General features: G+C 39.9%; 2 pseudogenes; both read left to right on the top strand.

Moving 5' to 3' along the window:
• Positions 1-13,332: 13,332 nt before the first annotated feature.
• LOC148016967 (uncharacterized) lies at positions 13,333-14,682 on the top strand (annotated as a pseudogene).
• Positions 14,683-14,935: 253 nt separating this feature from the next.
• Positions 14,936-16,240, top strand: LOC148016966 (uncharacterized; annotated as a pseudogene).
• The last annotated feature ends 127,939 nt before the right edge of the window (positions 16,241-144,179 follow it).

Genomic DNA, 144,179 nt, shown 5'->3' with positions numbered 1-144,179 from the left:
GATTATAAATAGCATACAAGCTGATCACCATTTAAATTTAAGAGAGGCTAGTAGCATGAGGAAACTTAGTGCTAGTCTCTAGCAATGTCGCAATCACAAGTAGATTGGAATCATTAAAAGAAATGTTGTTTGCACTGGATAATGCTAATTTATAAAAATTTTGAGCATTATGGCATTCACAATTGCATTATGCATATCACATGGTAACTCCTGGATCCATTGCAATTGGTTTCCGATATACATGACCCACACTTAGTTGTGAGGTACCTAAGCTATAGGTCTAGGCGTTGGGGTTCTTTGGGAAATTGTCAAGTGAGGAAATTTTATCTCCTGGATCGTTTTAAATCAGAGTAGAGCTTGTTACCTAAGCTATAGGTCTAGGCGTTGGGGTTCTTTGGAAAATTGTCAAGTGAGGAAATTTTATCTCCTGGATCGTTTTAAATAAGAGTGGAGCTTGTTACATCTGTACTATTTGTGTTAGCAGCACATCTTGGGGTCAATCCCCAAGGTGTAGGAGAGTTGCAGTAGGGCCACAACATTCGGCCGGGGGTGTCTCCTTTATATTTGTATCATGTTGGTATACTACACCAAGATGTGTGGGATCTCCCTCTGAGGAGTAGGGAAGGACAATTGTTGAACTACATTCCACTACAAATGCAATATCTACATTAGCAATTAGGGCAATATGTCCCTTGGAAGCTCCTCATTGCGAGGCCGAGGGGGTGTGGTTTCTTGAGTATAGAGAGACTCAGCTAGTGCCTATAGCTAGTGTCGGGCCCATTTTAGGTCCCGACATGTGGTGCCTTTAAAAGGAGCTTCTAATAAGTGGTATTTTTTGGACTTTGGTTAGAAAGAGATTTAAAATTTATAAATTTGTCCACTAGGAATGCAGTAAAGCATCTATAAAATGGGATTTGTTGAGGGTTTCAAACACTTGGATTGCCCTATTCAAAATCTCCTAATAGACTTAATTAATTACGTAGAGGTTGAATCCTCTACAAAGAATGATTTATGTAAAGTGGAAAGTATGCATTTAGCGGCTAGTCCATTCTCTAGCATGATGGCATGGGCCAAGGTCACCTTGGTGCGATCTCTATTCAAGAAATATTGTGCACGATCATTCATCAACCTAGAGGATATGCAACAAGCACGTTGGAAACCATGGCAGTTTTGGCATCGATGTAACATCATGGGACAATAACTATATACAATGGAATTTTGTTGTGGCTGAACGTCCCATATAGTGGATCATAATTCTAAAATATTAGACCTCACAAGGACGTTGGAGGCCTTAGTTGTTAAGGGGAAGCTATTACTCAAAAGGCCGGGACCTGCAAGCTTCAAATAATATTGATATATCAATTTTAGATTAAGGAAAAAAACTCTTGCATAATTCCATTAGGGAATAGCCTTTGGATGGGCAAAGTATGGAAGATCCTCTGAGAAAGGATCGACATGATACGTTGAAAGACATAGGGCTCCCTAGATCACTCTATGAGTTGGCAGAAAGGGAAGCCCCGGGATTTAGTGACTCTTCTACACCGAGAAAGGTGGAAATGGAAGAGATTAGAGACCCTGACACACAGGTATTAAGTCAACATGAATACGAAGATTTTGATGACCCCGTCTTGATCCCAAAGAAGAGGACTAAATGTCCTTCTCCTTATAGGGATCTCCCAATGTTTCATGGGCTGCTAGATGAGGATCCAATGTTACATTTGAAAGAGTATGGCTTGACTTGCCTTGCAAGTGGGTTTGATGATCTACATCGGATACTTGTGTTCTCGAATACCCTAAAGGGAGAGGCTAGGAAATGGTATTGGAGCCTCCCAAGAGGGTCAATCAAATCATTCGAGGACTTATGTGATAGATTTTTAGATCAATATGAAAAGAAGGTTCCCATGACTCATGTCTTGGGACAGCTTATGCAGACTCAGCAAGCATTGTATACCTCCGTCAAAGAGTACACAAGAGCCTTTGATGACATTCTGAAGCTTTGGCCAAGGAAAGTCTGTCAATTACCAGAAGACGTGCTTGGTGAACTCTTTGTCAGCGGCTTGGAAACAAATATGTAGTTCCAAGTTAGGATGAGAAACCCTAAGTCACTGGAGGAGGCAAAGATTCAAGCTGCATATTATGAAAGATGCATTCAAAGGTGTTGGGAGAACTATTGGAGTTTTCCCTGCACCCTTGAAATCCATAAGGATTGGCAACATTTACTAAATGCTAGTCATGTTGGAGGTGCAAATGATAGGTATACTAGGGAGAATCCTCGAATTAACTATAAAGACCTTGAGGTCCAGGAACCTTGGCATCCTAGTGTAGCCAATTCCACATTCCAAATCCATGAGCTCAATGGAAATAGGTGTATACCTAATAAGGGAAGCGGAGTGGCTAAGCAACCTGTCAGTGGTCTAAGTTTGAAACAAATCATGTCAATGAGATGACACCCCATAACATAGCTAATATGTGCTACCATGTGGAGGCTGTCTCCTGGGGGGTTCACTATAAATGTTGTATGGTATTACGTGAGTGTAAGGGAGGGGGGTTTTTGGAAGGGGACACTTAAGCATATACATTAGAGGTAGACCACTCTTAATTTCCTATATTGAACTTAAATTTAAGAAGGGGATAGAGGGAAAAAAGAAGGGGGGGAGATGCATTTGATCACCTCTCTCCATAGATTGGTTTCTCCATGGTATACAAGAGACCTTGATAAGTAAGGTTAAAACCTAAACCCTCACATAGTAGGGTTATTGAACCTAAGGTTTCTAATTTAAAAAAAACATTAGCAAACTATGAATAAGCATCGATTGTTGTTTCTCCTCCCGCCGCAACTTTGGATCATCGACGTCCTTCGCAACTCCAGGTTCTTTTCCTTCATCTGCCAGCTTGAGCGTGAGCACTTTAGACTTGCAAGAAGAGAATGCCTCACTTCTTGTGTCATAGATCAGCAATTCTTTTCACTAGTAAGTAGAATTCTTACGCTAGGTAATGGTCATTCTAAGCAAGAGCAAATACTGCCTGTGTAGAGATGCAAACACTAAATTTGCATATTAACCAAGGGAAACAAAGGAAACATTACATGCGATAGAAGTTTGGTGTCATCAATGGAGTGCATGTCCAAAATTCTTGCCCCAATCTCTCCACATAGCTCAGGGGGCGACAACCCACTTACTACAGCATCTTGCTATCGAGATTCATTGTGAGGAGGTGTGAAGGGTTCGGCAACAAATTCTACTCCACTACTGATTTGCAATTTCATGTTGTAGCAGAAAAGCTACCGCATTGTTCATCAACTTGATGGGTAGGTAGTTACCTACATCAACAAATTGGGGAGGAGACGAGGATCCAAAGCAAAATCAACCTTCTCTCTTTTGGTCGATGGGTTGCAGGTTGCAAAGGTTTTTATTGGGCAGATATATGCTATGTGAGCTTTCACAAAACAATGGCGCCACCCTTGTCTTCATGAATAGGTATGCAACTTCCATTAACCACTCCATTCTTGTTGCGGGCTTGATTCTCCTCTCTAAATAGCATTTGCTAACTATCTTCTCTTTTGCTCAAAGCTCCTACAAGGATCCTCGCACTGGCTTTTGTTTTGACCTACTTGTGTTGATCTTGTTTGTAATGGTCCCAAAGGTTTTTTCTTCTCTTTGGTTGGCTGTTTGGTTGGCTTCAAGCAGCCCACTATTCATTTTGAATCATCGATTGGCACCACCTCCTCTCCTTGAGACATCTGCTCTTTCTCAATATATTTGCTTTTTCCTTCTTGCTACATTTATAAAATAGTACATAATTTGAGGCATTACTCCATGATCTCACAATGATAGAATCCTCTCTCTATTATCAAAGTTACCACATTTGCACAGAATATACAAAATCGTGCCTACCTTCAATGACTCCTTTGGAGCAACCATTCCTTTTTCAGTCCTTGATAACAACAGCAACAATATATTTGTAGCAACACATTCTTGGCTTCATATTTGTAGTAGTGTTTCCTTTATTATTGATGCTCCTTTCTTTGAACCAGCATCCTTTGGAGCACCATCTATTCTTTTGTAGCAACAAAATTTAGACTTTAATTCATCTTGCCTCTTTCTTGGGCATCAACCTTTGTTCATGGCAACTTCTTGTCGTTTGTAAAGATAGGCCTCATATATAGACAACCTCTTCATCCACTTTACACATCATGAACTTATGTGGCTGAGAGAAACTCCTTGTGGGGGATGCACCAAGTGCATGGGTAAGTGAGGGGAATTTTCATTTTTTTCATGTTGATGTCCTATCAGCATCCAATATTTGATATATCCTTACACTTGACCATTGGAGTTTTAGCTATGGGATTGATCAGCAAGGCTCTATGTCTCAAAATGACAATAAGAGAATGGTTTCTGAGTGTTTAGTCAACCCTTGCATCACACTTCAACCTGCCAATTTTTGCTTTCTACATTGAGATCTGCTCAACATTTGTGTGCCTTTCCCTGGTCTATGTTTTTGCAGCCTCTAGTATGACATGTGAAGCCTCATTGTAGCATGTGCTCTCATTGTAGTTAGCACCCTTAGAGATACCTCATGGAAAAATGAGGTCATTAACCGATTAAGTCATTCTTCCTTCAAACAACTACAATTCTCAACTCATGGGCTACTTGAGCTTGTATGTCAACTTCATATGCCCCTCCATGTGGATGGAAGTGGTGGAGTGCTCCATGAGGCTCATATGTACTCCTCCATCACTGGAAAAACACATGCAAGACACTCTACAAGTGGGTGCAATGAGGAAGGTGATGCTGGCTTCTAAAAAACTTACTGAACTCATCCAAACTTGATGCTACAAGTGTGTAGGCTGATGGCTGCTAATTGAGATCTCTCAGATCTAATACTAAGATTCAAAGCAGGAACCCAAGAAGCAACCGGGTGACTGATATAATAGGAGAATTATTGATGCATGGCAGGATGATGATGACTGATGCAAACTGATGTGCTACAGCAACAACCTTTTGGTTCTATAGTGCTAAGGGAATTAATCCTACTTTGCTAGAGGAAGGAGTGCTCAAGATGGGCAACTGACATTGGGCTGCTATTACTGCGTGACCACTACAAGAAATCCAAATCTGAAGTGGAAGATGCAAAGGAGAAGAAGCATACTACTACAATAGTTTATGATGTCCAGAATCGGCCGTAGCTAGCACTTATATAGATTGAGAAGGGGTTTGAAAGTAGGTGGCTAACTTTGCTAGCTACCCAAGTAAACAACACCACTTTTGGTAGGTAGGTGTCAACCAGCTTGGCCCCATGCGAATATAATAAAGTGGATAGCTAATTACCTGTGGGTCTCTTGCACCCATTACCCATTCTAGAAGGCAAATAAATGCACGCATCCATGGACTTCATCAAGTGATTTCCTTTTATAGAGACGGGATGGGCATCAATTATGTTGGGTTGGATAGAATAGCAAAGCCCACGAAGATCTAATACTCAGCATCATAGGTTTCTTGACAATTCATTGAGCATGTCTTTAAGCATCATGGTTTCCTCAGGAAGTCGTATGTGGTCACTTTTAGAAATAATTATTTACAATAGTGGGTATTTTACTCACACTTCACACTGCATACCAAATTGAGACTAATGGACAGTTAGAAATTGTGAACAAATGGGTGGAGGAATATTTGAAGCACTTTTGACGTGATACTTAGAAAGAATGGTTAGCACTTTGCTGAATTTTGCTACCATAGTACCAAGCATCTCTCTATTGGCATGAGCCCATTTGAGACAATGCATGGATGCAAGGTTGGAAAGCCCTCTTTACTTGGAGACATGGTTTTGAAATATCAGCAAGCATGGAATGACTTGGAGAGGATGGATGCTCTTTTGTAGTTGGTTAAAAAGAATATGAAGGATGCCCAAGCCAAGCATAAGAAATATGTGGATGAACGCAGGGGAGATGTCTTTCAAAGAGGAGATTATGTGCATTTTCCACATAAAGATAATACCACCACAAAGCTTACTCATAGGTATTAGGGTCCTTACAAGATCATTTGCAAGTTTAGAGAGGTAGCATGTCAATTGGAGCTACACAATACCTTCAAGGTCCATGATGTTTTTCATGTGTCTTTGTTGAAACCACATATGGGATAGCATGTACTTGTTCTTCTTGAGTCATCGTGCATGGATGAGGAGGGTGAGTTTAAGCAACTACAATCCCCACTTTAGGGGCAAACATACCAGCTATCAACAATCCCTATTTTAGGGGCATTAAGGCCAACCAAAGGCACAAACATGCACCTAGAATAGGCCAAAAAAGTGGCCAGAAAGGCCTAAAATGACCAACTGTCGGCCAAAATCTGGCCTATAAAATGTCTGCCAAAATGTAGCTAACAAATTGTCAAGCAGAATTAGGCCGACTAGCTGGTCTGGCTGACTTGGAACTTTGTCCAACCAACTGACCGACCTCTTGGGTCAGGCCATAAAGGCACTGGCCCCCTGGCTGCTCAATATATTCTCATCTGACAAGACCTACAGCTGCTCCTCACCTCCTCCATATCCTTTGCTGCAGCCCCTCCTGCTCCAAATTTGGCTATTATGCATGCTCCATCCTCTACCCCTCTATTCCTCTCCTCTAGATCTAGCCCTGGACCTCTAGATGCTACTTCAGATCTCCTCCTGAGTGGTTTCCAATGAGCTTCCACTTCTCCTCTTCATTTGCTGCCATCCTCTCCTACCTCCAGGTTACTGTTGACAAGCTTCCACATCTCCTCATCCTCTACTGCGCATATACCTCCAAATCTACAAACAAATGAGCTTCTTTTCTTCGTCATGTTGCTATTCCAAATAGCTTGAAGGTTCCTTCCTCAAAGCATGTTGTATTTAGCCATTTCCAGGGCAGCTCTAGCACTTCATCATCTTCGTCACCATCGAGCTACATGGAGGACTGCGTTTTGCTCCCTCTGCTGCTATCTTTTCTATAGTTTCTCTACATGGCATCATCATCTTCGTCATCATCGAGCTACACAGAGGACTGTGTTTCACTCCCTCTACTGCTATATTTTCTACCATTTCTCTACATGTCATCATCTTTCTGATTCGCCTCAGCCACGGTCCTTGAGACACGACGGCTTGAGGTTCTTGTATTCAATTTTTCATATTACCGATGGGCACTATGTTTTCTGAGTTTCGTTCTTCAATTGTGTCTGAGTGTCATCTATTTCAATCGCTCCACTTCACATCGAGGGTTTGAGAGATTGAGTACTCCGCAATAGGGTATAGGTAGAGTATCTCATCAAATGGAAGAGACTTTTTGAAGATCAAAAGTCATGGTAGCCAGAGAGCATTATTCAAAACTATCCCTATCTTCTTCTAGACTGATCGCCATTTGCAATCTTAGCACTCTTGTGCAACAGACAATATGTAATTTTGAGGGAAAATTTCTATGGAAAGGGATGGCTGTAATGAAGGGGGGAATAGGCAGGAAATGGATGGGAAAAGAATGGAATATCAGTGGGAAATTAGTGGGATTGAGGGGGACTATATATATGTCAATCCCTATCCTTTGATGTACTACATTTGATTTGACATCTATCTTGTTGCCCTCTTATTTCCTGCATTCTTGCTCCCTATGTGCCTATCCGCACTATCCTTTTCTCTCCCCTACCCTCCTAATCTCTATTTCTCTTCCCTTGTCTCTTCCCCTTTTTCCCATGGCCTCTCTCCTCTCCCCTCTCCTTCCTTTCCCTATTTTCATGCCTCTCACGGTGAGCCTCGACCATTTTGGCACTGTTTACATTCTGCAAACAATCTTCATTCCAAGTGGCTTGCAATATTCACAGTACTAGCCCTTGATAATGTTAATATGTGCCATTGAAGTTTCTATTTCAAAGCAAGTAAATAATGCTGGGTCAAAGGAGTTTGTTCTTTCAGATTCAAAAATCTTCACTTCCAGCTAGAAAATCTTTGAAAAGGGAAGCTTTCAGAAAGTGTGCATCATATGATACACTATAGTAAAAAATAATGGCAAGCTTGTGACTGTGCACACGCATGCTTTCAAGGTATAGGAAGGCTAAAGGATAGGGAGAAGGAGGGGAGGAGGCAAGGAGAACCATTATTTGAAAACTGTCCAAAATGTTACATGAAAAGAGCTAATGCATGAGGTTTGGTCTTCAAATTCAGCAAAGCACCCTAAGATAGCCTTCTTCCAAGCCAGCAACTTCAAATGACATGGATTGTGAAGCTTTTTGTTTGTAAATCAATTTATGATTTTTTCTATTCAATACATCCATACTATAATAGAGCTCTTTGATAACTTCTCGTTTCTCCTCTTCCCTGTCAAGAAGTTCAAGATTCTATTTCCTATTATCCTCCACCAAACTGGTCAGTTGCCCATGTAAATCTTGTAATTGTTCTTGCTTCCAAGCAATGAATGCTTTCTGGTCGTCTTTACAGTGCAGAGTATTTAATTCATTCTTCAGGCTTATGTTCTCTTTTCTCAATTTCAACAACTCCATAGTCTACTAGTCCTCATTATCTAGTTTTGTTGAACATTCTTCCCTAAGCTCCATATTTTCCTCTATAGAAAAAACCTCCTTAATGCTATAGAATCTCCAGAGTGTCATTGTAGTCATTTGAGGGTCAGCTACAGTACCCACCGTTTTATTCTCCTTTGTAAACTTCATGATTTTATGTTCAAATTTCCTAAACACTTTTTCTAAAATAGATTCCCCAATCTTTCCATATTGACAATTAACCATGTCAATGCTCTTCAAGTTACTGGTGCTTTCTATCCCAGTAGAATCTCCTTGAACTAAATATTTTTCTAGCATATGAGGATGTGTTTCCTTCAATTGTATACATTCTATCAAAAGCTCATGTGTCTTGATGGCTTTCTCCGTTTGCAAAATTGAAAGGTCTTTATTTAGCTTGTTTACCTTGTTATGTAACAAGTTGGCTTCCCCCTCTAAGTTGAATTATCATCATGTAGCCCATTTATTTTGATTTGCATTGTCGCATTGCATTCCCAAATTTTGAGATTCTTGCTACAAGTTTATGATTGTAGTTGTGTCGTCTACCTTAGAATTTGAAGATGATGTTGCTTCCTCATCTATAGAAAAGTGATTTTCTACTTCCTCACATATACCAATACCAAGATCAAGAATTTTGGCTTGCATTTTCTCCTTTGATTGGCCACCCTTTTTCAGCAAGTTCCCAAATACTTGATGACGCTTTCTTTAAGGAGAATGTCTTCCAATAGAGGTAGTTTGAGGAGATTCACATGACAAACCATATTGAACTTGCAATGCACGGGGAATATCAGTACACATACCTTTGTGTGAATGTATGCTCTTGTGCACGCTTGTGTGTGATGTCATATATTGATACATAGTTCTACACCCACTACTAGGTGCTGATGACATTAGTGGGGATGTAATAGTAGCTAGTACATTGCCATAGTGGGATGTCATAGTAGCTGATGACGTTAGTGGAGATGTCAAAGTAGCAACAATATTGTCCATTGTCCCAAGGCAAGACCATGTAATCCTTCCATCCGTGCAAGCTCTTAAATGAGTTCTTCAAGTTGATCAATGCATATCCCAAATAATGTTAGTGAGAGGGGGCATCCTTGCTGATATTTCATATAATTGTTGAAAAATGTTAAGTATTTCATGGCCTTCTTAAGGCATCTCAAATGTGGTGAGCCCCCGAATATCATTTTCTAATTGTGCACTAAAGTAACCAGGATGATCCATTAAAATGTCAAATTAGATCTATAATTGACTGCAGAGGATTGGGCATGGTGACACCCATATCCCCAAGGTGTGCCTCGATGGGAACCATGAAACCCAAAACAAGAAGGAATACCACAAAGGAGCAAACTGACGTGGTTCTAAGAACAAGCAGAGTGCTACTGAAGTGGTGTAAACACCCATGATTCCTAGATCTATAAATAAAAGGACCCCTTTGGATAGTGCTTCTAGCTTTCATTGCTTTGGTATAAGTCTAAAAGTGATTCCGTTATATGATCGTGCTTGATCTTATCTAATGTCAATACTGTTGTGATTTATTGTGAGTCTTTATTATGGCAATCTAATATGGTGTGTACCTATTTCATCGACTTATTTATGATCTCCTCTCATAGAAATACACATTATAGAATTTTGTGACATTTACTTGAAGAGTTTCCTCTTCTTATAATCAAGATTATCCCAAAAAAAAAACAGATCTAATTACAGATTTGTTCAAACAGATGAGTAATTAGATTTGTTTGAATAGATCAGATCTACAAATTTGTTTTGAAAGATCTGTTTAAAATAGATATGCATATCTGTTTATAGATCTATTCAAACAAATAGATATGTTCTGTTTGAACAGATCTGTCAAAACATATCTACAAATCTATAAACAGATTTGCAACAGATCATATCTGTTTGAACAAATCTATAAACAAATCTGCACATTTGTTTTGAACAAATCTGTCAAAACATATCTACAGATTTGTAAACAAATCTGCAACATATCAGATCTATTTGAACAGATATGTAAACACATTTGTAGATCTGTTTTGACAGATTTGTTCAAAACTGATCTGCAGATCTGTTTGTAGATCTGTTCAAGCATATCTGATTTGTTTAAGATAGATATGATCTATTTTAAACAAATCAAATCTATTTGAGAAAATGTGTTTTGAACAGATCCATAAACAAATATGCATATCTATTTTGACAAATCTGTTCAAAGAAATATGTGTGCAAACAGATATGCAAACATAACCTTTCTACTTATCTGATTTAATCATGAACCTTCCTGTCTTCGTAATGATTGTTGTTTTTTAATGTTTTGCTGCAATTTTTACATCCAGTGTGTACCTCAAATTTTGATTCTTTATCCAACTCATCTGCCATGATAGGCTAGAATTGCATTTATCTGACTCTTGCATTTAGATCCCCCATCACTATGACCCTGCCTTGGTCCTGAAACTCAGCAATCTCCAGACAATGTGCCTCAAAGGCCTATTCGGCATTTATTCCATGCATGTAGTCAAAAGGAGAATCATGGAAGGGCACATCATAAGGGAAGAGCAGAATGCGTAAGGGAAGGGCACAATGCATAACGGAAAGGGCATGTTGCAATGCCATAAGGGAAGGTCAGAATGCATAACAACATGTCATAATGCATAAGGGAATTTCAAAATGCATAAGGGAAGGGAACAATGCATAAGGGAAGGGCAGGTTGCAATGCCATAAGAGCATACTAGAATGCATAAGTGCAAACCATATTATCGTAACTGCAAACCATTATGTTTCAATATTTCTGATTATCTTCTAATTATGTTCCAATCATGACAGAAATTCCAGCAGGTAGTTAAGTGTTCTAATCATTGTCTAAGTGGGTTGTTTCTACAAGTTTCTTCTCTAGTGGTTGGGCAGGGAGCTTTGGGACTGGTGGCTCTTAAGTTTCATGTCATACATGAGCACATGGGAGATGGAAACTCCAACAAAAACTACTAAGACATCTACCCCATAGGTATTCACTTATCTTCACTTTAGAAATTTGTGATTTTTTGCCATTAACCCTTTTTTTTTTGGGTAGGCATTTTCAAATTATGTGCTTATGTTTCGAGCTTATTATGGGCAGGAACAACCCCTAGCATTGTGCCAATGTTCTGTCCTGAGTGGATAGCTCCTTTCTTGGTTTGTCTACATTGATTTTGCAGTGTTCAAAGTGGGAATCTCTTGCTCTATAGTTTGCTAATCTTGGATAATTATGGCAAGAAAGGAAATATTGATTCATCTAAATGAGGGCATAGATCAAAGCCATTTTTTGGGATTTGTATTTATCAAAGAAGGAGGAACCTATAAAGATTTACGAGAGGAGATTGTTCTTGATAGTCTCATCTCAAATGACTTTTTCTTTTTGGGAGGTTCTAGAATGCTTCCCGTTGGAGCAAAGCAAGAGGAGAGATGGACAGTTGATGTAGAAGAGGTCATCACCCAATTGAGAGAGGAGAGTGAGTCACCATGCAAGCATCAAAGAGTGAATTTAGAGGGGGCTAGCAATGAGCCGGAGCCATCCATGGAAGCTAAAGCTAGTGATCTTCATATGTATCTAGCAATGGGATGGAGTTGACAAGGGATGATGTGAGCATTGTCCAAGATGTTCCAAAAAATAGACTCAAAAGTTTTCTTGCCATATCATCTAAGATAAAAAGGTGGGAGAGAGATATCAAGAACACTAAGGAAAAGCTAAAATTCAAGGATAAGGAAGGGAAAGGTTTGTTTCAAATTTGGTGTGAGGAGTGTGAATGCTCTTATGGTCAAGGAGGGCATGATACTCTATACAATTTCACACACTCACATATCAAGTCATTATCTCATTTATGAGCTATTGGCTTGGATAAGAAAGGGAAGCAAAGGCATGAAATGCTTGGAATCACACCATCATTGGAGGAGATAAAGACACAAAATAAACAAAAAATAGATGAAGCAATGTTTGAGATTTCTTCTTTTTGAAGTGAGAATGATCTAGAATTTCAACTTGTTCCTGAAACTATCAACACTACCTTGTCAAAGGTTTTCATAAGGTGTCCATTGGATGATAAGTGGCTACCATTGTTCCCAAAGAAAGGTTCTTTGACATTGTGCATGATAGAGCACATGAAGTCAAAGCTTCATGTGAAAGCCGCTACTAAAGGAGATGGTGATGAGCTTAAGAAAGTAGGCCGCCCAAGTAAAGTAATGGTCTTGGACAAGAATCAAAGAAATCTTATTGATTTTTTTAAACCAATCCAATCCACAAGTACTTAATTCAAGAAAAGGGTGTTTGTTTTTTTTTTACAATGAAAATTTTACTCTAACTAATAGTTTCACTATGTTTGATATGCAGATGCTTCCAATGCATCAGGTTCTAAGTTGCCACAAAGACCTTCAGGTATACAGCTTTAACAAGTCTTGGTATTTTTTGACATTATGGATTTGTTTTTGTCTTTGTTTTAATAATCATTATTCTATGAAGAGAACAATAGAATTTATGTACTGTGCAAAGGAGAGCTTGCTTGCTACTCTTTATTGGGGATTTTGGTAAGGATCATATAAGTTTAGAAACCACATGATCAATGTAAAGTGTTTCTTGGATGATAGTAGAGGAGGTGTGCATTGGACTTGTGAGCCAAGCAAAAAGGCAGTGACTTTATTGGGAACAAAGCTTGTTGAGATCAATGGCACATTTCGTCACAATGATTGCAAGTGGGTAAGTTTGGAGGGAGTTCCCTTCTCCAATCTCCAGTGCTCATCATGTGCATCCATTCCCAAGGAGAGAGACTTTTGCATGTGTGTGTATTGAGACATGCACTCTAGAGGGGAAAGAGGATTAAGAGACACTGGAGCTAGTAGAAGTTTGGATTATTTGACTCATTCTGAGATATTCAAAATTTCTAGGACTAAAAACATAATGGTTCGATGACTCAAAAAATAAATATGGTTCACAAGTACAAAGATTGCTACTTTGAGTGTAAATGTGAGGAGTCTTCAAGAAAGTGTTTCTGAAGCCTTGGTACGAGGAGATGTAAAGAAGTTTTGCATTGATATCGTGAATGCACATAAGCATGGCTTATTTAAGGGGAAGAAAGTTTTGTGGGAATTTTTCATCGACGTCTCTCAAAACATAGGAAGAGTGGGTCAAGGAAAGTGAATTTCTGATACAACAAAAAATCTCTTTGAAGCTATCAAGATTTGGGGAGGTACAAGATTGCATAACTTTCTCTCCATGAATCTTCAAGGTCCACATCTTTCAACTACATCTAGGGCTATGAGAAAAGCTCTTTGTTATAGGACCAGATTGAGAGAGGATGTATTCAAGCATGTGATAAAAACATATAAGCATCATATGTTGAAAAATGGGCTTTGCATGGGAAGTGTGCCTATCATTGTTGTTGAAGATGAGACTATGATCAAGAGGATGGTGAGGTGGATAGCAAGAGATGACCAACTTTTTGGTTTTTGTGGAAAGAAGATAGATCACACATGGATTTCAAATTTTGTAGTACTTTTTAGAGATGGTGAAAATGGTTATCATAGAATTGTTGATGCATTTGAGCATAATGTGATTGCCCACTATGCAAGTGTATTGATTGCAAATCCTCTTGATGAATGCTTGCCAAAGTTAGTTCTTCTTTTACAACTAAATTGTAATAGGTTTGACTCTATGTCCATCAAGGAGCAATGGAAAGAAGTCAATTTGCTTTGGAATATGTATGTGAAGGATGTGATTGGACCAATACTTGGTCATGCTTTTGATGGAGATTCAAGGCAAAGAAAGCTTAGGGTTGAAGATTATAGCTCTCTTACAGGTGTTCGATACTCAATTCCTTGGAAAATTTGGCCATTCACAGCTTCTATGGAAGATGATGGAAGCATCATTGGATTACATGACCAAGATTATATACATAATGGAAAGAAGATGATTAATCCTCTAGATAATGCATCTAAAAGATTAGTGCTTGGTAATGATCTTGTCACCTTGAATCATGTAGCCTTGGTATATCAAAGTTTCAAGGTTGATGATCATGGTTTGCAAGAAGGAGATATTGAAAGAAAAGATAGAAAAAATTGGAGATCAACACAGAGGATATCCGGACATAAAGTTCAAAAATTTTTAGAGCTCTTGCAGATGGGATCCAATCATCATCAAGAGTGAACACTTGATACAAAGGTGTCTCTCTCAATTGTGGTAGCATACATTGATATTTTTCTATCTCCTACACTCAACTTGTATGAGCGTGGGTGAAAGCTGTCGGAATGGTATCTTTCTTTTTTAGGTACAAAATTCAGGTTATCTATTGAACATATATAAATAATTAACTGATATTGTATGTTCATGTTTTTGCTATGGTAGCACCATTATGTCTTATTAATGAGTTGATTTATGACGTTTTATTAGGATTTGGTGCATGTGGATCACCAAGCATGATGTATATATGCTCAAGTAGAACTTCATTGGTAGAGAAACTTTCATGGACATTCAATTGTCATGTCACTTTGTGGTTCTTCTCATAAAGATCTTCAGAGACAAATATAGTCACTTGGCAGTTCCTTTATCTTCCACGGGATCTGATGCTTGTGAGAATTTCTTTAGTAAAGTAGGTGGAATGGTTAGCCATGAGAGGTGTTATGATGGTTGTCACTTGTTGAGTAGTGCAAGGGCATTGAATAGAATTTCAAAGTTTCAAGCAAGTTCAAAACTAAGTTTTTCGATAGCTCACTCAAAGCAAGAAAACATATGGGTTGATATGAATCATATGCCTGGCATTCCTTTGGCAAATTTAAATGACTACACTGTTGTTAGTACTTATGAGTAGATTGTATATGCATTAAAGGAGGGTTTAGCAAAAGCAAAGGTCATGTGTCACGATCTTGGTATGGAAGGTGAAGCTTCATGGGGTGCGTCATGGGAAGAAAAAGATATATTAGAGCATCTTGAAAACAATGCACATGACAATCTTGAAGAAGAAAAAGAAGTTTCATTGGATGATTTTGTTGGAGATCTAATCATGGATACAGTATTGAATGTTGATGAAGAGGATACAATTGCACAAAGTGAGCTTCGCCATGACATGGATTCTATAGTTGACAATGAGGAGAATGTGGTGAGCCAAATATCACCTTTTGTGGAAATTGATGGGAAGACTTTGTGCAAGAGCACACTTGTGAGCCAATTGAATGGAAATCCAATGTTATCAAAGGATAGATTAAGAAGGGTAAAAAGTGGAGTATATTTCTCATTTGAGATGAAGTCAAAACCTCAACCCAGTACTTGCCTTGGAATAGGATATGATTGTGTGGTTCTATTTGAAGATACCATACTTAGAGATAATACAAAGCTCAAAAGAAAAGGCAAGGTTGCAAATACTAGTCAAGGGATCAAGAAAGGCATATGGTACCTCAGAAGAGTAATGAGTATGAGAATGAAGCTAGGAAATGGTATGAAACAGACAAGGGGCCTTTTTGATTTTCTAGATCGCCCTCCAAATGTGGAGATTCATCTATCATGGTATCAAAAAACCAAAGGAAGTAGATGCTACACATATGATCTTGTTGATAATCAATCACTGTCCTTGGAATCTATAATTGCTTTGGAAAATTTGAGCTATGATCCAATATCAAAGAAATATCAACTTGATCCCAATGACTATAAGATCTTCAACGACTATGTAAAAGACACAATGTGTTGTCCTTATGCATTAGTATTAAATTAATAATCTTGTTTTTCTTTGCAGGTTGAAAGCTACTATGTATACATCATCCATGCTACCAAGAAATATCAAATAACTTTTGTGGTCATCTATTTATTGTGTAATTTGAGTATTAGAGTCATAAACATTTATGACCATTTTGGGTGTAATTTGAGTTTTAAGGTCATAAACTCTCTCCATCACTCATGTGCATGAAGCAGCTTGCAACCACACTTGGAAATAGCCAGTAGTTTTGGGTCCATCTTAGCCACCAATATGCAATAGAAAAGGCATATGGCTGCATTGGCAATCCTTTGATGGTGAAGAAAAATGTATGTATTGATAATCTTATGGTAATGAAGCAAAGTACATTGCAGCATTATAGTTTTAGAGGTATCTTCAACATGTATTTCATTCAAGGATATCTATGAAGGGAAGTACTTTAAAACACATACATGTGATGCTTGTGTTTTTGCTACTCTTTGCTAAGTTCACTCATTCATGTGTACTGTAATTTGTGACTACTAACTAGATGTTAGTATCAGGAGTTTCAAGGTGCTTAGTAAGAGGTTAAACCTAAGTTTTTCCTAGAGCAAAAAATTAAATCTTTAATTTTTGTTTAATTTTTTTTCTTGATTTGTATTAATCATAGTGTGAGAGGGGAGGGAGTTGGCATTGATGGTACCTAAAGTGGGCCAGTACTAGCTATGGCACTAGCGAAACCTCATGCACAAAACAGACAACCCCACCACATGGCCTCACGGGCCAGGAGCCTCTGTAATACACCTATGTACACTAGATAGACTTAATTATGCATTTGTAGCTTATATGTAGTCCAACGTTTACCTTTCCTTCTCCTCAAAGGGAGATCCCATAACATATAGGCATAGTGCCTCGTAACACAAACATCAGGAAGCTCCCCTCTGTTGATTGCCACAGCTCCACTACGACTCTCTCACACCTCGGGGATTGGCCCCAAGATGCGTTGCTCCCACATATAAAACATAACACACAAACTCCACTCTTTTCTTGTTTTGTACGATCCATGAATATATAGATCCTCAACCAACAGTCCCAAGGAAAGCGTACAACTAACAGTCCCAAGGAAAGCGTACAACTAACCTACAACAAAGTCTCCTTTCCACTCAATGTATAAGTCATATCCTAAGAAGACAATTGCTATGCAATCTAGGACTGATACCATGTCGTGCATCATGCATAGTGCATATGATCCTAGTGCACAAACAATATTTAATAAATCAATATTTTGTGATGTGGAAAAAATAGCCCTTTCATGATTTTCACTAAACATATGCTTTGATGTATGGAGACTAGCACTGATTTCTCGTGCTACTAGCCCCTTAAACTAGAATATCGCAATTCTAAATGGAATTCACAATCAAATATTTCAAAGATTCAAACCCTCTCAGTCCTCTTAATTTCTTAACATCACCCTTTCCCTCTAATGTTTAGGTTATGCTGCATTGCATAGGTGTAGGGTATTATTTTGTATGTATTTTTCCCATATAATGGAAAAAACATGAACAATGAAACATAAACAAAGCCAAAATTCATGCCTCATCTTTGTTTTACAGCCACAACCACGAAACATAATTTTCTAGATTTTTATAATGCGAAAATCCTATTTTTTCTATTTTTAGCAATTTTTTTCTATTTATTTGTGTATAAAATAGATTTTTTTTATTTATGATTAGTGACTGATTATGATAGCTAAAAGATATTTTGCCTCAGAATTTTATCCCATGCGCATCTCTTTTTCCCACCTGAAACCAACAAAACCTTCATTTTTACACTAAAAATGCGCTTTTCAGGCTATAATTTAATTATTGCGACTATTTATTACTATAGATCTGCATTTTTGTTATGCACAACCCTCAATCATAATGAAAACAAGATCCAAATAATTTTTTGTTCCATATGAATTCCATTTCAACCATCAAACATCAACAAGAAGTAAATTTCCTTTGTAAAAATGAGGCATACCGCTTATTTGCGTATTGCGGGTTTTTTAATTATTTTTTCGGGTTGCCAATGGACCAACCATCAGCAAATATTCAATGCTAAATATCTCCCCTCAGCCTCCTCTTGATCTTGGAGCAATCCGATCATCGTCTGACAAGCATCCTTCAACCCCTCTTCTTCTTGATTCTTCCCACATGAATCACTGCTTGGAAGAGAGAGAGGGAGGAGAGAGAAACACTAGTTTATGATCTGCTGATTCGGGCAGCCATTGGAGGAGCAAAGACCAGCGATTAGAAGTGAAGGTGCCCCCCTCCCCCCCGTCGTGTGAGAATTGGGGGGTGGGAGACCCCAAGGGTCACCCCCCTAGCCCCCCAAAGTCATTTTCACACTTCTTCTCTTTTGTCTTTGGATTGGGGCACCCCCATTCGATTGTCCGGGCTTCGATTCGTGATCTAAAAATTCCTGGGTGTCTGTCTCGAAGTCCCCCACTACTGGGCATCTCTCAGAGTCTCATGTGACATGCTAAGAAATTATGAAAATTCCCTAACCGTCGCTCGTCGATGGGTCTTTAAAGCACTTTTGGGGTGTGCTGCTTAAAATTGTACTGATTGCAGCTACCACCTTTGACGAATTCTATTTTTCCCTTAAAATTCAGATTTTTTGTCTATTTTTAAGTACTTCTCAGTGTCAAAAATCATCTATCGTTGGCGACCATGAGATAGGGACACTCAGCCCGTCGAATCCCACAAACAAATCTACACATAAATACAACCACAAAGAGCATCAAGCTGATACAAAATAGATACACAATAAAACACATCACAGCTTTCACCCTACCCCTTGATAAAACCAAGGCATGAAATCCACGAGCGGTAGGCCTGGTATAATTTGAGAGAAAGCCCAAAGCGAGTCACTAACCGACTGCTCCAACATGACCAAGCTAAAAAGAACTATCAGAGAGGTAATCCTAAGTGGTGGTGTGAACTACCTACCTAACGAAGGACAACTCAACTAGGAGCTCCTACTAGGTGAGGACTCCTATAACCTGATCAATAGATAGTGTCTTTAGCACATTTCCCTTATAGCACCATATTTTCCATACTTGAGCGTGTAAAAAGGAGGGAGATGAGCATAGTGACCCAAGGAGAATAAGGCATCAGCCTCAGGTCCTGTCTCAGTACCCAAGAACCTACCAAGCCCACGCAGGGCGACACTTAATCCTTTTCTAATGTACATTTTTATTTTCCCTACAATCTTCTTTTATTTCCTTTACTTTTTAAGCTAGACCCCTAGGAAGACAAGGCATCGGCTCTGGGTCTTGTCTCGTCTCCCCAAGAACCTACCAGGCCTTTGTAAGGTGATAAACGACTGCTCAAATATTTTTCTTTCTTCTCTATTTTTATAGGGGTTAGAACCCCTTTTTACACACCTCTGTATATTCATATATGTTCTTTCAAATATTGAGGGTTTTTTTTTTCTTCTAGTCAGTTTTAGTAGGCTTCTCTAATTGCCCTACACTAACAAGACCTCCTAGAATAGCTGCCTAGTAGGTCAACAGAACAGGGTCACTAGAACTCCCATCTAAAACAGGTCTTTCAGTGCCTGACAATGCCGATACAAGAGGCAATGACTACTCACACCTCCCCCAGACATACAAAACTTAAACCTGGGACTTCATGCTTTGATTGCCGATCCCCAATAGATCAAAAGAAAGCACCCTTACATACACATATGTCATTAATTGCTTAAGGGAAAAGACTCATAAAGGGGACGAAACCACCTAGAATGGCCACGAGAAGCTCCTCTACAGCAAAGGCTCCCTCCAGCGACTTCGTCAACCTGTATGATGTAGTCAGTAAAATGACAAACCATTAAACGTACCTACTCCAAACAGACATAGGGTTCTCTTGGCCTAAAGAGATAGCACATTTCACTACAAACTAACTGGCTCTCTTGGCCTAAAGAAATCAAACATGCCAGCTCATATAGATCCCTCCTTGGAAGAACAAGAATATGCTCTATTCCAAGGAAAAATTTGGGCTTTTTTCCCTAGGCTAAATGCATCAAGTTGTGAGCCATCCCTCATGCATGTATAGCAAGAGGTGTACGCATAGCATGTCATCGAATCAACCTATGGGTCCAAGATAATAGTGGTAGATGGGTGTCGAATACTCTTTGCATTACCCATATCAACCATCACCTGCCATATAATGCGTGGTCTGATAACATTCCCCACAAACGACCAGGTCCTGTCTCATTATCAATAGCAACATCCAGACTAGGACCACAATTGAAAAAGAGGTCCTCCTCGTGAGAAAATTTGGTTAATGAATCTGCAAACTGATTCCAAGAACGTGGAATCAGCTAAAGAGAGGCTCTCTCAAATTCATCAAGAAGGGTTATAGCAGTTCGATGATACATGCAAAGGATGGGATTCCAAACTGTGTATGTCCCATTTAATTGATTTATGGTCAGCTAGGAATCCCCTTTTACTACCAACCGTCGAATACCACCTTTCTTGGAAATATTTAGTCCCATAGTCAAAGCCTTATACTCTGCCATGTTGTTAGTGAATCCTACCCCGAGGTAAGCAATTAATTTCATTGTAACTCTACGTTAGGGATCTCGATAACTACTCCAACACTCTCGTTTTTATTAGGGCCTCATGATACTCCATCAAAATATAACATGTACGTCCACAATGGGTTTACACAGCAAGCCGTCAAGAACTTCCCTATTTGTAATTATGATAATCAAAATTCAACATATTTAGAGGGTGAATTGATGGCTCCATCCCACCTTCTTCATTAAACTCAATAGGGATGCTTGTCAAAATTTGTAAATAGTGATGGCAGAAAACTTTAATCTCACACACAAAGGTACCGTCTTCTTGCTCAACCACTTTGTATCCTTTGCTCCACCAGATAAGCTTCCCTTGATGATATCTTTGCTCTAGATATGGGTGCTCCAAATAAGGGATTAACCGCCCCATCAACTAATTTAAGCTCTCTTGCAGGTCTCAAATCAACCCCAGCATGGACTTGCAATGCATTTAGCACGTTAGCATATTCAAAAATTATAAGGTTTAATCTTATTAAGGTTAACCTTATTTTTAAATTCCATTCCCTATAAATTAGCTAATAAAGCTGTGGACTTATTTTTACCTATCCTAACTATCTTGTAAGGGCCATCCCATCTAGGTTCCAGCTTTCCTGGAAATAGCTCCCTACATGCATCATAGTATAGAACTAGCTGTCATTTCTTAAACTTTGCTTTTAGATCATGCAACCACTTCATCCGACACTTACCCACTTCCTGGTGCAACAAGCTCTGCAATTTGAGCTCATCCAAATGGGCTGTAGTCATAAACCGCTCGAATAGGGCATCTTCATCACCCAAAGAATGATTGATTGCGAATCTTATGGTTGGCAACTCAATTTCCAAGGGCAAGACACACTCCTCCCCATAAACTAATTTGAACAAGGTATGGCTAGTGGCTCATTTGAACATTGTGTTATATGCCCAAACCACCACATATAATTTTGTATCCTAGTCCCGTTTCTTTTCGGAGACTATCTTGGATAGGATACCCACAAGATGCTTATTGGTTCTTTCAACTTGTCCATTGACTTGCGGATTATAGGGGGTTGTCTTGTTATGCTTAATTTTCCAAGTTTCAATCAATCTTTTAATCACTTTGTTCAAAAAGTGAGTTCCATGGTCCGATACTATTTCCTTTGGTGGACCAAAATGGCAGATGATCTGCTCAAGTAAAAAACTGGCAGTCTCTTTTGCATTGTCCTGCCTCGTCACCCATGCTTCTGACCACTTTGTAAAGTAATCAGTGGCTACTATAATATATCTCTTCTGAGTAGTGAACAACGGGATAATGGGACCCACAAAGTCGATGCCCCACTTCTCAAATGGAAGAATAGCCATATTAGGCGTAAGTGGACACTTCCTATCCTCTCTACTGTCATGTCTTTAACATGTATCGCATCTCTTAACATACTCAAATGAATCTTGGAAGATGGACGGCCACCAATATCCATCTCTTAAAGCCTTCTGTGCTGTCAACCGCCCAGCAAAAGTGCCCTCTAATTTTCCTCTTCTCAGATTTGGATAAAGTAGCTCTAGTCTCTCTTGTAGATAAGTAATGTGTTATAGTAGCATACCAGGAGGGAATAGACGCCTATCAATCTTGAACAAAGTTTCCATGTCACTTCCTTCAGCCACGACCTCTTTGGGCTCTTCGAAATCCACAAGACATTCTACAATGCCTTGTAGCCTCAATGGCTTGCTCTTGATCTCGTAATCAAACTCCTACAAAGTGATTTACCACTTTGATCACGACGGTTGTAACTTGTTCAGCAATAAACGAAGCCCTTCCGCCTTCATATAGAAAACTACCTTCTCATAGAGAATGTAGTGCATAAACTTTTTGGTCGCAAATACCATCGCAAGGCACAAATTCTTCATATAGGTATAATTAATTTCCGATATGCCCAACTTTCAACTAGCAAAAGCTATCGGATGGTACCACTTTTCCTCCCAAATTTGGTATAAGCACAATTGATACTATGCATAATGGCTGTTGAAAATATATAAAATATTTTTTCCCTTTTAGGTTCTTTTAAAACAGGTGCTTTGGCAAGCTCTTGCTTCACATCGTCAAAAGATACTTTGCAAGCATCACTCCATGTAAACTGACAGTTGAATAACAATAGGTTCGTCAATGGCAACCCCCTTTCTACCAAGGCATTGATAAACCTCCGATAATACCCTACCGATGATAGAAAGCTATGTACTTCCTTTGGAGTACGTGGCGGACTCATGGCGACTATGACCTTGATCTTTTCAGGGTCAGTTGTTTGCAATCCCTAGTGAACTGACTACATGGCCTAACAATAGCCCATAAGGGACTCCAAAGATGCACTTCCATGTGTTAAGAGCTATGCAAAATTGTCTACAACACTCAAAACACTTCCACAAAATGATCAACTGCCTTTCTCTAGTGGTGGTTGCCCCCAGGTCATCAATGAATACTTTCAACTCCTCTAGGGAGATGTCACCAAAGGTCTTGTCAGCTATTCTTTGCCACAAACCAAGTGCATTACATGAACCAAATGCCATCACATGGTATGCTCAACAGGGAAGATCAAGCCCACTTTCCCAACTTCTATAGCTCTTCAAACAACCCATCCCTTAGTTCAAAAGGCATACGCCTTACTTTCTGACGTACAAGATGGGTACCTTCCTTGACAGGAATAGTATGCACAGCTAGACTGGGGGAATGCCCCTAAGTAGGTCATAACTCCAAGCAAAGATGTCGTGGAACTCCTGAATCAAGGTCACATAGTCCTCTCTCTCTTCCGAACTGAGCATGGAACCTAATTTAATTGGCCATGAATCATTAGGCGTACCAAGGTCCAACTCAATAATGGCCACGTCCCTTATTCAATCTTGAGGCTCTATCGGCTCATTCAATGTTATCTGATAAATGTCATCTCTAGTAGGCCCTTCTTTAGATCCATCGCTCGATGATGTCTCACTACTAGATGGATCATCTATTGTTTCTAGTTTGGTAGAGGATAAAGGAGCTCTCTCACTCTAAGGAGACTTAGGGTAAGCATCTACTATTACACGATTAGCACCTCTACCTAGAATCACTTGACCAACGAGTATATCGACTTGGCAATGTATTCATAAGGTCCATGGCCTACCTAGAAAAACTCGATAGCTAGGATGTCCTGCAAACCTTATCATCCTAAAGTCTAGATAGCATTCCATGCTCTCAACTGTAACGTGGACTTTAGTGATGCAACCTTCTGGTTGTCTTAGACTGTCATTCACCATCCTAAGAAGTGTGGAGATGTATTTTTGAATTTTGAGACCTGGCCTCTCCATCAAGTCTGAAATCATGATATTGATAGAGGATCCAGTGTCCACAATAGCAAGCTCCACTAATATTCCATCCACATATGCTGGAACCCTAGGGAAATGCTTTTCAGCATGATCGAACCAATCTTCTCCTACTCTAGCTATGCCCAAAGGTTCTGCAATATACTCAATATGCAATATTTTCTGAATTCCTTGCGTACTCTTGGAGACAATTTAATCAATCGCAGGAGATTCACGTCTGGTTTAACTTCTCAAAGAGAACTTGCTAGGTCAAAGCCATCGTAGTTAGCCAAAGTTCTCTTCTCGTGCCAAACCATTCTCTCCTTTGGTCTTTGGATCAGCTTTGGTACCTCTTTTTTAACTTTTTTCTTCTTTCTTGGCAATCCTTTATTCTTCTCGGGATGAACTTTACTATCAAAATGCCTTATAGGTCCACCTTCCATATCAGGATTCAAAACTTGCTTTCCCCTAGCATCTTGCTTAGAGTTTCCCTTGATAGGTCTTACGGTTCCTTTATCACCCTCTTTAATCTTTTGACCTCTTGTTACGGCTCGTAGATTAGAATTTTCAACATCATTGACACATACAGCCTCAATAAGGCTGACTCCACTACCATGAGGCAACTCCTCTACAATAGCTTTTCCTCGTTGCAGTATTTGTCTTGGTCCCTCATCTTATTGGAGATTATTCTCTTGTGCATGATGGTTAACTGGGCTAGCAGTTTACTCCCTTGTTGGAGAGAACTCATCTTACTCTAGCATGTAGCAACTAAGTGGCCAGACTTTTCGCAAATGTTGCATTTGACATTCGAGCAATTCTTAGGGAAATGTTGGCCACCACACCACTTACAGCTGAATGTTGAGGGGGCACCATCTTTAGGGCGTCGACTCCCTATCAAATTCTGCTGCTTCTTAAGAAAATTGACATCCACATCTATTTGTCTATATTTTTTAGAAATCATATCGGTGTAGTGCTTCATCATGTCCTTAACTTTGGCAAGGACATTAGAGGCACTCGACTCATAGCTGCAATCATCTGTCTATCATCCCATTGGCCTAACCACTTGATTAGGAATTGGCCGCTGACCTATTGGGACAACATTAGGATTTGTTATTTGTCCTCCAACTTTTAGTGGGCCTTCCTGACTAGCCATAGGCATAGTCATACTATTGGGAGGATCTGGTAACATAGGTAGATTTGGCATGATACTCTCTCTGACATTCACATTTGACATGGGGTCCCCTTGACTCCTGTTGGTCAATGCCAAATTATTACCATTCCAATTTATCTTTGATGTGTAAGCCACTTGCAAGCGCGACTCTACTCCTTCTACTTGGGTGATAGTAGTGTCAATGTCAACCAAAGCGACACTATTGAGCTACACCTGGATATTAACTAATCCATGTAGGAAATATTGCAACTGTGCATCTAGTGGAATGGGGATATAAGTATTAAGTTTGTGAAGAACTTGCTTCAACTTCTTGGCATAGACCTAAACATTCTCATTTGGCTCTTGGCATGTTACATTCAAGACACGCAACCAATACTGTCCACCCCTCTCAAGAGCAAACTCTCTACGAAAGGCTGTGAAGAATTGGCCAGTGCTAGTTATGGTTCCGACCTCTAGACCATGATACCATACTGCTACCCTTCCTTTTAACGTCATATTGAAGAACATCATTAGGTGTCCTTCGTCTTGGATTCGATAATTCAACATGAGTGTTTGAAACTCCTTAATATGGAGTTCTCCATCTTCTTCTGCTAACCCATCGAGGATGGGCAAAGGTGCTCCTAATGCTGGTAGATCCGGTGTCCCTGCTGGAATTGCAATGGGTTGTGCCATGGCTACAACCAGATTGACAACAAGAGTTTTTGTAGGTAAAACTACACCCCCATAAAGTGGATTGATTGACTGGAAGTGGGAAAGTACTAAGACTTCTGCTTGCACTCAAAGGGCTACTTATGACACTTAAGTTATTAAAACCACTACTGCTTATAAGTAGTGGACTGCTTCTCTGAGGAGAATAAAGCCTTACAATCTTCCACCGCTGTCTAGCCCTCTCAGCATGTTCTACTTTTTGTATTTCGGCTTGACGGTTCTTGTCAGAGGATATAAAACAACTATTTGGTCCCTAGAAACCCTAGATTCGGAACCACCACTTATTGAAGGCTCCTAGTAGACGCACCACTGATGGGACCTAAAATGGGGTTTGGCACTGGCTATGGCACTAGCAAAACCTCATGCACAAAAGAAACAACCCCACCACACGACCTCGCGGGCTAGGAGCATCTATAATACACCAATGTACACTAGATAGACTTAATTATGTATTTGTAGCTGATATGTAGTCCAACGTTTACCTTACCTTCTCCTCAAAGGGAGATCCCATAACATATAGGCATAGTTCCTCGTAACACAAAGATCAAGAAGCTCCCCTCAATTGATTGCTGCGGTTGCACTATGAGTCTCCTACACCTCAGGGATTGGCCCCAAGATGTGTCGCTCCCACATATAAAACATAACACACAAACTCCACTCTTTTCTTGTTTTGTAGGATCCAGGAATAAATAGATCCTCAACCAACAGTCCCAAGTAAAGCGTACAACTGACCTACAATAAAGGCTCCTTTCCACTCAACGTATAAGTCATATCCTAAGAAGACAATTGCTATGCAATCCAGGACTGATACCATGTTGTACATCACGCATAGTGCATATGATCCTAGTGCACAAACAATATTTAACAAATCAACATTTTGTGATGTGGAAAAAACAACCATTTCATGATTTTCACTAAACATATGCTTCGATTTATGGAGACTAGCACCAATTTCTCGTGATCTCTTAACATCACCCTTTTTCTCTAACGTTTAGGTTATGCTACGTTGCATAGGTGTAGGGTATTATTTTGTATGTATTTTTTGCATAAAACGGAAAAAACATGAACTATGACACATAAACAAAGCCAAACTAAATCCAAAATTCATGTCTCAACTTTGTTTTACAGCCACAACCACGAATCATAATTTTCAAGATTTTTATAACGCGAAAATCCTATTTTTTTCTCTTTTTTACTATTTTTCTCTATTTATTTGTGCATAAAAATAGAAATTTTTAATTTATGATTAGTGATTGATTATGATAGCTGAAAGATGTTTTGCCTCAGAATTTTATCCCTTGTGCATCTCTTTTCCCCACCCAAAACCAATAAAACCTTCATTTTTACACTAAAAATGTGCTTTTCGGGCTATAATTTAACTATTGCGACTATTTATTATTATGGATCTGCATTTTTGTTATGCACAACCCTCAATCATAATGGAAACAAGATTGAAACAAATTTTTGTTTCATATGAATTCCATTTCAACCATCAAACATCAACAAGAAGCAAATTTCCTTTGTAAAAATTAGGCATACCGCTTATTTGCGTGTTGTCGGTTTTTTGATTAGTTTTTTGGGTTGCCAATGAACCGACCAGCAGCAAATCTTCAATGCTAAACATAAGCCCTCAGCCTCCTCTTGATCTTGGAGCAATGCGATCATTGTTGGACAATCATGCTTCATCCCCTTTTCTTCTTAATTCTTCCCACATGAACCACCGCTTGGAAGAGAGAGAGTGAGGAGAGAGAAATACTAGTTTCTGATCTGCTGATTTAGACAACCATTGAAGGAGCGAAGATTGGTGATTGGAAGCGAAGGAAGAGTGTAGATCGCTAGTGCCATCAATTTATGGGGGTACACTGAGGTGGCATAACCCCCTCTCCCTCTCCCTCCATCATTCGTCGTGATGTCACCATGGCGCCTTTCTCCCTTTTTTTTCACCAAAAAAATAGCCCCCTCCCCCCCCCCCCGCACCCCATTGCATGAGAATTGGGGGGTGGGAGACCCCAAGGGTCACCCCCCCAGCCTCCCAAAGTCCTTTTCACACTACTTCTCTTTTACCCCCATTCGATTGTCCAGCCTCCGATTTGTGATCTGAAAATTCTTGGGCGTCCGTCTCGAAGTCCCCCACTATTAGGCATCTCTCAGAGTCTCATCTAACATGCCAAGAAATTATGAAAATTCCCCAACCGCCGCTCGGTGGGTCTTTAAAGTACTTTTGGGGCTTGTTGCTTAAAATTGTACTGATTGCAGCTATCGCCTTCGATGAAGTCTATTTTTCCCCTGAAATTTGGATTTTTTGGCTATTTTTAAGATCTTCTCGGTGTCAAAAATCATGTCAGGAACTCTCCCGTGGTTTTGGTAGAGAGATTCAACTCCCCTTCTTCCAAAGAGAGCTTGGTGTCCGCTTGGTGTAGTCACTTTAAGTATAAAGGAGTTCGATTCCCCTACTCTTGCTCCTCATGTGGTAAGGGGCACAGGCACTCAAAAACATTGCAACACATACTTCGATGGTATCCAAGTGCCATTGCATAAATTAATTTGTGATATGACCATTTTGATACTTTTAATTGCTTAGGATAATTCCAAATTTTAAAAAGAAATTTAGTATATGTTCTATGAAGACTTACATTTAAGAAAGGGGATACATAAAAAGTCATACATGTATATATCTTATAAGCTTAAATAGGGGGATATATTAGTCTTATAAGCTTCATAAATAGAGGTTTGTTTAGAAGTCCTTGCACGCAGGTGACATGTCTTCTTTACTATGAATGAGCCCCCCCGTGGGCTGTCTCAACCATTGAGAACCAGGGCAAAAGAGAACCTAGGGTTTGCAGTGGTGAAGACCCAACTAGAGGTGGATCTAGTAAAAGGATCCGATTTAGGGGAAATGATAGACAGCAAGTGAGTTCAGATGGATCTGTCACCATGAAAAAATATCAAAATAGAGGGAGCGGTGGCAGCCAATCAAGCCATGCAAAGATTAGAAAGAGATGGGCTTGGAGGCCCAAAATCTCTAAAAGTGTGGCTAGTGTACTAGATGATAAGCAAAGAGTTCGAGGTGGACATACTATGGTTGATTCCCAAATGAATGAGACCGAAGGCCATAATAATATATCTAGCAATGTGCACCATTCTAGGATGCATCGTTGTGATGGGCCTAGGATTGAATCCCTATCTAATTTGGGTAGTAACAATGATACATTCAAAAATCCAAGTGGGAAAGGGTTAAATGAGCCCAAATCCACGGATCTCTCTATAGGAGAGGCCTTTGGAAAGCTAAAACAACCAATCTATTTGGATGATAAGATACTCGAGCCTAAGGAGATTATTTGTTGAGCTAATAGTACACAAAGAGTAATAGCCCATACTAAGGTTATATCAATAGGAAGGCTTGGACTTGTGACTTTGATTTAGCTTGGTTAGTTTGATAAGATATAGTTTACATGCCAAGCAGACCATATTTGGTTAGAAAAAAATGACTTATGTTAGGCCAAGTTGGTCATTCTGTTAGTTGTGAAATGTTATATATCTTTAGGCCAAGAGGGCCATATGTCTGTTTGGTGCACGTACATTTAATGGTTTCTTATTTTAGTGATTGCATTACACAGGTTGGACAAAGTTCCTGGAGGGAGCCTTTTTTGCATGAGATCTTCTTGTGGTCATTCAAGGTGGTGTCATCGCCTTTTTGAGTTTTCCTCTTAAGCTAATAGTGTTATATGTGTATGTGGGGGATATTTTCTTTTTGTTTGTAGGGACTAGAAATCAAGGCATGAAGTCCTAGGGTTTGGCTAGGCATATCTAGGGGAGATTTGAGTAGTCGTCTACCTCCTGTTAGGACATTGTTAGACATTAATGACTTGTGTAGAGGGTAGTCTTGTGGCCCTGTCCTTCCTGCTTGCTAGGTAGATGTCCTAGGAGTCCCTATTAGTGTGAGGCAATTAGAGAAGCCTACCAAAATAGCAAAGAAGAGCAAGTTCTAAATATATCTCAATATAAATTACTAAGGTGTGTGAAAAGGGGTTCGAACCCCTCAATAAGAAAAAGGAGAAGGGAAGAAAATTCCTACAAGCAGTTGATTATCGCCTTGCGGAGGCCTGGTAGGATCCTGGGGACGAGTCAAACTGGGGGTCCAATACCTTGCCTTCCTAAGGATAGCATCTAGCTGAAAAGAAAAGGAAAGGAAGGTTGGAGCGAAAATAAAAGTGAGTGATACATAAAAGGATTAAGTGTCCGAGAGACCCAAGGACAGCACTGAATCTACCAAAAGAGCCGGCCTCATGGTGGCATCTACAATGCTCATGCCCTCAAACACTTGCAAGAAGCACCCTTCCTCTCAACAAGAAACATTGCTCACACACACAACAACCTGGCACACAAGAAATATGGCCATCATCGTCATCCTCACTCTCTCCTTCTTTCATGGAAGAGATAAAGCAAGAAAGCACAAGGAAAGAGAGCAAGAGTAGTGCCAATGCAAGAGAGAAGAGAAGATACGTGCAAGACGAGGATAAAGGAGAGGAAGGGAAGTTGTAACTCCCCAAACCGCCTTTTTCCACAAATTGCATGGCTCTTCATTTCTACCTTTTCATTTCTTTGAGACTTTTGTTTTACATGGTTACTTGCACCTTACAAGAAGATTCCTTTATTTTCACTTCTCAACCTTCCAAATTTGGAGAAGAAACACACATATACTTTAAGGTCATGACTTTATAATATCTAGTCATACCTTTTACAATGCTTGTCTTGATATTTTACAATGAAGTTACAAGGTTAAATTATCAAACTACATAAGATTTACTGATGAAGATCATACTTATGTGCCTAAATTTGCACAATTTTGGGAGTTATCATTCCTCCTCTTTCAATCTTGTGAGTGCCCTAGCAAACACTTTGGAAAGACACTTTTTCCTTGGAATAAGCACCTTGTGTTGATGAAGAATCTGCATCTCTTTACGTCACTTCACATTGGACCACCTCAATTGGTACCCACGTCCAAAGACACTATACTTCTTCACACACTTCCACATTCAAACTTCAAATCTCATTTTTGAACTTTTTCTTCACACCAACATTTCTAAAACCTTCAACTTTCACTTTGAAAAGAGCACAAGGAAAAACACCCTCCAAAAGAACACAAATTTGCCCACAATCTCTAGCAAAGAAGAAAAGAGAACCACCTTCATCTTGAAGCACATTGTAGAAGTCTCCATGGAAAGTACCATGGAGCTTTAACCTGCAAAAGAATCTTCCTTTAAGTGCACCCTCACAAGAGATTTGCCAATGAAGAGCTCCAATCGAAAAATACATTTGTGTGTTTTTGGTACAAAAGGAAAGGAGAGTGATTTTATTTGTAAAAGGAAAATAACTATTCTAATAGCTATTATGAGGCTTGTGTGAGGGAGTAAGGCTCTTAGTTGAGAAGAGCATGTGAACAAACTCAAAATAGATTTGTTGTTTTCTTTCTTCATTGTAAGGGATGAGAGAGATGAGAAAGTTGTGGCTATTGTTGTCTCTGCGGGATATGGGGAATGAGAGGAAGAAGATAGGAAGAAAGGAGTGGAGTGGGAGGTGTCTCTCTCTCTCTCTCTCTCTCTCTCTCTCTCTCTCTCTCTCTCTCTCTCTCTCTCTACTCTTATTATTTACTATGAGGTGCCATAGCCATTCTCTACGTGTTTCTATGGGGAAGCAGAGGTTGATGCCGATGGTGGGTTCTGGAGCCTTTGCTCTTGCCTCCTCTAACTTCCGTGGGCCCCACGGTGTCGAGAATAGATACATGGGCTTCTCAATATCATCACTTGTAGCAGCACGAGCCTTGCTCCGTAATATTACCTCTGAAAGCTTACACCTATTCCAATAGAGGGTTTTGACAAGACCCTGCCGGTGTTTCGAGAAATCCAGGAGGACTTCCCACTTATACCTTTTGATGGCCTCTTGTTGCTGATGATCAAGCTCTACAATGGCAGCCTCAGAGCCGTCCTGTTAGGCTTCTTGATTTCTCTCAGCAAGAACCTCCCTTCCTTCCTCTTCTTCTTTGTCTTATCATTATCCTGCATCTGTTGACTCATACTTAATTCGTCCTTGATTTGCACTGACTCATCTGCATATTATTGAGTGCTGATGTGATCAGTGTTATTATTCACATCCACTTTCACACCCATTGGATTGGTGAATCAGGGTAGGTGCTCAATTAGAAGGAGCTGGAATTGTTGTTCTCTACTACTGCCGATGATGATCTTCGGTTAAGGGTGGTGGTGGCCATGGTGGCAGCTTTGATTTTTGAGAAGCCACCACATGATTAATGAATGGGATGGTCTAACGAAACAATTCAATACTAGTTATCAAAGAAATCGAGAGAAAGAGATCATGGATATGATCATTCTCCCTTCCGATCAATGGACATGGTCATTCTCTCATGCATGGAGAGCTAATAATGTCATTGAAAGAGCCTGCTTCTACTACGTGGTCCTCCTCCCTCCCTTTGCTACCTGGTCCTCCTCCCTCCCTTTGACCTCCTAGTACGTGATGAGCTCATTTTGAGTTCTTGGTAAGGAAGGGTAGTCAAGTATCCATCAACCACACTATACACAAAACTAAAGGAACTGATAATATTCAAGAGTTTGAGTCTTTCCTTTGTAGGAAAGTCTGAGCTTAGGAAGCATGCCATAGCAAAGAGCCAAGCGTGGCAGTGTATGTCGAGCTACAGCAGCCGAGATGAAAATGTGCGAGAGCAAAAGGGAGGCAGCCATAGGAGAAGACATGGCCCCTCCTCCTCCGTCTGCTTTGCAAGTCAGAGCAGTTGCCACATCAAGCCCTCAACTTCTCATATCTCTCCACACAGCAAGCTTCAATACACATTTCTCATTTTCTTCGTGCAAAGCTTGAGAGCATCCATGAGTAGGCCCCTATTAGGATCACCAAAAATGAGAAGCCCAAGGATAGCACCGAATCTACCAAAAGAGCCGGCCTCATGGTGGCATCTACAATGCCTGTGCCCTCAAACACCTACAAGAAACACCCTTCCTCTCAACAAGAAACAATGCTCACACACATAAGAATCTGGCACACAAGAAATATGGCCATCATCTTCATCCTCACTCTCCCGTTCTTCCATGGAAGAGATAAAGCAAGAACGAACAAGAAAGGAAAGAGAGCAAGAGTAGTGCCAATGCAAGAGAGAAGAGAAGATATGTGCAAGAGGAAGATAAAGGAGAGGAAAGGAAGTTGTAATTTCCACAAATTGCACGGCTCTTCATTTCCACCTTTTCATTTCTTTGAGACTTTTGTTTTACATGGTTACTTGCACCTTACAAGAAGATTCCTTTATTTTCACTTCTCAACCTTCCAAATTTGCAGAAGAAACACACATAATTTAAGGTCATGACTTTATAATATCTAGTCATACCTTTTACAATGCTTGTCTTAAGATTTTACAATGAAGTTACAAGGTTAAATTATCAAACTACATAAGATTTACCGATGAAGAACATACTTGTGTGCCTAAATTTGTACAATTTTGGGAGTTATCAGTGTCGCCTTGCGAGAGCTTGGTAGGTTCTTGGGTACCGAGTCAGGACTTGAGGCCAATGCCATGTTCTCCTTGTGTCAATCTATGCTCAGCTCCCTCCTTTTTGCTACAAGAAAAATATGATGACTAGGCTATAGGAGTCCTAGCCTAGTAGGAGGTCCTCATCCAGTTGTACTAAGTTAGGTAGGTAGTCCAAACCACCACTAGGATGACCTCTTTGATAGGCTTTTTAGCCAGTCCGTGTTAGAGAAGTTGGTTAGCTACTCGCTCTAGATTTTTGTTAGATAGTGTCTATCCCTTGTGGATTTTCATGCCTTGATTCTGTCAAGGGATAGGGTGAGAGCTATTCTTGTGATTTGTTGAGTATATTTTTTGTGGCAGCTTGATGCTTTCTTTGGTTGTTGTTTATGCAGATCAGTTCGTGGGATTTGACAAGCTAAGTCGCCCTATCCCATGGTCACCAATGAGAGAAGATTTTAAAGCCCTTGAAGTGTGAAAAAGAAGCAGATAAGTGCAAATTTAAGGTGGGAATTTAAAGCCAACGGAAGCGGAACCTAAAGATCCAACAATTTTAAAGACCAAGGAAGATAGAAATGCAAAACTTTGGCCATTGTAATGGTTACAAATTTTTAGTAATTTTTTTGACCATCGGATGAAGAAGAGACCGCTTCCCGACCATTCGGGATGTCGAATCAGGCAGGCACAAATTTTTAGAACACGATTCGAAGGTCAAACGGGAGAAATATTGGAGGCTAGACAAGGCAAAGGAAAAATGGCCAAGAAATTTAACGATTTGGGCATGGCCCTTTTGGGGGGCCAATTGGCTCCCAATTAAAATTGATTTTGGGCAGAGGGGGGGGGGGGCACTATTTTTGAAAGGGTGTGGCGAGATGCAGCCGCCCCCCCATATGGCAATGATTGTGAGGAAGATGCCATTGTCATGCTGCTGTAATAAAGAGGCTATGGAGCAGACATCAGCAACAATGAATTTCAGAAAATTTTCAATTCTCTTTGCCACCTCCCATTTTTGAAATGGCTGCCTGATCAGAGAGATCCAAATTGAGTCTTTCTCTCACCTCCATCTCTCTCCTCCAAGAGGCTGATCACATGCAAAGAATCAAGAAGAAAAGGGATAAAGAATGCTTGTCTAGATTGCTATAAGGCCAAGATGATGCTGAGAAGCAATGTCCAACACTATTGGGGGATTGATGGTGGGTCCGTTGGCTACCCCAAAGCTATTTATAATGACACGCAACACACAAATAAGCGGTATGCTCATTGTAATCCCAAAATACGTCTTTTAAGAGGAAAAATGAGGGTTTTCTATGTTTCAGGTTGGGAAATGAAGTTTATATGGAATAAAAAATTGAGGATAGCCATTTTTCAATAGATATGATCAGTTAAGAGACATAAATTAAAAAATACCACATTTTATGCATAAATAAATGGGAAAAATAGTGAAAAAAGAAAAATTTGGATTTCTGCGTCAAAAAATTTAAGAAAACATATAATTCATGTTTGTAAATGTATAACAAGGCTAGAGCATGAGGGATAAGCTTCAATTCAATCTTGTTTCTATGTTAGAGATTGGTTTTTATATGAAAAACTACGTAAAAATGAACGCTACACCTATCCATCAAATGCAAAACCTAAGTGGTAGGAGGAAAGAGGGGTTTTCAAAGTGAGTGATTGCGCTGAAAATATTTTAAATTTTGATTTATTTGATTATGCATAGCATACATGCCAATCACCATTTAAATTTAAGATAGACTAGTAGCACGAGGAAACTCGGAGCTAGTCTCTAGCAACGTCACAATTACGAGTAGATTGGAATCATAAAAGAAATGTTTGTTGCACTGGACAATGTTGATTTATAAAATTTTTGAGCACTATGGCATTCACAATTGCATTGTGCATATCACATGGTAACTCATGGATGCATTGCAATTGGTTTTTGATATACATGACCCATGTTGAGTTATGAGGCACCTAAGCTATAGGTCTAGGCGTTGGGGTTCTTTGGAAAATTGTCAAGTGAGAAAAATTTATCTCTAGGATCGTCTTAAATAAGAGTGGTGCTTGTTACTTCTGTATTATTTATGTTAGTAGCACATCTTGGGGTCAATCCCCGAGGTGTAGGAGAGCTGCAGTAGGGCCACATCATTCAGTAGGGGGCACCTCCTTTATGTTTATATCATGTTGGTGTACTACAACAAGATGTGTGGGATCTCTCTCTAAGGAGTAGGGAAGGACAATCGTTGGACTACATTCCACGACAAATGAAATATCTACATTAGCAATTAGGGTAGTGTGTCCCTTGGATTCTCCTAGATGCAAGGCCGAGGGGGTGTGGTTTCTTGAGTATAGAGAGTCTTGGCTAGTGCCTATAGCTAGTGTTGGGCCTGTTTTAGGTCTCAACAAAGGGGCATCCCAAATACCCAATATGAAGTAGGTGAGACTTCACAAAGACATGATGACTATTTGGGCAGTTTGAATGGTGCCGACTCCCGAGCTTTTGGGTTGAATACCCAACTTCCTGGAGGTCCTCTACCAAAATGAGAATGTTTCATACTAGTTCTCAGCCACCTATTAGGAGAGTTTCATCACATTTTGGGGCCTCGATGCCTAGTACTCATGACCAATCTATTTTGGGACAGTAACCCTTGCATGAAAGAGAGCTAAAAGATAAGATCATTTTGACCAAGTTCAATGGTCAGTCATCTTCACCATCTAATCTAGAGTGGACCTCCAAATTGGAATCTTACTTTGCATTCCCTAAAACTGATGATATAAAGATTCACTTTGCTTCCTTGCATTTGGAGGGATTTGCGCATACTTGGTGGAGGTATATTAAAAAGGAAAACATACTTGTAGAGAATTGGGAAGCTTTCAAGTCACTTATGGCTGAAGTCTTTGTCTCCCCTCTTGAAAAAGAGAAATTGGCACAGAGATGGTATGGTTTAGAGCAAAGAGGTGTGAGTGTAAAATAGTATACCAACCAATTCCTCAATCTGACCATGTATCTAGAAAGCATTAGTGATGAGGCTAAGCTCCACAAGCACACATATGGATTAGAGCCATCCTTATCAATTGATGTCATGGCACAAAACCCTACCACTCTTTTCAAAGCTATTGAGCTTGCGGAGCACTATGGAAGGAAATATAAAAGGGAGTCCTCATTTCAACTTAGTTATGGGCAGTCAAGGACTGTTTTAAAATAGGGACAAGTTTGTAGTGTTCATGGTAGCAATTATGCACCAAGTGGAGGCTTAAGGGTACCAATTTATCCACCGTTCAATGTTTCAAGACATTAAAGTAATTTCAGGACAATAAACAGTCCTAAAGTTGACTTCAAAAAAGGGAAAGAAGCCTAAATCTATTTCAACCAATATGAATCCCAAGTCTATTCCTATGGACCTCTACAAAGAAAGAAAGGAAAATGGCTTATGCTTCGAGTGTGGGGAAAAGTATACAACTGATCATGCCACAAATTGTGTATACAAAAATGCAAAAGCCAAGGTTCATAGTATGCTATTCTTTGAGAATTCTAAAGATGATATTGATGAGGCTAATGCAATTGCACCTAATGCTGAAAATGTTGATCTTGAGGAAGAAGTTGGGCAAGGGTACTTTTATGATCCAGCCGACTCTTTTCCTTTTGATCCAGGTGAGAGTGTTCCTTTTGACCCAAGTGGGACTTATCATGAGCCACTTGTTGCCACTAGTTTTTCCATTTCCATGGATGCTTGGACAGGTTCTAAGAGCCCTAATACACTCTGTATGAAGGGTAACATTCATGGGAAGGCTATGTTCATTTTGATAGATAGTGGCGGTACACAGTTTTGTGAATAAGTCCATTATGGACAAGTTGAATTGTATTCCCACTGACTTACAATAGCCAATAAGAGTTCAAGTGGCCAATGGTGAAGAAGAAATCAACACACAAATATTCCCACAGGTTTCTTTATAGCTAGCTAAAAATTTTGAAGTAAAAGTAAACATGATTACCTTGAAAATGGGGCCTATAGAGATATTGTACTCAATTGTGATTGGTTGATGACATTAGGCAAAATCACTATGGATTTCTCACAACTATATATGGAGTTTATCTTTGATGGATAGCTCATCCATTTACAAGGAATCCCTAGTAGATCAAATTTTCAACTTATCACCATTCAACAACTCAAAAGGGAGTACAAGAGGAGTTCAAATATTTGTTTTGCATTTGAATAAAGAGATTGAAGATCAGCCCATAAATTTAGCAAGTCATCCAACCTTGAAAGCTCTTCTTGAGGAGTATAGGGATTTGTTTGAGGTGCCTACTCATTGCCTCCCAAGAGAGCAATAGATCACTATTAATTTGGAGCCCAACTCAAAGCCAATCAATAAGCCACCCTACAGATTGTCCAAGTGTGAGTGAGAGGAAGCAGCCAAGAAAATCAATGAACTTCTTGAGATGGGATTCATTGAACCTAGTTCTTCACCCTATGTATCTCCAACCTTGTTAGTCAAAAAGAAAGATGGATCTTTCTTCAAGATGTGCATTGACTATAGGGATCTTAACAAGATCATAGTGAAGAATAGGTATCCAATACCTAGGATTGATGATTTTCTTGATGAGCTTAATGGGGCTCGATTCTTTACGAAGATTGATTTGAGGCCAAGGTATCATCAGATCCACATGCAAGAGGGTAATGAGATCAAGACTGCTTTTAGGACTGATAGAGGGCTCTATCATTTCTTAGTGATGCCATTTGGGCTTACAAATGCTCGAGCTACCTTCCAAAGTTTGATGAACAAGATTTTGCAGCCTTTTCTCTTTCAGTTTGTCTTGGTCTTCTTTGATGACATCTTGATTTACAGTAAGACCCTTCATGACCACCTATCACACACACATGAGGAAGGTTTTTGATGTATTGAGACATCACATACTCTTTGCTAAGGAGAAAAAATGTTCCTTAATGCAGACTAAAGTGGAATACTTGGGACATATTGACAGTGAAAAAGGGATACAAGCTGACCCCAAGAAGGTGCAGTGTATTAAAGATTGGCCAACACCTACTACCACTACTTCACTTAGAGGATTTCTTGGTCTATATTCATTCTATCGCCGATTTATCAAGAATTATACAGCTATTGCAGCTCCTTTGACTAATAGGTTGAAGAAAGAAGCTTTCTTTTGGGATGCTCTTGCAATATTAGCTCCAACCAGTTAAAGAAACTCCTTACTTCTGCTCATATTCTAGTATGCCTAGATTTTTTGAAGGAGTTTACCATACTATGTGATGCTAGTGGCCGAGGCATTGGGGGTGTTTAGTTACAAGAGCATGGAGTGATTGCCTTTGAAATCCGTAGCTTATGGATAAAGAAATGGCCATGAATGTTTATGACCAAGAGATGTTGGCTATCTTGCATGCAATAAAGAAATAGCAACATTATTTGCATGGCAGTCGATTCAGAGTTCAGAGTGATCACACGGTCCTTAAGTATTTCCTCATTCAGTCCAATCCTACTCCTAAGTAGCGTAGGTGGGTAGCTACACTGCAAAATTATGATTTTGGCATCATTCATATGAGGGGCAAAGACAATATAGTGGCTGATTCTCTTTCTCGTATGTGAGCTTGCAAAGTTTGAGCAAATGACTGAGCTACATAATGACTGATTTGAAGAACTATAGGAGGCTTATCTTTTGGATAAAGAGCTTAGCCATATTTTTTAGAAATTACAGCAAGGTTTCATAGAATATAACTCGAATTATTAGCTTAAAAATGGCCTTATCTGGTTAAATGGCAAGATTGTCATTCCCTCTACCTCTTCTTTTACATGGAAATTTATCGAGGAGTTGCATTCTTTGCCTTTAGCTGAACACCTTGGAGTTTTCAAGACCTATGATAGGATCAGCAAAAGATTCTATTGGAAAGGGCTGTGGAAATATGTCAAGGACTTTGTCATAAATGGATAGACAGAAATGGTAAATAAGTGGTTGGAGACCTATATTCGTCATTTCTATTATGATGTCCAAAATTCATGGAATTCTTGGTTACATTTGGCTAAGTTTGCCTACAAAAACTCCACCCATGCTAGCATTGGAGTTTTGCCCTTTGAGGCTATGTATGGCTACAAGGTGCCCTTACCCACAGTCATTTTTAATGAAAGAATCAACCCTCATGGGAAAGAAGAGTTGGAAAGAATGAAAACCCTTCTTCAGCAATGTAAGATGAATCTTAGGAAAGCTCAAGACCAAATGAATATGTATGGTGATGAGAAGAGGTGACCTTTAGAGTTCCAAGAAGGAAAATTGGTTTTATTGAAGGTGCCCAAGTCTAGGTACTCTACTTTGAAATATGGATCCATTAACAAGCTTGCTCACAGATGTTATGGCCCCTATCAAATCCTAAAGTGAATTGAAGACTTGGCATACAAAATGGAGCTACCCTCTTCCACTAAGATTCATAATGTATTCCATGTTAGTCAACTCAAGCCTTTCTATGGTGATTTTATTGATATAGTTGATGAGCTACCACCTATTGATGAGGAAGGTCTTATTCAGTACATTCCAGAGGCTGTCAAAGGTCAACGTGAGAAGAGACTTTGATCTCGTTTCATCATTGAATATCTGATCAAATGGAGAGGTTTACCACCTAAGGAAGATTCTTGGAGGCCTGATTCTATATTAGATGAGTTTCCTTTCCTAAGGGACACATTGGTGTGGCTGAAGCCTATTGATTATGGAGCTACTTATAGTGCACACAGGGACCTTGACAGCAAGTTGTTTTAGAATAATGTTTATTCTACCTAATTTTTAGAATTATGCCACTTACATAGGGTCAAAGCATTCTTTACGAGCTATGTTGTAACGTGTCCACTCGTCCGCTTATGGGACATGTCTTAGCAGCCCATCGGGAAGAGGGTCTAGAAAGCTCCGCCTAGCACTCGCAAGGAATGTCACAGGGTTTGCAATCTAGGTTTTCCCGAGTCTGCCCCGAGCGGAAGTGTCTAACCGTTCCCACTTAGGATTGACCTGAAGTCATGGTTCCTTTCCAATCAACAAGGTCTCTAGGAAGCAGCTAGCGTCGAGCTCCAAATGAACTACTTTGAGCAGGAACTACAGAGTCGAAGCGGATTTGTGCTGCACTTGGTTCATGGAGAATGGGAAATGAGAGGGATGCGAAGCTCAACCTCTTTGCCATAAGGCATAGTCCCATTCCTTTCCCATAAAATAACATAACTCGAGATTCTAACCCTACTGATGCTAGGACTTCATAGTCTCATTATCTCGTCTTTTGAGAAAAGTTTCCAGCTAACTAGGACCACCCTTCCATAGACCTAAGTCAGGTCCACCGCACTTTCCTCAGTTTGCTTTAGTTATCTAATTACCTATCACATTACGTTTGACATGCAAAAGTAGCTTCCTTAATTAATCCTTTTAATCATTGGTTCCTTCACGTAACTTAGGCACTGACACAAAAACAATGTCAAGCAAGTTCCTTTTTCTCAAATATCTATTCTTTATTTATCATAACCCTAAAGTATATCAAGTATCATGCCCGAACGCTATCCCAGCAATCTACAGGATTGCTGCTCTAAGTTCCACCCGGTGACTAGTACACGGGACTCAAGATCCCATCTCAAGTCACGTTGGCCTCTTGTGCGGGATCCAGAGGCAAGGAATTTATAGCGAGAGCCTCCCCTAGCACCCAAGCATCCTCCCACTCCAACCAGCACCCACGGAGAGACCTCTCGCGACGGGTTAGGTCCATATACCTGGTGCAGCTAACAACCCCCTTGGATAGGGCCAGGCAGACAGTCCAAGGTAAGTGATCATGCCTCTCCCTCCAAGATTCTAACCTAAAGCATTTAGTGATTTCCTTGAATTAGTTCCTTGAGCAAAGGATATCAAATAATGTACCTAAGTGTACAATCACAAACATTTCAAAGGCCGTTTGTATGACCAACTGCTAAGGTGTGACTCCTTTTTCCCGGATGCTCCAACACCCGATCCTGGATCGTTCACGACTTGGCGAGATCCCAATAATCTTAAACAAGATCATGCAAGCAAATGTTCTTGGTAAGTTAACTTATTTGACTTACTCTTTCCCTTGGGTTTTACTTTATGGTATCTTAACCCTAACTCAAGCATTAACTGGTCAACCAAGGCAATGGACATGCCTTTTTTGAAACCCAACCAAGGGTCTTTAATTCAACCGGTTCTCTACTCATCTCCCTCTAACCAAGTTCAGTTAACACACTCGGCAATGCAAGACTTTCCATCTAGACCTTCAGGATATAGTCGAGATGCATGCGTTCCTTCCATTTCTCTTAGTGCGGTACTATGCAGAATTTTCCAATCAAACCTTCCCATCATGCACATGGTGTGTTGAATATATTTGTACATCCCAAACGACCTTTAGCTCTCTTCATACCTAGCAACAAATACTTATTCCTAATGCACTAGATCTCATGTAACTTGCATATATGAAAGTCTAGGTTTCTATCCATCAATGCAATTGCATCCTATGAACGAAAGCTAACATTTCATGTGTTTATTTTAATCATGATTGTGAAACATGAATTCTAGATAACTATTCATGCACTAAATTGGATTACAAACTATTATTTTATGTGAAATAATGTGAAAAACTTATCATTCTATGTGTGTAAAAGCTGTCATTCTATGCACATAAACTTGTGCGAACTCCATGCATTACCATTTCATGCATGCAACTTATCACTTGGGTGAACAAAAAACCTAAGGCTCATTCTTGTTCCATGCATGTTACTACCCCTTTTATTTTTTCTTCTTGAAATAATTCAGAATATGCTTAACCAAGATTAGTTATAAAGCCTCGAATATTCAAAAAAACCTGGGTTTGATTCGTGATCGTAGGGGCATTTGTTGCATTGGTTGCTCCGCTCGCCTCTCCTGCATTACCAGTACCAATGGTAGCTTTGGTGCTTACACTTCCCGCGACTCTCTTTTTGGGAGCCATTTGCCACGCGGAGTTTGGATAGTCCTGACCTTTATGGCTTCAAGTTGACAGGCTTGGGAAAGGAAAGGTCGTGAGAAGGGTCCTTCGCCAATGGGGGGGCTTGAGAGTGGCTCCTCGAACATGGTTCTCGACACCTTCTCCACACTCCATCTCTCTCTCTCTCTCTCTCTCTCTCTCTCTCTCTCTCTCTCTCTCTCTCTCTCTCTCTCTCTCTCTCTCTCTCTCTCTCTCTCTCTCTCTCTCTCTCTCTCTCTCTCTCTCTCTCTCTCTCCTCCTTCTCCTCTTCTCCTTCTCTCTCTCTTCCTCTTCTTCTTCTTCTTTTCTCCTCTTCTTCTCTTTCTCTCTCTCTCCCTCTTCTTCTTATTTTCTTCCCTTTTTCTCCTTCTCTCTCTCTCCCTCTTCTTCCTCTTTTCTTCTCTTCTTCTCCTCCTCTCTCTCCTTCTCCTTCTCTTCTTCTCCCTCTCTCTTCTTCCTCTTCTTCTTCTTTTTCTCTTCTTCTCCTTCCTTTCTCTCCCTCTCCTTCTCTTCTTCTCTCTCTCTCTTCTTCCTCTTCTTCTTCTTTTTCTCTTCTTCTCCTTCCTCTCTCTCCCTCTCCTTCTCTTCTTCTCTATCTCTCTCTCTTCTTCCTCCTCCTCCTCTTCTTCTTCTTCGCTTCTTCTTCTCCTTCTCTCTTCTCACTGATCAGAGGGGGGGTGTGCAGCTGCCAGCCGAATGAGGAGGGGGGGAAGTCTTGTGATGGAAGCCCCAAGGGGCGCAGCTACCAGCCGAACGAGGAGGGGGGGAAGTCTTGTGATGGAAGCCCCAAGGGGCGCAGCTACCAATCAATCGAGGAGGGGGGAAGTCTTCTAACAGGAGCCCAGGGGGGCGATGCTGTCACACGGAGGGGGGAAGGATCAGCCTGCAGATGAGCTGGAGGGGAGCACTCTGTGCGGACGAGGGAGGGGTACACTCTGTACCTCGACGAGGGGGGGGAGGCTCCCCTTTATAGGGGGGGAGGAGGGTGGCATGACTACCACCCCTCCCACCTAGGGGGCTGCATGCTCCCCCTACTACTCCACTTCACTCCCTCTCTCTCTCTCCCCGACGTTGTCGAAGGATTTCGAAAGCAAGGTCGCAACCACAGAGGACTTTGAATAATTTCAGGATAGAAGATCAATCTAGCATATCAAATTCAATTTGAAAGCTCTATTTCTGCACCAACTCTAGTCTCTGAATCTGTAAATAACTAGGGTGTTCCTGTTGCACTAATGCCATCTACTTCTTCAATTAAAGAATAGGCAGTCTGAGTATTGAAAACATTATTCAGCTTGATCCCATATCAGAAGTACAAAGCCTCACTATCCTGCTTACATTCATGCACAACATTGGTAATATGAGGAGAATCTAATGCAGGTTTGTAAGCCTGCATCAATATATTTCTATCTTTCAAAGCATCAACAGGCTAAACTTCATCTTCAAAAGCAAACTGCATAATACAAAGAGAACCATGTCGGGCAAGATCAACATCTTCACAAACAAAACCTATGATAAGGTGCTGTTATGGATCAGGCTCTAAGTAAAGTCATGGTAATTGTGCTGAATCTCTAAGTGTTGCTGCAGCAACTGCGTCATCAACTTTAGAAGATTATGTCAAGCTTCTTCACCGTCACAGTAGTGCCTAGCTTCATATCTGTCGCAGCAGCAATCACTGGATATCTCTCTCTATCTCCTCTGAGCATTCTCCTCATTGATTCCTCTGATTTGACCAGAGATGCATATTTTGGATTAAACCGAAATCGTGCAATTTCATTCAAAAGGACCACTGTTTCAATCCGCAAGTTTTCAACCAGAAGAATGAAAAACCTTCTTATGGCCCCCAAATGATACAAGAGCCTTGTATCCTTCTTTTTCCAAAGTGACTTGACAAAGAGTAGGAAGAAGAAGCTACACAACCATGGAAGAACTTTCTACAGAATCTGATGTAATACCAAACAGATACTGAAGCAAAGATAGAAATTGAGCTCTAAGTTTCTTCTGGGAGGGAGGTGCGTCTCTCAAATATCTTCCAGACCAGAAGTAATTATTCAGAACTGCCAATCATCCGTGCCGATGCCAAAAACTCATCTCCTTTTGTCAAATTCTTCTTCTGTCAATTCCAAAAGTACACATCTTTGTGAAGCTATATTGGGCTTCTCTGCAAGCAAAGCCTTGCTATTTAAGTTAGCAAGTGACTGCTATGTCAAAATTACCTTTGCTTCCTGTAAAAAATCAATCACAGTACTCATGGTCTCATTCAAGGCAGAAATCATTCGCTTCAGAGTTAAGTCACATAGTCTTGTCTCATCTGTATGTAAAAACGCAAGAGCGAAAACTGAACTTTGATTCTTACAGCTGTCCCTCTCATCAAATTCATTCTTACACAATCTTCACAAATCAGAAGAAAGGCCTATCTACCCGTTTCTTCAACAATCACATCCATGACAATTTCCAATAAGGCATAACAAGTAGCCAAATTATGTTGCCTCCTCCTTCTGCACCTTTTTCTCATCGCAGTCCAAAAGTACCGTTCTCCCTATTGCGCTGCCCCTCAAACATGGCTTTTTCTTCTCTTTTTCTATTTTTCTTCTGCTTTTTCCTTTGGTTTGATCCCATAATAGCCATCTGAAAAGCGGCCTATTTTTCCCCCAAACCTCTTTTCATCTGAATTCAGAACAACCTTGTACTTGCAAGGTTTTACGCAACCCACTCTATAATCTGGAAAACTCTTTTGCCAATGAAAATTGAAAACGAACACCAAATTTCCTCTCTCAAAGACTATAACTTTATCTCCTTCATCTTTGCGTGACACATACTGATGCTCAGAGACCATAAACCCATTCATAGCCATCTGAGCATGTATTTCTTGGCCCTTGTCAGTGGCTCCTATGCTACTACATGCTTTGAAGATAGATGAATAGGTGAAAGCATCTGGTGAGACATCCTCACATTGTATAAGTTCAAAGCAGTTCAATGCTTCCTCACCATACCCGTGTTCAGCATATCCTATAATGAGTGAATTCTAGGAAATGATGTCCCGGAATGGGAGCTTGTTAAAAACTTCCTGCACTCTATCGAGTGAGCCACACTTGCAGTACATATGAACCACTACAGTGCCTACAAGATGATCTATTTCCAACAGCCCTCTTCTAGCAATCTCATTATGTAATTCATGGCCTTTATCTATGGCCCCTAGAGAACCGCAAGCTTTCAAGCAAGAAATGTACGTCGCAGTATTTGGAGAAATTCTCTCAAGTCACATTTGGTTGAAGCAGTTAACTACTTCCTGACTGTATCCATATTGCATATACCCTGAGATAAGTGCAGTCTATGACATTACATTTGTTGATAGAAGGTCATCAGAGACTTCTTGTGCTTTCTCGAGAAGGTCACACTTTGCATACATGTCAACCAGCTTAGGGCCTTTACAAACATCTCTTTTTAGCAACCCATTTTGTAAAACTTCAGTATGTATCTCTTGCCCCTTAGTTGTGTTTCCAATGTTTCCACATGCTCTCAAAATCCAGACCAAAGTTATAGCATCTGGTGAGATGCCCTCATCTTGCATCCTGTCAAATCAGATGAGTGCTTTTTCACTCTGGCCTTGCTGGACATATCCTGCAATAAGTGTTGTCCACGTGACTACATCACGAACAGGAAGCCTGTCAAACACCTCCTGAGTTTTTTCGAATATGCCAAATGTGGAATACATGTCAACCAGAGCATTACGGATAAGTTCCTCTTGCACCAAACCCCTCTTCACTATATTACCCATGTAGAATAAAAGAGCAAACATAACGACTAAGTATGTACAAAGTATCAAATCCCACACACACAACTTTTTGGTGGATTCCACACCTTGGATGCGCAGTAGTACGACATCCACCCCCTCTAATCCTGCGCATCCTCTGGATGGGCCAACTTCCCATGATCATTATCATCAAGATCCACGTATAGATCAATCTCTTCATTGTATATTTTCGGTATTTTAGCAAGATTATCTGTCATATCATCTGTCTCTTCTATTGGAGGTTTTTTCTCATTGCTCTTCTCTTGCAAATTCTTCCAATGCATAATCCTCATCATCTCTTTTCTTGAAAATCTTGATTCTTTTTCCTGGAATAGGCACTCTAAGCACTGTCCCATCCAATTCTGTCAGCTCATATATTGCATTATCAAAGACATGTCTGACTATGGTCCAAACCATCTTTTCACCATCTTCCGAAGTGCAGTATGCTGATTTTCAAGGTTGTTATCAAAGACTAATACCCAGTCTCCCTCTTCTATTGCTCTAGGCCGCAAGCGATGCCTGCTGTCAAACCTGTCCTTATTTCTTAGTCTAGCAACCTTCAACCTGTCAATAGCTAGCTGAATATCCTCTGGTCTTCTCTCCAACTGCTGAATCCGAAGAGCTAAGAGCTCCTCTCTCATCAAATCCTCCTGCCAAGGTAAAACTGACCAAGTCAAAGCACAAGTCTAATGTCGGCATAACCGGTTTCTGACCATACATCAACTCTGCGGGCATGTATCCTATGGTAACATTGTGAGTCATACGATCAGCCCACAAAGCAAATTGTAGAAGTCTTGGCCATTCTCCAATCCGTCCTCTGCATGCTTTGGCTAATGCTTTCACTATCGGCGGATGCCCTCTTTCACTCTTCCCATTTCCCTCTAGATTGTATGCTGTGGTTAGAGCCAACTTGATTCCTAGTTGAGAGAAAAACTCCCTAGCTTCATCTGCATCTAGTTCACCACGATCTGCAGTGATCTTACCCACACAGCCATACCGGCAGAAAATTTCTTCCAATAAGAACTTACAACTGCACTAGTGGTCTTCCTTCTCAAAGGTCTGCCCTCAACATGATTGGTAAGATCCTCTCTAGCCAAAACAATATACCTCATCTGCCATAGACCCATAGGCATAGTAATCAAGTCAACTACCCACTTATAATGAATGCATAGCAGATAGGTCGGATGAAGCTCATCTCAATGATGCACTACCGAATACATCTGGCAGTCTCTGCAAGTCTCTACAAAGTGAGAAACATCTCTATACATGCCTTTCCACCAATATTTCTCCTTGATTTTCACATAAGTATCCCACACTCCTCTATGACCAGCCCAAGGACTCTCGTGAAACTCCCTCATTACCTGTAACTGTGTCTCTCTATCGCAGACAACCCGCAAGGGTAATCCACCTCTTTTCTTTGGATGCTTCCAAAGAAATCCGTCCTTGAGAAAATAACCATAGGCTTTTCTTCTGATCTTCTTGAACTCTTCATCTGTCCATTCATCTCTTTTTCTTAGTGTACTAAGGTACTTTCCAATCTGCCAACCAATCTCCAACATAGAGTTCTTGTATGAACGCCACAATATCATAGACATGGCAAACATGATCAACCATAGCGGCTGAAATTTCTGCATCATCCTCTTCTGCAAGTAATGTCTCCTCATCATCATATCTAGCTCTAGACAGCATATCCGCCACTGGATTATCTTTCCCTGCTATGTGTTTAAATTCTGGATTTAATGACTTGATGTATGCAATCCATCTCAGCATAGCTATATCCGGAGTAGAGCAACTCGTAATCATACCTATCAATGGCAAGCAATCTGTCTCTACCACAACTGAGGCTCCAATAAAGTACTCCTTGTCACATTTGAGAGCCGTAACAATTCCCAGTAATTCCCTCTTGATTTTTGGATATCTCCTCTATCTCTCGTTTAGGACTTTCGCCCCAAATTGAATAGCATACATGTTTCCATCTGCATCATCTTGACCCACAGCCCAACCTATGCCAATTGGACTAGTGTCAACTGTCAATACAATAGGCCTTCCGCAATTATAATCTACTTTCCTGAGAGTAGGAGCAATCTGCAATAACTTCTTCAATTTCCGCATGGCTCTAGTGTGGCTCTCATCCCAATAAAATTTCTGCCCCTTTCGAAGCAGCTGATATAAACAATCTGCTATGTGTGCAAAATGGGGTATCCAAATCATATAAAACACACAAGCTCCAATGAATCTCCGTACCTCTGAAGTGGTAGAACAATACTCCGTAATCTTTCCTATAGCATCCACCTTCTCAGGTGAGGGTTTCCTGCCATAATACCCACACATATGTCCAACAATGACAACCTCATTTACTCCAAAAACAGATTTTTGCCCTGATAGTGTCAAGTTCACTTCTTCTAACCTGGCCAAAATCTTTTCACAGGCTAAAATATGATCAGCCACAAAGTATCTGCATCCCTGCTCATTTAGACTGACATTCTTCTCTTCTTCTGCACACCCCTTAATGGGCACATCATCCAAGAAAGGCATGGTAAGCTAAGGTATGTAATCACGAAGGACCTTATGCATGGCATTCATCATATGCGCAATAGATTAGTGGCACCTTGAGGCAAGGTACACATCCTGATAAGCCCAATAGGAGTTCTCATAGTGGTTATGTCCCTGCTTTCCAAAGCCAGCTGAAATTGATCATATCCCGAATACAAATCACCTAAAGAATAGATGGCACGTCCAGCAAATGCTTCTGCAAACTCATCCACAACTGGACCTATACCAACATTCCTGATAGTAACTCTGTTTAGTGGCTGTATGTCCTGTATAAATCGGAGAGTACCATTCTTCTTTGGAAACGTAAACCACCTATTTGAGTATGGTGCAGATGATGGCTCTAGGATTCCCATCCTAATTTTCTCATTCAACAAGTCAATCAGCTTTGGCAGGTGTGCCTTAGGCACTGGAATAGGTTGGAGGTTCCATGGAATATGAGGAATAGTAAAGATCACCATAGGAGCAACAATATCTCGATTCACACATCCAATCTCATGCGGGAAAAAAGCAAACCCCCTTCCATGTCCCATCTCCTGAAAGCATTGCTTCTCTGTGGGTAGCAAGAAATCACCATTTCCAATTTTCAATTCAGCAAGAGTCTCTTGCTGAAAATTTATGGCCTATATGCTCTGGATTCCTCAAAATTGGCTATTTGGCAGCCCTCTCTATTTGCTGATCACTGTCAGGTGGAAGCGGTACAGCTATCAGCTTCACCTTCTTATCCATAGTTTTGTATTTCGTGTCAACCCTGGCTTCATTATGATCCTCTGCATTACTCAAATCTTGCTGTAAATCAGCAATTTTGCACTCCAGTGGGCTGAATATCCTCAGCCCTCTGCTCTATGGACTACATAGGAACAGCCCTAAACTCTGGATGCTGAAATATTTCAGCAGTAAACTCTGTTGGCTAAAAGTTTTCAGCCCTTTGTGTCTCTGTAAGCTGATCATAATCAGCCGAAAACTCTGTTTGCTGAATTTCTTCAGCACTCAATACTTTTTGCTGAGTCACCTCAGCCTTTGACTCTATTTGTGACACAAAATCTGCAATTTCATGAAACATGTGCAGGGATTGCACTAATACATTACTGTGACAACTCTGCATATCAGTTTTCAGCAATATTTTCCATCTTTGTCATCGTATCTGCACAAATCATACTATCATACATCCCATCTATATGCTCATCATCCTCTAAAATACCTGCATTTTTCAAATTTTTCTCCTTCGTGCATATGTACTGCCTGGCAGCTCTAGGCAACTTAGAAGTCTTCTGATAACTCATCGAACTATTTGCTGAAATCCCAACAAAACTGGAGGAGAAAACACTGCTGCCAGGAGGCGAGAACTCCAATCTCCTCTGCTCTGTACCACCATCGTCTCACAAAACAGCAGTACCTAATGAAAACCCGAATCTCTCACAGTGGGCAAAGGTGCATCTCTAAGAGTATCCATGTTTCTAACATAGTTCACACACACAGTCATAAATTGAACTGCTCTCATACCATCTTTACTGCGAATCCGTGCATAAGCAGATCCATCATCCATTACTTTTGTTTCCATGCACATCTCTGTGATGAATGGTTGTCCAAGAATTATGGGATAAGAGCATGAATCCTGCACAAAGAAATGAAAATCCTCCTCTACATCTCCAATAGAAACCCTGACACTAGGATAGGCAACATACAAATCACCTGCAGTGTTGTTGGCGGCTCTCATACGCCACCCATGCTCTACATCCATAGGCCATCTATTACTTTCATAAACTCCATGAACTATGAGATTAATCTCTGAACCATGATCCACCAAAGCAACATAAGGCACCTATTTCTCTCCAATTTTTACCATCATTTCTGTAGTTGCCCTAGCCCAATGACTCCGCGAAAAGTGACTACGCGGTATCAAGACAGGCTCATCAGTTTCAGCATAATGCATAGGCTGAACCCTCTTCTCTATGTGTGGAAAAATAGAAGCATTCTCAACCATAACCTCATCCTCATCCTCATCTAACTCCCCAATCAAAACTCCCTGTGTATCAGTAGTAGGCAATGCATGTCTTTTCCTCTTTAGGACTTCTTGGAACTGATCTTGAAACTCTCTTTTCGAGATGCCCAAAACCTCAGAAATAGTAAAAGTCACCTCACTGCCAAGTATCTTGTCATTAAAGATTTTCTTCATGTCCGTAGATGTCTCAATATCAGACATCAATCTAAACCCTGGCTGCTTTCTCTCTCTAGGCTCTTGCCTCTTTTCTTTCTTCTGAGCATCTTCCATCTGTCGTTCTGGCCCTGGTCTCAAAGAGGGTCCTGCTATAGGTGGAGTAACAAACTCACCCCCTCTAGTCTTTTTAGCTGCATTTGGATTTCTTCATCCCTCTTATGCTTCTCCTCAACAAATACATCTGCTCCTTGAGACTTAGCCAAGTAGGCATAAATAGTGTACCTGTCAACAAGCGAATCCCAACCTGTCTGATGCTAGAGCCTGCACTAGTCAAAATAGTTTGCTGAATTTTTCCCTTGTTTGCCGTCTCCATAGCATAAGTCCATAATGCTGACTGATTCTCTGATCCTTTCTCAATCTGGACTCCATATGCAGAAGCATCTCCTCTAGCTGTCACATAAGAAGTACGCGCAGGCATGTCATTCACTAATTTCTTCATTCCGCCTTTCCCAAAATTGGTAGCAAGCGGAGCTCCTGTTTCAGTCAACCAGATCTTACCATCTTGTCCCCAAAATACCAAATTCTTCCTCCTTGCATCCTGAAAAGATTCACAATCCCTGCAATGCTGATCGTCAGTACTGTCACACCAAATACATCTTCAATCTCTCTTAGGTGCACTAGGAGCACTCCTAGGTGCAGTAGGAGCACTAGAAGAAATAGTAGGTGTAGTCGAAGCAAACTGCTCTTTCAATTTTCCCACCAATTCTTCTTTAACTGACTCCAATGTCAAATCTGTTATGCCTTTGATTATGTCATCAAGAGAGGAAGGCACCGACGGAGCAGATGGTTTTGGAGCAGAAGGAGCCGGCATCGGTCTTGGAACAGGAGGAACAAGAGGAGTAGAGACGGTAGGCGCTGCCTTGGCCGAGAAAGAGAAGAAATAACAGGGATAGAAGCAGGCATAGGAGCAGAAGACAGCGTCGGTGTCATAGATCCATTCTGTAGGCGGGTCTTCCATATCCTCCTCTTGGTCAAAGTCGAGACTGCATCCTGGGCATCTTGCCAATCCATTTTAAGTCCCATAGGCTTCGTGCGATCCTCGAGAATCTCTCCTAATTCTTCCTGAGGAGTAGGATCTGCAGCTTACAAGAAAAGCTCAGCTTTCTCAAAATCCAATGCTCTTTGTTCAATGGCATCAAGCTGACTATACCTCTCTTCAAATTCTCGTATCAACTCTGAAGCAGCTAGACCTTTGTTTGGCATGTAGACCCACTCTCGGAATGACCGCCGTGTAGCCATCCCAAAGTCCTCAAGGAAATACTCTTCTTTCAGGGCCTTCTTAAAATCTTGCCAATGCGAATTTTGAATAAAAAGATCAGCCACTTTTGCCCTCAAGGCGGGTGTGACAAGACGAAGGAAATACTTACTCATAAGTCCAGCTGGTACTCCAAAAAAGCCCATCTTGATCTCGTACGTCTTCAAATAAGCTGAAACATTACGGCCATCAAATAGCTTCTTCTCATTCTCAACTGCTTCAATCGCCTTAGTCACGCTGATTGCATTCTCCTGCTCCGAATATAGTTGCCTTTGCTGAGACAACTGTTGTTGATGCAATGGCTGCTGTTGCTGCATATACAATTGTGTCTGCTGATTTTGAAGCTGTATATACATAGACATATTCTACAAAATCTGCTTTAAATCATCCGTTGAAGTACTTGAAGCAGTAGTCAATGATGGAGCTGAAGTAGAGGACAAAGCAGGAATTGTAGAAGAGGTTGAAATGGATGCTGAAGTATCTCCCATCCTGAAATTTATGCGACGCTTTCACGTCGAGTTCACCAAAGATGTCGAAGGATTTCGAAAGCAAGGTCGCAACCACAGAGGACTTTGAATAATTTCAGGATAGAAGATCAATCTAGTAGATCAAATTCAATTTGAAAGCTCTATTTCTGTACCAACTCTAGTCTTTGAATCTATAAATAACCAGGGTGTTCCTGTTGCACTAATGCCATCTACTTCTTCAATTAAAGAATAGGCAGTCTGAGTATTGAAAACATCATTCAGCTTGATCCCATATCAGAAGTACAAAGCCTCACTATCCTGCTTACATTCATGCACAACATTGGTAATATGAGGAGAATCTAATGCAGGTTTGTAAGCCTGCATCAATATATTTCTGTCTTTCAAAGCATCAACAGGCTAAACTTCATCTTCAAAAGCAAACTGCATAATACAAAGACAACCATGTCGGGCAAGATCAACATCTTCACAAAAAAACCTATGATAAGGTGTTGTTCTGGATTAGGCTCTAAGTAAAGTCATGGTAATTGTGCTGAATCTCTAAGTGTTGCTGCAGCTACTGCATCATCAACTTCAAAAGATTATGTCAAGCTTCTTCACCGTCACAGTAGTGCCTAGCTTCATATCTGTCGCAGCAGCAATCACTGGAAATCTCTCTCTATCTCCTCTGGGCATTCTCCTCATTGATTCCTCTGATTTGACCAGAGATGCATATTCTGGATTAAACCGAAATCGTGCAATTTCATTCAAAAGGACCACTGTTTCAATCCACAAGTTTTCAACCAGAAGAATGAAAAACCTTCTTATGGCCCCCAAATGATACAAGAGCCTTGTATCCTTCTTTTTCCAAAGTGACTTGACAAAGAGCAGGAAGAAGAAGCTGCACAACCATGGAAGAACTTCCTACAGAATCTGATGTAATACCAAACAGATACTGAAGCAAAGACAGAAATTGAGCTCTGAGTTTCTTTTGGGAGGGAGGTGCATCTGTCAAATATCTTCCAAACCTTACTTATTCAGAACTGCCAATCATCCGAGCCGATGCCAAAAACTCATCTCCTTTTGTCAAATTCTTCTTCTATCAATTCCAAAAGTACACATCTTTGTGAAGCTATATTGGGCTTCTCTGCAAGCAAAGTCTTGCTATTTAAGTTAGCGAGTGCTATGTCAAAATTACCTTTGCTTCCTGTAAAAAATCAATCACAGTACTCATGGTCTCATTCAAGGCAAAAATCATTCGCTTCAGAGTTAAGTCACATAGTCTTGTCTCATCTGTATGTAAAAACGCAAGAGCAAAAACTGAACTTTGATTCTTACAGCTGTCCCTCTCATCAAATTCATTCTTACACAATCTGCACAAATCAGAAGAAAGGCCTATCTACCCATTTCTTCAACAATCACATCCATGACAGTTTCCAATAAGGCATAACAAGTAGCCAAATTATGCTGCCTCCTCCTTCTGCACCTTTTTCTCATCGCAGTCCAAAAGTACCATTCTCCCTATTGCGCTGCCCCTCAAACATGGCTTTTTCTTCTCTTTTTCTATTTTTCTTCTGCTTTTTCCTTTGGTTCGATCCCACAATAGCCATTCGAAAAGCGGCCTATTTTTCCCCCAAACCTCTTTTCATCTGAATTCAGAACAACCTTGTACTTGCAAGGTTTTACGCAACCCACTCTATAATCTGGAAAACTCTTTTGCCAGTGAAAATTGAAAACGAACACCAAATTTCCTCTCTCAAAGACTATAACTTTATCTCCTTCATCTTTGCGTGACACATACTGATGCTCAGAGACCATAAACCCATCCATAGCCATCTGAGCATGTATTTCTTGGCCCTTGTCAGTGGCTCCTATGCTACTACATGCTTTTAAGATAGATGAATAGGTGAAAGCATCTGGTGAGACATCCTCACGTTGCATAAGTTCAAAGCAGTTCAATGCTTCCTCACCATACCCGTGTTCAGCATATCTTGTAATGAGTGAATTCCAGGAAACGATGTCCCAGAATGGGAGCTTGTTAAAAACTTCCTGCACTCTATCGAGTGAGCCACACTTGCAGTACATATGAACCACTGCAGTGCCTACAAGATGATCTATTTCCAACAGCCCTCTTCTAGCAATCTCATTATGTAATTCATGGCCTTTATCTATGGCCCCTAGAGAACCGCAAGCTTTCAAGCAAGAAATGTACGTCGCAGTATTTGGAGAAATTCCCTCAAGTCACATTTGGTTGAAGCAGTTAACTGCTTCCTGACTGTATCCATATTGCATATACCCTGAGATAAGTGCAGTCCATGACATTACATTTCTTGATAGAAGGTCATCAGAGACTTCTTGTGCTTTCTCGAGCAGGTCACACTTTGCATACATGTCAACCAGCTCAGGGCCTATACAAACATCTCTTTTTAGCAACCCATTTTGTAAAACTTCAGTATGTATCTCTTGCCCCTTAGTTGTGTTTCCAATGTTTCCACATGCTCTCAAAATCCAGACCAAAGTTATAGCATCTAGTGAGATGCCCTCATCTTGCAACCTGTCAAAGCAGATGAGTTCTTTTTCACTCTGGTCTTGTTGGACATATCATGCAATAAGTGTTGTCCACGTGACTACATCACGAACAGGAAGCCTATCAAACACCTCCTGAGTTTTTTCGAATATGCCAAATGTGGAATACATGTCAATCAGAGCATTACAGATAAGTTCCTCTTGCACCAAACCCCTCTTCACTATATTACCCACGTAGAATAAAAGAGCAAACATAACGACTAAGTATGTACAAAGCATCAAATGCCACATACACAACTTTTTGGTGGATTCCACACCTTGGATGCGCAGCAGTACGACAAGGTACTGTCGGTGGGGAGAGAGAGAGGGATAAAAAATTTGAACTAAGGTTAATAAATTTTTTTTTAATTAAGGGGGGGGAGCACGGGAATATTACATCCTCTCCCCCTTAGAGGAATTGAGATGTCCTCATCTCGAGAGGACCTGGGGGTATTGTTGGTTGAGAGTATCTTCATCCATCCAGGTGGCATCCTCTTCGGGATAATCTTTCCACCGGATGAGATATTCTCTCAAGGTCCTTGACCTCAAATGCCTCTCCTTGACATCTAGGATTCTATTAGACCGTAGTTCAAGGACTCCTTGGCTAGGCATTACAATTTGCTGGTCATCAAGTACATGATTTGGATTAGGTAGATACTTTTTCAATAGGCTAACGCGGAATACATTATGAATCGTTAGGGTTGCGGGCAACTGTAGTCTGTAAGCATTAGGTCCTAGGCACTTAGTGATCTTATAAGGTCCACAATACCTCGGACTTAGCTTTTTGTACTCTCCCAAGGACAGTGAACTCTTTTTAGGGTGTACACGGATGAAGACCATATCTCCTTCGAGGAAGGATCTATCTTGTTGTTTCAAGTCAACGTAAGCCTTCTGTCTATCCTTGGCAGCTTGAATGTCTAGTCTTATTAACTTGATTTGATAATTCATGTCTTCTAGCATCTACCTTGAGGCTTCTACCCTCAAAGTTGGATTCGAGAAGCTCAAAGGGGTATGACAATCATGCCCATACAATGCTTGAAAAGGGGTCATCTAAATACTCTATTGGTAAGAAGCATTGTACGCAAACTCAACCAGTGGTAAGTATTGAATCCACTTTTTGGGTTTGCAATAGCAGTGTGCCCTAAGCATATATTCAATGACTTGATTGACTCGTTCTATTTGACCATTAATTTGGGGATGGTAAGCTGTACTGAAATAGAGTTGAGTTCCAATAGCCTCAAAGATAGCCCTCCAGAAGTGTGATGTGAATAGAGAGTCACGATCACTAATGATTCTTCTGGGTAACCCATGCAGTTTGAATATTTCATTGATGAATAATCTTGCGATGTCTGAAGCTTTATAGTTTGTCTTGACAGGGATGAGATGTGCAACCTTGGTGAGCATATCTACTACAACCATAATAGAGTTATATCCTCCATGAACTTGGGTGAAGATCCATTCTTCCAGCACTTCCATCCATTGACGTTGCCTCATATTGAGCTCATTCTGGGTGAAGATCCATTTAAGACTCTTGTGGTCCATCACTAAGGAAAATTTGTTACCTAGCAAGTAATGCCTCCAAAGTTTGAGGGCGTGGATGACAGCCAACAGCTCTAGATTGTGGGTAGCATAATTTCTTTCATGGCTCTTCAATTTTCTTGAATAATATGCTACGGGATGACCTTATTGCATAAGTACACATCCTAAAGCAAGTGCGCTAGCATCAGTTACCACTTCAAACTACTTACTAAGATCAGGAAATTTCAGGATGGGTGCTGACACTAAGCTTTGCTTTAGTTTGTCAAAGCTGGTCTGTTCGGCAGAGGTGACCATACAATTGTTGCTTGCTTCTTTAGTAGATTGGTCAGAGGTGCTGCAATCAAGGCATAATATTTGATGAAAATCCTGTACCATCCTGTCAACCCAAGAAAACTGCGTATTTATTTGACAGAAGTTGGTGTTGGCCATTCCAAAATGTCTCTGACCTTAGCTGGATCTATTGAAATTCCTTCTGCTGATACAATGAATCCTAGATATTCAATCTATCACTTGAAAAAGGTGCACTTCTTCTTCTTGGCATAAAGCTTGTGTGCTCTCATTGTTTCAAGAACAATGCGAAGCTGGGGTTCATGATCTTTTTCCCGTTTAGAGTAGACTAGGGTATCATCAAAGAAGACGAGTACGAAGTCATCAAGATAGGGCCTAAAGAAATCCTGCATTAACCTGTTGAAGGTAGCAGGAGCGTTCGTTAGCCCAAATGACATCACTAGGAATTCGAAGTGTCCATACCTTATACTGAATGCAGTCTTTGGGATAACTTCTTCTTTGATCCTTATTTGATAATATCCAGATCTGAGATCTATCTTAGAGAATATCTTCGCTCCTTGAAGGCGGTCAAGTAATTCATCTATTCTTGGAATGGGGTATTTATTTTTTATGGTTGATTGATTCAACCCTCTGTAGTCAATGCATAGACGAAGCATTCCATCTTTCTTCTTTTGGAATAGCACTGGAGCTCCCCATGGTGAACTGCTAGGACGGATGTAGCCTTGGTCTAACAGTTGCTTGAGTTTCTCTTTCAGTTCGATAGCTTCTAGAATGGACATCTTATACGGCCTCTTTGCGATTGGTGCAACTCCTGGCACAAGTTTGATTTCGTGGTCGACTTCCCTTTGAGGAGGAAGTTATGTTAGATCTTCAAGAAATACATCTGAGTATTCCTTTAACCATGAAGGTTCTTCCCCAAATTACTGATTCTGATCTAGCTTATTCAGTTTAATCAGTAGACAGGTAGACCCTTTTGAACACCTTTTATTATCCATGTTACTTTTGCCAACTGTATATTTGGCTTACCAGCCTCTCCTTGAGTCGTGACTAGTTCCCCTTCAGAATTTCCGAAGGAGACTTGTCCCTTCCCACAGTGGATGTGGGCATCATTGGGTATTAGCCAATCCATTCCGAGTAAACATTCATGGACACCTAGGTTCATTACCCTAAATCTCATCAAAGTTGGCTTCCCACTAGTAGGAACTTCACCTTAGCAGTTTGCCTAGTACAAGAGACCTCATGACCATTTGCTAACTCCACAAGTAAAGTAGGTGCATCTATTGTAGCTATCTCTAATCTTTTTGCACAAACTAGTTAAATGAAGGAATGTGTATTGCCATGTCAATCAGGATTTTGAAGCTTTTACCTTGATAATCTGATGGAGTTTGAATCACCGAGAATTGGCGATTTGAACCCTTCTTGTGGTGCAGAGACCAAGCGATCTCGGAGGGGGCAGTCACTTGGGATAAGCTTAAGGAAGCTATGCGAGGGAGGTATTTGCCACCTGTCTACCGCACACAAAAGATGAATGAATTCTATGACTTGAAGCAGCTAGGATTATCCCTAGAAGCATACTATTCAAAGTTCGTTTCACTCCTAAAGTATGCACCCCCAATGGATATGGCACAACATGTGTCAAAATTCTGTGTTGGGTTGAATCCACCCATAAACACTCGATTGGAATCAATGCGCCCAATGGACCTACAAGACACACTCATTCGAGCTGCTCCATTAATACAGGAGGTGCAGACCAAACCAAGGAACAACAAGATTTGGCCTTATAGAGATCAGAATAAGGGTATGTCTAAGGCTTAGACTAAGAGTGTGCAGGGTCAGAACCAGGGCTAAAGAAAGAAAGCTAGGGCCAATGCTGTCAACAACCTTGTTCCTACACAAAGTAATGACTGCAACCCACGTTGCTTCCATTGCAATGAGCCCAGACACTTCAAGAGGCAGTGTCCCAAGCTTAGCAGAGGACATCGCCAAGGGAAATTTCAAGGTCAAAATAGAGCCGGTCATGGCCAAGGAACCACTGTTATGGCCAGAGGAAGAACCTCCATTGTTTTCAACAAGGAGCTGGATGATGAAGAAGATCCATCCATGGATGCTGACATTGAGAGGGAAACGGTTCACGCCACTCTTCATGTTTCCACCAAAGTCTCGCTTTGCCTGTAAGCTTAAGTTTAGCGAGCATGGCTTGGTTAACAAGTGCAGTTTTTTCTGCCTCAAAATAGTCCTCCATGGACTCAATCCAGATCTCGGCATCGGCTTGAACAGTCCTTCCCTTGCCATCAAACTTGGGTGGCTTGATTTGTTTGAGAAGGAACTTATTCTCTTGAACCACAGCTGTACTTAGTGAAGGAGTTGGACTTGAAACCTGCACTTAGGGTTGCGTCTAGGCAATAAGATTCTTTATGTTAACTTCTTATCAAATGTTCCCCACATTACATTAATATGACTAGCACAACTTTTAGCCAAGTGACTTAATCACTTACCACCTTAGCTAACATTTACGATCAAGATAGACAATAGTAAAAAGTCTTATTCATTCATGAGGGCATAACCCTTTAGAGTACATTTATTTTGGATAAGTAGGACAAGCTGATTAATACATCAGTTTCGGGAAAATAGGATTGTGTTACAATCGGCTACAGGGATAGAATAATAATATGGAGTGGGGTCATGGATTTTCAGGAAATGATAAGTCATAGGAAGTTTGGGGTATCCCTTCCTTTGATACCCGTTCTTCTCATAGTACCCTAACACTTTAATCCTGTCAACAGAGATCACCCGGGTCACTTCTTCATAGATGTACTTGTTCTACTTGACTTGCCGATTGCTAACATGCAAAGTTGCGTTTGCGTGAGCTTTGACAAAGATGAACAGCTTCACGGTCTTTAAATCCTCCATCCACTTGATTCTCTTCAAGTTGGTTTGAAGGTACGCAAGTCGGTGGACTGCTATGTAGTATATTCTCGAATCTCCCATCCATCTCCGCTCCGCATACAGGGGTGAAGGATTATAGATGCGGTTTAGAATATTCATCATGCCTAGCCTTTGACAATAATCCGAAGCACGCATTGCAGTCATGAACATGACCTTGAACACCTAGAACTTGCTCCATGCTTCGTGACTCTGCAACCCAGCATCCATAAGTGAGTAAAGAAATGTTTTCAACAAAAAACACTGCTCTATTCCGCTCATCTTCCCCTGACTATCCCCTTATTCCCTTTATTTTCCTCCATTAAGTTCCCTTGTAATCTTAGATCCCATTGATTTGCTCTGGTACCAATTGTAACGTGTCCACTCATCGGCTTGTGGGACACATCTTAGCAGCCCATTGGAAAGAGGGTCTAGAAAGCTCTGCTTGGCACTCGCAAGGAATGTCACAGGGTTTGTGATCTAGGTCTTCCCGAGTTTTCCCCGAGCGGAAGTGTCCGACCGTTCCCACTTAGGATTGATCTGAAATCATGGTTCCTTTCCAATCAGCAAGGTCTCTAGGAAGTAGCTAGCGTCGAGCTCTAGATGAACCACTTTGCGCAAGAACAACACAGTTGAAGCGGATTCATGCTACACTTGGTTCATGGAGAATGGAAAACGAGAGGGATGTGAAGCTCAACCTCTTTGCCATAAGGCATGATCCCATTCCTTTCCCCTAAAACAACATAAATCGGGATTCTAACCCTACTAATGCTAGGTCTTCATAGTCTCGTTATCTCGTCTTTTGAGAAAAGTTCCTAGCTAACTGGGACCACCCTTCCGTAGGACGGGTGGGCAGTGGACCTAAGTCAGGTCCACTGCACTTTCCTCAGTTTGCTTTAGTTATCTAATTACCTACCACATTACATTTGACATGCAAAAGTAGCTTCCTTAATTAATCAATTTAATCGTTGGTTCCTTTACGTAACTTAGGCACTGACACAAAAACAATGTCAAGCAAGTTCCTTTTTCTCAAATATCTGTTCTTTATTTATCATAACCCCGGAGTACATCAAGTATCATGCCCGAAGGCTATCCCAGCAATCTACATGATTGCTGCTCCAAAATCCGCCCGGTGACTAGTACACGGGCCTCGAGATCCCATCTCGAGTCACGTCAGCCTCTTGTGCAGGATTCAGAGGCAAGGAATTTACAGCCAGAGCCTCCCCTGGCACCCAAGCTTCCTCCTGCTCCAAGCAGCACCCACGGAGAGACCTCTCGCGACGGGCTAGGTCCATATACCCGGCACGGCTAACAACCCCCTTAGATAGGGCCAGGCAAACAGTCAGAGGTAACTACTCCTGCCTCTCCCTCCAGGCTTCTAACCTGAAGCATTAAGTGATTTTCCTTGAATTAGTTCCTTGAGCAAAGGAGATCAAATAATGTACCTAAGTGTACAATCACAAACATTTCGAAGGCCGTTTGTACGAACAACTGCTAAGGTGTGACTCCTTTTCCTTCGATACTCCCAACACCCGATCTTGGATCTTTCGTGATTTGGTGAGATCCCAATAATCTTAAACAAGATCATGCAAGCAAATTTTCTTGGTAAGTTAACTTATTTGACTTGCTCTTTCCCTTGGGTTTTACCTTATGGTATCTTAACCCTATCTCAAGCATTAACTGGTCAACCAAGGCAATGGACATGCCTTTTTCACAACCCAACCAAGGGTCTTTAATTCAACCGGTTCTCTACTCATCTCCCTCTAACCAAGTTCAGTTAACACACTCGGCAATGCAAGACTTTCCATCTAGGCCTTCAAGATATAGTCGAGATGCATGCGTTCCTTCCATTTCTCTTAGTGCGATACTATGCAGAATTTTCCAATCAAACCTTCCCATCATGCACATGGTGCATTTAATATATTTGTACATCCCAGATGACCTTTAACTCTCTTCATACTCGGCAATAAATACTTATTCCTAATGCACCGGATCTCATGTGACTTGCATATATGAATGTCTAGGTTTCTATCCATCGGTGCAATTGCATCCTATGAACGGAAGCTAACATTTCATGTGTTTATTTTAATCATGATTACGAAGCATAAATTCTAGATGACTATTCATGCACTGAATTGGATTACAAACTATTATTTTATGTGAAATAATGTGAAAACCTTATCATTCTATGTGTGTAAAAGCTGTCATTCTAAGCACATAAACTTGTGTGAACTCCATGCACTACCATTTCATGCATGCAACTGATCGCTTGGGTGAACAAAAAACCTAAGGCTCGTTCTTGTTCCATGCATGTAACTACCCCTTTTATTTATTCTTCTTGAAATAATTCAGAATATGCTTAACCAAGATTAGTTATAAAGCCTCGAATATTCAAAAGAACCTGGGTTTGATTCGTGATCGTAGGGGCATTTGTTGTGTTGGTCGCTCCGCTCACCTCTCCCGCATACCGGTACCAATGGTAGCTTTGGCGCTTACACTTCCCGCGACTCTCTTTTTGGGAGCCATTTGCCACGCAAAGTTTGGATAGTCCTAACCTTAACAACTTCAAGTTGACAGGCTTGGGAAAGGAAAGGTCGTGAGAAGGGGTCCTTCACCAATGAGAGGGGGGCTTGAGAGTGGCTCCTCGAACACGGTTCTCGACACCTTCTCCACACTCCAACTCTCTCTCTCTCTCTCTCTCTCTCTCTCTCTCTCTCTCTCTCTCTCTCTCTCTCTCTCTCTCTCTCTCTCTCTCTCTCTCTCTCTCTCTCTCTCTCTCTCTCTCTCTCTCTCTCTCTCTCTCTCTCTCTCTCTCTCTCTCTCTCTCGCTCTTCTCCTTCTCCTCTTCTCCTTCTCTCTCTCTTCCTCTTCTTCTTCTTTTCTCCTCATCTTTTCTTTCTCTGTCTCTCCCTCTTCTTCTTCTTTTCTTCCCTTCTCCTTCTTTGTCTCTCCCTCTTCTTCCTCTTTTCTTCTCTTCTTCTCCTCCTCTCTCTCCTTCTCCTTCTCTTCTTCTCCCTCTCTCTTCTTCCTCTTCTTCTTCTTTTTCTCTTCTTATCCTTCCTCTCTCTCCCTCTCCTTCTCTTCTTCTCTCTCTCTTCTTCCTCTTCTTCTTCTTTTTCTCTTCTTCTCCTTCCTCTCTCTCCCTCTCCTTCTCTTCTTCTCTCTCTCTCTCTTCTTCCTCTTCTTCTTCTTCTTCTCTTCTTCTTCTCCTTCTCTCTTCTCTCCTTCTTCCTCTCCTTTTTCTTCTCCTTTTTCTTCTCCTTCTCTCTTCTCACTAATCGCCGAATGAGGAGGGGGGGAAGTCTTATGACGAAAGCCCCACGGGGGCGCAACTATTGGCTGATCGTGGAGGGGGGAAGTCTTCTGACGGGAGCCGAGGGGGCCGCTGCTGTCGCACAGAAGGGGGGAAGGACCAACTTGGAGACGAGCTGGAGGGGGGCACTGTGTACAGACAATGGAGGGGGACGCTCTGTACTACGACGAGGGGGGAGGCTCCCCTTTATAGGGGGAGGAGGGTGGCATGGCTGCCATCCCTCCCACCTGGGGGACTGCATGCCCCCCTACTACTTCACTTCACTCCCTCTCTCTCTCTCTCCCTAACGTATTGTCGGCGGGGAGAGAGAGAGAGAGGGATAAAAAATTTTGAACTAAGGTTTTTTTAATAAAATTAAGGGGGGGAGCACGGGAATATTACATATGTTTTGACATGTGGCACACCTCATTTGGACACTTCTACTAGAAGTTATGGCAGATTTGATCCAGAGCAAGGTCTATTTACATAGCAAGTGGTCTACTTTTCAAACTCATTAGTTGAAGACTTAATGGCTCCAAATACTTTTGAAGCATTTTTTATCATGCATACAGTTGAGATCTACTTTTGTTCTTCCATTTCAGTCCATATGTCTGTCATCTTTCATTCATTTTTCCATTTTTAAAGTTGAAAATAATTAGTACTCTGTTCTATGATCCATCCTTTTCCAATCTTTGTCAGTTTGTTTTTTAGGGCAAAAACCTTTGGGATGGGATGGATTGTAAGAAGCTAGGAAGAATAAGCAAAAACTTCAACCCCAAGGATGGTTGAGAAAGGAAGTGCGAGGGTCAGGGAGTACCCCAACCCAAATGCCAACTTGAAGCCATCGAAAAGGTGAAGGAGTGGGTGAAAGAAGCCCAGGAACACCTAAAAGACATCAAGTCCATATTGGAGGATGAGATCAATGATCTCTCAAGCATAAGCATGCAGGTGTCACCTCCACGACCAAAATTGAGAGATGCGATGGCACCACAAACAATGCTGCATAAACAAAACCTAAATGCTACGGGCCAGAGTGAATCAGCCAAGGCCATTGGCCACTAGGAAGCACAAAGATAGAAGCACGACAAGCAACTAGAAATCTCCTCACCTCACCAGAGCTTACCTTGTCACCCTTTTTGAGGATGCACATTTATATGCAATTCATGCCAAGTGAGTGACCATCTTGTAGAGAAATATGCAATTAGCTAGAAGGATATGAGGGGAGAAAGATTAGCAATGCCAAGTGCCTGGAGTTTTTTAAATACACATGTAGAAGCGAGCACAAGCTCAACTACCAAGACCCACGGATCACTTATTGTTTAAGCATTTCAAGCAAGCACTAATTGCTACCTCTCATATAGCTGACACATCATACCTCTCTATGAGTGTAGTGAGCTTACCTTGATGCTTGATTGAGTTGCTTTCTCTCTCAAGCACTTCGATAGCTCCACAATTCTTGATGCAAGCTCAACCATCCTCAAACCTCCACCTCCAAGCTCCATCCTCCATAGCCACATGTGAGACGAGAGAAGAGAAGAGAAGAAGAAGAGAGGAGATGGAGGAAGGCTTTACCTCCAAGATCCCTCACCCTCATACACTCACTCCCTCACTCACTCACACTCCCTCCCTCAAGCACTCACAAGCAAGCAAGAGAAGAGAAGAGAAGAAGAGAAGAAGAAGACTCCACTTTGCCACACAGCAAAGAATGAGCTCTCATTCACTTTTTGAATTTTATATACAAAACCCTAAATCCATTTTGGGTGGTCATCCCCTTATCCCCTTTTTTACATGGTTGGCAGGCCTTTTTTTCCATTGTCCTCCTATCTTCCTAGCTTCCTTCCTACTACCCATCTACCTTTACAATTTGCACGGGTGAGAGCCCACCGGCGCTCTTAAATAAAATCATGGTGTGCCTTGTACTCTTTTACAAAAGCATTGACTTGCAATTTTTTCTTGTGCACCTCTCTCCTTGATTTAGAACTTTTTCACACTTCTTATGTTTCCCAATTTCTTCTTGGCGAACCTTCGTCTTCCATTCCACTTTTTCCTTGGTCTTGTCTTTTGCTTTAGATTTTTTGGATTTTCCACCTTGGCCAAGGCAAAAGCGGAATGGAGAACAAAGGCATGCCAAGAAAAATCGGGAAACACAAGAAGTGTGAAAAGTCCTAAATCAAGGAGAGGCACTCAAGAAAAATCATAAGTCAATACTATTGTAAAAGAGCACAGGGTGCACCGTGATTTATTTTAAGAGCACCGGGCTTTGACCTGTGCAAATTTTAAATATGGATGGGCGGTAGGAAGGAAGCTAGGAAGATAGGAGAACAATGGAAAAAAGCGCCTAGTGCCGGCCATGTAAAAAGGGGATGACCACTCAATTGGGATTTAGGGCTTTGTCTATAAAGTTCAAAAGAGGAATGAGAGCTCATTCTTGGGTATGTGGCAAAAAGCTTCTTCTTCTTCTTCTCTTCTATTGTCTTCTTGTGAGTGCTTGAGTGAGGGAGTGAGGGAGTAAGGGAGAGTGAGTTAGCGAGTGTGTGAGAGTGAGGGATTGAGGAGAAGAAGCTAACCCATCTCCTCTCTTCATCTTCTTCTCTTCACTTCTCTTCTCTTGTCTCGCGTGGCTATGGAGGATGGAGTTTGATGGAGAGGGATTGAGGTTGCTTGAGCATGCTTGAGCTTGCCTCAAGCATTGTGGAGCTAGTGGCATGCAAGAGAGAGGAAGATACTCTATCGAGCATCGAGGTATGTTCACTACACCCCATGGGTAGGAATAGCGTGTTGGCTATGTGAGAGGTATCCATGGTCGATGGGCTTGAAACGCTTGACCAATAAGCAATCCGTAGGTCTCGAGGGTTGAGCTAGAGAGCTCCCTTCATTTTGGTTCCATTACCAGGACTAACGAATTCAAGCTTGTGCACTTCAAATCGAGTATCGAAGTAAGGGTTTCACCCCTGAACCGGAGCTTGAGATAGATAGGAGGTTTTGGGTTTTAATCCATGCTACAAGTAAGTATTTCTAGTTTTTGATGATTGGTTGAGTAGGAGAAATCCATTGAGTACCTTGTTTTTTATTTTTGTCGCATTTAGAGTAGGATAGATAGGAGAAATCAGAGAGGGAAGCTTGAAGTTCACTATTGTAAAATAGTCCTGAACAGAACAATAACAGGGAAAAATGAAAACAAAAGAGTGCTCAGATGTGTTGAAGTCAAAGGTCAAGTGATTGGGAAGGCTAAGGTGCAGGTCAGTGAGGACTTAAGGTCTTGGGTGACCAGGGAAAACCTCATTTATAGTTTTGGCTTTGTGAGAGAGAGAGAGAGAGAGAGAGAGAGATTGCATGTCCAGGTCTGCATAAGATTAATTAGAGCATATCGGGACTTTCAATGACATTCAGGTATGGAAGGCCCTTGGCCTACACTCCTCCTTGATTCCTGGAAGTTTTGGTAGCTACTAACAACATCTACATTTAGATTTTTGGACAAATAAGTGATTGACACGTGTTTTGGTTGGCAAAATCGAATGCCCTCCACAGTGTCTGATTCTCAGAGTCGGACCAAGCGACCTGTTTAATTCCCAGAGTCGGGCCAAGAGACTTGTCTGATTCCCAGAGTCAAACCACTCGAACAACGCTACTTGGTCCAATCAGAAACTCTGTCTGATTTTGGAAATCGGGCAACCCATAAACGGACACACAACCTGTCCGATTGGACGCTCGATCCATGTGATTGCGACACTCAGATCACAGAATCGGACCAACATCCTTGTCTGATCATGACTACCAGAACGATTGATAGAAAAGGCCCACCGTAGGTGGCTTATCCTGAAAATTCAACCCTATCGATTGATAGCTAGCCAACTTTACAGGTTGGGGCAAGACGGGTTGCTGCACAGATGCATGTGTGAGCATGAGATGCATGACATACTAACGGAGGCACATGGTGGAATTGCAAGAGGACATTGTGCACAACCCGGTCCGGGGGGAACTTTGCCCACCTCCCAGTGATCCAGATCCCGATACTTGTATGCAAGTGCAAATACTCCCATGAGCTCCACTCCTTAGTCCCAATGATCCCTCTTGGGTACCCCACAATGCTAATGGAACCCATGTATGACACTTGAAGTACATGCAGTCAGAGGAGATGTATGGCAACGAATGTACTTATGCATTAATGGCATAGCTGATGGGTATGCAATGATGCTTGAGATTATGCTCAGTATGCTCAAGATGCTATTGATGTGGCTGATCAGCCCCTTGAACTATGCTCTATCCATGTACGACCTTGATACTAAGGGACAGGCAGTGTTTTTGGTCACAGTCCTGCAGGACTATCACTGAATCTAGGGGTGAACCATGTAGCTCACCTCAAAGAGGGCTTTGTTCCCTCTAGTTTGAATCAAAAATCTCCCCAATCGGAGCTATGATGTGAAAGTTATGCCCATTTTTGTGCACTAGGGTCACTATGGATAGGATGTAGACCACTCCAAGACAGGCACAGTAAACCCATAACAGAAAGTTCTGATCATTTTCTATCACAAAGATTAATAGCTCATCTCAAAGAGGACGTTGTCCCCTCTGACTTGAGCCCAAAACCTCATCAATCGAAGTTTCCTACAAAGAGTTACGCCCCTTTTACTGACAATAGGTCCTGTGGACTGCATCCAGATGACTGGCCAGAAAGGCAAAAGCAAGGCCTAAGAGGAACTCCAGAGAGAGATTAGAGACTCTTGAACCTCCATGAATGAGGAACCAATCTTGGCACAAGATTACCATGGTGACATACAAGAGGAAATGCCTGAAATAGACCCGTATACCATTCTCAATCACACCCTTTGCCAACATGAGCTCTATCATATGGAACGACACAATGATATGGTCACCAACCATTGCCAAATGATGTCCAAGTTTGATGAAGTGATCGAGAACATGGCTATCTCAAACTCAAAGACTCAATAGACCTTGGAGTAGCTCATTTCTCTTGTTGCTCAATTAGCGACCACTTCATCCCAAGAGAAGACCAATGACTCTAGGCATGAGTCTAGACATCCTCCACATCAAGAACCTTCGCATGGTCCACAATGTATATTTGGTGCTAAGGGAAATTTCCCTTCTACCTATGAGATCGGGGAACCCTCTCATATGCATGATGAGCCCCTATTGAATTTCCCCATCCACCATGTCGGCAACATCCATTTGAGACCTTCTCCCACCTTAGGTCAGATTTCACCCGCTCTACCTAGGAGCCCCCATGCAGCCCATATGAATTAGCCCCATCAAGGAGAATATGGTACAAATGGCCAACCTAGCAATCATGGATAGCATGGTTATAATGGACAACATGGGCTTAATGCACCACAAGGGATGTATGGACAGCAAGGCATGTATGGCCACCACGGGCTACATGGACAACAAGGATTTCATGGGCAGCATGGCCCCTATGATCTATGTGACAAGGTCATCCTAACAAAGTACAATGGGCAATCCACCTCACCATCTGACTTGGAGGAATGGACGTCCAAGTTGGAGTCCTACTTCAATATCTACCCCCACACTGATGATCAGGAAATACTTTTTGCCTCTCTCCACTTGGAAGGGTTTGCCCACACATGGTGGCGCTATATCAATCGGGAGAATCAACAGTTCATTGACTGGGAAGATTTTAAAATGCATATGGTCCAAGTTTTTGTGTCCCCTGTGGAAAAAGAACGGTTGGCAAGACGATGGTGCACTCTTGACCAACGTAACCTCACTGTACGTGAATACACAGATTAGTTCACGAACTTGACCATGTATGTGGAGAGCATTATTGACGATGCTAAATTGCACAAGTACATCGATGGGTTGGAACCGAGTCTATCGGCCGATGTCATGGCCCAAAAACCTACCACAATGTTTGATGCAATCGAATTGGCTGAGAGATATGCAAGAAAGTACCGTAAGAATGAGCATTTTCAGCAAGGTGTTGGACCTCCCCGCATTCCTTCACGATCAGCCCCATACGGAGGTGGTTTTTGAGGCACTTCTATGCCTAATAATAGCCCCAAAGTACCCACTTACCCTGCCTTCCATGCTGAAAGAAAAATGGGCACTTTTGGGACAGCATCGGGCTCTAATGCTGAAAATAGGTATGCTGAAAATAAAAGTCCACTGCATCATTTTCCCATGGATCCAGAAGTCAATGGTTCATCTCCCCAGATGTTGTGAAGGAACGGAAAGAAAAGGTCCTATGCTTTAAGTGTGGAGATAAGTACACTGCTAATCATGCCTCCAAATGTCCGTATAAGATAGCTAGGTCAAAGTTCATAGCATGTATGTCATGGAAGATTGGCACACTGAGGAGGATGACCTGCCCATTGACCAAGTTGAGCCTACGAAGGATGTTGATCATGAGCAGTTCTATGACCCCGAGGATGGGTTTCTCTTTGATCCGGGCGGTGGTCCATCACAAATACTTGATTTAACATCCCACCCACCTCCCACTTCCCTTTGCTCGATCTCCTTGGATGCTTGGATGGGTTCCTACAGCCCCAGTACCCTTCGCATTCAAGGCAGTATCAATGGAAAGCATATTTTTATCCTTGTGGATAGTGGATGCACTCACAGTTTTTTCAATAAATCAGCCATTGATCGGTTGAAATGTACCCCTATGGCATTAAACCACCCCTTGAAGGTCCAAGTAGCAAATGGAGAAGAATAAATCAGCACACATGTATGTCCTGCAATTCCCTTATGCCTAGCTGAAAATTATGTGGCACTGGTTGATCTAATTGCCCTAGATATGGGCCCCATTGATGTTGTCTTGGATTGTGATTAGCTGAAAAAATTGGGGAAAATTGCTATGGACTTCTCTCAACTTTACATGGAGTTTATGATGCATGGACAGCCTATCCACCTAGAGGGAGTTCAACAGCCCTTTTTGTTCAAGTTCATGCTTGTTTTCTTTGATGACATCCTCATTTACAGCAAGTCACCTATGGAGCACTTGACACACATTCAGAGGGTGTTTGACATATTGAGAGAGCATTGACTCTTTGCTAAGGAGAGCAAATGCATATTCATGCAGACATCTGTGGAGTGCTTGGGACACATTGTGAGCAAAAATGGTATACAGGCTGACCCGAAGAAGGTGCAATGTGTTAGAGATGGGCCCGCTCCTTCCACCACCACTTCTTTGCGTGGCTTCCTTGGTCTCTCTTCATTCTACAAACGCTCATTAAGCACTATGCCACCATTGCAACACCTTTGACTGATCGCTTGAAAAAAGAGTCATTATTTTGGGATGCCACTTGTGGATCATAGCTTCAAACAGTTAAAGGACGCGCTTACCTCAGCCCCCATCCTTGTTTGCCCTGACTTCTCTAAGTTATTTACCATTCATTGTGATACCAGTGGCCGGGGTATTGGTGCACTATTGTTGCAAGAGCATGGTGTGATTGCATTTGAAAGCCGCAAGCTTGATGAGAAGAAGATGCAAATGAATGTATATGATCAAGAGATGTTGGCCATCCTCCATGCCATCAAGAAATGGCACCACTATTTGTATGGCAGTCATGTCCAAGTAAAAAGCGACCACCGAGTCCTCCAGTACTTCTTGACTCAGTCTACTTTGACTCCTAAGCAAAGGCAATGGGTGGCAACCTTACAGAACTATGACTTTGATATTTCACACACTCAGGGCAAGGATAATATTGTGGCTGATTCACTCTCTCGAATGTGGGCATGTAGAGTGTCCTCTATCTCAGAATTGCATAGTGATTGGGTTGAAGAGCTCCAAGAGGCTTACTTGTTAGATGATCACATTAGCCACATATTTTAGAAATTACAGCATGGGGTTATGGCTGAAAACTCCCAATATCAGCTCAAGCATGGCCTTATTTGGTCCCATGGCAACATTGTCATCCCGCACACTTCCCCCTTCATGCAGAAGATCATGGAAGAGATGCATTCTTGCCCCACTGCTGGTCACTTGGGTGTTTTCAAAATATATGACAGGATTGCCAAGACCTTTCATTGGAAAGGCTTATGGATGGATGTCAAGGACTTTGTGACCAAATGTGTTCCATGCTAACAGAACAAGGATAGTACACTCAGGCCCGCTGGCCTCTTGCAGCCTCTCCCTATCCCTAAAGGAAAATGGACTCACATCGCAATGGACTTTATCACTGGCCTTCCTACGACTAAGAAAGGGTGGAATAGTATCTATGTGGTAGTTGATCACCTCACCAAAGCTACCCACTTTATCCCCACTAAGATCCAATATACTGCCTCTCAGATGGCCACTCAGTTTATGGAAAATGTCTTCAAGCTGCATGGCTTACCACAAGTCATAGTACATGATTAGGATGCAAAGTTTATGAGCAACTTCTAGCAGACAGTTTTCACCTCCATGGGGACCAAGCTTGCTCCATCCACTACATACCACCCTCAGACTGATGGCCAAACTGAGAGAGTGAACAAATGGCTTGAGACATATTTGAGGCACTTTTGCCATGACGTACAACACAGTTGGGATACGTGGCTTCACTTGGCTGAGTTTGTATATAATAACTCCACACACTCTAGCATTGGAGTTTCCCCCTTTGAGGCCTTATATGGGTATAAGGTTCCCCTTCCCATAGTCTTGTTTACTAATACGATCAACCCTTAGAGTCAAGCTAAATTGGATCACATGCAAGCTTTACTTCAGCAATGCAAAATGAACCTTCAAAAGGCCCAAACACACTTGAAACTCTATGCTGATGAAAAATGAAGACATTTGGAATTCCAAGAGGGAGAATTGGTCCTTTTGAAAGTGCATAAGTCCCGCTACTCAACTCTCAAAGAGGACAGCAGTAACAAGCTAGCCCATCACTTCTATGGTCCATATCGAATCCTAAAGAAAGTTGGTGACTTGGCCTACCACTTAGAACTCCCCCCTACCACCAAAATCCACAATGTGTTTCATGTCAACCAGTTGAAACCCTTTGTAGGCTCCTCAGTGGACTATGTGGAAGAACTTCCCCCCATAGATAAAGAGGGCATCACTCAATATGTCCCTGAAGCAATCATTGGGCAGTGAGATAAGCACTTACAATCCCGATCCATCAAAGAATACCTCATCAAATGGCAAGTCCTACCCTTGGAAGAAGCCTCTTGGCACCCAACAGCCATCCTCAATGAATTTCCCTACCTCCATGAACCCCAACGGCTGGAAGACTAGTCGATCATGCCCCAAATTGACCACCCTTTGCCCACGGACTGCACACTATTTCAAAATAATTTTGTACTTACTCAAATCACATGCATGTGCATTCTTCATAGGTTGAAAGTACTTGTCATAAGCTCCATTTTGACATATGGTACGCCCTATTTAGAGCAGCCTATCAAAAGTTGTGACCAGTCTACTTCAGCAAACCGGTCCTGAACTACATGTTGTCCCTAGTCTCTCCACACCTAATTTTCATTGTCAAAGGGGCTCTGAGTAGTACTCTGCAACCCTCCCTTAGTCCATCTATCACTCCCCTCTATTTCTCCTTGATTTTTAGGGCAAAAACCTTCCGAGTGGGGATGGATTGTAACAAGCAGGATACACATTGACTAGGGTTTAGACACCCTGACACACTGACCGGGGTATTTAAGGTGTAAGATGTCAAAGAGATAACTAGGGAGAGAGAAAGAGGAGAGAGAAGATTACAAAAGAGAGAGAAAGACTGCAGGAAAAGAGAGAAGAAGAGTGACGAGGAGAGAGAAAGACTAGATTTAGAGAGAGAAAGACAGGAAAGAGGGAGAAGCCATAGAAGCTATGAGAGCAAGATGGGAGAGAAAGACTGTAATTGTATTATTGTGTTAAAAAGATATGAAAAATTACATGTCCTCTCCTTTTATACCAATGTCAGTGTGATATGGCATAATATCAATATTATTTACACTAAATCCTTATTCCCAGCTTCTTACATAAGAGCCCCAGATTAGGGCAACCAGTTATTATCAAGATCATACTCTTCACCTTCATCTCCAGCTTCCATGGCTTCCTCCTCCCTTCTCTCCTCCCTTCTCTCTTTCTCTCTCTTCTTCTAGTCTTCTTCCTTCTTCTTCTTGCTCTCTTTCTCTATCCTCAGCTCTTCTTCTCTCTCCTCTCAGCTTCTTTCATTACAGAATTTCACATATCTGGCTGAGAGAATATATACAATATGAGATCATAGAATCTACAAACCATATACTAAACAACGATGAAAGTATAGTACAACAAATTGTATGCAGAAGCTATGCTATAAAGAAATATGTTTAGTTCAAAAAGCATACACCAAAATAAAGTGTTCTAAGATAGATGAACATGGGCAAGAATGAAGTGGCTCAAAATGGACAAAATATGGGTGAGAATAAATCAGCCCAAAATAGACAAAGTGAGTAATCATGTCAAAACTTAAGTGAGTAATCATCCCAAGGAGGTTAGTCATAAATATATATATGTATCACGTGGATTCAACATAAGGGATTTTTAAAGTACCATTTTTTACATACAGAATGGCCCCATATAAAGGGATTACTTACATATTGAATAGAAAAGGGTTATGTTTTATTAAGAAAAAATTCACACATAAGGATATTTATAAACAATTCTTGAACACATGTGATATAGAGAGTATACATATAGTGAATTTACTGTGGTAATCATGACAAAACCTGTGTCATAGAAGATTGCACAAAAAGTTGTTGTCCTATTTTTTTTCCTATTTCAAGTCCAATTTACTTGAACTGACATAATCTTGACATAGATCTCCAAATTGAGCAGGGAGTAAAAAAAATTTCTTTATTATATTGGAAGTTTATTACAATTTTCATCTTTTCGATCCTGTGAAAGATATACAAAATTCCACGAGGGTATTCTACCCACCAAGATTCCACCCTTGTAACTAGTATCAAGGTTCCACGATCCCATCCTAGGTCATGAAGGGGCTTGTCAAATTCTAGGAGTAATGCAGAATTTATAGCCAAAGCCCCCTAGCATCCACATTTCCTACTTCTCATCAAGACTATCCATACAGTAGAAGAAATCTTATGAGTCCTAGCACATCAAAAAATTGGTTTTCTTGAGAAAGGCATTTCCTTAAGAGTTTCCCAAATAGAAACTTTTAGGGTGTTCAAGTAAGGCATATCTACAATTAAATTATATATACAATTAAACATATTTACAATCTAAACGATGATCAAATGAACTTCTTCTATGCTTAAAATTCATAATATAAGATACTCATAACATACACAATACATCAAATTTAAGCATGAAAAGAACATGAACCAATAATTAAAGAGATACTACATAGATATACTTCATGATTGTCTTCTTCAAGAAATTGGTTGTAATCAATCATGATAGCTATGATACCATGTTGAGATATAGAGAGAGAATATATGTAGAGATGTGCGAGAGAGAGAAAAGAGACATACCATGTAATATATAGCTCACCCTGTCTAGACTAGGTCTCACCTATATATATGTAGAATGTAATCAATTTGAAATAGTCTTTGGGAGTGTACATGCTCTCTCTCTCTCTCTCTCTCTCTCTCTCTCTCTCTCTCTCTCTCTCTCTCTCTCTCTCTCTCTCTCTCTCTCTCTCTCTCTCTCTCTCTCTCTCTCTCTCTCTCTCTCTCTCTCTCTCTCTCTCTCTCTCTCTCTCTCTCTCTCTCTCTCTCTCTCTCTCTCTCTCTCTCTCTACATATCTTCTATCTCTACATCTCAACAAAATGTACATAAGTACAATTGTAGGAGGTGTTCTTAAAATCATAGTTGAAAAAAAACTATAGTTAATGAAGAAAAGGGGTTCATTCTATTTATGGCAATAACTATAAGGGAGCTTCAAAATAAAGCTTGAATGTACATCATACATATAGGGTCTCTTAGTAGTGTAGCCTTCATGAGTTGGTTATGACATCTCCCTTAGAGCTGGGGGGATCTTTAGGTATTTTATTAGGGAACTAGGTTCCATATTTTACAAAGCTTTTTATCCCTTTGATGTGACATTGAAAGGTTGGAACATGGAAGGTGTTCATCCCTTTTATTCCAATACCTAAGCTAGAAGAGTTTGGAACATGCACACATGAACTATAATAATAATCAAATTAGATGCTACTGGGCTTATTGTTGAAGACACCCACCCTTTATACCCTAGGCAATGACTTTCCTTCATTTGAATTTATTGTTATGCTATATCTTTTGTGAATTTTGGATTGGAGATTTTCTATGGTGGTCCTAGTGCAAGAGCATCATTCTCACTTATGATATAGTTCCTTGAAAGAAAAATAGATCTAGAAATTGAGAAAGCTCTCTAACAAAAAGGAAAAGCGCTTTATAGGTTACAAGAGACTACTAAAGTTTTTGTTGCATTAAGGTCCTTTTCCTGACCTTTTTAGCTAAGTGCTATGGATCTTTGATGATGTCAGAAATACTTCATTATTTTGTAAAGAGGCTCCTTGAAATAGATATTGAGAGTGGGTATAGAAAATTAATTGATTATGACGTAATATGTGTGTAATGCTGAGATATTTATGAATAGTGTTGTCTCTTTTATTTATGCATGCCCTCTCATAAGGTATTTGTAAAGGTTGCCATTGGCATTGTCAACTATACAATGATCATTTATGTATGCCATCACTAAGATATGATGTGCAGTTTGCTTTTAGTATGGGAAAGTCAAAAGGTGCAAAGAGTGGAGAAAGTGTGAATACCTTTTGATTATGGATGGACACGAGGGAGAAAAATGTAAGAGGAGACCTAGTGGGACTCCAACAAACAAAAAACAAAAAGAGTTCTTACATTTCTAGGCTTCCATAATGTGAAGTGTACCTTGTGATAACCACTTCTTAAAGTTTTCAATAAACAAGAAGGGCTTTAAAGGAATGGTAAAGATGCAAGTACATTAGCTTGCTTGCTTGACAGCAAACTTGGTGTGGCATGTGATATGCAATAACTACTCACACCGAAGATAGTAGGATAGTAGACAAGCTAGGGTTGGATTTCCAACATGAGGGTTCCAATGTCAATGTGGAGTTGTTGAAAGCAATCATATTTCACTTTTTGAAGTGCCTTAAGAATTCTCCAAAGTGAAGCTATATAGGCTTCTTGAATCTTATGAGCTAGTTTAAAGTCATCTCTCTTGACCCTCACCTTTTTAAAAAGGGGAAACCACCTCACCCTTGACTCTATCAAGCTCCTTAGCAAGGTTCTTGGTCTTCTTGATTATTCTTGATTTTGCCATCTCTAAGAACTATGCATTTGCATGCTCACCTTTAATGTTGTAAAAGTTAAAACATCTTCACCTTTCACATTAAAGTAGAGACTTTCTTTAGTGTTGTAAATGTCAACAGATCTTAAACTTCCACATTAGAAAAGAAACAATTGTGACACTTTTTGTTTGTTTGTTTCACACTTCCCTATAGTAGCTACCACTATCTATGTTCACTGCAATATAATTAATACCCACTTATTGCCCAATGTGCTATACATCTATGTAGGAGGAATGTTATGATTTGTCATTAATCATAAGAGAACCTATTGATAAGCATATCATAACTTATCAAAACATGCATTATGAAAAAGATCCATAGGTTCGTCATGCACGAGTGAAAAAAAAAAAACAAGATGCATTGGTATGGCAAAATGAATTGCACAAGTACTAAGGTGTTCAAGTTCCTAGATGATAGGCAATAGATAAGTTTTGCCTTTTGTGAATGTTAGTTGAGGACATGTACGGCCACATATCATATAGTTGTGAAGGGATAGATGATAAGTCAATTGATTCAAATGGTAGAGACTTTTATCACATTAGGATGTTTATAGAAAAATACATCTCAAATTTTATGGTAATATATGATAAAATTTGTTAGGTGATGGTTCTTGAGAGGATCTAACCTACATGTTATGAGAGTCTTGAAAGTAGTGAAAAGCAAGTTTTTTTTTTTGTATTGCATTGTGTTAGGTTGCTCTCAAAGTTTGTGATATAGTTCAAATATGCCTTGGCCTAATGTACTCCTCACATGGGACTTTAAGTAAAAACCTAAATAAAATTTTGAGAATATGCATGATGTGAAGCAATAGAAAATGCAATCAATTGTAGTAAATCTTTTAAGTGGTAACATACTTGGAGTTGTACAATTGATTAGTCATTTTCTTAGGCTTAATTGTGCTATTACATGTGAATTAATTAATTGATCAAATCAACATTGCTATGGTGTTAACGTTTTTTAACATGATCTACTTAAGGAAATCATAGGTTTTTTTGTGTACTAATGATTGGCATGCCATGTAACTTAGAAAATTATTAGGATATAACTTATTAAAGTTGAATAAACTATATTTGTAAAAATCATTAGATTATTGGAATGACTTAGAATATTATTGGCAATATGAATGATTGAAACCTAGTATACTATTTTTGTAACAATCATTGGCACTAGAAATTTGGTCCTTCTAAGCATATTTTAGTAGTACCAATTCATAGCACATGAACAATTCTAGCTAGACATCAATATTAGTAGAAAAGGCAAAGTCAAAACTTTGGTATAAGTAGATAACTTGTAATATAATTGTTGACCATTTCACTTGACATGTTTTCTCATTACGAAGTTTTGAGAGACATTATGGGATTTGAAGTGGGCATTCTAAACCTTTGACTTTAGATAAAGCATGCCAACAATCTTGGGTCACACACACCCACACCCATTACGTTACCAATATTTGTATTGAGTATTTGCCATTATGTGGTGTACACACACACATACACACACACACACACACACACACACTCTCTCTCTCTCTCTCTCTCTCTCTCTCTCTCTCTCTCTCTCTCTCTCTCTCTCTCTCTCTCTCTCTCTCTCTCTCTCTCTCTCTCTCTCTCTCTCTCTCTCTCTCTCTCTCTCTCTCTCTCTCTCTCTCTCTCTCTCTCTCTCTCTCTCATCATTATATAAATCCTTGAATTACTCATTTTTCCTTATATGATAAACACACATACCCTGCTTAATGTAGTAGATCTTTATTTTATGTACCTACACCAAGTAGGAGAGGACCTCCAAACATTGATATCTACACATAGACACACATCACCTTGCTTTTTATGTATTCATACACGCACACACACACGCGCGCACGCACACACACACACACACACACTCTCTCTCTCTCTCTCTCTCTCTCTCTCTCTCTCTCTCTCTCTCTCTCTCTCTCTCTCTCTCTCTCTCTCCCTCTCCCTCTCCCTCTCCCTCTCCCTCTCCCTCTCCCTCTCCCTCTCCCTCTCCCTCTCCCTCTCCCTCTCCCTCTCCCTCTCCCTCTCCCTCTCTCTCTCTCTCTCTCTCTCTCTCTCTCTCTCTCTCTCTCTCTCTCTCTCTCTCTCTCTCTCTCTCTCTCTCTCTCTCTCTCTCTCTCTCTCTCTCTCTCTCTCTCTCTCTCTCTCTCTCATATCATTATATAAATCCTTGAATTACTCATTTTTCCTTATATGATAAACACACATACCCTACTTAATGTAGTAGATCTTTTTTTTATGTACACACACACACACACACACTCTCTCTCTCTCTCTCTCTCTCTCTCTCTCTCTCTCCCTCTCTCTCCCTCTCCCTCCCTCTCCCTCCCTCCCTCCCTCCCTCCCTCCCTCCCTCCCTCCCTCCCTCCCTCCCTCCCTCCCTCCCTCCCTCTCTCTCTCTCTCTCTCTCTCTCTCTCTCTCTCTCTCTCTCTCTCTCTCTCTCTCTCTCTCTCTCTCTCTCTCTCTCTCTCTCTCTCTCTCTCTCTCTCTCTCTCATATCATTATATAAATCCTTGAATTACTCATTTTTTCTTATATGATAAACACACATACCCTACTTAATGTAGTAGATCTTTTTTTTATGTACCTACACCAAGTAGGAGAGGACCTCCAAACATTGATATCTACACATATACACACATCACCTTGCTTGTTATGTATTCGTACATACACCTTCTCTCTCTCTCTCTCTCTCTCTCTCTCTCTCTCTCTCTCTCTCTCTCTCTCTCTCTCTCTCTCTCTCTCTCTCTCTCTCTCTCTCTCTCTCTCTCTCTCTCTCTCTCTCTCTCTCTCTCTCTCTCTCTCTCTCTCTCTCTCTCTCTCTCTCTCTCTCTCATCATTTCAAAATGTTTGACATAGATAGTCATTAAGTCATAATGATCGGACTTTTGTAAATGAATACAAGCTTCTTGCAAATAAACTAGGCATAGGGAATCTCCTCTTTTTTGCATGCTCCACCAAATAATTCCTTAATTAGCTTTGGACTAGGTATTTTGTATTGCTATGCTCTGGACAATATGGATGGTATATTACTAGTGATGATGATGACTACTACCTTCCATGTCTATTTGCCCTCTTCTTCCTTGTTGTCTTTTGGCTTCTTGTTCGTAGATTATCTGACGTGTTTCAAACTAGTTTTCTACATATTGTCAAGCAACTTCTTCCTCATCATGGCACTTATTCAAGCTAGAGCATACCAAGTTATCTTTCTCTTAAGCTATTTCTATTTGATTGCTATTGGTGTTAATCATTAGTATGTTTGTGATGAATTGACCCTTTATTTAACAAAATGATTGCATGAAGGGTAAGAAAATGTTGCCTGCATACATGGGCTTACTAAATATCCTATCTAGAGGTTATTCACATGATATCCATCATTCCTCCTACTTCTTACCTAGATTTGAATTACTAGAGAGAGAGAGAGAGAGAGGGAGAGAGAGAGAAGGTGTATGTATGAATACATAACAAGCAAGGTGATGTGTGTATATGTGTAGATATCAATGTTTGGAGTCTTTTGGCTTCTTGTTCGTAGATTATCTGACGTGTTTCAAACTAGTCTTCTACATATTGTCAAGCAACTAATTCCTCATCATGGCACTTATTCAAGCTAGAGCATACCAAGTTATCTTTCTCTTAAGCTATTTCTATTTGATTGCTATTGGTGTTAATCGTTAGTATGTTTGTGATGAATTGCCCCTTTATTTAACAAAATGATTGCATGAAGGGTAAGAAAATGTTGCCTGCATACATGGGCTTACTAAATATCCTATCTAGAGGATATTCACATGATATCCATCATTCCTCCTACTTCTTACCTAGATTTGAATTACTAAAGATATCACTTTCATTAATTAATGAAAAAAATCTTCAACTTGCATGTTGCAGGTTCTGTTGGAAAAATTTACTACTAGTAGCTTACATGAAATTTGGATAGAAATAGAGTAGACCTACTTTGATTGATTGCTCTTTAACATGTGAATAAGGGTCTACTACTGAGCAAATTTACCCTAGAAAGATAATTTTCGTGAACAATTTTTGGTTCACACTAGTTGCAACTCCTTAAAATAGAGGGTTGTCTTGTTAATTCATTGTTTGATTAATGAATAGAACTATAAATCTTGCCATGATTTCAATCTTATAATTAACTATCTTAGTTAAATACTGATCAATGATTGATTAGTATATATTATGGTGCTACATATGATTGTAATTATAAAGATTGACTCTTGAAATGGCAAATATTGGGATAGGTACCTATTGGCTCTACTAATAATGGTGGTAGATTTACTTTGATGACCTCTTGCTCCATACCATATGGATAAAATTAGATGAAATGCCTTATGTAGCAGATCCCTTTACTGTAAAATATTTGATGAATTGGCATTGCTAGATTATGTAATATATGACTTAGATGTCTAAAAGTATCATTGCATTATTTAACTATAGGAGTTTTGTAATTGCCATTTCCTTTTACTATTTTTGGTGAATGTCTTTTTCTCGAGGAGGTTAGTCATAAATATATGTATGTATCATGTGGTTCAACGTAATGGATTTTTAAAATACCATTTTTACACATTCTTTAGACATAGAAGGGTCCCATATAAAGGGGTTACTTACAAATTGAATGGAAAAGGGCTATGTTTTATTAAGGGAAATTCCATAGATAAGGATATTTATAAATATGCCTTGAATGCATGTGATATAGAGAGTATATTTATTGTGAATTCCATGGGGTCTTTTTTTTTATGATGACTAGACTTTAAATGGCTATGCAATATAATCAGTGTGATGGCTAAAAATGGGTTTTGGATGGTCTAAGTGCAATCTAGTTACTGCTTTCTATTGTGATTGATGAAGTTCTAAGCACTATTGCATTGAAGGTGGACTACAAACTTATTACTCTAATAGGATTTACTTGCTACTGAAATTAAGTACTAGATATACTGTGGAAATTGATCCTGCAAAGGAGAGTCATAGAGGGACTAAAATGTCACCTAGATTGGACCATGAAATGTAACTTTTGTTGGTTCTAATTAAGAGAAAAAATTTTCGTTTTGTGTTTAAGGCTTAGCTAACACCATGTAAACTAATTTCATGGTTTCAGAAGTTAGGATCTTTCAACCTTCCTTTTAACCTTAGTTGAAAAACCTAAAGCTCAAACATAGCTTGGATATAGTATAGGTAGTAATGATTACAGCTGGCCCAATGACAACTAATAAAATAGCAAAGGTAATTGTTTGTTAGAATGTATGCTTCTTTGGTAAAGTTGTTTTTTCATGTGACTAGTCCACTGCTTATTTGGGTCAAACTTTATGATTATGGTAGGCTGATTACTAGTCTACCACATTGTAGTCATGTGAATTTTTTTGCTTTCAACATTCCAGAAGGAGATGATATTGTGCATTTCTCTAATCATGACTAAGAGTTGTATCTAGTATTGCTTTTGCCACTTGACCCTATCACCTTAGTCTAGATAGGTCAAAGTATCATTTATTATTCCTCTTTCTTAAAATTTGGGTTGACAATGATTTTCCAAAGAGGCAAATTGTTGGACTATCTAACTAGGCACTTGACATTTTCTATTGCATCTTCAAATAGCTTAGATGACCTCGATTTCTTGCTTACCCATGTGGTTTAGAACCAACTTACTACTTTCATGTCGTAAGATGATGGCAAAAATGGCTTTGCTCTCTCAATGGTGGCCTCCCTACTCTTAGATGATATTCACATTTGTATCTTGGCTTATAAGGCCATAGTGGCTACCATTTTTCCTTCTCTCATAAATTGCAAAGATCTGACCATTTCCTAGCTAATAGATAAGAGAAAAATTGGAAATTATCTTTGCTCTTATAATAGTTTTCAGAGCATCTTTGCCATGCTTGTATTGCATACTTAGTTTGTAAGAGGATTAATAGCTACTTACTAGATCTTCTTTTATCTATTTTTATTAAATTCACATAGATGTGGTTGCTAATTATTAGTAACAATGCATGCAAACTCTTTTGGAAAGTATATAGCCAACGAAAGTGCCTTCCCCTTTGGTAAACTAAATTTTCTCAATACAAAAGAGGTTTATCCTCATGGGTGCCCTTCACTAGTTGGGCCTATATATATGAACCAAAGTCCTTCACCTCAAGTCTACAAGGACATACTCTACATAGCCTCATGGACATGAACAAGGTAATCTTGTTCATTTTGGGTGAGATAGCAATTGGGCACTGCCGATGAGACCTTCAATGAAGGAAATAATTTTTGGTCCTTACTAATATTCTTCCTATTTGATTATGCAGGTAACAACCAATGCCCCTCCCTTATGAACTTAATATATTGTTCTATGTCATGGCTATTGAATCTATAGTTGGAGTATTTAGCATTTATGTCATCTTGTAATTCATTGTAGTATCAATTTGCCACACAAATTACTTGCTAAGGCATTGGTACATTCTTGCTTGTGGGCTTTACCTGTTTCATGGAACCACACACACACACATTTCTTTCTTTGCTAGACTTATCTCTTTGTTTAATAGCGTACATATGACATTATATATTTTTTACCCTTTTTGCATAGGCCGTTAGTACTTTGGTACACATATGCATGCATGCACACATGCACATATGTAGCATTTAACCTAGGATCTATCTCCATATCTAGCTTCTTCTAGTATATAGCCTAAATTCATACTCACAAATATTAGACTTAATGTTTAAGTCTCTTACCATTGTCTCCATCCATTGATGGTACAAAGATTTATATGGTGTAGAACTTAGCTCGGGTAATATAATCATGGGGTTGGTTCCATCCACCCACTTACACAAAAAAATGCTCTAAATAAAAAGCTACACACTATAAAACAAAAGTAGTTGAGGTTCATTGTGTGTGGGACTAAGTGATAGCACAAATTATTCCATGTATGATGGATGGAGGAACTCTCGCTACTTCAAAAAATCAAAGCTAATCTTAACACATGCCAATCCCCCATTTTTCTTTTGGAAACTGAGTTTAAATGAGGAATCCTAGGTTGGGATTCTACGACTAGCCCCTTGATCTCTCTCACATCTCCATAAGATGTATCAAGCGGATATCTTTCCTAATGGCATGTATTTTTGGTATTCCATTAAGAGAGGTAATCAATGTAACTTTCATTTGAAACTCCTTTGGAATAACCAGACATCGATAATGTTGAATTGCTTGAGTCTATATTGTAGGGGAAGCTTCACTTCAACCCCACAAGGATTGACCTCAAACATGGCCTAAATTAATAATATAATCTCCTACAAGCATCATCTAACATTATCTTTGAGATTACTAGTTTGCTATCACCTCTTAAGTTGAAGCAAACCATTGCCACACTTGGTTCAAAGAGAGAAAGAAATGAGGGGGAGTAATGTGTATCAACCCCTCTACTATATACCGTATAGTCTCAACTCTAGCCCCCCTAAAATGGCATTGGTCAAGAGGATCTAGGAGGACACACACTGGGATGGTCTACATTCGACTCTTTCTAACTTATCCTAATCTAGTGCTTAAGGTTTTAGTGGAAGCTCTTGGCTAACTGAGATCATCTTGCCATAGGAAAGAACCATCAAGGATCTAGCCGGTCACTTCCCTCGAGGAGTATTTTTACTTTTCTAGTTATCCTAAGATATTCTAGCTTAATATATAAGACTAGCTTCGTTAATTATTCCATTACACATTGTTCATTCACACAAGTTAAGCACATACATGAAAAAAAAGTCCTTTTTGAAAATAAAATATTCATAAAAATATATTATCTTTAAATTTATTACAACATTTATTCCAATCCATGTTGGGACTCTATCCAAAGGCCAAAATAAACCCACCAAGTCTCTTCCTTAGCCTAACGGCGAGGCCTTTCGAGATATCCACCCGAGCTCATAGGGAGGTAAACTAGTCACAAAATACTGAAGAAATTACAATTAAAGCCCCTATCTTCTAGGTGTCTCCTAGCTAAATGACGAGTCCCTAAGACTTTTTTTGTTTGGTGCCAAATACTAGCATCAGAAGTGATAATGCAACTCCCTTGGTGAAGGGCTAGTGCATCTAACGTTGGGGGAGGTTTAGTGTACACATCCAAAAGTTAACCCATTTTGGATAAATTATTTCTTTGAGTCCACAAATAGTGCAAATATTTCTTTCAATGCGATAAGCAATATGAAAATTATACTCGTGCATGTGCATTTGTCTAAGTGTTGAGCTTACAAGCATAGGTTTTTCCTGATTTAAGTCATGGTTCTTACTTTTGGTCTTGGATTTTACTAATGGGGCACTTATATTTCAAGCATTGAAGGCTTCTTTTTTAGAAAGATCAAAGTTATGTTTTTGTTTCTGTTTCATAAAGATTTATTTTTATGTTTAGGAGTGAAATACTCATTGAGATACCTTACTACACAGTTTTCTAACAAAAAGGATTGATATTATTCTAACCCTTACTAGGGCAAGAGATCAATCTCTTTAGACTAGTCAATTTTACAAGATAATTAGGAGAGTGTTCAACCATCATGCCTAATTACCTTAACTTCCTTGAGTTTTTTAATCACATATAGGTTTCTTTTCAAATGTGGAAGTTAAGTTTGATTTTATGACAAACTTTCTTAATTAATCATATAGCCATTGTAGTAAAAATATCCAATTGTTCTAAGCATAGACTAGGTACTTGGGAGAGGTTATTCTTATCAAAATTTCCTTCTAAGTACCTCTATTTTTTAATCCATCTACTTAACTCTTAGGTTTCCACAAGGTTCTTAGGTATCAAGTAGGCATGATTTGTATTGTTAACATTATTCATCCAATATTCCTAGTATTGTTGTATCAAGATTACATTTTCTAAATACAAAGGAATACTTGGGCTTGAGTTGGCATGACAAAGACATTGGCTATATGTGCTACCTCTTGTCCAAATACAATGTTTCTTTATTTTAGGACCATTTTGCACATGCAAATTTGTGTAGGACATCATTCATCTTTCTTCTCATTTAAGTCTCTAACAATATTCTGAGGCTTGCACATCCTTGAGTCAAGGCTTGAGGAGGCAAAAGAATAAGCCAAACATTAAGATAGTGAGGTCAATGTTAGGAGGATAGATAAGTTGCCTATTAAACACATACAGATACACACTCATGGATGCATACTAAGTGGTAGGTAAATATTACCATACTAAATGTTAGGAAATGATTACCACAAATTATATGCTACCATCAAATTCATGATGCATACCAATTGGTATTTCTTCCCTTCCACATACACCACACAACTGTGTGTGTGTGTGTGTGTGTGTGTGTGTGTGTGTGTGTGTGTGTGTGTGTGTGTGTGTGTGTGTGTGTGTGTGTGTGTGTGTGTGTGTGTGTGTGTGTGTGTGTGTGTGTGTGTGTGTGTGTGTGTGTGTGTGTGTGTGTGTGTGTGTGTGTGTGTGTGTGTGTGTGTGTGTGTGTGTGTGTGTGTGTGTGTGTGTGTGTGTGTGTGTGTGTGTGTGTGTGTGTGTGTGTGTGTGTGTGTGTGTGTTAACTATATATTTGAAATATTAAATAATATTATTTTTAAATTAACACACACACACACGTGTGTGTGTTAACTATATATTTGAAATATTAAATAATATTATTTTTAAATTAACACACACACACACACGTGTGTGTGTTAACTATATATTTGAAATATTAAATAATATTATTTTTAAATTAACACACACACACACACACATACACATTGCAATTAATAAAATAACATGTGTGTATCCTTAAGCCATAGTAGTAAGGCTTTATATAGCCTTCTATCATAACTTATATCACTCCCTTTCATTGTGCTTTAAGGCTACATGGCTCAACTTTACTCATTAGATTGATCGCTATGATCTCTACTCCCCTCTCTTTTTGCGTTCATAATAGAATAGAGAACATGTACAAGGATAGCATCAATGATGCTTATGACAATGATGATGATGTTGTGATTCACATGGATAACACCAACAGGGCAGATGATGAGGACTTCGCTTGTCCAAAGGCTCCTAAATTGTTGTTTTAATTTGTCTTAAAGGATAAGGTTATTACATCCTCTCCTAGTTAGAGGAATCATGATGCCCTCATCTCGAGAGAAACTGGGGATATAGAGCTTTCTCATCAATGTAGGTGGTATTCCTTTTAGGATAGTCCTTCCACTAAGAGACTCCCTTAAAGTTATACTTCTAAGAATTCTCTTCTTTATATCAAGTATTATCTCAAACTAGAGCTCAAGGCTTCTTGGCTCAACATTAGAATATATTGATCATCTACTATATGATCAAGATTGGGCACATAAGTATTTAGCATGCTATTGGAAAAAATGTTGTGGATCTTTGAAGTGCTCAATAAGTTGTAACTTGTATGCATCGGTCCCTAGGCCCTTGAAGATCTTGTAAGATCCACAATATCTTGGGCTTAGTTTCTTGAATTCGCCTAATGATAGTAAGTTCTTCTTTGGGTAGACACAAAAAGACATCATGTCCCCTTCTTTGAAGATTTGCTCATGTCTTCCAAGATTGACATAGTTTTTTGGTGATCCTTAACCACTTGAATGTCCTATCTTATAGCCTTAAATTGTTCATCCATATCCTATAGCATCTTCTTGGTGGCTTCTATCTTTAATATTGGATTGGAGATGTCGAGTGGGGTGAGAAAATCTCGCCTATATAAGGCCTAGAATGGAGCCATCTTAATGCTTTGGTGATAAGATGCATTATAAGCGAATTCCACTGATGGTAGGTATTGTATCCACCACTTAGGTTCTTCACAATAGTATGCTCTTAAGTTTTCTATGACTTGATTGACTTACTTTGTTTGTCCATTGGTTATAGGTGACATGCTATGCTAAAGAATAGTTGTGTACTTGTAATATCTCACAGGGTTTGAACAAGCATCTTTGCTCTCACATTGCACAAAACCACTACATCTCACTTGAAATTTTAGACTCTTGATCATGTAGAACTTTACTCCTCTTGTCTCATCACCCTTATGGGTGAACAAGGACCCTTGGGGTTCTATCTTTCATTTTCTTGCACAACAACAAGGAATAGAATGAAATCTTAATGAGAAAAAAATAAACAAACTATAGGAAAAAAGTTTTTAATGTTTAAAACTAAAAATAATAGAGCTTACCTATGATGAATTAGCCATCATCATCTGCCACCACAATGCCACCTCTCCATGTGCCATCTCTAACCTTCTTATACGTTGTCGTCATCAACTTCATCAACAACCCATTTGCTCACATGCAACTTCACATGTGTGTTAGCTCCACATGGAGTATGAGTGGGAGAGAGAGGAATAATGGGCAAGTGTGCTATTCCTTTCCCCCTCTCCCTAGCCTATAAAAGGCTATAGTTTGGACAAAGGAGGGGAGAATGGTAGCATTGACAGCTACTCTAGAAAGAGATCATGATAGAGAGGGTTGCCTTAGAGGGGGGAGAGAGAGAGAGAGAGAGAGAGAGAGAGAGAGAGAGAGAGAGAGAGAGAGAGAGAGAGAGAGAGAGAGAGAGATAGATAGATAGATAGATAGATAGATAGATAGATAGATAGATAGATAGATAGATAGATAGATAGATAGATAGATAGATGGATGGATGGATGGATGGATGGATGGATGGATGGATGGATGGATGGATGGAGCGAGAGAGAGTGTGTGTGTGAGAGAGAGAGAGAGAGAGAGAGAGAGAGAGTGAGAGTGAAGAGAGAGAGAGAGAGAGAGAGAGAGAGAGAGAGAGAGAGAGAGAGAGAGAGATAGATAGATAGATAGATAGATAGATAGATAGATAGATAGATAGATAGATAGATAGATAGATAGATAGATAGATAGATAGATAGATAGATAGATAGATGGATGGATGGATGGATGGATGGATGGATGGATGGATGGATGGATGGATGGAGAGAGAGAGAGAGGGAGTGAAGAAAGAGATGGATAGAGAGAGGAGAGAGAGATATGAAGGGGTGACATTGAAGGAAAAGAGGATAGAGAAGAGAGAGGGTCCTTGTGATGGGCTTGGTGCCCCCCTTACTTACAAAAGACCACCATCCAAAACATCTCCTTAAGAGTCCATCCCATCCTAACTGATACAATTGACATGCAATCAACTGATAGGGTTGGATTTTCAAGATCTCCTTAACCTAGCTTTTTCTATGGGTCATTCCAGCAATCCTTTCTCTAGGATGTGGACTATGTCATCCGCCCAATATGGTGTGAGGTCTACTCTAAACAAATCTCATTCGTTAGACATTTTTAAAAAGATGTACATCTAGTAGATCATCACTCACTAGTTCCTTATGGGTATATAAGTCATATGATCCAGCAGCTTCTCCTATGGGTATATGAGACATATGATCTACCATATAGTATTGTTTGCCCGTTCATACAACCACTAAGAAGTCAAAATCCAAAAGCAGAAGTAACCATCGAGAAATGTGTCATATTGTGTGGGGTTTATTCACAAGATAAAGCAATGCTTGATAATCCACAAAGAAGGTAAAGGGTATGTCAAGATTGTGGGAGAGAAGGAAGGAGTCTCACTTGTAGCTTTCTTGCTTACACAATGGGGGAATACACACAAAGGTGGAGGCTGAAAACAGTTTTCCTCTTCTTAGTTGTGTAAGCCAAAAGAGCTCTCTTACAAAGAAATAGAAGAACCCTATATATGGGTCTCAAACCAAACTCAACTAACTAAGGTGGCATACTAACTGAGCCACGAACTAGAGTAGATAAGGATAGCTATCATGTAGCTATTATTCATGGGCAGTTTACCAACCGTGTCTGCAACTGACAAGTCGGTGACATAAATACACAACGGTCACCCTGGCATATCACAAGTGGAGCTCGATATCTCAACACTCCCCCTCGAGCTCAATCCCAATTCATGCACACCAAGCAGGTCTTTGAACTTGCGCAGCTTCTCTATGCCCAATGCCTTCGTGAATATGTCAGCTACCTGATCCTCTGTGCTGACATAAACTAGATCAATAAGACCTAGTAAAACCCTCTCTCGCACATAGTGATAATGCACCTCAATGTGCTTTGTTCTAGCATGATAGACTAGGTTATTTGCCAAGTGTATACTACTCATGTTGTCACAATAAATGACAACTGGCCCATCTATAGACTGATGCATATCATAAAGTAGCTTATGCAACCAAGCTACCTCACATGCAGCCATTGCTGCACCCCTGTACTCAGCCTTTGTGCTCGACAAGGCAACTGTAGGCTGTTTCTTGCTGCTCCAAGTGACTGCAGCACTCCCAAAAGAGAACACATATCCACTGGTAGATCGTCTATCAAAAATACTACCAGCCCAATCAGCATCAGTGTATCCATGCAACTGTATCTAAACCCCAGTCTCATAGAATAGTCCATACTGCAATGTGGACTTCACATACCTGACTATGCGTCTAGCCGCATCCAAATGTGGTTTCCTTGGAGCCTGCATAAACTGACTTACCAATCCAACAGCATAGCTCAAATCTGGCCTGGTAATAGTCATATAAATCAAACTTCCTACTATGCGTCTGTACATAGTAGGGTCTTCTAGAAGCTCACCTGCATCTGTGCTCAGCTTCACATTCTGCTCCAAAGGAACTGAAATAGGCTTACAGCCTGTCATCCCATATTTGGACAGCATGTCCAATCCATACTGTCTCTGCAAGAGCTGTATCCCACTTGGTGATCTAATCACCTCAATGCCCAAGAAATAACGCAGCTCTCCCAAATCCTTCATCTCAAACTTCTGCTTCAATAGCATTTTCACATGAAGGATATCTTCATCAGTGTCACCTGTCATAATCAAATCATCAACATAAATGATAAGTAGCATAATACCTTTCTCTGTTTTTCTCACATAAAGTGAGAAATCTGCCTTGGAAATCTGAAAGCCAATAGTGACAAGATACTGTCCTATCTTGTCAGACCATGCTCTAGGTGCTTGCTTCAAGCCATACAAGGCTTTCTTCAACCTGCAAACAAACTCAGGATGAGCAGCATGCACATAACCTGGTGGCTGCTCCATATATACCTCTTCTTGCAAATCACCATGCAAGAAGGCATTCTTTACATCCATCTGATGTAAAGACCATTTCTTTGATGCAGCCATAGCAATGACTTCTCTTACGGTTGCCATCCTTGCAACCGGACTGAATGTTTCTTCATAGTCAATGCCATATGTTTGTGCATACCCCTTGACTACTAATCTTGCCTTGTATCTGTTCACAGAACCATCTGCATTGTGCTTTACCTTATAAACCCACTTACAGCCAATTGCATTCTTACCTTTAGGCAAAGGTACCAATTCCCATGTAGCATTTGCTTCCAAGGCATCCATTTCTTCATCCATGGCTTTCTCCCATTTTTCTTTTCCCATGGCTTCCTCAAAAGAAGTGGGTTCTGGTTCCTGTATCACTTTGACCATATATGCATAGTGAATGGCTGTAAATCCATCATATTTCAGCCTATCCACAGGATACCTAGCTCTCGTAGACCTGCGCAAAGTAGGTTCACTCCCAGGTGCTCTCAAAACATCCCTGGTCTTCCTTACTCCAGGTGTAACAATAGAAGGAATACCCAACTCATCATCAATGCTCTGTTCTGAGCCACTGGATTCACCATCCACATAAGAGTGACCTGCATTCACATCAAACATGGGCTGATCAACCTTCTTTTTTCATTTTCATGATACCTGCATACCACTATCTTCATTGCTTTGAGAAGATTCTCCTGATCTCAATCTACCTGTCCATGGCGAAGAATGTGAACCACTGCTAGAGGACGCTCCAGGTCCACTAATATTTTGTGACTGCTGCTGTGAATTCTGTGCAGCATTACCATTTTGTGCATCTATATCATCAATCACATTTACTGGTTTATACTAGCTACTCATCTCATCAAAAACAACATCTCTGCTCACTGTAAACTTACGAGTAGAAGGGTTATAGCATCTATACCCTTTTTGCTGCAGAGAGTAACCAATAAAGATGCACTTCTCAGCTTTTGGATCCAGCTTGGATCTCAACTCATCTAGCACATGTACATAGGCAATGCAACCAAAAATTTTCAAATGAGAAATATCTGGTTTCCTACCAGTATACCTCTCCTCTGGAGTCATCCCATGTATTGCTGTAGTGGGAGTCCTGTTCATTATGTAGACTGTTGTAGCAACTGCTTCAGCCCAATAAAAATCTGGCAGGTCTTTTTCATTGAGCATGGCACGAGACACCTCTCCAATATGCCTGGTTTTTCTTTCTGCAATTCCATTTTGTTGTGGGGTATGACTACATGAATATTGCTGCTTTATGCCATGCTCCTACAAGAACCTTGCAAACTCATTTGAGAGGTACTCTCCCCCTCCATCTGACCTTAGGCATTTTATTTGCAGGCCTATTTCTTTTTCAACCATAGCTTTAAGAGTTTTGAAATGCCCAAAAACTTCACTTTTCTTTTTCATAAAATACACCCAAACTTTTCTGCTATAGTCATCAATAAAACTGACAAAATAATGACAGCCTCCAAGAGATGCAGCTTTAGTAGTCCACACATCAGAGTGGATTAATTCCAATGGCTTCTTACTCTCTTGAACATGTCTAGGAAATGGTTTCCTTGCCTGTTTTCCAAACTGACAGGCTTCACATACCTTATGCATTTCTGCAACCTTGAATTTAAGCAAACCTGCAACAATATTTTGGGCCTGCATTGATTTAAGTCGTTGTACATTAACATGACCAATGCGTTTATGCCAGATATCAATATCTGCAACTACACCGGTCCCATGTGCAAACATTGCCGCACTCAATTCAGACATGTCTGCATCCAATGTAAACATTCTGCCCTTCTTCTTTCCTTTTGCTATCAAGCGACCTTTATTTTTCATATCCTCAACAAAGCATCCATGAGGATTAAATCTGACCTGCAAGCCCTGCTCAACCATTTGACCAACTGAAACCAGATTCTTGGTGATATTCGGGACATGAAATACATCAGACAGGTATTTCTTTTTCCCATCCTGCGTAGACAAAGGAATTTTTCCAATCTGCACAATAGGATGTGCAGTATCATCACTAGTCTCCACAAATCCTGGTTTTTCCATTTTCCTTGCATCCTCCATCCATTCTGCATAACCTGTCATGTGGTTTGATGCACCTGAGTCAACATACCATACATCATTGCTTTCTTCTACACTTGTCACAGAATTGTTCATGTGCTACACCATAAACAAGTGCTCATTTCTGTCATCACCCTGTCTACTAGAAGATGCATAATTCCCTTGTTGCAATTTCCCATTCATGATGTCATTCTGCTTTTTATAGCAGTCTTTAGCCATATGACCCATTTTACCACAATAGTAGCATTCAACATTGCTGTTTGCATTTTGGCCTCTTTGCCATCCACCACGACCTCTTTGGCTCCCCCTGCCTCTAGAGTTACTACGCCCTCCTCCATAGGACTGGTTTTCTTGAGTTTGCTACATATTCTGATTTCTACCACGGCCTCCTCTACCTCTGCCTCTACCTCTTCCTGCATTTGAGTAGAAGACAGCTTCTTTTGAAGTTCCTCCTGAAGAAGATGCACCACCATTTCTCTGCTCCTCAGAAATTAGAAGAGCAATCAATTCCTCAAAATCAGAAAATCTTTCACGAATATAAATGGATGTTCGGAACTGTGCATAATCCTTTCCTAGACCATTCAAGGTCACTGAGACTAAATCATCATCTTCCACTGGTGACCCAATGGAAGCAAGTGCATCTGCAATCTTCTTCACCTTCATGTGGTAGTCATTGATGCTCATATTTTCTCTTTGCACATTATGCAACTCTTGCTTGAGCTACATTTTCCTGGCTTGCGTATTTGTGCTATACATTTTTGACAAAGTATCCCATGCCTCCTTTGGCGTACTTGCATCCTGAATATGCACAATAATAGAGTCTGAAATGCTGATAGACAGCCAATACATAACTTTCCTGGCTCTCTCATGCCATGCTTTAAATGCCTGCATTTGCTGTTGATTGGGAACATCAGGAAGAACTGGTTCTTCTTCATTTCCTGCAACAAATTCCCAATATCCTTTTCCCATAAGGAAATTCGTCATTCTAAACTTCCATGCTTGGAAGTTGTTCTTGTCAAGCTTTTCAGTTACAATCTGTGAAAGAGAATCAGACGCCATTACAGAATACTGCAAAAAATTCTGTCACTGCAAAAAACACAGCTTTACCCTCACAAGGGAAAATCTGCAAAACTGGCAAAAGTGGTATTTGACCACACAATCACTTCCTAGTGACGATTTTGCATCAACAGGCAACAGGGATGATTCTGTAACTCCCAATGTCTCTGCGCACAAGCATACGATGCAATTTCTACAGTAACTTTTCACCGACCTGTAGAACAGTGGCTGCACAGCATAAAACTGGGCCTTTTCCTGAGTGTGTGCAGAAAACTTCCGCCTCCAAAACAAGCCCCGAAATGGCCTCAAATCAAAAAAACAGGGTCGCCGAAGGCTAAAGCCCTTTCCCGTAGCATATACTGCCTTCTTGCTTCACCGCGAAGGGCGTCTCAACCTGAGACAATGCACTCTTGCAATTTTCGGCTGTGCTACCTGCAGAGATCTGCTCCCAAAACAGAAAATGAAAGCAACACTGCTCCTCTTACCAGAACACCGCGAGCTTGGCTTGCTTTCTTGAGCTCCTTACCACGAACAAGGCTCTGATACCATGTCAAGATTGTGGGAGAGAAGGAAGGAGTCTCACTTGTAGCTTTCTTGCTTGCACAATGGGGGAATACACACAGAGGTGGAGGCTGAAAACAGTTTTCCTCTTCTTAGTTGTGTAAGCCAAAAGAGCTCTCTTACAAAGAAATAGAAGAACCCTATATATGGGTCTCAAACCAAACTCAACTAACTAAGGTGGCATACTAACTGAGCCACGAACTAGAGTAGATAAGGATAGCTGTCATGTAGCTATTATTTATGGGCGGTGTACTAACCGCGTCTGCAACTGACAAGTCGGTGACATAAATACACAACGGTCACCCTGACGTATCACGAGTGGAACTCGATATCTCAACAGGGTATAGCTAGAAAATAGTGTCTAAACTTATTTACGGAAAACACCATGGATAACCCTTCCCTCTTTGTTGTGGAATAGTTCATTTCTATATCAATGAGTTGTCTACTAGCAAAGCTCAATGGATAGTCTAGGTTATGTTCACTAGGTTGGCACAAGACTACCCCCACAGTAAACTTTGATGCATCAATGTGCACATTGAAGGTAATGGACCAATCTAGGGCTCTTAAGATAGGAGTTGAAGTTAGAGCATGTTTAAGCCTTTTATAGGCTTTTTGACACTCTTCAATCCACTCGAATACTATTAGTAGCTTGTACAAAGGCCTAGCAATAAATGCCTAGTTCAATACAAACTGTCAATAGTACCCTATGTGGCCTAACAAGCATTGAACTCCCTTGAAGTTGGTCAGAGGGGAAAGGTCTATAATTACCTTGATTTTCAAGGAGTCTATGGCTATCCCATTCCTAGACACAATGTGTCCTAAAATACAACCATGCTTTACCCAGAACTAGCACTTTAAGGGGTTCAATGAGAGACCGTATTGTTGACACCATTCAAAAACTATTCACAACTTTTCCAAGTGCTCTTCCCAGTTGGTCTGGATGCACATGTCATCAACAAAGACTTCCAACCATTTTTTGAGCATGTCTTTGAAGATGGCACACATGAGGCACTAGAAGGTGGCAGGAGCATTGGTCAATCCAAATGGCATGACTATGTAGGCAAACAACCCCCATTTGGTGGCGAAAGTTGTCTTGTGCCTATTGTCTAGATGGACTTGCACTTGGGTTATAGCCTGAGAAGCCATCCATAAAATTGTAGGCTTCCTTTTCTACCACTCTCTCTAGCATGTGCTTAGTATAAGATAATGAGTAGTTACCTCTCTTTGTAGCTACATTGAGCTTCTTATAGTTTACACACACTTGAATCTTCCCATTCTTCTTCATGATGAAAACTATGGGTGATACCCAGTCCTCCATGTGCTCTATCTCATAAATAAATCCTACCTTCAATAGCTTATCAGTCTCTTCCTTCCACTGTGTGTGCATGCTTAGGATTCATCATGTACAATCATTGCTTGGCTGGTACTACATCAGGGGTCATAGGGATGTTATGAGTCATGATACTCAAATCTATTCCTTTCCATTCATCTAAGGACCATGCAAACACATCGGCCAATTCCCTTAAGTGACTTATGAGATCATTCTTCTCCTCCTCAATTAGGTTGTCTACTATGTACATGGGTCAAGGCTTGTTCTCCTCTCTTGCCAAGTTGACCTCCTTAACTGTGGTTGTGGGTTGATTTGCTTGTCCTTTCTTTGGCTCATACTAACATCACTATTTGATTTCCCTTCTTGAACTTCATGAAGTGCTTGGGCAGCTCCTATGGTTTCTTCTTCCATTCAGCTTCTGAAGACTTTGACTATTTCTTTCTCTCATCCTTGAGCCGCCTACACCTTAGGTGGACTAGAAGGTCCCCCTTGGTGTGTTTGGTCCCAAGTGGTTGAGGTATTTTGGGGTCACTATCAAAGGTCACATCTGACTCAAAATTGAACTCGTCATCCTCACTAGAAGAGGTTGCAACTCTGAGATTGACTCCTTTCCAAATAATGGGGTGGTGCAAGGCTGCACTAATCTCCCTTGCTCATAATCTACCACCTCTAGACATTCTAGCAAAGCTCAATCACAATCTACCTTGGAAACTCCTTTGCTCACTCTAAATGTGTTAACCTCTCGAGGTTTAGTATCTGCTCTAATTTGTTCAATCACTCTTCCACCCTATCATATTCTATGGTATCTACTTCCTCTTCACTTTCCTCACTAATGGAATAGCACTCTTCATACTCATCCTCAAAATCCTCATACTTGGACTGTGCGTCATTTTCAAGGTTCCTAGTTTCAATTTTTTTCTTACTCATCATGAGAGTCAAGTTATATGACATGTTTAAGTCATGCACCTTAGTCCATTTCCACTCTTTTCTTTCCATAAGATCCTCGAGAGGCTTTAAATTGACAACTAGGTTTTCAGCTAGCTCACTTGATAGGTACTCAAGGATTTTGTGGAGTTCCAATAATTTGTTAGTTGGGACACGATAGGTGATAGGTGATAGGCCATGCTATTGTCCTCATTCTCCAAGAATGGGAGATCAATGGTTGCCAATAAATGCATCTAGTCAGGCTCATCCTCAAGGTAAGGAATGTATCTCATTAGAGGTCCATAATCACTTCTAGCCCTTGAGTCACCCTTTAACATGATAGAGATGGCATCTAGGTCCATTGGTGAGGTTTTCCAAGTATCCATCTCTACTCGGATTGCTTTTGATCTATTTCCTAAGAATATTAGGCTATTACCCTAGTCCTCTATCACTCTGGCATTCCTCATCCAAGGTCTGGCAAGCAATATATTAGAATCCACTTCCTTCATGACTATGAAGTTCACATAGAATTGGATTCCCGCTATCTTTAGAGGCCAGTCATTTAGGACTCTGAAAGGTCTAACCTTCATCCCATATTTGCTAGAGTGATATTGAACCATGCGGTTTCCACTGGTGGGTTTCCACAAGCTTGCAGGACTACATGGCTAAGTACACTGACCCTTGCTCATGTGTCTACTATCCCCTTTCGCATAGCATCTCCTAGGGCAATCATAGGTAAGATTGCATGCATCTTAGTGCCTTCCCAAAGGCATTCACCTCCTTGTGGGGACCTAGACATTGGATTCAGTGTTAGGCTTGGTATGTGTGTCACAGCATCATGATCCAAGAAGTGTTGCAGTTTATGTTCATTACTTAGTTCTACCCATTGCTTCAATTCTTGCCATAGTGCAAGATATTAGTGTGGCTAGCAATTTTCCATCCATCTTTCCCTCCTCAGCTTCATGGGCTCCCTACCAATGATCTTGATCCATTTGCCTATTCATGGCATCCTCATTTTGCCTATGTAGCTATTCATATAGTGGTGTTGCCTCTCATGCTCTTAGGTATGTGGGAGAGACTAATGGGCTTGTGGTTGAGAGTTAATTGATACCATCCTCAATGATAGATTCAACATCTCGTAAGTGATTTTATGCTTCTTTTATCCATTCCTTGACCTTAACCACAGCCTTTAGCTACTAGTTGGGGTCATGATACTCTCCAAACCTAGCACTTGCCTTCTCCCTCATTTTAGGAGCATATGTTTTTACTTCTGCATCAGTAACCTTTTTTCCTTCCGTTAACATGATCTCACTCTATATCTTTAGTGCTATTTTTTCCTCGGTCCTCTTTTTCCTCCTTCACGAACTCTTCTTCCCTATAAAGGATGCATCTAGGTTGCTAGCTCTAGGTAATGAGATACTAGGTTGCTTTGTTTGAGCTCATGTCATGACATTTATGGGGATATGTGTGGCATCATTGTTAGGTGACTCAACACAAAAGAGAGTGGCACAGATGACACAATTACCGAACTAATGGAGGGTTTCCACCTAGGGCAATCGGCAAATAGGTGTGTCACTCCACATTCGGGACACCTCAAGTCAGCCTTCTCTCTATTTACTTGCTCCTTTTCAGGGCACTAAGATGAGATATGTGCCCTAGGTGGGCCAACATGCTATGGGCTCATGGTTCTGAGCTTGTCCTAGGCCTCTACCTCTCCCTCTATCTAAGGCCATGACCAACATAATTTTATACTCCATCAATATGGGATTACCCTCTTTATCGCAAAAGACATAAGGATTCACATATGAGTCTTTCTCTAGTGGTTTCTCCACAAAGTGCATTAGAGAATTGCTTGTGGTGGATGGGTCACGAAAGGTCCTAGTAGTCTAGGGATTCCCATTAGGTCAGTCTATCCTCAGAGTGGCTAGTTTTGAATCATTAGGTGCAATTAGAGCCAAAGGGGCTCCCCTATCGAAGTATGGCTGCCTAACTCCTTGGATAGTATGGCTGAGCGTAAGGTTGCTAGTAAGGTAACCGTCTTGGCAATCGGCAATGCATGGTGTCATGTCTAAATCTTTTGCAGTTGGCACAAGGCCAAAATTTTGTATCGAAGCATTCAGATGGCACGTGGTTCTCTCCACAGTGCACACACTGCACCTAAGGTCGTACTAGCCTTCATGTTGACTCCTGTAATCTAGTTAGCTCCTATTTTAGATGAGCCATAGTTTGGGTCTAGTCAACACTCTTTCCTTTTTATTGTTTGTTGGGAGCTTCTCGTTCACTAATTATTGTAGTTCTCTCAGCGTTTCTATGTTGAGATGACAAGCTCAACACATGCGGGCATTGATGATGGACCGCCTGGTTAGATGGGTTCACACGTCCACACTTAGCACGTCGGTGGTCATTATGACTCTCACATGGCCACTGACTCATTACTTATTATATTCAGGTTGTTACACCTATTTACAGTTGGCATAGTTATAGCGCCAGTCGACTAGTGTAGTCGGTTATGCATTGTTTGACTTAGTAGGCCACTTTCCTTTTATGTTGTATCTTATCTATACTTTGTGTACATTGTAAAGAGTGTGGAAGAAGAAGAAGAAATCAGCAAGAAAACGTTTTGGCCTCCATCTCTCTTCTTGTCTCTTGAGTGAGCTTCTCCTTGTGCATTCTGTGTGTGTTCGGTGCAGCATCTTGAGCAACCCCCTCCACCACGCGATTCTTGACATGGTATCAGAGCCGCGCCATTGAGAGAGGCTGATTTCGAAGGTTGAAGCAAAGGAGAAGAAGCAAGGTTCGAGCAAGCAAGCCACGGGTAAGAAGCTCTCCCATCCTTCAACTCTTTCTCTTGGATAGTGCCTGTGGAGGCACCGGAAGCAGGGCAGAGCAAAAATCTCAGATTGCAGTGAGATTTGGTGTGCGCAAAGAGCACTGTATATTTTGCAGATTTGCCCTTTAGGGCTTTCCCGCAGTTATTTTGGGCATTTGAGGCCGTTTCAGGGCCCATTTTAGAGCCGCAAGGTTGCGGACAGCAGTTTCAGGGTACACTGTGACTTCGACTGTATTGACCGAACGTGGGTGCGCAGGTTACAGATTTCAGGTCTGTAAGTTCAAAGGTGTTTACCAGTGAGTAAACACAAGGTTTATCTTTAAACTGGTTGCAGATTGCATGTATTGTTGAGCAGACAGTGAAAAAGGCTGTCTGGTGTACTGCTGTGCACTACAGGTCAAGGGTTGCAGAAGATTTGATTGCTGTTTGGTATTATTTTTGTGATAATGGCAGAGAATAGTGGAAGCCCCATCTTTGAGAAGCTCGACAAGAACAACTACCCATCCTGGAAGTTTCGTGTCACGAACTTCCTTATTGGAAAAGGCCTCTACGAGTTTGTTTCAGGTGAAGAAAAGGAGCCGGAGGTGAGTGATCCTCCAACTGCAGAAGAGACAAAGGCACGAAAGGAATGGAATGCAAAAGACAAGAAGGTCATGTATTGGTTGTCTGCAGTAATTGACAATAATATGCTGGGACACATAAGAAATGCAGAGAATTCATATGCAGCTTGGACCATACTTGAAAGTATGTTTTCTGTAAATACAAAGGCACGAAAGATTCAACTCAAGCAAGAGTTGAATACATTAAAGAAAGGGAAGATGTCTATAAATGAGTATGCACTGAAGGTAAGAAGCATTGCAGATGCATTGGCAGCGATTGATGCAATGCCCGATGATGATGATTTGGTGTCGTCTACCTTGGGTGGACTTAACAATGAAAAGGCTTGGAAGTCTTTTGTAACTTCTGTATATGTTAGAAAGCCATTTCCAGATTTCGATGAGTTGGTCTCTCTAATGATCACTGAAGAAATCAACATGCAGAGTGAGACATCTGAAAGAAGTGGTGAACAGGTCCAGGCTTTCTACTCCAGTTCAGGAAGGGGACGTGGCAGGTTCTCTTTAAGAGGCCGTGGTACAGGACGTGGTAGTGATAACCAGCAAAACAGATTGAATCAGCAATTTGGCGATATGCAGGTTTCAGGAGGTCGTGGTAACTTTAGAGGCAGGGGGAGCTTTAGAGGAAGAGGTGGATGGCAGAACAGAGGTTCTAACAACTCTGGTATTGTGTGCCACTACTGTGGCAAAACAGGTCATATTGCAGCCCAATGTTATGCTAAGAGAGATGATATCCGCAGTGGTAAGTTGCAGCAAGGAAACTATGCATCGTCTTTACGACAGAATGAAGACAAAAATGAACGTTTGTTCGTTATGCAGCATATGCTGAATGCTGTTACAGGAAAGGGAACACATGAAGATGTTTGGTATGTTGATTCAGGTGCATCCAATCATATGACTAGCCATGCAGAATGGTTTGGAGAGATGCAGGATTTGCAGAATGCAGGTTATGTGCAGACGGGTGATGACTCATGCCACCCAATTTCACACATTGGAAAAGTTCCCTTGTCCTTGCATGATGGTAAGACAAAGAGTCTTTCAGATGTATTGCATGTGCCATCTATTACAAAGAACTTGGTGTCAGTCGGTCAAATGGTAGAGCAAGGGCTGCAAGTCAGATTTAATGCAAAGGGCTGCTTTGTAGAAGACTTCAATGACAAGTGCAGGTTGGTAGCAAAGGGAAGTAGAGTTGGACGTATGTTCACTCTAGATGCTGGAATTCCTACTATGAATGCGGCTATGTATGCCAAAGGAAAAGGTGTTGTTGCAGACATTGAAATTTGGCACAAACGCATTGGACATGCAAATGTACAAAGGCTGAAATTAATGCAGTCCAAAGGGTTGGTTACAGGTTTGCCTACTTTTAAAGTTGCAGAATTTCAGAAGGTATGTGAAGCATGTCAGTTTGGTAAGCAGGCAAGACAACCCTTTTCACATGACAGAGATGTAAGCAGAAATATCCTTAATGTTGTGCATACAGACATTTGGGGGCCTACACAAAATGTATCTCTTGGAGGTAGTTCATACTTCGTCACATTCATTGATGATTGTTCTAGAAAGCTGTGGGTATATTTTATGAAGGAAAAGAGTGAAGCATTTGAGCACTTTAGAACTTTCAAGGCTGCAGTTGAAAGAGAAATAGGCTTGAAAGTAAAGTGCCTGAGGTCAGATGGAGGGGGAGAGTACCTCTCAAATGAGTTCAGTGATTTTCTGAGGTCTCATGGGATAAAGAGACAGTTCACATGCAGGTATACCCCACAGCAAAATGGGGTTGCAGAAAGGAAAAACAGGCATATTGCAGAAGTTGCACGCGCCTTGATGGCTGAAAAGAATATGCCTAAGCATTTTTGGTCTGAGGCTGTTCATACTACTGTTTATATTATGAACAGAACTCCCACAGCTGCAGTTCATGGTATGACTCCCGAAGAATGTTTTACAGGTAAGAAGCCTGATGTTTCACACTTGAAAGTATTTGGCTGCATTGCGTATGTTCATGTGCCAGATGAGTTGCGGAAGAAACTGGATCCAAAGGCTGAAAAGTGTGTCTTTATTGGATACTCTTTAGAGCAGAAAGGGTATCGCTGTTACAACCCTGTCACATGTAAGTTCAGAGTGAGCAGGGATGTCATCTTTGATGAAATGAGCAGTTGGTATGCATCTAGTGGTGATGCATTGGATGTTGATGATGATCATGACACTCATGTGCAGGCTGAAAGGCAAGAATCACGGACTCTTAGTGGACCAGAGACATCATCTGGTAGTCCTTGGTCTGGGAGACTAAGGAGTATCTCTACATCTTCGAGTGCATCTAGTAGCACTACAGGTAAAGACAAAGGAAAGAATAAAGTGTCAGAAGGCATTGATGCAGTTCTTGATGGAGACTCCAGTGGCTCAGAGAGCTTGGATGATGAGCTTGGCATTCCTTCAGTGAGGACTCCAGGTGTGCAGAGAGCACGTGTTAATGCAAAGACTCCATTGAGTGATCCAGTGGTACGCAGGTCTAGCAGGGTGAGATTTGGTTTTGAAGGTTATGCAGCTCACCATTATGCTTATATGGTGAAACTAGTTGAGGATGTTGAGCCCACATGTTTTGAGGAGGCTGTTGGTCATGCTCATTGGGATGCAGCAATGGATGAGGAGATGGCTGCATTAGAGGCCAATAAGACTTGGGATCTAGTATCATTGCCAAAGGGAAAGAAAGCTATTGGATGTAAGTGGGTTTATAAGACTAAGCACAATGCAGATGGTTCTATTAGCAGGTACAAAGCTAGGCTGGTTGCAAAAGGCTATGCTCAGACATATGGCATAGATTATGATAAAACCTTCAGTCCAGTTGCTAGGATGACAACTGTCAGATGTGTGATTGCTTTGGCAGCAGCCAAAGGTTGGAGGTTGCAACAAATGGATGTAAAGAATGCCTTCTTGCATGGTGATTTGCAGGAAGAAGTGTATATGGATCAGCCAGCAGGTTATGAAGATTTAGAGCATCCCACGTATGTGTGCAGGTTGAAGAAGGCACTCTATGGGCTCAAGCAAGCACCTAGAGCATGGTCTGACAAGATCAGAGAGTATCTTGTTAATATTGGCTTTTATGTTTCTGATGCTGATCACTCACTTTATGTGAGAAAGGGAGATGCAGGTTTGGTCATCATAGTCATCTATGTGGATGACTTGATTATTACAGGTGATAGTGATAGTGGGATTGCTGAGTCAAGGGTTGTTTAAAGATGAAGTTTGAGATGAAGGATTTAGGTGAACTAAGGTACTTCCTTGGCATTGAGGTGATCAGATGTGATGATGGTATATGGCTATCCCAAAGACAGTATGGCTTGGATATGTTGTCCAAGTATGGTATGACTGCATGCAAACCACTTTCAGTCCCGTTGGAGCAGAATGTAAAGCTGAGTGCTGATGTTGGGGATGAGATAGAAGACCCTACTATGTTCAGGAGGATAGTGGGGAGTTTGATCTACATGACCATTACAAGGCCAGACTTGAGCTACGCTGTTGGTCTTGTGAGTCAGTTTATGCAAGTACCTAGAAAGCCACATTTGGATGCAGTCAGACGCATATTGAGATATGTGAAGTCCACATTACATTATGGACTTTTCTATGAGGCAGGTACAGATGTACATGTATTTGGATACACAGATGCAGATTGGGCTGGTAGTATGTCTGATAGAAGATCTACCAGCGGACACATGTTCTCTCTTGGTGGTGCAGCAGTTGCATGGAGCAGCAAAAAGCAATCTACAGTTGCTTTGTCGAGTACAGAGGCTGAGTATAGAGGTGCTGCTATTGCAGCATGTGAGGTAGTATGGCTGCAAAAGCTATTGGCTGATTTGGATGTGCAAGTGGAAGGTCCAGTTGTCATTTATTGTGACAACATGAGCAGTATACAGTTGGCTAGGAACCCTGTGTTCCATGCTAGGACAAAACATATTGAGGTACACTACCACTTTGTGAGAGAGAAGGTACTAGCAAGTGAGATTGACTTGGTGCATGTCAGCACACAGGATCAGATAACTGACATCTTCACGAAGGCATTGGGTACAGAGAAGCTTCAAAAGTTTCGAAGCTTACTTGGAGTTGCAGAGATGCAGTTGAGCTTGAGGGGGAGTGTTGAGATGACAAGCTCAACACATGCGGACATTGATGATGGACCGCCTGGTTAGATGGGTTCACACGTCCACACTTAGCACGTCGGTGGTCATTATGACTCTCACATGGCCACTGACTCATTACTTATTATATTCAGGTTGTTACACCTATTTACAGTTGGCATAGTTATAGCGCCAGTCGACTAGTGTAGTCGGTTATGCATTGTTTGACTTAGTAGGCCACTTTCCTTTTATGTTGTATCTTATCTATACTTTGTGTACATTGTAAAGAGTGTGGAAGAAGAAGAAGAAATCAGTAAGAAAACGTTTTGGCCTCCATCTCTCTTCTTGTCTCTTGAGTGAGCTTCTCCTTGTGCATTCTGTGTGTGTTCGGTGCAGCATCTTGAGCAACCCCCTCCACCACGCGATTCTTGACATTCTAGATGTGTTGATCCCTTACTGCGTAGGCCAAGAGCTTCTCTCCCTGAGTAAGTCATTCACCTATATGGCCTCCTCAAAGACTCTTGAAAGCACATCCCTTTGCAAATTCAAGTTGCTCGCTAGGGCCTTACAGAGTTCATCATTGTGGATCTCATTAATGAATACAATAGAGCCGCTCTCTCATTGGGTTGATCAACTGTACGTATCCTCTTGTAGAGACTTCTCACATGTGTGACATAGTCCCATATATCCTCCCTATCTTTTTGGCTGACATTCATTAGCTTAACAATGAGGTTATCGGAGTATCCTACCTCTGAGAATCTTTTGATGAAGAGATCCTTCAATTGGGTAAAGTTATTGCATTCATCATTACCTAGACTGGTAAATCAAGTGCATCTATTGTCTCCCATGCAAAGACTAAATGCTTGCGCTCCTTGAGCGGGGTCCATGATCTTGTTAACCTCACACACCTACTCAAATTACTTGATGAAGCTATAGGGGTCATTGCCTACTTGGTATTTATTGATTTGATTTACAACTATGGGTATTTCCATTTGGCTCCTAGTATTTGGGGTGCCTGACTAACTAGCAATGGTGTCGCTAATGCTGCCCCACTTTGCTCAACACTGGTATTGTCTAGAAATTTTTTCATGAGTAGCTCGCTCATTGTAAGGTCGGCCTCTAAGACTCTCTCTCTATCAGCATTGCCTCAGGTTTTGTTCCTCCCTAAGATGGCTAGGATCCATTGAGCTTCATTGAGCTCTCTGTCCTGGCACAACCTTTGAGTCCTTAACTCTTGGCTATAACTCACAATGTGTTGCAATGCTATCCTTCCCATTCTCCTCTCCTCCTCAAGGTTGGCTATGATTTCGACTATTAGTTTTCCATGATGTGTTGTCCTTGTCTAGTAGTTGTATTATGTGACAAGTCACTAGATGTCATCTGACACATTAAGGTTAAGGTCAAGGCCATTCTTATTTGAGTTGGTACCTACCATGATGGTTGTCTCCTCCGAGTGGTCAATTGGACTTGGATGAGGTATGCCCATTTGAGGGTTCAAGTGGTCATCCGAGGCCTAAGATTCGACTGTCCAAGGTCCCAATTTGGTCTGAATCCAAGTGGTTAGCAGACTTTTGTCTGAGTTAGATGTCCAAGTGGACTTAAGTGGCTCGAACATCTGAGTCGGCCATCTCGAGGCCTATGGTCACCATTCGAGCAGCACATGGAAACATATCGAATGGCACAAATATTAACTTTATTGACTTAATAATCAACATACGATGCACCCAAGGTTCTAAAGCAATGCAACAATCAATAATGAGGACTCAAAGCATACTTGGAAGGCTTGAATGTTTCAATGACAAAGATTGTAGGTGTCGTTGCATGTGGACCCATCACTCCATATCTCTTTCTCAATCTCACAGTGTGCAAATGAGCTCTCTCTTCCCCTTTTTTCGCCTTTTGTGTTCTCTATTTCTCCCCTCATACTCTATTTTCCTTCCTGAATATAAAGAATATTTTTACTTTCTTCCCCTCTTCCCCTATGTTCTTGGTTATACAGAGAGTTATCTTCTCCTTATTTTTCCTTATTTGCCAAAGCTCCATGTCTCATATCTAATCAAAATACACTTCTCCTACTCTAACCAATGCACAAAAAGCTTCCTAATCCTAAACTAATCCACAAGAGAGATCGAATGACCCCCAACTCCCTTGCTTCCTACTTAAAACCAAGTGTTATTTTGGAGACAAACTCTTACATCATCGCTTGGTTTGGAGCGTACAAACGCTCAAGCTTGAATTTGTGTCCTAGCAACGAAACCAAAATGTTGTCACTCTCACAAGCAAACCACCAAAACCCACAAACTACTTATTTTTTCAAGCATTTCAAGCCAAGAGCTATGGCTACCTCTCACATAGCCATACACACTCTTTCACACACCAATGTAGTGAGCTTACCTTTGAATCTGATTGACTACCTCCTCCCACGAATCTACCAATAGCTTCATGATTCAAGATGCACCCTCAAGCAAGCTCCATCTCTAAGCTCCAACCTTCAATCTCCATAGCCATGTGCGCAAGAAGGGGGAAGAGAAGAAGAAGATAATGAAGAGAGGAGAAGAAGAGCTACTCCATGGTCCCTCACTCTCTCACCCACTCTCCCTCCCTCTCACTCCCTCTCTCCCTTTGTCATGCACAAAAAGGAAGCAAGAGCAAGAAGCAAGAAGAGAATAAGTTTGGCCACACACAAGAATGAGCTTCTTTATTTATTTCTTGACTTACCCTTATCCCTTCATTGGGTAGCCATTCCCTTTTGGTCTGCCTTTGTCCATTCCTCTACTCTCTTTTCTTCTCCTTCCTAGTAGCATAGGCCTCAACCTATGTCTCTCATTCTTTACAACTTGCACGGGAGAGGGTACAACACTCTCCCCTAAAATCAATTGCAATGTGACCGGTGCTTTTCTTGCTAGCATATTAAGGTGTGCTTATTATTGTGTGCTTCCTTTTACATTTGACACTTTTCCTGCACTTTGCATCTTCAAATTTTTCTAGGTGCATCTTTATCCTCCATCCTCCTCTTGCCTTGGGAGTATCTTCCATTTTCAATTTTTTGTCTTTTCCATCTTGGTCTTCAAAGGGTGTAACAAACTTGTATATCTTTGATTGAATGTTCAGAACTACATGAACAAAGACATACAAATCAATAAAACATCTACACAAGAGGACACACCATTAGAACAAATCAACCAAGCTTTACTTGCTCAAAGTCATCCCTTTTCATGCTTTACATATAGGAGTCATCATGGTGGTAGCTTCTCTTGTCTCAAGTTTCCTAATAGACATTGTTCTCTTATTGCAATAGAAATGGTCACACTACAAATGATTGAAGAACATGATATTACAAATAAATGACCACATTTATATAGAGACCATTCTCCTTGTGACTACTACAAAAAGAGTAATCATCCAACCAATTTATGCTTCAAGTGGTGTTTTGATTCAGATTGTAATAGAGCATATGCTACTACACATGACAACACAACTGAAGAAGTGAATTGTGTGACTTGTTCTATCTCTCCGGAAAGGATACTTCATGTTCGTGATGGATCTCTTTTTATTATTGATTCCAATGCTATGGGAAACATGACATATCAGTCCCAATGGTTACATAATTATCATTCTATTCTTGTTAAGAAATCAATTTATCTTGCTAATAACACAACCTATCAAGTCAAAGGTATAGGTGATTTATATCTTAGTACTCTTCCTTCAACAAGAATTCTGTGTGCACCTTTACGTGTCCAAATCTACAAAGGAATCTTCTTTTGGTTGCAAGACTTGTGGATCTTGGTCTCTTTATTAGTTTTGACCATACCAAGTGTTGCATTAGAATGACAAACAAACCATAGTTATCACTCCTCGAAATGGTAATCTTTTTTAGTTATATTTAACTAAAGATGTTGCAATTGTTGTTATAGCTCCTGGTGATCTTAATAGCAAAATATAGCATCATTGCTTCGTTCGCTCTAATTTTTCTAAGCTTGTCGATCTTTATCAATGTGACCTTGTTCAAGATATAGAATTCAAAGCTCGTCCTCACATAGATATTTGTGAATATTGTATACTTGGAAAGCATTTTCTCAAACCCTTTTCCATTTGCATCACAACTCATTCAAGAGATTTGCTTGATCCTATTCACATTGATATTTTTGGACATTTTCCTCCATCGAAATCTCAATATCGGTATTTCATGACTTTTATTGATGACTTCTCAAGATACACCATTGTTTTTCTCTTGTGACACAAATCAAAAGCTTTATTATCCTTTAAGCAATATCAAAAAGTTGCAAAGCTTCATACTAGTCATCACATCAAGAAACTTCGCAATGATAATAGTGGAGAATACATTTCAAATTATTTTGATGATTATTGTAATAATCAAGGTATTCATCATGAATAAAATATTCCCTACTATCCTCAACAAAATGGTATTGCTGAACATAAAAACATGACTATCCAATGCCATGCAATGTATGCTCATTCATTCTAGCTTATCTCGATGTTTTCAAGCTATTCTTAACAACAATATTTGTGCAAAATCGTCTTCCTACAACTACTCCTTTTGGTAAAATACCAATGATTGCTTGGACAGGTGAAAGTCCTTGTGTTTCATATTTTCAAACCTTTGGATATATTGCTTGTATTCGTGTACCCAAAGAAGCTTTGATCCTCCTAGTTTGAAAGTTATTTTCATTGGATATTCAAATTTTCTAAGGGATATAAGTTTTATGATCCATCCTCCAAGAAGGTAATCATGAGTCATGGTGTTATTTTCAATGAGCAAGTTATAAGAAGCACATGGTCTCAAGAGGATGTTGGGAAGACATGGTCACTAGAGGAAGTTGATGATATAGAGTCATTATTCGCTACTTTTCCTTTTCTATATGATGATGAACCTCCTTCACGGGATAATATTGACTCTTCAAATCAGAATTCACAACCTGCATCTATTATTGGTGATGATGACCTTGGCATTGATCTTTATATTGATCTTCCAATTGATAATAAGCATGGGACGTGTCATGTTTATGATGCTAATATTCTTGAGAATGTTCTCAATATTTGTGAAGGCCATGTCTCTTATAGTGATGCCATGTCATCCCCACAAAAGAAACAATGGTAGGAGGCTATGGAAGCTAAGTATGAATCTCTTCTCTCTAAAGGTACATGGGTTCAAAATAACTAAGTTACCACCTAGACATACTGCTATTAAATGCAAGGGGTTTATAAGACAAAAAAAAAATCATATAGAACATTTGACAAATTCAAAGCAAGGCTAGTTGCCAAAGGTTTCTCACAAATTACTAGAGTTGATTATCAATAAACTTTCTCACCTATTGTTCATATTATAATATTCAAGTCTTGTTAGTTTTTGCTATTGAGTTTGATTTGGAGGTTCACAAAATGGATGTGAGAATATTCTTGCTCTATATTGTTTCTTACAACCTCAAAATTCTTCAATAAGTAAAGAAGGTTTTGTTTTTTGCGTTTGACACGGTGGATCTTGGAGATATATACTCATGTCTTGGTGTTCTAATTCAACACTATTAAGAACAGGATGTTTTATTATTGTGTCAAACCAAAATTCATTGAAGATATTATTGAGAAGTTTAGTTTGGGTTCTACACATTTTTTTACTACTCCTTCTCTTATGAGCTCTACCAAAAACTCTCTCTTTTTGTAGAATGATGGACAATTAGCATTACATCAACCTTATGCTAATCTTGTTGGATGTCTTCAATTTGTTGGATTAAATTCTTGCCCTGACATTCTTTTTGCTGCAAATCTTCTTCAATAGCATCTTAACTCTCCATGCCTTGAACATTGGTTTGCAACTAAACAAGTTTTGAAGTATTTAAAAGGCACTAAAGTTTTTGGATTGGTTTATTGGCGCCAACAAAACTTTGATTCTCTACATTCACTTCAACTTTTGGGTTATATAGATGCAAATTGGGCAAGCTCTATTGCGCTATATATTGCTCACCTATCTAGACTAGGTCTCACCTATATATATGTAGATTATGATCAATATGAAATAGTCTTTGGGAGTGTACATGGTGTGTCTCTTCTCTCTCTCATGCGTCTCTACATATCTTCTCTCTCTACATCTCAACACATTTTGCTTCAAAATATGGACCAAAATCCCCTCTTGATCACTCATGTACTACAGCTACATATATAAAGTTGGATCCAATGAGTAACAATGGCAACTTATGCCTTGTCTCTATGAATCAATAGAATAATATTGTATCTCTATTCTATTGATTCATAGAATAATATTGTATCCCTAAGTTAGGCTCTCATTGGTGAATTATTATTTTTTATGTATAATATCATGCAATAATAAACCTAATATAGAGATCAGAGAGATGCAAGATAGATAGAGAAGTAGGGTGTATGCGAGTGCATGTAAGTGGATATATACTCAACTTTATGACCATATATTAGTTTATGTATGGGTTGTGTATGTGCATGTGAACCAAAGAATTGAATGGCTAGGGATAGTATAGAGGTGACTTTCAATGGATAGCCAAAAATGTGGACAACATATGCTTAATGACCTTGTTGATGAAATGTGTGCCATGATTGCTAACTAGTTCAATGGGGTAGCCACAACTTGGAGATGACTTGCTCCTAAAGAAAGTTAGCAATGTTCCTTGCATCATTTCTCCTCGTCACCCTTTCTTCATCCCACTTTGTAAGGTAATCTGTATTAGTTTATGACCACAGGTTGTGTATGTGCATGTGAACCAAAGCATTGAATGGCTAGGGATAGTATAGCGGTGACTTTCAATGGATAGCCAAAAAAGTGGACAACAGATGCTTAATGACCTTGTTAATGAAATGTGTGCCATGATTGCTAACTAGTTCAATGGGATAGCCACAACCTGGAGATGACTTGCTCCTAAAGAAAGTTAGCAATGTTCCTTGCATCATTTCTCCTCATCACCCTTTCTTCATCCCACTTTGTAAGGTAATATGTGGCTACTATGATGTATTTTGCTAGGGAGTATTAAGCAGTAGGACTGATGGGTCCAATGAAGTTGATACCCCATTTTTCAAATGGTTGGTGTGCTATCACTAGTATCAACCTCATTTTGTCTTTTTGTATGGGAGCTTTTGTGTGTTGGTACTCATCACAATGCTTAACAAACTTAGCAACGTCATGAAACAATATAGGCCACCACAATTGAGACTACAAGACCTTTCATACAATGGTGTATCCATTGGAATGACCTCTTGCAATTCCACCATGTGCTTCAATGAGTGCACATGCATCTCATTTTCACAGACATACCATCTTAATAGACCATCCTCCCTAAAATTGATAAAGACATCCCACAATCATCTCTTAAGGTTGAACCTTCAAAATGAGATGCCTTGATCTGGCTTTTTCAATCGAGTGATCAGGAATCCCATTTTTTTAAATATGTACTATATCATCAGCCTAGTAAGGTGTAAGGTCTACTTTGTAAAGTTTTTCTTCCCCGGATACCTTGAAAAGGTGAGCATCAAACAACTCACCTATGATGCCTTTCCTAGTAGTTCTCTAGTGGTTATGTGGGACATGTGATCTGCCATATAATGATGCTTTCTCTTTCACACCACCATTGAGAAATCAAATTCCAACAAGAGCAACAACCATCTAGCAATGTGTCCTATTGCACAAGGCTTATTAAGTAGATAAGGTAATGCCTAATTGTCAACAAAGAAGGTGAATGGTGTAGCCAAAAGATAATGCCTAGACTTTTTAAGCGTAAATACCATTGCCAACCCTTCTCTCTCTAATGTGGAATAGTTCATCTCTACATCAATGAGCTACTTGTTGCTGGCAAAGCTCACTAGTAAATCCATGTTATGTTCACTAGGTTGGAACAACACTACCCCCACATGGCAAATTTTGAACCATTAATGTGCACATGGAAAGTGATGGACCAATCTAGGCTCTTCAGATAAGAGCTAATGTTAAAGACAATTTGAGTCATTCATAGGCTTGTTGGCACTCCTTTGTCCATTTGAACATGATCAACAACTTGTATAGGAGTCTAGAAATCAATGCATAGTTCAACACAAACTACTGATAGTATCTAGTATAAACTAGGAAGCATTGAACTCCCTTGTAGTTTGTCAGAGAGAGGTGGAAGATCAACAATCACCTTCACTTTTGAGAAGTCCATAGCAATTCCATTCCTTGACACCAAAGTTCCCTAAGATATAGTAGTTTTTTACCCAAATTTGTCACTTCAAGGGGTTCAATGAGAGACCATACTATCTACACCATTCAAAGACTATGCAGAGTTTCTCCAAGTGTTCTTCCTAGTTGATATGATCACACAGGTCATCAACAAATACTTCTAACCATTTTCTAAGCATGTCTTTGAAGATAACACACATGAGATATTGAAAGGTGCCAAGGGCCTTGGTGAGCTCATATACTTTGATTTTACCATTCTTTTTTAGTACAATTACAATGAGTGGTACTTGTGTGCTTGATTTCATAAATGAATCCTACGCCCAAAAGTTTACCAATCTCTTCTTTCACCACATGAGCATGCTTTAGGTTCATGACGTAAAGCCTTTGTTCAACTAGTGTTGCATCAAGGACTATAGGGATATTGTGGGTTACTATACTTGAATCAATGGCTTTTAGCTCCTCTATGGACCATGAGAATATATCAAAGAATTCCTTTAAGAGACTAATGAGGTTAGCCTCCTTGTCCTTGTTTAGGTCATCTACTATGAATATTGGCTGGGGTTTTTCACCTTTACTAGCCAATTTGACTTCCTTAACCTTGGTAGGTCCTTCGATGGGCTTGCTAGTTTGGCCTTGTCGTTTCACTCCCAATAACACCACCATTCTATCACCCTTTTTGAATTTTTTGAATTGCTTAGGTAGGTCTTATGGTTTCCTTTGCTTTTTGGTATCCGAATCCTTAGTTTTCTTACTTACTTCCTCCTTCAACTATTTACGCCTTAGGTGGATTGGAAGATCTCCCTTGGTGCATCAAGCTTGTCCTAGGGGATTTTGGAATCTCAAGATCACTATCAGAGCTTATTTCAGAATCAGAGTTGAACTCATAGTCTTCACTGGAAGAAGGAGTCTCACTAGGTGGTCAAAACTTAGATTCTAATCCTATTTTATATATGGTTGTGGATGTAGGTCTGGTTAACCCTGCTTTCTCACCACATCTAAATGCTCTAGCCAAGTTTGGTCACACTCCACTTTCATAACCCCCTTTTCTATCTTGAAAGCATTAATGCCTTTGAGCTTAGAGTCCATCATTATTTGCTCAATGGTCCGCCCATCAGTATCATAGTCTATGGTTTCCAATTCTTCCTCACTATCCTCATTCCTAGATTCACAATCCACATATTCATCATCAGAATGCTCTCATTTAAAAAGACTCGTCTTCTACAAGTTCATCATCCTACAAGTTTCCATTGTGCCTTAATAGAGCCCAATTGTATAGTAGGTTTAGATCGTGCACTCTAGTCCATTTCCACTTTGTCTCTTCCATGAGATCTCTAAGAGGTTTCAAGTTGGCTGCAAGGTTGCAAGCTAGTTAAGGTTGCAAGCTAGATTTCTCATCAGATACTCAAACTAAAACAATGAGCACTAAGTCTCGAGGTGTTGAGAATCGTGTGGCAGTGGATGAGCTCCATGGGGTTTTGTCATGCCTAGAAAATGAGCGGTTGGAATAAGTGGATGCATTAGGGTTTAAGGCAATAAGGGTGATCCTACCATCATGAGAGTGTGTATGTACTTAATCCTTACCCAAAATGAGGTACTCAGTCTATCACATGAGTTCGATCAGAACTCATGAAAGTTTCCCAACCACTAGCAATGGTCTATGTTGTGGTGTAGCTAGAGATCATGGCCTACCTGCAATTCCACAAAGTCACAAGATACCTCTTTCAACTTTGGACCATAATCCTCATAAATGACTTGGTGATGTCCACACAAGGAGGTAGCCCACCAAACTACATGCAAGTCATCCCTTCAAACCCGAAAAGGTAAGCTCTTCACTAGACAATGTCTAGTCAACCGCTTCAAACCTGTCAAATCAATTCCCAATGGACAACTAAGCATGCAAGGGCCCTTACTAGTGTAAAACCTACAATTCAATCCCAATCATGAATAGCATTGATATGCATAAGCAAAAGTCTTTATGGGTAGTCGAGTATTGATTGCAACTAGCTAGTTGCTATCAAACTCCCAACCCGCAATATGCCAATGCATCCCATGGTAAAAATTGATGAAAAGCAATAAAATCAAAGTGGAATCGGATCTTTTGTGGCTTTTAAGCCCATGAAGCACATTCAAGTGATGAATCACTTGCTGTTGCCTAGAATGCAGGATATGGTGGTTACAAGCAAGCAAGAGTAGTTTGTGTTTTTGGTTTTTTCTCATTTTCTTAAATCAAATTTTCTTTTTTCCTAACCTAATAAAGTTCCAGAAATCCAAGCCTATCCTGTGAAAATAAAAACATATGTGCATTCTACGTATTGGTTCCATTCCAACCCATTCGTCCTAACTACAATGCATGAGGTTTCAGCATCAAACCCATCATGGCAAGAAAGCCCATCTCACTTGGATTTGGTGTATTCTGCTCACTATCTATGGTTGGAGACTTGTCAAGAGAGATTCCATCATGTCCTGGTAGTAGAACCAAAATGTAGGGTCACTTTGCCTACGTGTCGGATCTAGAAAGAAAGATGCATATCAACCATGCACTCCCTCAAGCCAAGTCTACTCATAGTCTCTCACCCTATGAGGTTTTCTACCATCTTGTCTTGCTCATTCAACTTGTCATGGATGAGAATCCAAAACCCATCAAGTAGGAAGACAACCAAAGAAAAATAGTCAATGTAGGGGAACTCACTGCATGTAGTCTATATATCCATTGAGAGCTCCCAAGTTCCAACAACTTTGCCGATGCACACTACCACAAGCTCAAAACTTCTTGCTCCGTCATCCTTCACATGCAAAGAGTTGGTCACCATCACTTGTTCCTCCAAGCTGATGTAAGTTTGCCTCTTCTCTCTCTCTCTCTCTCTCTCTCTCTCTCTCTCTCTCTCTCTCTCTCTCTCTCTCTCTCTCTCTCTCTCTCTCTCTCTCTCTCTTTGACTCTTTGTCTCTACAACAAAGTCTCTACTCTTCCACCTCTCAAACTGGGAAGATCCCAAGAAGGTGAGGGAAAGCAATGGAATTTTGCTATGACAACCAAGAGCAAGCTCACAAGCTCTCACAAGACTCTCCCTGTCTCTCTGAGATCTTGCATGCAAGAGATGGCCACACAAAGAAGAAAACAAGACTGTGAAGAAAAAAAGGCATAAGCTTGCTTTGCATTAGTTGATGGAATAGTTACAATAATATTTTTCTCATCATATATATGTGACCTTTGATTTAAGATTTCAATTAGGCCTATGTTTCAAGGGTGCCCATTATCATGGTCTCTTCATGCCTACTTATAGAGTCATGTGACCTGTCTAGACATCATAACTCGCTCCACTCACATGCCCTTAAATGCACATTAATTTACAATTTGCATAAGAGTGAGCTTGGCACTCGAGAATGATTTTACAAAAAATTATTTGAGCCTTCTCAGTATTGATTTTAATTCCTGATTTTTTTAGAGCGCCCAACACCTTCATGTTATTTTTTTCTTTTTTCTCTCTTGATGAACGCTTTTTACTCCAAGCTTTGAAATCTACCAATTGGACATGGTCAGTGTATCTTTAAGCTATCACTTTTGGGTTATCTTTGATCCTTATATGTATCCTATTTTTTACTTCTTTTGACACTTGTTGCTTCTTTTTATACATGCTCATTGCTTGTTGCTTCCTACTTTTGTAGCTCTTTTGCAGAAAAGGTTAATGGATGCCTTATGGCTCTGCTTATCATTGACTACTTCGATAGTGAGTTTTAGATACTCTTTATAGTAGTGACCCCACATGCCACAATGGAAACAAGAGCTGATGGATTTTTCCATACCAATTTGAGGTAGAGCTCTCCCACATAGGGAATGTCCAAATCCACAATTTTGGGTTTTTCTTCTCAATATTCCAAAGAAGGTAGGTCCTATTTTTTAAGACTATTTTCCTAGGGAGGGATATGCAAGGTCCTTGCTAATCCTTTGGTGCTATCGAGAAGCATGTTCCACAAGTATACTGGGAGGTCAAGGATCATCAAATTGGTCACTTCTTGTGGATATCCTTACATGTTTTGATAGGTTGCCAAGCCATGATTTAAATAAGTTCAAGGCCCCAAAAGTGGAAGCCTTGATTGAGAATGTTATTATTTCTTCCTTGTTGTTAATGACCACCTCATAAATGCTCGTCCGCTGTGGGACACGTCTTAGCAGCCCATCGGGAAGAGGGTCTAGAAAGCTCTACCTGGCACTCGCAAGGAATGTCACAGGGTTTGCGATCTAGGTCTTCCTGAGTTTGCCCCGAGTGGAAGTGTCCAGCTGTTCCCACTTAGGATCGACCTGAAGTTAGGGTTCCTTTCCTATCAGCAAGGTCTCTAGGAAGTAGCTAGCGTCGAGCTCCAGATAAACCACTTTGCGTAGGAACAACAGAGTCAAAGCGGATTCATGCTGCACTTGGTTCATGGAGAATGGGAAAAGAGAAGGATGTGAAGCTCAACCTCTCTGCCATAAAGCATAGTCCCATTCCTTTCCCCTAAGACAACATAAATCAGGATTCTAACTCTACTGATACTAGGTCTTCATAGTCTCGTTATCTCGTCTTTTGAGAAAAGTTCCCAACTAACCGGGACCACCCTTCCGTACGACGGACCCAAGTCACATCCACTGCACTTTCCTCGGTTTGCTTAGTTATCTAATTACCTACCACATTACGTTTGACATGCAAAAGCAGCTTCCTTAATTAATCAATTTAATCACTAGTTCCTTCATGTAACTTAGGCACTGACACAAGAACAATGTCAAGCGAGTTCCTTTTTTTCAAATATCTGATCTTTATTTATCATAATCCCAGATTACATCAAGTATCATGCCCGAAGGCTATCCCAACAATCTACAGGATTGCTGCTCCAAGTTCCGCCCGTAGACTAGTACACGGGCCTCAAGATCCCATCTCGAGTCACGTCGGCCTCTTATGTAAGATCCGGAGGCAATGAATTTATAGCCAAAGCCTCCCCTGGCACCCAAGCATCCTTCCACTCCAAGCAGCACCCACGAAGAGACCTCTCGCGGCGGGTTAGGTCCATATACCCGACGCAGCTAACAACCCCCTTGGATAGGGCCAGGCAGACAGTCGGAGGTAACTGATCCTGCCTCTCCCTCTAGGATTTTAACCTGAAGCATTAAGTGTTTTACCTTGAATTAGTTTCTCGAGCAAAAAAGTTCAAACAATACACCTAAGTGTACAATCACAATCATTTCGGAGGCTGTTTGTACGACCACTGCTAAGGTGTGATTCTTTTTTCCTGGATGCTCCCAGCATCTGATCCTGGATCATTCGCGACTTGGTGAGATCTCAAAAAAGATCATGCAAGTAAATGTTCTTGATAAGTTAACTTATTTTGACTTGCTCTTCCCCTTGGGTTTTACCTTATGGTATCTTAACCCTAACTCAAAGCATTAACTAATCAACCAAGGCAACGGACATGCCTTATTCGCAACCCAACCAAGGGTCTTTTATTCTTCCAGTTCTTTACTCATCTCCCTCTAACCAAGTTCAGCTAACACACTTGGCAACGCAAGACTTTTCATCTAGGCCTTCAGGATACAGTCTAGATGCATGTGTCCCTTCCATCTCTCTTAGTGCGGTACTATGTAGAATTTTCCAATCAAACTTACCCATCATGCACATGGTGTGTTTAATATATTAGTACATCCTAAACGACCTTTAACTCTCTTCATACGTGGCAACGAATACTTATTCCTAATGCACCGAATCTCATGTGATTTGTATATATGAAAGTCTAGGTTTCTATCCATCGGTGCAATTGCATCCTATGAATGGAAACTAACATTTCATGTGTTTATTTTAATCATAATTGCGAAGCATGAATTCCAGATGACTATTCATGCACTAAATTGGTTTAAAAACTATTATTTTATGTGAAATAATGTGAAAACCTTATCATTCTATGTGTGTAAAAGCTATCATTCTATGCATATAAACTTATTCGAACTCCATGCTCTACCATTTCATGCATGCAACCTATCACTTGGAGTAAACAAAAATCCTAAGGCTCGTTCTTGTTCCATGCATGTAACCACCCCTTTATTTCTTCTTCTTGAAAATAATACAGAATGTGCTTAACCAAAATTAATTATAAAGCCTAGGATATCAAAAGGGCGTGGGTTTGATTTGTGATCGTAGGGGCATTTGTTGCGTTGGTCGCTCTGCTCGCCTCTCCCGCATTACCGATACCATTGGTAGCTCTAGCACTTACACTTCCCGCTACTCTCCTTTTGGGAGCCATTTACCACGCAAAATTTGGATAGTCCTAACCTTAACGGACCTTCAAGATGATAGGCTTGGGAAAGGAAAGGCTGTGAGTAAGGTGACCTTTGCTTATGAGGGGGTGGCTTTTAAAGTGACTTCTCGAACATGACTCCTCAAACACGGCCCTCGACACCTTCTCTACTCACCAAATCTCTCTCTCTCTCTTCTTCTTCTTCTCCTCTTCTCCTTCTCTCTCTCTCCCTCTTCTTCTTCTTTTCTTCTCTCCTTCTCCTACTCTCTCTCTCCCTCTTCTTCTTCTTCTTCTTCTCTTCTTCTCCTTCTCTCTCCCCCTCTCCTTCTTCTCCTTCTTTTTCTTCTCTTCTTCTCCTCTCTCTCTTCCTCTTCTTCTTCTTCCCTTCTTCTCCTCCTCCTCTCTCTCCCTCTCCTTCTTCCCCTCCTTTTTCTTCTCTTCTTCTCCTCTCTCTCTCTCTCCCTCTCCTTCTTCTTCTTTCTCTGGGCAGTAGGGCGGCATTATTTTTTATCACGGGGGGAGGGGGGGCTTGTTGCAGTAGCAGGGGGGCTGCGGCCTGGCATGGAGGGGGGGCTCTGTGGACTGACGAGCAGGAGGAGGAGGGGGAGCTGCAGATCACGACAAGGGAGGGGCTACGTTGCCGGAGGGAGGGGGAAGGCCTCTCTTTTTAAAGAGGGGGAGGAGGGTGGTATGGCCGCCACCCCTCCCACCTAGGGGGCTGCATGCCCCCCTATCACTCACTTCACTCCCTCTCTCTCTCTCCTCGACGTGCTGTCAGCGGGGAGAGAGAGAGAGGGAGTTTAAAAAATTGCAAAAAATAAATAAAAGGGGGGTATATTACAATATCTATGGGATATAACTAGTTCAAAAATAGAATGGTTAGTCCTTAAGAGGAAACTATGAAAACTTTATCCAAATAGAGTATACCTTATCTCAATTAAATTGTCACGTGTCACTTATACTTGATAGTAGTTTTAGTTACATGGTTAAATGTATCATGTTTATTTTTTTTAATAATTAGGACTAATAAACACCTTCTTTGTACATGCCATTTTGAAGGCCTTTTTAGAATCTAAGTATGTTTAATATTACAATGATAATATAATTTTTGTAACTAATTACAATCCTCTATTGTTGGTAGCCCAAATATACTTATAATTAGTGATAAAAAGTAGGTATGAAAAAATGACTTTATTAGAAGAGATTTTACCTTAAAGAAATCATGATATATATTTTCTTCACCTCATGATATTACTCTTGGTTAGATTTATCCACATGGTCAAATTTCTTTTTTCTTAAGACATCATTTATTAACTAGTACCTATGCATGCATTTGTCAATATGAAGTTAAATTGCTTTAGTGTTCTAGCTCAAAAATTAAGTAGAATGATGAGGAAGTAAATGAATCTAATGTGCTTCCTTTTCTTCTTTGTAACTTCAACTAAGACATCTATGGTTGGATATCTAACGAATTCAATAATAGTAAAGCATGATGGTGTGATTGATGTGTCCTTGATAAGAAATGCAACACAATTATGTGTAATACTTGATCTCAATGGTCTTCTTTTACAACGATTCTTTGCTAAGTTTAAAAAGTTTCGAATTTTTCAAATGGGAAAGTCTTATTTGCAAGATTCCAAGTGGGAGTCTGGTCAATAGCTTTACATAAGAATGTCATGCCAATTACTAAGTGCTTGGAGATCCATGCAAAAAGAAAGTATACTTTCTTCATGGTTTGGAGCCAAGAATAATGTCATAGACATCCACTCAAAATCATATATAGGCCAAATAAGATGGGAGTAGAAGCAATGTTCAAGCCTTTGAAGTATGTATGGGATCAATATGGAGATGTTTGTCAGTATACTAAGACTATTCTCATAGATGACAACCCTTACAAAGGATGTCCAAATCCTATTGAGAACTACATTTATCCAAAAACATTTGATATTGATCGTGGAGACTCTATATTGATCAAATAACTTCTACCATACTTGACTTGCTTAAGCAAATACCATGATGCACATGAAGTCACCAAGTTTGATCGATATGGATAGGAGCCAATTCAATATGGACATGAATTGTATGCAAAATTCAAGGTTATCATTGATGAGTGGACTAGAGCAGAGAATGATGATATTCATCATCGTTGTCAACACTCCATGAGACCATGATTGATAAAGAGAGAATATATATACAACCTTCACTCACTTCTTGCTTCAAGAGACCATCTATTATACAAATATCCTCAACAAATGCCTCACATCGTCAGTCTCTTACATTGAAGATCTCACACTTATCCAAGTTGAAGGAGACTCCTTTAGCCTCTACTTTGAAAGATATGGAAGCAATGCAACTTGTTCATTAGTTAGATATCACAAACATTTCATAAATGGTTGTGTTGCTAAATATTTTATACAAAATCTACAAAAGTTTTATTTTCCCAATATACATGTTATAACAAGGCAATGACTCTATATAGACTTATTTTGATTCCCATAATAAATATATCCCTTATATTAAGGTCTTTTGCATGGCTATGAAATATATGTGTGTTAAAAATTCTAAGTGTTTTATGTAATTACCTTAGTGTTTTTAGACATCACCAATATCAATGAGAGAAACTACTTAATGTTTTCTAATCTTTCAATAACATTAGTTAATTGTGTTGAAATTTCTTATAAAGTGGTTTAAGTCCAATTTTGTACTTTATATCTGAGCTAACAACTAAGTGTTATTGAATAATAAAATTTATGTCTATTGTTTTGAAAAAAACCACTGGTCAAAGGTTAAATCTTTGGTCTTAAAAAAATCATAAGCTTCTAGCTTGGTATATAAATTTTCATTTTATGATATGAAAGTTCATTTAGCTATTCAAAGTGTTAAGCTAGTTGATTTTGGCCAAATTAGCCAATATCCATCTTGTCCATATATTGTTAAGATAGATAGAACTTTTGAACAAAAGATATTTATATATGCATATATACATACAAAAAATGTAAATGGGGTGAGCAATTATTTAACATACTTGTGTCTGTTGGTTTTCACCAAAAAAAAAAGAACCATTACATCATAGGTTATCCAAACTTATTACTATATGGTATTAAATCAAGTTATTAAACCACACCTAGTTAGTAGTGACTCTTTTAAGTTCTTAGTTCAGGAAACTTATACATGTCACTTTAAATTATGATATATCTAAAAGAAGAAACTCATATTATAATATCTTCAAATCCATAACATTATAAAATTTTTCCATGATAGCATACCTTAGTATAATGTTTGAGGCTCTTGTATTCTAAGTTCTCTCTACTCTCCTTCAAACCTTTGTATTCTTACATCAAACTTGGAAATTTCTTAGGTATATCCTAGCTAAGCCTCCTTGATGTTTCCAACACCATACAACATCACATTTTGTTAGTATGCTAGGAAAGATAGAGTGAAATCTAAATCTCCTAATAGCCACATAGCTTACACTTTGTCACTTAAGCTCTGAAGATGTGTGATCTCACATTTGTAACATACAAAGTGCCTTTTAAAGATAAAAATAAACATAATGCTCTCTTTCATTCACAAAAATAAGACATTCATTGAAAGTGGGACTTGGAAAATTTCCAAAATCTCTAATATGGTGTTATAAAAAAATAATCAAAACTTTGAAAATTTTGGCAACATAGACTAATACAATGTTGAATGCATGAAACCCCAATATATGGGAATGTGGCACTCACTGATATATAGGGAGTGGAAGACAAACATAAGCAAGATGAAGCCTAAATTATATATCTAGATTTGCACCAGTGTCAAAAAACAATGCAAGGGGGGAGGGGGGAATATATGTAAATATGTATGAGAGAGAGGGGGAGGGAGGGGAAGTGCATATATAAATATTTTGTATATATAAATAAAGGATAAAAAATAATTAATATAAAATAAAAATGACTTTTAAATAATATCATAAGAGAAATATACAATTAAACTATAATAAGTAAACTTATTATTATTATCAATATTAAACCATATTAATACATAAGAAGAAAACATCATAATGAGTGCGTGTAATGTGTACGCATTATGGATAAGAAAAAAACATTGCAATGCAAAAGAGAGAGGGGAGAATCATATATAAAAATGAGATGTGTGTGTGTGTGTGTGTGTGTGTGTGTGTGTGTGTGTGTGTGTGTGTGTGTGTGTGTGTGTGTGTGTGTGTGTGTGTGTGTGTGTGTGTGTGTGTGTGTGTGTGTGTGTGTGTGTGTGTGTGTGTGTGTGTGTGTGTGTGTGTGTGTGTGTGTGTGTGTGTGTGTGTGTGTGTGTGTGTGCACATTTATATAGTATTTAATAACAAAGCACTATGTATGATATCATATAATAAGGTTTTGTAATAACAATAAGACATTACAAATTTTAGGATTGAAATATTCCTAATACATTGCTTATATAATAAATATTAATATGTAATATAAAATATTTTATATTGACATTAATTTTATTATTATAAGAAAATTCATTGTGTCAATATTACTTATTTATTTAATTTTAAAACATTTATGCTTTTATATTATTTTATAAAGACATTTTGTCATTCATAATGTAGATACCCTCTGTGTGTGTGTGTGTGCCTACCTCATCCTCATGTTTTAGAGCACATTACAATGCTATGTATGCATAACATTATGGTTTAGAAAATATTACTACTATCCATATGTGCTCCTTTACATATGAGATCCCCTTTTTTTGACATGTCATAACCAAGACTAAACAATGCACCACATAGGTCACATGTAGGAGGCTAAATGTAGAGTGTGCATGTACATATGTGTATGCATGTTTGTGGTGTTACACATATGCATGAGCCATGTGTTTTGCTTGAGTCTCTCTACCACTCAAAATGAACTTTGCACCTTCTTAGTCACTCAAGTTTGACCCACTCCTCTAATACATTTGGTCAAGTCATTTTAACTTTGTAATACATCAAGCAAAATTTAATCACATGATTTTAAATTTTTAATACATCAATTAGAGCAAAATTTGAGCAAAATTGAACCCATAGATTGAGCAACATTTAGTCAAGTGGTTTTAATAGGGAGTTTGTGCAAATGTATAGTCGGTTTCTCTCTCAAAGACTTTTTCTCTCATAAACTCAAGCAGTGAAAGGATACAACAATGATGTATTAAAAGGATCTTCACACGCATATAAAACAAAACATTGAAGTTTTAAAAGGATGTTTGTGCACGTATAAAACACAACAACACAAATGTTAAGCATAAGGAGACACATTGGGATTATGTTTTTCTCCCATCACTTCATGAAGTAAGAGGACTTCACTGGAATCATTCAAAGGATATTTGCATCACATGTAAATGTAACAATACATAAATTGAGCATATGTAGAATCATACTATCCAAAGTTGCAAAACTCCCCTTTGAGTCAACCAAATAACACTACAAAGTGCTTGTTGGTTGAACAATTTGGCCAATAATTAAAATTCAAAGTATTAGGAAATCCATGGAATATTATAAAGACTTAATGTATACCACAACTCTACATATAAACATGCTTAATTATCGAACAAACCATAGAATAAATCACTCCAACATGACAACCAACTAAAACATAAACATAAAGGGCCCTTATAAACATGGACAATAATAGCTCATTTTCAATTGTTTGCATAATTTGATTGATCCAAATAATGCTTATTGCTATGTGAGCACACTACTCATCACTACATTGATGGATTGTTTATTGTTTGCTAAGGAGATAGATTGCTCATCACAAAGAACTCCATCTTGTCCAAGGGCACTGGTGGCCAATGCGAGTTCTAGAAGTTGAGAGAGGGCAAGGAGGGGCCCTACAGGAAGACCACTACCACATCAGAGCCTTGCATAGCTTGCTCCACCATCTTGCAGGACCCCAACCATAGCCATGCCTGTGTTAAGTAGTCAAATCTCTATTATCCACTTCACCTTGCTTGCACGCACACCCCTTGTACTTCCATTCCTTTCCATTAGCACTGAGTTGTGACTTGATGGCAACAATGATACCTCATTGAGTGCTCTTAGAGTAGTAGGACATCATCCTTTCTTGGTGGCTACCATTCTATTCAAGCAGCCTAGGCTCTCTATTGCTATTGCTCTTCTTCCTCCCTTGCAATTTGCTATTGCGGTAGTGTTGGTAGTAGTCTGGGAGCCTCCTCCTCCTTTTCCATTGTGTTTAGCACCCTCGCTATAATCACCATGGTTCTTGCCTCTGTGGCAACCGTAATAGTAAAGCAATCTAGCAGTTGTTGTCTGCAATGGCTCGAACACTACAAAAACCAATCAAGGAAGCCTCCTCAAGTAGTAGTAGCAACATAATAGATTGATACAGATGTAAGCCATCAATTGGCCATGGTACTGATGAGCTAGTGTAGGCCATCATGAAAAACTATGTCTCCTCTAGCTTATGAAGGCCAACAATAGCTCTTAAGGGCAACACCTACTCCAGTACACTAGGCTCCATCCTGGCATCTACCCCACCCCAAAGTAGCCAAATCATGGTATGGCATCATCATCAAAGCCCCACTTTTCATCCAACTATAATGGGCTAATTTGACTGCAGGCATGTGAGACAGTGAGAGAGAGAGAGGGGGGAGAAAACATAGCTAGATTCCACTGCTCAACACCATCTCTTGGAAGCATATTGCTATGGCCAAAGAGAGAGAGAGAGAGAGAGAGAGAGAGAGAGAGAGAGAGAGAGAGAGAGAGAGAGAGAGAGAGAGAGAGAGAGAGAGAGAGAGAGAGAGAGAGAGAGAGAGAAGGCCCCTAAAGTCTTTGAGGATCCCTATAGCCCAAGAAAGTCATAGAGAAAAAGAGACAGAGCGACAAACAATAGGGAGAGACAAAAAGAGAGATAAAGAAAGAAAGATTAAGTTTTTTTCATGGAGCCTTGAAGGTTTCTTCCTTGTATGCCACATGGCTATGTGAGAGTAGAAGTGCAGGAGGGGCTCCACGCACCATGTGGTGGCCCCCTCCCCACCTCCCCTTAATATAGAAGAAAGATGGCATCTCCATGAAAGGTGAAGTTGGACTAATTTACCTTTGGCAACAACTTCTTCTTTTGAACATGCTTGAAAAAGTTCCCAAGAGCATGTTGTAACATAAATATGAAGATGGACTTCAAGTTAGCATCTAAGCTAAGCTCAACTCTCTCAAACCCACTCTTGGACCCACTTCTCTTCAAGATGCTATTTCTTTGGCCATGATGCAAAAAAGGAATTCCAAACTATCGCCCAAGTTCTTTTGGTCAATGATCCCACGAATCTTGGTTATACAACAACAATTGCAATCCAAAGAAACCTTTTAATTCCTATTGTCCTAACCCTTTTCCATTGTTTCAGTCTTTAAACTTCCAGCTTAGATAGCACCCAAAAATACAATAATTCCATGCTAGTGAAGCACACATAAATAATTAATCCTTTCACATTAAAATGCACTCTACTCAAAGTCATTATTCCAAACAAATCCATCTAATAATCTCCTCACCATAACATAAAACACATTACTTCCTTGCCATATATCTATAAGCATAATGCAACCAATGCTACATATGGGCCCACACATAGCAAGTCACTATCATGTGAAAAATAGATAAATTAAAATTCTCAAATATAAATAATTAAAAATAATCTTATTTTCATAGCAATTACTATATGTAGCCCCATGCATAACAAGTCACTATCATGTGGTAAATTAAAAATAAAATTTCACAAGAATAAATAAATAAAGTTAGAAATTATAGATTTACTAAAATTTGTTTATTTATCTTTGTAGATTTTTTTTTCCACATGATAGTGACTTGTTATGTGTGGGACCACATGTAGAACTAGTCACATTATGCGTGGTAGATAGATATTTGAAAACTAATGTGTTATGATGAGGAGATTATTAGATAGAGTCATGTGGAATAATGATTTTGAGTAGATTTAATTCTAATGTGCAAGGATTAATTATTTATGGGCAATTCACTAGCACGAAATTACTAAAATTTTGGGTGCTCTTTAGTGCAATATTATTGTATACACACACATGCAATTTATTTATTTGGTTGTAACCTTTGTGCACAGCCTAAAGGGCTACAGAATTATTTTGTAAACCTTAGAATAAATTTATTAAAAAGGAGTTTGAACTTATTAGGCCAAAAGAATGGCATTTAAAAAAATAAATTAAGAAGTCCAAATACGATACTTTTTCAATGTATTTTGACCATAAAAAGATAACGCAAATATATATACACACAATCCATAGGGAGGTGCTCAACCATTCATGGGGGGAGATTATATCCAATGCTTGTGCCATGCACTCTTCTACTTTTCCTCTCTCTTATAATTTATGAGTTCTTTCAAATCCTTATCAACTTGACTTATTGTATGGTGAAGGGCTACAACAATAGGGATCCAAGATTGTGCTTTACTTGGTTCTTCTCTTGATTATAATGATATCATCTACTTTGGATACTCTATGATCTTGTGAATTTCCTTCACCTTCATGAATCCCTACAAGTTGGGGGTATAAGGGTGCAACTAAAAGCCAAATGGAATATTGAAGGCAAGGATCCCACCCAATTTTACTTTTGGGCTCTCAAGAAACAACAACGCTATTATGGGTGCAACTAAAAGCCAAATGGAATATTGAAGGCAAGGATCCCACCCAATTTTACTTTTGGGCTCTCAAGAAACAACAACGCTATTATGGGATTGCTTCCTATCCTTTAGGGGGATGTGGAGAAAAAGACAATTGATCTAATTAAACACATAAGAATGAAAAAGGGGTAAATCATAAAGCTTGAATGGCATTTGGATAGAAAATTTCCAAACCTTTTGGGATATGTGCTCAATTCACTTGGGAAACCTTACACATAGGCTTAGACAGAAGAAGAAGTATTTGAGTTTATAATAAAGGGTCGTTACAAACATTTGGAAGTCTGCATAACTAGTCTAAAAGTCATTTATTAGAGACCTTCGATTAGGATAAACATAACATATAAGTGATGGCATTAAAAAGAAATTTAATTCTCTCAAAAATCTCCCATTCCCAATTATGTGGATTCATTTATAGGAGAAATTTGGAAGATGCAATTCTCAACATGTTCCCAATGATTGACTTTGTCATGAAAAGTGGAAAGCAATATATAATTATAAATATGGATTCGGAAAAGGCAAGGTTAGTATCTCTTGGAACTTTTTGTTGCAAGTCACGAAAGCCTTAGGGTTTGGCCAATAATACTATATGATCGTAGTAGCTCTCTTTTGCAATACCACTACTAAAGTGGGAATGAATGGAACACTCTCTAATGGATTTTCACTCTAGAGATTTGTGAGATAAAGGTTCCCTCTCCAATCGGTGCTCTTTGATGTTTCCATCGAGAGTAATGCAAGTACTTTTGAGGGAAGGAGCCCTCAAGGGACTTACTCTTCTAGTGCAATGTACCCAACACATCATAGCATAAAGTGACTTTTGGTAGTCACTCAAGGCCTTGTTCCTATTTTTGCCATCCGTACTCCACAAGATTTGACAGATTTTGACTTGACTAGGTAGCCTTGGGTATATCTCACAGTAGTGAAGCGGCTAGCCTTGTCCCACAATGATTGTCCACTTAAGAGTCCTATAGAACCAACAATTACTAATAGCATTCTAGTACTCAATCAAGATGATCACATTATAATCAATCATGTTTGAGAGCAAACTAATTGCTGCACTTGGTCGATCACTACCCCTTTGCCCATAAGGAAAAATCTCAACTTAGGCCCCCTAAAACAACACTTATTCAAGATCTAAGACCAATGCCCTAGGTATTCAATGTTTGGTTTTGACCCAGTTTCCATAGCCAAAAAGCACCCCACCAATTAGGTCCACCCATCCTTCAAGTGACTTCTTTGAGAAAATTTCCTCGTGCACTTCCCAATCGAAATCATAAATCTCTTTGGTTTTCTAAGCACAACATATTATGCACATTTGTTTGACATATAAAATAGCTTCATTCATTTTCTCTTAGCATTAGATTCCTTTCACATTTTCCTGAGTGTATACACAAAATCAAGAAGACTCTCCATTTCAAACAATGATTTTTTATAATTTAGACATTTACATTGCTAGATCAACTCATAAGAACCATATATACAAATGATTTTCCCTATTGAAGGGCATTCACCCTACTCATAGCCCCAAGCTCCTAATGCTCACAATATCATATTTGTATGGATTTCTTCTATATAATAGGCCCAGCTACGAGTGTTATCAAAACAGACCAGGGCCCCTAGTTTTTGTATTGCCATAAGAGGAAACTTTTTGTATGTGACCCCATGCCTAGACATTGGTCAAGTACCTGTAGGCTAGGAAAAAAATTGGCTCGAGTGCAAGAGCCCCAGCTATAGCCCTTGGGGAGGTGCAATGCTCATTGAACCTATTCAACATCTAGGGTACATAGTTATTTTAGAAAATTTCATTATGGAAATCATAGCCAAAGTTATTAAGCATTGCTTAATAATTCTTTTATTTATAGGAATGCTGTCCCTTTTTCTTTTTCCAAAGAAATTTTATTATTAACCCAAGATAGATAACCTCTAGTACCTGCATATTATTAAGATTTTCACTTAGCTTTGTTTCAAGAGATTAGACTCCCTTCAGGTTTTATAGTATCCTAGCTAATTCATAACATAAGCCTTGATGATGCCCAGAGCGTGAGGGGCATGCTGACTTGACGTCATCCCCACCCCCCCTATCTCTTTTGGGACCCATGAAACGGGTACCCCTATCGAGTCGATTCCCATGCCACCATCACCCCTTGACATGCACAGTTGTTTCCAAGGGATGGAGTGACATACTTCTTATCTCCACAACTCCATATGAAGATTCTTGCAAACTTCTCTATTTTGTCCCAATATGCTTTATTAAAAGGGTTGGTTGCAGCTACAAACATTGCCACTAGCAAAATTATGGAGCTTAGAATGATGATCATTCCACTTAGGCCCATGGGCACCACTTGATTTTATTATCCATCTTAGCCTTAAGCTAGTAACCTTTGTTTCTCTCTAAGGCCTATGCCCATGGGGTAGCCTAGATATCTAAATACTTTAATCTAATTGAACCCATATGCTTCAAGCTTCTTCTTTTCTTATGTCATATAGATGACCATCATCTTTATCTTCCTTAGACTAATCATTGAGCTTGATGCCCTGCAAAACACATCCAAAATGCTAAGTATTGTATCCACATTGTGCTTTGTTGGCTTCTACAATGTTGGAGTTATCATCTATAAACATTTGTGCACCATACACTGACCCATCCGACAAGGTCAGCCCCTTGAGGGAGCCCTTCTATATTTTAAAGTCAATCATTTTATAAGAGGATTAGTTATTACAGTGAACAAGAGTGGTGCTAATGGACATCCTTGGCACATTGATCTCTTCAATTGGAATGAGGGATGTAGTAGCCCATTGACATTCACAACAGCTAATGCATTGACAAAGAGACCAGTGATCATTTTGTTGAAGGGTCTCTCGAAGCCCATCCAATTGATTGTGGCTAAGATATAAGTCCCACCTAATTTGATCATAAGCCTTGCCCATATCCATGTTTATGAGCACAAATTGACCATCATGTTGTATTGCCCAATCCATGAGAATGCCAAATTGAGTATGCCTAAAGGCTCCACCTTATAGAACATGTAAGATACCACGTTGTCGGAGGGGTTTTAGTCGAAATGTCATATCCATTGGGGATCAAAGAGAGAAGGAAGTAGAGAATAGGAGATAGAAGAGAAGAAAAAGAATAGACAAGAGGTACACAAGATAAAGACAAAGCTCAATGAATCAAAGCACTATGTATTGATAGAACCTGAGAAGATAAGCAAATTCCTTATCTGGGACTACTCGGAAGCAATCTCCAAGCATTAGATCTCCTAGAGCTCCATGGTGGACAAAAAATGCACACCAAACACTAGCTTCTTCTTTGTTGCTCTCAGACCACAAATCTGATGGTTTTGTTGGCTCCAAAAGGGGGTAAAACTCAAGGATGCCTGATCAGAATTCTCCCAGATCACTCCTTCTTCTTCTCCTACTTTGGAGTGTTGTTTGTAGCTTGTAAATTGTGATCGTGTGCTGCACGATTTTGGAAGCCCTTCTTTTGCATGAGATCTCCCAATCTGGTTGAAAAGCCACTTGCTTTTTTACATGTCACCCTATTCTAGAAGTTTTTTACAGCTTTCTAGGATATTTACGAGAAATAATATCCAAAATATAAAAAACAAGCTAAACTTGTCCAAGAATCTTGTATTTTGGATCTATTCATACAATGGACACTAACACTAATGACTAATATTGCATTGACTCTCTAGATCAATAAGAAAGCTAGATGATGATGCACTCTAGGTTTTTTTACATTGTGTCTGCATAACATCATGACAACATGAGTTCAAAAGAAAGGGTATTATATTTAGTAAAATTTACAAGATTATATATCAAAAATGTATTTTTAATTACAAGTTTAAAAACATACGTAAGTTTAGTAGAGTAAAAGGGTGAGTATGGCATCATGTGTGCACTTTCCATGTGGGAATCCATATTGATCCTTGTGGATGATTCGAGGTAGAAGATACTTGATTCTAAGCATTATTGCTTTGATCATGATCTTGTAACAAACATTGAGCATGGTGAGGGCCCCCTTCGTAGAATTGTTCATGGTTTCATCCTCATACATGTTTACAGGCTCATCATGCTGTGAATGTGAAGATGAGGATATAATGTGATGCTTGAAACTAAGAGAGAAAATTTGATGCTTACCCTTAATGTCTTCACAGTGAAACAATTCACAAAACTATAAGAGCTATGTGGTAGAACTTTAGAGGTGGTGTATGCCAAGAGGTGAAAGGTCCTTGAAAAGCTCCTTATCTCCTTCCAAATGTGCTTTTGAAAGCTTTATTTGTTATTTGAAGCAACTCCAAGGCTTAACTTGATGGTTAGTTGCATTGCAGTTAAGCACGCTTGGGTATAGAGAATAGTGGGATGGTTGATCTCTTGGAAAGTTTTAACTTGAAGCAAACACTTCCACCTTGCACATAGCTAATGACCCCAACAAAGCCTTCATACCCTCATTGCCAAGTGTGCCTTGCTCGCTACCTTGGTCATAAGCTACAAGAGGACACTGCTGTCTGGTTTGTGGTGTGACACTCATGCGATTATGTGGCCAATGTGGCCTACTTGTTGAATGGTGTAGTGCACTCCTTGATCTTTTATTTAGTCTTGATCTGATACTAGTGTCATGCACATGTATGTCAAGAATCGCGTAGTGGGGGGACTTGCTTGAGCTGTGACGCCAAACAACCACTGTATAAACAAGAGGAAGCTCACTCAAGAACACAAGAAGAGAGATGGAGGCCAAAACGTTTTCTTGCTGATTTCTTATTCTTCTTCCACACACTATACAATGTACACAAAGTATAGATAAGATACAACATAAAGGAAAGTGGCCTACTAAGTCAAACAATGCATAACCGATTTCTTGCTGATTTCTTCTTCTTCTTCCACACACTATACAATGTACACAAAGTATAGATAAGATACAACATAAAGGAAAGTGGCCTACTAAGTCAAACAATGCATAACCGACTGCACTAGTCGACTGGTGCTATAACTATGCCAGTTGTAAATAGGTGTAACAACCTGAATATAATAAGTAATGAGTCAGTGGCTATGTGAGAGTCATAATGACCACCGACGTGCTAAGTGTAGATGTGTGGACCCATCTAACCAGGTGGTCCATCATTAATATCTGCATGTGTTGAGCTTGTCATCTCAACACTCCCCCTCAAGCTCAACTGCATCTCTGCAACTCCAAGTAAGCTTTGAAACTTTCAAAGCTTCTCTATACCCAATGCCTTCGTGAAGATGTCAGCTATCTGATCCTGTGTGCTGACAAACACCAAGTCAATCTTACCTGCTAGTACTTTCTCTCTCACAGAGTGGTAGTGTACCTCAATATGTTTTGTCCTGGCATGGAACACAGGGTTCCTAGCCAACTATGTACTGCTCATGTTGTCACAATAAATGACAACTGGACCTTCCACCTGCACATCTAAATCAGCCAATAACTTTTGTAGCCATACTATCTCACATGCTGCAACAGCAACACCTCTATACTCAGCCTCTGTACTCGACAAAGCAACTGTAGATTGTTTTTTGCTGCTCCAAGTAACTGTTGCACTACCAAGAGAGAACATGTATCCACTGGTAGATCTTCTATCAGACATAATACCAACCCAATCTGCATCTATGTATTCAAACACCTGTACATCTATACCTACCTCATAGAAAAGTCCATAATGTAATGTGGACTTCACATATCTCAATATGCGTTAAACTGCATCCAAATGTGGCTTTCTAGTTACTTGCATAAATTGACTCACAAGACCAACATCATAGCTCAAGTCTAGCCTTGTAATGGTCATGTAGATCAAACTCCCCACTATCCTCCTAAACATAGCAGGGTCTTCTATCTCATCCCCAACATCAGCACTCAACTTTACATTTTGCTCCAATGGGACTGAAAGTGGTTTGCATGCTGTCATACCATACTTGGACAACATATCCAAGCCATACTATCTTTGGGACAGCCATATACCATCATCACATCTGATCACCTCAATGCCAAGGAAGTACCTTAGCTCACCTAAATCCTTCATCTCAAACTTCTTCTTCAAAAAGTCCTTAACTTCAGTAATCCCAGTGTCACTGTCACTTGTAATAATCAAGTCATCCACATAGATGACAATGATGACCAAACCTGCATCTCCCTTGCTCACATAAAGTGAGTGATCAGCATCAGAAATACAAAATCCGATATTGACAATATACTCTCCAATCTTGTCAGACCATGCTCTAGGTGCTTGCTTCAACTCATAGAGTGCCTTCTTTAACCTGCACACATATGTGGGATGCTCTAAATCCTCATAACCTGCTAGCTGATCCATATACACTTCTTCCTGCAAATCACCATGCAAGAAGGCATTCTTCACATCCATTTGCTACAACCTCCAACCTTTGGCTGCTGCCAAAGCAATCACACATCTGACAGTTGCCATCCTAGCAACTGGACTGAAGGTTTCTTCATAATCTATGCCATATGTCTGGGCATAGCCTTTTGCAACCAGCCTAGCTTTGTACCTACTAATAGAACCATCTGCATTGTGCTTAATCTTATAAACCCACTTACATCCAATAGCTTTCTTGCCCTTCAGCAATGATACTAGATCCCAAGTCTTATTGGGCATCTAATGCAGCCATCTCCTCATCCATTGTTGCATCCCAATGAGCATGACCAACAGCCTCCTCAAAACATGTGGGCTCAACATCCTCAATCACTTTCACCATATAAGCATAATGGTGAGCTGCATAACCTTCAAAACTAAATCTGTTAACAAGGTATCTCACCCTGCTAGACCTGCATACCACTGGATCGCTCAATGGATTCTTTGCATCGATGCATTTCCTTTGTCTTTACCTGTAGTGCTACAAGATGCTCCTAAAGATGTAGAGCTACTCCTTAGTCTCCCAGACCAAGGACTACTAGATGATGTCTCTGGTCTACTAAGAGTCCGTGATTCTTGCTTTTCAGCTTGCACATGAGTGTCATGATCATCATCATCATCCAATGCATCACCATTAGATGCATACCAACTGCTCATTTCATCAAAGATGACATCCCTGCTCACTTTGAACTTACATGTGACAGGGTTATAACAACGATACCCTTTTTTCTCTAAAGAGTATCCAATAAAGACCCTTTTCAGCCTTTGGGTCCAGTTTCTTCCGCAACTCATCTGGCACATGAACATATGCAATACACCCAAACACTTTCAAGTGTGAGACATCAGGCTTCTTACCTGTAAAACATTCTTCGGGGGTCATACCATGAACTGCAGCTGTGGGAGTTCTGTTCATAATATAAACAACAGTATGAACAGCCTCAGACCAAAAATGCTTAGGCATATTCTTTTTAGCCATCAAGGCGCGTGCAACTTCTGCAATATGCTTGTTTTTCCTTTCTGCAATCCCATTTTGCTGTGGGGTATACCTGCATGTGAACTGTCTCTTTATCCCGTGAGACCTCAGAAAATCACTGAACTCATTCGAGAGGTACTCTCCCCCTCCATCTGACCTCAAACACTTTACTTTCAAGCTTGTTTCTCTTTCAACTGCAGCCTTGAAAGTTCTAAAGTGCTCAAATGCTTCACTCTTTTCCTTCATAAAATATACCCACAGCTTTCTAGAACAATCATCAATGAATGTGACAAAGTATGAACTGCCTCCAAGAAATATATTTTGTGTAGGCCCCCAAATATCTGTATGCATAACATCAAGGATATTTCTGATAACATCTCTGTCATGTGAAAAGGGTTGTCTTGCCTACTTACCAAATTGATATGCTTCGTATACCTTATGAAATTCTGCAATTCTAAATGTAGGCAAACCTATAAAACCAACCCTTTGGACTACATTAATTTCAGCCTTTGTACATTTGCATGTCCAATGCATTTGTGCCAAATTTCAATATCTACAACAACATCTTTTCCTTTAGCATACATAGCAGCATTCATAGTAGGAATTCCAGCATCCAGAGTAAACATACGTCCAACTCTACTTCCCTTTGCAACCAACCTGCACTTGTCATTGAAGTCTTCTACAAAGCAGCCCTTTGTATTAAATCTGACTTGCAGCCCTTGCTCTATTATCTGACCAACTGACACCAAGTTCTTTGTAATAGATGGCACATGTAATACATTTGAAAGACTCTTTGTCTTACCATCATGCAAGGACAAGGGAACTTTTCCAATGTGTGAAATTGGGTGGCATGAATCATCACCCGTCTGCACATAACCTGTATTTTGCAAATCCTGCATCTCTCCAAACCATTCTGCATGGCTGGTCATATGATTGGATGCACCTGAATCAACATACCAAACATCATCATGTGTTCCCTTTCCTGTAATAGCATTCAACATATGCTACATAACAAATAGACGTTCATTTTTGTCTTCATTCTGTCGTGAAGACGATGCATAGTTTCCTTGCTACAACTTACCACTGCGAATATCATCTTTCTTAGCATAACATTGGGCTGCAATATGACCTGTTTTGCCACATAGTGACACACAATACCAGAGTTGTTAGAACCTCTATTCTGCCATCCACCTCTTCCTCTAAAGCTCCACCTGCCTCTAAAGTTAACCACGACCTCCTGAAACCTGCATATCGCCAAATTGCTGATTCAATCTATTTTGCTGGTTGTCACTACCTACCACGGCCTCTTGAAGAGGACCTACCACGTCCCCTTGAATTACTGTCTGCAACCTTGCGAGTCTAAAACGAGGCCTAAAATGACCTCGGATGGCCAAAATAGCATCTGCAGAATACACAGTGCTCTTCACGCACACCAAATCTCACTGCAATTTGAGATTTTTGCTCTACCCTGCTTCCGATGCCTCCACAGGCACTGTCCAAGAGAAGAAGTAGAGAATGGAAGAGCTTCTTACCCTTTGCTTGCTTGCTTGAATCCTTGGCTCCTCTCCTTTTCTTTAGCCTTCAAAACCAGCCTCAATCAGTGGTGCAGCTCTGATACCATGTCAAGAATCGCATGGTGGGAGGACTTGCTTGAGCTACGACGCCAAAGAACCACTGTATACACAAGAGGAAGCTCACTCAAGAACACAAGAAGAGAGATGGAGGCCAAAGAACCACTGTATACACAAGAGGAAGCTCACTCAAGAACACAAGAAGAGAGACGGAGGCCAAAACGTTTTCTTGATGATTTCTTCTTCTTCTTCCACACATTATACAATGTACACAAAGTATAGATAAGATACAACATAAAGGAAAGTGGCCTACTAAGTCAAACAATGCATAACCGACTACACTAGTCGACTGACGCTATAACTATGCCAACTATAAATAGGTGTAACAACCTGAATATAATAAGTAATGAGTCAGTAGCCATGTGAGAGTCATAATGACCACCGACGTGCTAAGTGTAGACGTGTGGACCCATCTAACCAGGCGGTCCATCATTAATGTCCGCATGTGTTGAGCTTGTCATCTCAACAATGTAGGTGCCTTGCATTCAACAAACACAAAAGTTAGGAAAAGCTTGGTTAACCTCCCACAACCACTCAAGACAATACCCTCTTTTAGCACCACACTAGTATCTTTAGGTAGATCCATGGTTTGGCTTTTAGTAACTATTTACACTAATTGCACATCCTTTTCCTCTTTAGTCCATACACTCTTTGTGCCTAATGTAGACTATCTCTTAACCCCTTCACCATGTATACCTTAGTATAATGATCCATTACATGCTATTAGTGCTAGAGTCAAGCTATCCTATGAACCATGCTCAATTAGGACCCATTGTCCTGACATCAAGGTATTAAATCATATTCTCATGCACTTACTATTAGAGTCACAAATGGTAATAATAACCATGGTAGAGACTCATGGCCTTGGGCAAGTATTAGTCTTGTCGGAATCATGTAGTAAGTCCTATGGTTGTAAGTCCTCTTTGGCACATCATTATTGTGGGTAGTAGGGTCAAATTAGGCCGTAGTGCCATAAAATGTGCAATGATAAGTACAATGAGAAAGGTAAGGGGAAAGTACAAAGTCCACTAAGATTGTTCTTAAGTCCAATGTGAAGATAGAGGAGATAAATGCCTTGGAGTATAGTTCCAAAGATTACATTCTTGTTGCTACATCACTTGATGCTACTCGGTTGATCAATGTTGAGAGAGAGAGAGAGAGAGAGAGAGAGAGAGAGAGAGAGAGAGAGAGAGAGAGAGAGAGAGAGAGAGAGCTACTCTTGACCCCAAACATGTGTAGGTTAGTTAGTATGTTATATGACACTAATTAATAGATTTTGAGTTTAACTCATATATTCATATGGCCATTAAACCTAGATGCACATGTTGATATTAAGTGGCTTACTACTGGTGTAACATAAAGATGGAAAGAAAGAAATGTTACTATTTTTCGTTTAACTAGAATTTCTCTATGTTCAAATGCTTCCTCCTACATCATTCCTTGCTAAATTATCTAGTACACTATTGCTACCCTCAAAGCTCACACAGTGGGTTGATTTGCCTTGTTGTTTGCATGACTTAATAGATCAACACTCGAAAACCCTTGATCCCTAGAATATGATTCCTCCTTAACAACAACAAGTGAGGTTTTGTAGCAAATTGAAGGATCAAGAAAAGACTTCATGAATAGAGATATTTTGATGTTATATTGCAAGCTTAAGTAAGGTGATTACGTTGCAAGGTGCAATTATGACTATCCTTTAGGCTATCACATTTAGCATTTTCTAGTTCAATTAATATGTTAAGATATAGGTAAGTATACCTATATATAGTAATGATATCATACACATTTAATAAGCATATCTTTAAAGGCTAATAAGTTTCATCCTAAAAGGCTAACAAAAATTGTAGGATCCTTTATATAATCTTTTATATGAATTTCAATTGACTCTAATCATGCAAAACATTTAAGTGATTTATAGAACATATTTTGAATTGATAAAAACTAAACTTTGCAATCCTAGAGGGGTGAAAGAAAAAGAGAAGATGAAATAGGTAGCATAGTTTGAGCTACAACATGTGAATAACGACTCTTAATTATTGTTCCAAAGGTCATGTTGAAATGGCACTCATGTAACCAAACAAAATTCATATGACAAGTTGATGAACTTTGTGCCATTCAAATCTAGTTGATTGCCTTGGATAACTTTGTTTCTTAGATCTAGTTGATCATCATATAGTGTTGTTTCTTTGTTTGAGAGGCTTTGTTATTACTATATGTGCTCATTTTCACACTTTTCATGAAGTGATAAACATTTACCAAATCTTACAAAAATTCACGTGCAAAATGACATGACAATAGATAGGTGCAACCTTGAAGCATATATTGTCAATAGGAGGAATTATTGGTAGCCTTCACCCTACATTAATGGCAAGACCTAGGATCTACCTTGAACATGGTCAAAGCTATCATGGACTCAAAACACACCCTTAGCATGGTGGATCTTGCATACACGTAGCCATGGTACAAGAGAAACCTCTCTATAATCCAAATGGAAATATGACCAAGAAAAAGCAATCCACGAATACAAAATTGTTCTTCACATACTCTAAGACCTCTAATTTTAAATTAACCCATAGATGGCTATTAGAGAGAAGGGCATGACTCTAACTAAAATGCCTTCATATCAAACCATCTTCGCAAAATATTTTGTGCTCAAAATTTGAATCCTCTAGAATCAAATATCACTACCACATCATATCCATACCTCGACATCATGAATGACTAATACAAAATGTTTGGAAGAAGGAAGGTGAAAATCTAGATCATGAGTGAAAGCCAATTGATATGTAGATCCTACTAGATCAAATATGAAGCATGTTGATCCATAAACCCAATCAAAATAATCACTTGGATAATAAACAAGGTAATTATATCCATGAAGCATCCAATATGAGAAAGCATATGCCTAAGGAGAAACATCCACTAAACTAGTCAATCTCATCATAGTGAAGAGCGTGCATGTACTCCATAAGTAGACATCCAAAATATATTATCTTTATGACTAACAAAGTGTGTTCCCACCACAAATTGTAGATCGACAATCAAAGTAGAATATGAAAATTTGTGTTCCCAGTAAAAATTATCTCAAATTGGTCAATCAAAGTAGACTTTAACAATGACTTCATGCCCATTGGTAGCTACATCCATAGGTAAAATATTCATTGAAGTGGGATTTTCTAACTCAATGAAAATAACCTCAACCTATGCATCATCAAAGAGAGAATATAAGGGTGATTCTAGATAAATGCCCGTTGTCTTGAAATGGGATACAATTTGATATATGTGGCAAGGGTAATGTCTATCCCTCTCAAAGCTAGGGGTGATTCTAGATAAATGCCCCTTGTCTTGAAATGGGATACAATTTGATATATGTGGCAAGGGCAATGTCTATCCCTCTCAAAGTTGGGGGTATCTCTAGGTTAGGTACATTAGAAGCATGAATAATGGAGAGTGTACCATTTGGTATACCAACCACATCAAAAGCCCAAGCTCTCTATTTAGCTAGGCTTTCTTACTAAATATGTTTCCATGGCTCACTAAGAATTCCATTCTACTCATCCACAAGCATAAGGAGAAGATACCATGAGTAAGCTTATATATTCTCATGCAATATCTCCATAGATTGACACTAATATTGTAATAAATAACCATAAAATTGCTCAAGAATATCTATATCAACTTGTGAATCCCTACACTATCTAGAATATCCCAATGTACAAGCCCTTTATCCTTATTCAAATAGCAAACTCTACTTTGATAACCCATTATCATAGGTGGATGATTCTTTTTAACCATACAAGCTATGAGCATGAGTAAAATAACATGAATATTGAGGGGAAGGAGTAAGTAGCTTAAGTATAAGAGCCCAGTTTACAAACTCAACCCAACAAAATATACAAATAGAGAAAGGAGATTTCAATGTTTTATTTGGCATGCCACAACCATGTTGGTCTTTCGTGCTAGGTGTCCTACAATCACTCAAATTTGGGCCAATATTCATTAGTTTGGTACAAGCTTTGTTTAAAAATGCCTTGTCTTTTCTTAATGTAAATGGACTAATCTCTGCTCCTTTTCTACTGAAGAGATCAATTAGGCAGGGGTGCCCACTAGCACCCCTCCTCTTTTCTCTCACTACAAATCCTCTACTTAGGAAAATTGATAAGAGGGTCCAAGATGGAGTGATCAAGGGACTACCACTCCTTGATGGGTCATAGGTGGCAACATAATTATTTGCGGATAACAATGCGGGTATTGTGGCTACGGATAAGCAGTCTATTGGATGGTCTGCTTGAAGTCTTCAATGAATTCGCAACTTTCTCAGCGTCTAGGCCAAAATTGAACTACTGCTACTCTCCTGGAAGGATCTTGAACCATGAATACATGACTATGGTTTTAGGATGGTTCAGCCAGGGGAAATCATCCGATATCTCAGTTGGACTCACCATGAGTCAGCGCTTCAGGTGGCTGTACACTAAGCTAGAGGCTAAGGTGGACATCTGGAAGCATGTTCCCTTGACCTTTGCAGGTAAGTTCACGATCATCATTAGGACCATCTTGGTTGCAACCACTATCTACTTGGGGTCCTTGATTAGCTTCAACAAATCTTCATGGTTGAGAGTTGAGCAGTTGTTTCGTAAATTCTTGTGGTCACACAAAGATGGAAAGCTCCACCCACAGGTTGGCTGGGATACCCTTACCACTGATAAGAGGGATGGCGGTGCAGGCTTGGAATCTCTTCATGTTAAATCCAATAGGCTTTGTCTATAGCTCATGAACCGAATCAATAATGGACATACCCATGGGCGATCCTTATTCAACATTGGATTTCTCGTGTGCCTATCAAAGGCGTGGTCTGGGAGACAGCGGACTAGCAAGATATCCTTGTTGTATACATGCACCAATCAGAATCCCACAATTTGAAGTTGCACATGCATTGGCTTGTTCATGGCAGGAGACAATTGCAGAGGTAGCATGGCCTAGTGAATGCAACAGAAATGGTGATGCATCACTCAGCAAGAGTATATGGCTTAACTCCTTCACCAATGAGCCACAAAGCACCCTAGCACTGCATGATAGCAGAATGGCTCATACCCTCTATCTCCAGGGGATTAGAACATGGCTGGACATATGGGATGAGCAAAATCATTGCTTTCATGATATTGATTGGATAGTGGAGCAGTTTCAGCTGACCAATAGATAGAAGGATTGTCTTACTTCTACACTTCTGGAACTCACGGATGACTAGCCATCCTCAATCATGCCAAGGTCTACTCCTGTAATTTAGTCCCTAGAGACACAGCATGGTAAAAGACTTGGTCACTGTAGAAAGAAAAGAGACTTGGTAGGCTTGAACCCAATCATAAGTATGAATGTCTCCTCCAGATGGAAGAAGATATTTCCTCGTACAAGGCTGCTCACTTGGGTAACATGACTAAAGAGGGTGTGGTCAACCACTCCTTCCTACAAACTCAATGTATTTAGATGGCGTCTCCTTCTCAAGAGACTACCAATGAGGAAGATTCTGGCTTGTCATGTGCAAATATAGCCACTATGCCCCTTTTGCAATAAAGCGAAAGAGGACGAAAAACATCTCTTTTGGCAATGTGTCCACACTAGGCCAATCTGGAGTAGAATCAAGCGGATGCTACATGAAGCCAACCTCAAGAATCAATTCAGCATGTCTCTTGCCTTTTTTGCTAATTTTAGAAATCTAGATGAAGCCAATTGGAAACTAATCTCCATGATTAGTGTTGTTGTTCTCAAGTTTATATGAGGGAGAAGAAATGGTTACATTTTTGGAGAGGACCCAAGAAACCTCCTAATGAGTGTTGGGAATTACTAACTTCGGAAATTAGAGTGTTGATGAAGCAACTTAGAAGCTATCACTACATTTACAGGTTTTTTTGCAAAAGCTTAGTCTGATGGCTTGATGCCACGTTGTAAAAACTTCTACTTTACCATTTTTGATGAAATATAAAACTCCTTTGGGAAGTGCAATGAAACTTTTTTAGGGTGTGCAATATATTATTGGCTCTCTTATCCTAAGGCACGTGCATAGACATACACTAAATAGATTATAAGAGATAAAATATTTGACCATGTGGACAAATCTAACCAAAACTAATACGACAATATCATTACATGACACATATGAGAGTTTAATTGAAATAAGATCTAAAATAAACTTAAGTAAATTTTACATAGCTAGCTCAATCTTTTCGTTATGATAAGTGTTCTTACACACTAGATTACAATATTTCCTTTAAATAGTTATCCTTATAAAGGATGAAATTTTAATGAGCTCTTTCATACTATTTTAGTAGAAGGTTTACTTAAATAGATTTTTTAAACCAAACATGCTTGGTATCTTTTGCAAAAAGTAAAAAAAAACTAAAGACATAGTTTCTTTAAGCAATATCACCAAAGAAAGAAAATATCGCAAATGCTAATGGAGGTAACTTTTCAAGAAAAAACCAAAATTACATCGATGTGTCTTCCTTTTATTTCTCTTTCATAATTAGAATTGTTATATCTTTGCTTAATTCTTCTATGCCATCAAGTGGTACTTCAAGAACTTGAACTTCAGTAGGAGGAACCTCTTGGGCATTTAAATTTTACTTGGCACTCTCATGGACTCTCCACAATTGTGCTTCAACCTCTCTTTCCTCTTGAGTGTTGCAAACCATTGCAATAGTCTTCATGTGATTTACCAATGCCACCTTAAATGTAAGTCCACTTGCATAACATCAAATACAACTTCATGAGCATCATTGAATGCTTAATTGTAGTCCCCATAACTTTCCTTTTCTTTCTCAAAATGGCATTTGCAATCCTCTAGTCTTCTTTAAGGTTTTCATCATTGCACTCCTTGTCAAAGCCTTCAAAGTCCAAAATGGAAGGCTTGTTGACATTGTTTATATATCATTCAAATTTGATGAAGCTTTTTTCCATGGTCACTAATGTCAAAACCACAACGGAATCTATAGATCCAAAAGCAAAGGTTATATCCATTGCTAGGAAGTCAATACTACCAATTAGCATGTGAGACTTGTAAGAAATGCTTTCAAGCGCATTTTCCAAAGCTGCCATTTTCTTTCGATCAAGAAATGATAACAACATGAATTATTTAGGTTCACATGTCATTTGTGGTAGAGTGGATACAACCTTTCCAAATTTTATAGAGTCCCATTTCATTCCCTCAACTCCATGTGTTGCATCTAGAACAACAACCTAAATGGTAATTCGATCTCTATAAACATTATGTATAAGATCAAAGGTTTCTAGATTGCATCTGAAAACATATGCATGCCATGGCGAACTAGTGGAGGATTGAAGATGATTTTACTTTTTTTCAATTAGAAAGTTTACAATATCTTTTGGTGTGTGAGCTTCTTTGATACCCAATCATTGCAAATGCCTAAAATCTTTGTGTAGACTTCATCATTGATATCATAGTCATCAACAAGCTCTTCCCAAGTCTTTATCATAGTGCTAATTCTTGGAACTAAGGTATTGAAAAGAGTGACTAATTTCTCCTTTGGGACCCTATCTTGCTTGATTTTCTTAGCCCTTGTTTCCATGTCAATCATATCTTCCTTATCCCATTTGTTTCTAAGAAAAAGGATATGACCTTTATTGATCTCCTCTTGTAGTGTAAGGATGTCTCCATTCTTTAGACCCATAAGGCAATGAAATGTAGTAGGAGAAGGTTGCCTTCCCTTCTTTCTCGAACTCTCCTCCTAGGATATAAGCTCACCTCTAGAGTGTCTCTTCATGATCTTGATTCAACTATCAAATATTTCTTGGGAGCTAACAATCATATGGCAATCTCTAGATGCACAATTTT

This window comes from Lygodium microphyllum, chromosome 22 (genome assembly GCF_053477565.2).
Source record: "Lygodium microphyllum isolate KBCC chromosome 22, Lygodium_microphyllum_v1.1.10, whole genome shotgun sequence".
NCBI classification, from domain to species: Eukaryota; Viridiplantae; Streptophyta; class Polypodiopsida; order Schizaeales; family Lygodiaceae; genus Lygodium; species Lygodium microphyllum.
The sequence above is the reverse complement of the archived record's forward strand: the minus strand, read 5'-3'. Positions and strand labels throughout refer to the sequence as shown.